Genomic DNA, 144,179 nt, shown 5'->3' on the forward strand with positions numbered 1-144,179 from the left:
GCTTTCACAGGTCTATATACCAAGGTATATTTACAAAGTGTGCTTTCACAGATCTATATACCAAGTATGCTTTCACAGATCTATATACCAAGTATGCTTTCACAGGTCTATATACCAAGTTTGCTTTCACAGGTCTATATACCAAGTACGCTTTCATAGGTCTATATACCAAGTATGCTTTGACAGGTTTATATACCAAGCATGCTTTCACAGGTCTATATTTCAAGTATGCTTTCTTATGTCTATAAATCGAGTATGCTTTCACTTGTCTATATTCAAAGTTTGCCTTTACCAGCACATGTGCCAAGAATGCTTTCACAGGTCCATATATCAAGTATACATTCACAGGTCTATATACCAAGTATGCTTTCACAGGTCTATATACCAAGTATGCTTTCACAGTTCTACATACCAAGTATGCTTTCACATGTCTATATGCCAAGTATGCTTTCATAGGTCTATATACCAAGTATGCTTTCACAGGTCTATATACCAAGTATGCTTTCACAGGTCTATATACCAAGTATGCTTTCACAGGTCTATATATATTAAGTATGCTTTCACAGGTCTTTATACCAAGTATGCTTTCACAGGCCTATATACCAAGTATGCTTTCTCAGGTCTATATACCAAGTATGCTTTCACAGGCCTATATACCAAGTATGCTTTCACAGGCCTATATACCAAGTATGCTTTCTCAGGTCTATATACCAAGTATGCTTTCATAGGTCTATATACCAAGTATGCTTTCACAGGTCTATATACCAAGTATGCTTTCACAGGTCTATATACCAAGTATGCTTTCACAGGTCTATATACCAAGTATGCTTTCACAGGCCTATATACCAAGTATGCTTTCACAGGCCTATATACCAAGTATGCTTTCTCAGGTCTATATACCAAGTATGCTTTCATAGGTCTATATACCAAGTATGCTTTCACAGGTCTATATACCAAGTATGCTTTCACAGGCCTATATACCAAGTATGCTTTCTCAGGTCTATATACCAAGTATGCTTTCACAGGCCTATATACCAAGTATGCTTTCACAGGCCTATATACCAAGTATGCTTTCACAGGCCTATATACCAAGTATGCTTTCACAGGTCTATATACCAAGTATGCTTTCACAGGCCTATATACCAAGTATGCTTTCTCAGGTCTATATACCAAGTATGCTTTCACAGGTCTATATACCAAGTTTGCTTTCAGAGGCCTATATACCAAGTATGCTTTCGCAGGTCAATATACCAAGTATGCTTTCACAGGTCTATATACCAAGTATGCTTTCACAGGCCTATATACCAAGTATGCTTTCACAGGCCTATATACCAAGTATGCTTTCACAGGTCTATATACCAAGTATGCTTTCACAGGTCTATATACCAAGTTTGCTTTCACAGGTCTATATACCAAGTTTGCTTTCACAGGTCTATATACCAAGTATGCTTTCACAGGTCTATATACCAAGTTTGCTTTCACAGGTCTATATACCAAGTATGCTTTCTCAGGTCTATATACCAAGTTTGCTTTCACAGGTCTATATACCAAGTATGCTTTCTCAGGTCTATATACCAAGTTTGCTTTCACAGGTCTATATACCAAGTATGCTTTCTCAGGTCTATATACCAAGTTTGCTTTCACAGGTCTATATACCAAGTATGCTTTCACAGGTCTATATACCAAGTTTGCTTTCACAGGTCTATATACCAAGTTTGCTTTCACAGGTCTATATACCAAGTTTGCTTTCACAGGTCTATATACCAAGTTTGCTTTCACAGGTCTATATACCAAGTATGCTTTCACAGGTCTATATACCAAGTATGCTTTCACAGGCCTATATACCAAGTATGCTTTCACAAGCCCATGTGCCAAGAGTGCTTTCACAGGTCTATATACCAAGTATGCTTTCACAGGTCTATATACCAAGTATGCTTTCACAGGTCTATATACCAAGTTTGCTTTCACAGGTCTATATACCAAGTTTGCTTTCACAAGCCCATGTGCCAAGAATGCTTTCACAGGTCTATATACCAAGTATGCTTTCACAGGTCTATATACCAAGTATGCTTTCACAGGCCTATATACCAAGTTTGCTTTCACAGGTCTATATACCAAGTTTGCTTTCACAGGTCTATATACCAAGTTTGCTTTCACAAGCCCATGTGCCAAGAGTGCTTTCACAATGCGTTTGCGACCTTTTTTTGAATGGGTTTTTTTCTTTTGCTTTCTGATTGGCTATCGAAAAGGACTTTTTCTCAAAAGAAGCGTGGAAATTAGCATATGCAAGAAAAATAAAAAAAGGCGCCAAAATGCATATACTTGTTTTACATTCGGTGCCATCGCTTTAATACCTTTTGAACCAAGTGTAAGAATCTTAACCGGGTGACCTTTTTGTAAGATCTCTATGGGATTTTTTTCAAGCATCTTCTACTCAGAGAAACTCTTCAGTCGAAAGTCCTCTTCTGTTAAGAGCCTTTGGCACACGCCCAGAGTCATAAACCGTGATTTGATACCATAAAACTGAAAAACAAGGCTCCTGTGATTGACAATTATCCTTTAAGAGTGTTTGTATCTCCACAAACATCCATATTTAACCTCTTGACTTCTGTTTTTGATGAAAGATACGCGGTTTGAAGGTAGTTACTCATATATTTATTCACAAGTGCCTGTCTCGGTGTGGTATAAGTTTTGTCAACATTTGGATGATACCCGGTCACTGGGTCAAAAGGTTCTTCCTTGCCAGATTTTACAAGTATTTCGAACTCCTCGGCCATTTTCCATCGAAAACAACCTCAGATGTATGCCGGTACATCCGTAGAGGTAGTTTTGTATTTAAATAATAGTATTTTTAATATAGTGTTTTCACGTATTTTTTACTAAGTTTAAATTGATTGCCAGTGAAGTGTATTATTGCATAAATAACTAATATTCCCAAGAGTAAAGTTATAAAGATTAACTGCTAAATTGAAATTACTACGCGATCTACATGCAGCGTAGTTAAATGTAAAGATTTCAGGTTGTTTTCGATGAATAATTGCCGAGGAGCTCCGAATTATTTTACAAGCAGTAATCAATCGGAACATCTCGGTCATTCTTCAACGAAAATAAAACAACTTCGAGTTTACAATGTCATAAGTCTTTTTTATTAAAGGTCAGACACTACTAAATAAATTTCCTATATATTTCATAGTCAAATGACCAAATTGCACGCGAGATAACTCCGATTTCTAGTGCTGCACGACCCCAACGCCATATGTGGGGACGTTCCACCTTTTACTAAACATTAAACGACGTAAGTCAAAAGTTCTGTTTATCATAAAAAAAATAAAATTGGTTAAACGTAACCACTGTGTTTTCGGTAATTTAACCATTTCCGTCGTACGAGTACAAACAATACATTCGGAACTCCTCGGCCATTTTTTTCTAAAACAACCTCGGATGTATTTGGACGGTTTACATACTGAAAAAGAGGTACATTTAAGTCCGCTGCAAGTAGATCGCGTAGTAATCTTATTTAGCAGTTAAACTTTATGACCTTACTCTTGGGAATCTTAATTATTTTTGCAATAAAACACTTTAATGACAATCAATTTAAACTGAGATCATTAAATACAACTCTTAAACACTACATTTAATTAATGATATTATTCAAAAATTTACGAACCACTTCAACTGATGTACCGGCATACATCCGAGGTTGTTTTTGAAAAAAATGGCCGAGGAGCTCCGAATGGCGGTGAAAATGCAAAGACAAAAAGTAGATCAATTAGATCCAGCATGTTCAGCCTGCTTTTTAAACCACGAACCACTCAGCTTTAAAAACCTATAAATATGGAAAGTAGGCAATGGACTGATATGGTATAATCACTGACATGTGTTAACAAAAAGATAAAAGGCTATGTAAAAACTATAAACGCTGGGTAATCACTTCTGAATTGGTGTTATTTGCCCTTGAACAACGTTGGATGTAAATCGCGTAGTATTTTCAATTAAGCTGTTAAGTCTAAGGACTTGGCTCTAAGAAATCTTAATTATTTATCTCACAATACATTTCAATGGAAATAATTTTGAACTAAGTTGTGCAAATTATACGTTAAACAACTACAGATAATTAAATTGTGTTATTTATTTTACGAACTACTTTCACTAATGCACCGGCATACATCCGATGTTGTTTTCGATGATTTTCGATGGAAAATGACCGAGGTATTCTGATTGTATGATTAATGGCCCATTAGCTTAGTTTTGATGGTAACACTCTTGACTGTCAATCCAGGAGCCGCAGGTTCGATTCCCCGCCTCACCACTAAAAACTGCTAATCGTCTTTCGGGATGGACGTTAAATGGGGGTCCCGTGTGGCAATGCTATACAGTGGTGCACGTTAAAGAACCAGGGTAGCTGTAACCAGGGTTAAATTCTGTCTATGCATTATGCTCCAAAAAAACTGAAATGACAAACAATCTTATCGGAGCACTCGTCGAATGAGCCCTGCTAATACCTACAACAGTTGTTTATGCAACCTTTGGTAGCTGATTTCTGCCATTTCGTGTTTTCGCATTTGCGCAGTAAAAGGGCGAAAATACAGAGATATTCCGGGACGAAAATAAAGATCTCCGGCCGAAAATGCATCATAAAACAAATGTTTTCCATAATAGTATCACCCTGCTTTCCTGACTTTTTCATCTATTTTCAACGGCAGTCATTATTTGTGAAATAAAAAATGAGACCTCTTCGATAGTAAATGTATGGTATCTATTCATAAGGAATGTATTTCTTTATTCGTTAATATTATAAGTTACGGTGTTAGTATGTGATCAGACATTGGATCTACGGGGTAAAGGAAACGATATCGGGTGGGAGTGGTGGTGTTAGTAGTTTATACTCCGGGTTCCGGCGTGAACATTCTTGGCACATTGAAGGGTCCCAGAGTGACAGTTCAACCATCGCAAACCTATCCTGGGCAGAACCAGTACTAGGTGTCTTCACCTCTGCAAGGAATCTTCTTTACATGCCAGTCTAGTGGTACTGTAACAGTGCAAATGGTCGTAGAAAGGATTTCTTAACCAATCACAATAGAAGTGACCTGGTCCGCCCGGGAATCGAACCGTGGTTGTCCGATTCAGAGTCCAACGCTCTACCGATTGGGATAACCGGGCGGAGTGTGATAGCGGTGGTGGTGTTAGTAGTTTATACTCCGGGTCCCGGCGTGAGCACATTGAAGGGTCCCAGAGTGACAGTTCGACCACCGCACACCTATCCTGGGCAGGACCAGTACTAGGTGCCTTCACCTCTGCAAGGATCTGACAACTTCTGTACATGCCATGGGCAGTGGTACAGTGCGAATGGTCGTAGAAAAGATTTCATAACCAATCACAACAGAAGTGACCTGGCCCGCCCGGGAATCGAACCCGGGTTGTCCGATTCAGAGTCCAACGCTCTACCGATTGAGCTAACCTGGCGGACTGTGCTAGCGTAGACATTTTGTTACAATATATAGATAAGTGACCCAATATGGGGTCACCGCGTGACCAATCCTTGACCAATGGCGTTGCGTAAATCATTTTGGAGGCGTGATATAAACAAATTCATAGGTTAAAACTGAAATTTGGACTTGAGTTAGTGTATTAGTAGCGTAATGTCAATTTCATGACGTCACAGGGTAACAGTGCGGCAGAGGTAATGGTGCGGGTTGATAGTATATATATGCCCTGCCGCTTTTACTAGTTGTTCTAAACTTGATATGAGGTACAGTCGAACCCGTTGGCTCGAACTCACAGGGACCGTCGAAAATACCTCGAGCCTCGGATAGTTCGAGTCAATCAGAAAGTTTAACCTTCAGTAAATGGAAAGGTCTTTAACATCCAGTTCGAGCCAAAGAGGAATTCGAGCCGAGTTCGCGCAAACGGGGTTCGATTGTATAATGAAGTAAATTAATCTTTCCAGCAGACACCAATAAATACAATATTGCAGTCAACACATTGACGCACCATCAGTGAACGAATAGTAACTGGATGGGTGACCGTGGCGTACAAAGGGAGATAACTGTACTTGACATTATATTTTATCACTACGCGTTTCCCCCCTGTTTGTGAAACTTCAGTAAATCCTTTGACTAAACACACATTCAGAGCAGTTAATCAAAAGTTGCTCGATAAGGGTCTAGTGACATAGGTGTCCGCCGCTCACCCAAAAGGGTATTGGGCTCGGTCCCCACCAAGGAGAGACTGGTCTAGTGGTATAGGTGTTCGACCTCTCATCCAAGAGGGTTTTGGGTTCGATCTCCACCAGGGAGTAGTCTAGAGTGACTGGCCTAGTGTTATAGGTGTCCGCCTCTCACCCAAAAGGTTGTGGGCGAGATCCTCACCACGTTGAGACTGGTTAAGTGTTATAGGCGTCCCTCTCTTACCCAAGAATATGTGGGTTCGGTCCCTAGCAGGGTACATGTATAACTGGTTTAGTGTTATGAGCGTCCCTCATACATCACAGGTATTTTTGGTACGGTTGCCCGCTAGACTGATCTAGTATTATGGGTGTCCGCCTCTCACCCATTACGTTGTGGGTACGGTCCCAACCAGGTAGAGACTGATGTAGTATAATAGGCGTCCATCTCTCACCTAACGGGTTCTGGGTTCGATCCCAACCAAGGGAGGGGGGAGCTGATCTAGTGTAATTGGTGTCCGCCTTTCACCCAAGAGGTTGTGAGTATGGTCCCAACTAGGTGATACTGGACTAATATCATGGGTGTCGACCTCTCAATCAAGAGGGTTTTGGGTATGATCCCCACCAGGGCGAGACTGGTCTAATATAATGGTCATCCGCCTATCCCACAAGATGATGTGAGTACGGTTCCCACCAGGCTGAGTTAGGCGTCCATCTTTCACCCAAGAAGCTATGGCTCCAGGCTGCTATTCCCATCAGGGTGATGCTAGTCTGGTGTTATGGGTGTCCGCCCCTCACATAACTCGGTGTTGGTTCCATCCACACCAAGGATACTTTCTTATGTCCTCTAAAACAAACAAACATCAGTCATACATAAAAACAAACCTCGCTAATTACTACAACATGTATTAAGTTTCTTTATTTATGAACACAGCGATTTCACTAATAATTAACCACTCATTTTGTGATTCAAGAACCCGAATCCGTACACAATTCACTGATGCATTATGGACAACAGAATTCATTTTGTCACTATCAATAAACAAATGTCCGCCTTCAAAGTCGTCAAGTTTCTTAAAATTATCACAGTTTAGATTTTCACCGGTATCAGAGTAATGACTACTGAATTCTAGACAGCCATTTTGTAAATTGTCACGTGCATGATCCTTGTTACCCGTCTCTATGACAACACGTGACATTCGCTGCGGAGTTTCAAACACGATTGTAAAGGTGTCATTAATTTTCGCGGGTCCGATGCTCCAAAAAAAGCCAACGTCAAGGCTGTAAGCCATATTTGCTGGGAAATCGGTACTTTGCTCTAGACTGGTGTAAATTTTGCTCGGTGGATTATCGCCTTTCCATTGTTTGGGAGGCATATTGAAAAAGTCATCCTGAAGAGGTTGGATCTTCTTGTCCAGACTAGAATGGTACCCAAGATGTTGGAAAAGAGTCGGCTTACGTAAGGCTGATCTACGACCAGAAAGAATGTTAAAATACACATAAATGTAGTCTACTGGTTGAGAGCTATTAAAAATTAAGAACATAGCTGACAGACCCATGAGATCCCGAGAATGATACATCTTTCCTATAAATCCAAGTTTTGAAAACTCTAAACAAACCCAATTGTCATCTGACTGGTTTTCGACGTAGCCCATTATTGCACTGTAATAATTATCACTAGGAATGACGTCGTCCTCCATTTGAACGTAAAATTCGGATAAGTGGCGACAATATGTCATTAAATACGCATAATCATAATTTTGCTTCGTCCGCCAGTATAGGTAAGAGTCATTGGTATTAGTCAAATCGGCATAGAACGATTCCGGTGCCTGAATTACGAGCAAAGAATCGGTCTTTACAAGATAGGAATAGTTGGCAAGAAGATCATTCTTCATGGAGTTTTTCCATTCGCTGTTGTTTAGATCAGCCAGAAACACTACGAAAATTATTTCCTTTCTCTGTTCTTCTGTCGTTTTGTTGACCATACCCCGGAACATCTTCTGGAAGTAGTTTTCCGACGGACGCTTGACGGTCGGAATACCAAAGGTGGTTCTTTCTGGGAGATGGAAGAAAACAACAACATTAAATGTGAATGGCATGCTTCAATGCGTTGAAGGGGATATAATGACAGCTTTGTGTGTAGTTGTAAATGTGTAGTTTCAAAAGTGTAGGTGAAAAATGTATAGCTTTGAATGTGTAGCTGTAAATGGGTAGCTGTAAATTTGTGGCTGTAATTGTGTTGTTGTAAATATGTGTGGTTTCAAATGTGTGGTTGTTAATGTGTAGCTGTAAATGTGTATTTGTAAACGTGTAGCTGTAAACGTGTAGTTTCAAATATATTATTGTAAATGTGTAGCTGTAAATGTGCATATGTAAATGTGTAGCTGTAAATGTGTATTTGTAAATGTGTAGCTGTAAATGTGTATATGTAAATGTGTAGCTGTAAATGTGCATATATGTAAATGTGTAGCTGTAAATGTGTATTTGTTATTATGTAGTATCAAATTAGTGGTTGTAAATGTGTAGCTGTAAATATGTATTTGTAAATGTGTAGCTGTAAATGTGTATTTGTAAATGTGTAGCTGTAAATGTGTATTTGTAAATGTGTAGCTGTATATTTGTATGTGAAAATGTGTAGTTGTAAATGTGTAGTTGTAAATGTGTAGCTGTAAATGTAGGACTCCGTTCCCAACAAACGACTCCGGACAGTCGTAGTTACAAATTATATCCTATACGTTTTGAAAACATATATCTTAATTGTGTCACTGGTAGTTCTTTCCACAACAATAAACACATTTCCATTATTTAAAGTGAGTCATCAGTCAAGTAGTGTTTTCAGTTTATACTTACATCACTACACTTTGCCAGACTGACTTGAAGTAATTAAAATATACCGTATTTCTTGTTGTGGTATTATTTTTATTTCGATTGAAACATCATTACATTGTCTTTTCTTTCCCATAAACACCTGCTCATACGTTTCATAAATATCATTTGAATATTCATGTATACTTATATTCTGTTTTCCCCTTTTATATTGTAAACACAATAATCATAAAGAAAACCGCTGTTCTGGAGTGGTATTTAATACGAGTCTTAATTGGGTCTAAGAACGGTGTAGCTAATCGGATTTCCCGATATAAACAATGGATCTTTACAGTGAATTGAATCAATGATGTATGGTCATAAGATTTATTCAAAATGCATATTGGCTACTAACCCAGTAATACATGTATTGTGCATATTCAAATAGTATTTCTTACTTTTCGGGAATGATTCCACACGTTCTATCATCGTAGTGGTTTCACGTAAACCCTGAAAAACGATAACAATATTTGACAAAAAGTAAATAAGCAACAGCATAAAATGTCACTTATCTTTTAACAACTATCAATTTAGCTTTTGGCATCACAGAATGTCGAGGTATTTGTTTCAGTCACAGAATGTCGAGGTGCACGTATTGGTCACAGAATGTCGTGGTGCACTTATTGGTCGCAAAATGTCGAGGTGCACGTTTCCGTCACAAAATGTCGAGGTGCACATTTTGGTCACAGAATGTCGTGGTGCACGTATTGGTCACAAAATGTCGAGGTGAACGTTTCAGTCAGAAAATGTCGAGGTGCACCTTTCCGTCACAAAATGTCGAGGTGCACGTATTGGTCACATAATGTCGTGGTGCACGTATTGGTCACAAAATGTCGAGGTGAACGTTTCCGTCATAAAATGTCGAGGTGCACGTTTCCGTCACATAATGTGGAGGTGAACGTTTCAGTCACATAATGTGGAGGTGAACGTTTCAGTCGCATAATGTGGAGGTGAATATTTCCGTCACATAATGTGGAGGTGAACGTTTCCGTCACCGAATGTCGAGTTACACGTGACCGTCACTGACTATCGAGGTGCACGTTTCCGTCACAGAATGTTGAGGTGCACGTTTCCGTCACATAATGTGGAGGTGCATGTTTCCGTCAAAGACTGCAAAGGTGCACGTTCCCGTCACAGAATGTCGAGGTGCACGTTCCCGTCACAGAATGTCGAGGTGCACGTTTCCGTCAGAGAATGTCGAGTTGCACGTTCCCGTCACAGAATGTTGCGGTGCACGTTCCCGACACAGAATGTTGAGTTGCACGTTCCCGTCACAGAATGTCGAGGTACACGTTCCCGTCAAAGGCTGTCGAGTTGTACGTTCCCGTCACAGAATGTCGAGTTGCACGTTCCCGACACAGAATGTCAAGGTGCACGTTCCCGTCACAGAATGTCGAGGTGCACGTTCCCGTCACAGAATGTCGAGGTGCACGTTCCCGTCACAGAATGTCGAGTTGCACGTTCCCGTCACAGATTTTTGAGGTAAACTTTTGCTTTTCAACACCTAGCGTTACAAAATTGTTATGTTAACATTTTGTTGCATAGTTACAGTTCGTAGCAAAGGCGTTTGTTAACAGAAAATATTTAAAGGAATTCGTTCACGATTTATATGGTTAGGTAAAAAAAATCGTGTGAAATTAAAAAATGTATAAGAAATTTATGTTCGCTGAAAAGGCGTCTGTAACGCTATTGAATTTGAATATTTTTTACTTGGATTTGCAAAGTTTTTTTTTTAATTTAGTATCTGTCAGTTGCTGTTTGTTGTATTTTCATAAGAGTGGGTAAAATAACTTAATTTAATACTTATCGAAAAAAATAGTTTTAAACTTTTTTTTTACACAATCTGTGAACGAGTCCCTTTAAAGTTATTACGTCATGAAGTCAAAATGACGTCACCCAGCAAACGCAACAATCGCGTCGAAACTAAAAGAATACTTACAGCACGTGCAATTTGGTCATCCCTAGACCGCTTTGACTCGATGCTGCGGTGTGTCCTCGTGTTTGCAAAATCTGATATTAAAAATGAAATTAAAATTTAAACGGATAAAAATTCATCTAATTTCAAAAAACATGACCAATGTGTCATCATACACATGAACTCTTGAATTGGAAAAAAAACGAAAAGACATATTTCACGAGATTCCAAATATATCGCACTGAAACAAACATGTTTTCCCTCTTTCATTATATGCATAAAAATGGTGATAAAAGTCATTTAATAACACATTTGAGAAAACATGCGCAAATATGTATGCGCACGTAACGTGATTTCGGAAATGATGTCGTTGAAATTATGTCCCAGTGCGCGCTGACGTTTGATTTAAAACTAAAATTTCAAATCAGGGAAAAATATCAAATTGGTATTTTCACTGTATCAAACAATGAAATGTCAAATTTATTTCACTAATAAATTTATAGAGGATATTTGTTTATTTCAGTGTAAGATCGTATTTTATTTCATGAGTGTCTTAAATATAGTTTTTCTATGGTCACGAGTGAAATAAAATACGTTCTTACACTGAAATCAACACATTTTCTGTTTCTTTTATGCTTATTTTCCGAGTTTTATAGTATTTTAATTTATTTTCTTAATTACCCCCTTTTTTGAAAAGAGTGTAATTTACGCCGCTACCCGAGGGACGCCCCTCACGCAAATTCTATATATAAAATAGCTAATGACGTTACTGTCAATTTTTTCTTTCCTGTTTAATGAGAACAAATTCTCTGATATTCCTTTTTATAGTTAATTATTCAATCGTTTTTTAATGAAAAGATTTTATGAACAGTAATCAATGAAGTTTTATTAGTGCATCTTTGTTCCCCAAAAATAACGAAAACACTTATATTTTTAAGCGGGGCATGAAAACACAACCAACTTACTACGCCGCCATTTATCGAATGCAAATTTGATAGGTCGAATGTGTTGGCAAAACACTTGCGGATAATCAATTGATATTAAACATGTTTCTTAGTTTTAGAGTGTGTTTCATGATACCTGGATATTCAGTCGTCTTATATATAAGGACAACGCTAGTTTGTTGACAAATTTTGAGGCGTGGGGGGGGGGGGGGGTAAAAAAATCAGTTAATCTGTAAATTGTTGTGTGAATTCTCGATGAAGTTTGTATTACAACGACAAACAGCTCAAAATACATTTGAACGATGATATAACATTATATTTATGTTCGAACAGTTGTCTGTAATTTGATTGGTATGTAAGCAAATGTTCGAACGTTCAGCTTCAAGATCAAGAAAAAGTTTGAAAAACGGGATAACCATTTATCGAATAAACAGTAAATTGTTAATAACCAACTATATATCTATATTTTTTTGTGTAACATTTATTTTCTTTTTTAAATATTTTTGTTGCCAATATTTTCTTGTTCAAATTGGAGTGTACTGTTTCCATCGAGGGGAGGTAACTACAATGGGTTTTAAAAGTAGTTCTGAAAGTTGATAATTTCAATCCATTTTACAATGCAAATATCAAATTGATATTTTCACTGTTGTTATTTCACTAATAAAACTCCATATTTCATCGAAAAGCATGAAAGAAAGAAATCTCTTTAGCCCACCGGAAAGCATAAAATAAATGACCGTACATACAACATTTTTAAAAGTAACAAATAATTTAATTTCATAATGCAATGACATTTCAAAAAAAAAAAATAAAAAAAAAAAATTAAAATTGTTCAATATCTTTCACTTACTATATATGATGACGAACTGCAGAATCAGTGTCGTTGCGGATGTTACGCCGATGATCAACTTGTAACCGCCGGTGAGGCAGATCTTCATCTTTACGCCGCCGTCGATCGTGGTGTCAACTGCTGTCTTCCATCAACTAAAATGTACCAATGCTGTTCGTGAATGCACATTCAAATATTTATACAATGGAAACAAAAACGTTTAGTCCCCGAGATAGTGAGACAAGCTTTTAAGGGACTCGCTCATGTCTTTTTGTGTGTGAATGCGTGTGTGTGTGTGTGCGTGCGTGCGTCGTGCGTGTGTACGTGTGTGTATAAAATGCATCTTTATTTGTCTGACGATTTAAAGTGTGGCAAATCAGGAGAGTTAAAACTAAGATACTGACGGCTGGAACTCTTTAACAAATGTTGATATATGCTCAAATACTGTCTTTGACGTCCACGATTTTGAATAGCGTTAGTAACGCTTTTTAACAACAGGCTTAAAAGTTTGTGAATGATTCCTTGTGGGCGTTTGGTTCTGTTGTCAGTTTTGTAATTGTTCACTGACTGTATCGGCGTGGCCTCGCTCCGCACTTAACCTAGAATATTTTATTTTTACGTTCAGTGTATTTTTTCTGCATTTTTTTATATCATAGAGTAAAAATAAATAAATGTTTTCAGATACATAACCGGGAAAACTAATTTTGGTCCCAAAACATGAGCGAGTCACTTTAATTCCGACAGCATTTTGGGGTTAGTCAGTTCTGATGTGTATTCATGGATTTACGCAAAAAACGCATTTAATCGTAAAAGATTGTCTGGTGCCGTCGGGCAATTCCGTCTGACTTCTCGTGTTTTATTAGCATCGTCGTCGCCATAGCTTTAAAATATGCTCTGACGAACGATTTTCGTACTCCAACTTACGATGTTTTGTCATGACACACGATAGTTTGACTCCATACGAGGTTTTGTTTTGGTACTCGGGAAACTGACTTGACACACGATATTTTAAGTGGACACACGCAATTTGGACTATACAAAGAGGTTTTACTGGTCGCTACAGGTTTTGACTAGACACACGAGGCTTGAGTTTCGAATCACGAGGTTTCGACTAGAAACGAGAATTTTAAGTTTTGAAACACAGGTTTTAACTAGATATACGGTGTTAAAGTTTTGAAACACGAGGTATTAACTAGATATACGGTGTTAAAGTTTTGAAACACGAGGTTTTGACTAGATACCGGAATTTTAAGTTTTGAAACACGAGGTTTCGACTAGATACACGAATTTTAAGTTTTGAAACACGAGGTTTCGACTAGATTCACGAATTGTAAGTTTTGAAACACGAGGTTTCGACTAGATACACGAATTGTAAGTTTTGAAACACGAGGTTTTGACCAGACATACGAAGTTAAAGTTTTGAAAAACGAGGTTATGACTAGATACACGAATTTTAAGTTTTGAAACACGAGGTTTTGACTAGATTTACGGTGTTAAAGTTTGAAACACAAGGTTTTGATCAGATGCATGAGTTTTAAGTTTTGAAACACGATGTTTTGAATAGATCCACGAATTTTAAGTTTTAAAACACGAGGTTTCGACAAGATGCACGAATTAGAAGTTTTGAAACACGAGGTTTTGACCAGATATACGAAGTTTAAGTTTTGAAAAACGAGGTTATGACTAGATACACGAGGTTTAAGTTTTGAAACACGAGGTTTTGACAAGATATACGAAGTTTAAGTTTTGAAACACGGGGTTATGTCTAGATACACGAGGTTTAAGTTTTGAAACACGAGGTTTTGATTGGAAAAAAGATATTTTGACTAGACACACGAGGTTAAGACTCGACACGCGAGTTTCGTGTATGACAATGATACAGCCTGGACATGACCAACTAACTATATTGTATATATGCATATAAGCAGATTCCATAATGATAAACCTGTAAGTGTGACCTTGACCTTTGAGGTAGGGACGTGGGTCTTGCACGCGACAAGTCGTCTTAATATTCTGAACACAGGTGCGAAGTTATTTAAAATCCCTCCCAGCATGACATAGTTACAGACCGGACACTGAAAACCGGACGGACGGACGGAAGCATCCGTCCGGATGGACAGTGCGATTTTAATTGACTTGACAAACGATGTTCTGACTCTCGACACCCGAGGCTTTGCTTTGACACACGACATTTCGACATCATATACGACATGCACGTGACATACGATATTTGCACGTGACATACGAGCTTTGCACGTAAGATACGATATTTGCACGTGACACACGAGCATTGCACGTGACATACGAACTTTGCACGTAAGATACGATATTTGCACGTGACATACGAGCATTGCACGTGACATACGAGCGTTTCACTTAGCTAACAAAATCTTACTGAGACGTATCCGAATAGTATAGTTCAATAAATACATCTCTGTTCAGTTCACAAGCTTGTGTCAATATTGGTATACGGACACGTACTCATTTCCCCCTGTTTGTGGTTAGGAAAAAAACGTAGATTTTCAGACAACCGTGTAAAACAACAATTTATATGTGCACTGTAATTATAGAGTTATTCAGGCTAAATTCCTATGCAAATTAACTGCATAATGATATATGTTAATTGAGTACAGAACAGAACATAAATTTAATTCAGTTCAAAACGTCAACGTAATTACATACAATAATGATGAATGTTAATACACCAAAGCCATTATCCAACAGAATCGACTATCTCGAAGCTTGCCGGAGATGTCCGAGTTGTTACGACTGCCTAACTACTTTTTACGAAGTCTATCTCGGAGCTTGCCGGAGATGGCCGAGTTGTTACGACTGCCTTACTACTTTTTACGAAGTCTATCTCGAAGCTAGCCAAGTTGTTACGATTGCCTTACTACATTTTACGAAATCTATTTCGAAGCTTGCCGGAGATAGCCGAGTTGTTACGATTGGCACTTTCTATGTCATTTTGTTCTAAACTGATTAAGATGTAAACATTTTTTTTCACATTCCCTAAACATTCTGTTAGTTTATGTTCATTATTGATTAAGGTAATGAATCCATCTCTAAATTAAACATATACATAATCCCGATGTTAATGTCTTAAATGCACTGACATTTTTTTTGCACCCCTACGATGGATGGTTTACCTTTATCTGTTTATATTTTATACATGCCATATCCCCCGGAATTCCGACCCATTCCCTGGTCCCCCGCAGGGGGATCCATATCCCCTGGAATCAAAAATAAGTGGGAAGCATCCATAATATTATGAGTAAGAAATTCCATGACGGACCATGATGACTAAGTCCAAAAATTATTGTAATTAGAGAATGTTTCTGTATTTATTCTTATTTCATAAATGTAGATATTGTGCAAAATTTCGCTGCGTAAAAATACCCTGGTGTTATATCAAAATTCCTTGGAAATCAGACCAGAATCCACAGGGAAGCCTCTCAGAAATATGGCATGTATGCACTTTATATTTGCCCATCTTGTTGTTAATTAGTTAAGCATGCCACGTTTACGTAATTGTCTGTTTTCCAATACGTGTTGTTATTTCCCACGGCCTTGAGGCCACAAGTTTGATTGCAATGATTTTTTGTAACACTATCAGATAAACATTACGTGTATATTTTTGTATATATGTAATTGTGAGTGCAAATGTTTTTAAAAAATTACTTGTTGTTGTTCTTGAAGTAGTGGTGGTGGAAGTGGTGGTGGTGGTGGTTGTCGTGGTACTAGTAGTGGTAGTAGTAGTGGTAGTACTAGTGTAATAGTAGTAGTAGTAGCAGTAGCAGTAGCAGCAGCAGCAGCAGCAGCAGCAGTAGCAGCAGTAGCAGTAGCAGCAGCAGCAGCAGCAGCAGTAGCAGTAGCAGTAGCAGTAGCAGTAGTAGTAGTAGTAGTAGTAGTAGTAGTAGTAGTAGTAGTAGTAGTAGTAGTAGTAGTAGTAGTAGTAGTAGTAGTAGTAGTAGTAGTAGTAGTAGTAGTAGTAGTAGTAGTAGTAGTAGTAGTAGTAGTAGTAGTAGTAGTAGTAGTAGTAGTAGTAGTAGTAGTAGTAGTAGTAGTAGTAGTAGTAGTAGTAGTAGTAGTAGTAGTAGTAGTAGTAGTAGTAGTAGTAGTAGTAGTAGTAGTAGTAGTAGTAGTAGTAGTAGTAGTAGTAGTAGTAGTAGTAGTAGTAGTAGTAGTAGTAGTAGTAGTAGTAGTAGTAGTAGTAGTAGTAGTAGTAGTAGTAGTAGTAGTAGTAGTAGTAGTAGTAGTAGTAGTAGTAGTAGTAGTAGTAGTAGTAGTAGTAGTAGTAGTAGTAGTAGTAGTAGTAGTAGTAGTAGTAGTAGTAGTAGTAGTAGTAGTAGTAGTAGTAGTAGTAGTAGTAGTAGTAGTAGTAGTAGTAGTAGTAGTAGTAGTAGTAGTAGTAGTAGTAGTAGTAGTAGTAGTAGTAGTAGTAGTAGTAGTAGTAGTAGTAGTAGTAGTAGTAGTAGTAGTAGTAGTAGTAGTAGTAGTAGTAGTAGTAGTAGTAGTAGTAGTAGTAGTAGTAGTAGTAGTAGTAGTAGTAGTAGTAGTAGTAGTAGTAGTAGTAGTAGTAGTAGTAGTAGTAGTAGTAGTAGTAGTAGTAGTAGTAGTAGTAGTAGTAGTAGTAGTAGTAGTAGTAGTAGTAGTAGTAGTAGTAGTAGTAGTAGTAGTAGTAGTAGTAGTAGTAGTAGTAGTAGTAGTAGTAGTAGTAGTAGTAGTAGTAGTAGTAGTAGTAGTAGTAGTAGTAGTAGTAGTAGTAGTAGTAGTAGTAGTAGTAGTAGTAGTAGTAGTAGTAGTAGTAGTAGTAGTAGTAGTAGTAGTAGTAGTAGTAGTAGTAGTAGTAGTAGTAGTAGTAGTAGTAGTAGTAGTAGTAGTAGTAGTAGTAGTAGTAGTAGTAGTAGTAGTAGTAGTAGTAGTAGTAGTAGTAGTAGTAGTAGTAGTAGTAGTAGTAGTAGTAGTAGTAGTAGTAGTAGTAGTAGTAGTAGTAGTAGTAGTAGTAGTAGTAGTAGTAGTAGTAGTAGTAGTAGTAGTAGTAGTAGTATACTCTTAAGGCTATAATTAAAGTAATAACGAGATAGGTACCTGCTTGGTGCTAAGAAATCACAGTTATATCCTCCGTCATGTGATGTGATCATTTTCACTACAATTTATAATACATGCCTTTATAAAACATGCGCCCCTTGAATTGAGAATCAACAACAGACATTCACTGGTCACCTTAATACCTGCGCAGCAGATGGCCAACATTGATCAATACGTCTTCGATCATTAGCCTTAAACATCGCGAGAACCTTATTAATATTTCAGACCTTTACCCTTGAAAACTAGCTGTTAGCCATTGAATTTGACCAAATGATTCAGTCTGTTTATTTACACATCAACTGTATCAATATTTACCTGTTAATGTATACATGTATACACGCACATATTTGAATGAGTCTCAAGTCAATTTATAATTGATATCGGACAAACGTGTCATATGAATAAGACTTAAAGAGGCTGTACCTCCGTATGATGAAATAGCGAAAAAAAATATAAAAAAAATGTCGAAAACTAATATAAACTTGGAATCGATGTGTACAATGCATTGAAACTTACTAACTGAAGTTCCACATAGTTTACAATTAATTTAGTTTTCGCAGTTTTTTGGTATTTTTCCATTAAAAAAAGATTACTATGTATGTCTACCTAATAGAATTCATTCCTTATGCGTGATTGGCTAGTCGATGTTATCACGTGATATTACCAAGTTATATATAGCTTAAATATTCCAGTTTAGGGTAAGCTTTCGTAGCATGTTTCAGTCACACTAGGGAATGTGACGGGCTCAAGCCATAATGCAGCCATAGGGCGCGGGCAGAACTTCCCAACAACAACAACAAAGCTTCGTAGCACAGTGGATACAACACGGCAATTTTGGCGACACCGGATCGAACCCGGTCTCCGCCTCGATTTTGTTTTACATTTTGGGTGTATTTTTACAATTATGATATCAAAGTGTAAAATATTTTATTAAATAATTGTCCTGAGATTCGTTACAGAAAAAAAAACTTTTTATGGTTCCAATCTGGTGTACAGTCCCTTTAAAAGTGCACTCTCACAGATATATCGTGTTTACCACTTTTTATTTTTTGTCTTGGAAAGAGTACAATTTTGCGTAAATATCTGCAAACAAACGATAAAAGATAGCTGACAAAAGATCAGATCGCAGAATTTTTTTAAATTCCGTTAGAAAAATAATGTTTTGTGGCTTAAACGGTTTAAGAAAAATGAATAAATCGTCATTTTTTTTAACTTAAATATACAAAAATCTGAGATCTTATTTTTTGTCAGCAGTCTTATATAACTTGTTTCCATGCATGTTCGCAAACATTGGCTCGTTCCAAGACAAAAAATTAAAAAGTTGTAGGCCCAGGCCTACAAGGTCTATATGTATGTATGCGATACCCTAGCTCTTTTTCGAAGAGACCCCTTGGTTCTTTTACGTGCTCGGTGTAAAGCACTGATACACGGGGTACAACTTTCCTGGGTTAAACCAGTACTGAGTACACCACTTTTCCAAGCACTACCCTTTAAATGCCAAGCGCCAGGCAAGGGAGCTACTTGTACCAACTTTTAACGTCTTTCGGTATGACGCGGCCAGGGATCGAACCCACGACCTCCCGCTCCGCTCCGTAGGCGGACGCCTTAATCACTGGGCCACGGAGACAGTATATGTAGCTACGCCACTGTAAATGAATACGACATGCATTCCTTAATATCACCATAAGACTAACACCACAGTTTAAGAAACAACCGTATCAGTGTTCAAATTAAATCCACTTTAAATTTCGTAGGCAGCCTGCCATTTTACCGACAAGCGCCCAGATGATGTCATTGACATGTACATTTAACATCTCTGTGGTGTTAGTCTTATGGTGATATTAAGGAATGGAATTAATTTATCTGTACACTGAAGCATAAAATAACTTCAATAGGACTGTCATTAGTACTGTTTACACGGGGAAAATTGAAGATTTGAATTTGCTGTACTCTTTCCGACTAAAGAAAAACACGAGAATTGGACATTGAATTATGCTTGTTTGTCTAAAGACATTATAGATATACCAACATATCGCACACAATTTTAAAGGTAATTGACTCTTTTTTCCATGTCACTTATTTAAAAATGGATTGTTTATATGTTGGTTGAGAAATTTGCATAAAACTGGACTCTACCGTGAAATCGGGTAAGTTTGAGTTACATACCTTGTTTCTTTTTTGTATATCAAAGACACTAAATATCTTCAGATGTGTTGTTTATCTCATTGTATGTACCCAAAATGGTTTTAAACAACATTTAAGTGACAAACAATGATCCAGATGCCTGTGATTCAAATCAAGCTCTCAGGGGACTCATTCACATATTTAATGGTGGAATTTCTTCCCTATTGTTTAAATCAGTCATTTTTACTTCCGTTCAACAACAAACATAAACAACAACAGCTAGGCAGATACTCTTTTGAGTATAATTTGGTAAAAAATCCAAGCCTGAAGCCTCGATGTTGGACCCTTTCGAAACCTGAATCCCCTTAAACAGACATGTGAACAAATACCTGCTCAAGATCGGCGTAGAGCTGATTAATAAAGAAAATCACATTCAATGTTATCCATCCCTGTGGCAATACTATCATACAGATGCCTAGACTATCCATGGTCGGCCAACTGAGTCTTAAATTAAGGTGAAATTGTGAAATACTAATACTATTCGTACCTTAAAGCATGTACGGTCTCCATGTTTATAGGACTCCACTTAACTCCTCTTCGTTTAATAACAGCGACGGCCTTTGTCATAAATGAGGCATTATAGTTTACCGTGATAAATTACCATAAATGCACTTACGCCATTGCACAATGATAAAATTGTTAAATTGTATCACATTTAGTACAAACATCATACCAGGATCTCTATTTTTAACAGATCCACACTGTCTTTGCTCTCCATTCAGTTTTATCTTTAAAGGTAGTGCTTGACCGACTCTTACTTGGTCAAATTGATTATAAATTTAGCCACTCGATCATCAGGCAAACATAGTTATATTTCACTTAGTGATGAGTAAAATGCAGCAATTTGAAAAATCCATGACATGACAACGTATTGGTCCATAGACCGTAACTTTTCTTTGCATTTATGAAATGGATAGTTTAAACATTATATATATTTTACAACGATTGTGAAAAAAATGATGATGACTTATACTAAGTCACTCTCGTTGGCACGATGTTGCGCGAAAGTGGGGTCCTGTGTTGTGTGGGGAACTGGAGTATCTGGAGAGCCCACTTGTCCGGCATGGTGACCACAAACGAAACTCAAATGCGCCCAGGCTGGGAGTCGAACCCGGGTCGCCTGCGCTAACCGGACAACGAATGACATGTAATAGTTAAAGGTTATTAACTTATTAGTATGTATTCACCATATTGATAACTAAATACTTACATCCTTTAACAGCTTTAATGGTTGAGCTTATATTTTGTCTACTGACCCAACTTTTGTTAAAATATACCAGTTTATCTGATCAATCAATAACGACTGACTGCTGATTTATCAGAACAATTGTACGGCAAATTTGAAAAAAAAAATAATGCCGTCCCATTTGACAAAATGTTATTTTCGAAAACGAAACAATAAATGGTTTTCGGAAATGAACCATGTTTCTAACAATAAAAGGCATTGGGAAATGAACAATGTTACCGACAATAAGTGATATGGGGAAATGAACAATGTTTCCAACAATAAGAGACATTGGGAAATGAACAATGTTTCCAACAATAAGTGATATGGGGAAATGAACAATGTTTCCAACAATAAGTGGCATTGGGAAATGAACAATGTTACCGACAATAAGTGATATGGGGAAATGAACAATGTTTCCAACAATAAGAGGCATTGGGAAATGAACAGTGTTACCGACAATAAGTGATATGGGGAAATGAACAATGTTTCCAACAATAAGTGGCATATGAAAATGAACCATCTTTCCTCTAATAAGTGGCATAGGGAAATGAGCAATATTTCCAACAAGAGACATTGGGAAATGAACAATGATTCCGGCAATAAGTGGCATTTGGAAATGAGCAATGTTCTCAGCAACATGAAACACTCGGAAATAAACAATGTTTCCAACACTCAATGACATGTGGAAATGAAAGAAAAAAATCGGTCAATATGAAGCGTTAGAAACAATATGTGACATTTGGAAATGAACAATGTATCCAACAATAGGCAAGGTGGTGGATGTAATTTCGTTTCATGCAAACATTAAGTGAGAAAAATGTTTCATGGTGAACAAAAATTTGCGGATTTATAAAGAAAAGTACCGATTCCGGTACCAATTTTTGCCTTGTTAGTGGACTTTTTCTTTAATTTTTGAAAAATGTATGCGTCCAGTATGTGGCAAAAAACATATTCTTTGATCGACATCCTAGTTTGGTAGTTAAAGATAAAAAAGTTATTGGACAGATTGTGGCTTAGGAGCCAATGTTTACAAATTTATAAACGTGTTGATTTTTTCCCCAAAATAAATGTGGCCTTTATGATTGCTGATTTAAGCCATTACGTATTCAATTTTGTTATATTAATCTGGCTTTTTTTCGCCTAGCCAGTTGACATAATTTCGTATGTTTTGCTTCGCTTAATGGCGTTTTAACGACCATGACTTGGAAGTATTTTCTTATTTTCGCTGTGAAAATACGAAACAGCAGATATCAGCCACCATAGGCCTAAGAACGCGAATATAATCTGCCGAGTTTATTGTTCAGAACGCTGGCATTTTCTGCTGAGTACATTGTTTACAAGACTGGCATAATCTGTTGAGTTACATTGTTCTGAAGACTAGCATAATTTGCTATGTACATTGTTCATAACGCTGGCATAATCTGCTGAGAACAGTGTTTATAACGCTGGTATTTTCTGCTGAGTAAATTGTTCATAACGCTTGCATTTTCTGCTGAGTACATTGTTCATAACGCTGGCATAATCTGCTGAGAACAGTGTTGATAACGATGGCATTTTCTGCTGATTAAATTTTTCATAACGCTGGCATAATCTGCTGAGTACATTGTTCAGAAGACTAGCATAATTTGCTAAGTACATTGTTCATAACGCTGGCATAATCTGCTGAGAACAGTGTTCATAACGCTGGTATTTTCTGCTGAGTAAATTGTTCATAACGCTTGCATTTTCTGCTGAGTACATTGTTCATAACGCTGGCATAATCTGCTGAGAACAGTGTTGATAACGCTGGCATTTTCTGCTGATTAAATTTTTCATAACGCTGGCATAATCTGCTGAGTACATTGTTCAGAAGACTAGCATAATTTGCTAAGTACATTGTTCATAACGCTGGCATAATCTGCTGAGTTAATGCACATCTTTTCCCGAGTCGTGTTAGTTTCACTCTTAAAAACTAGGGTTCAGTTTGGGCTTCGGCAATGTCGGCTATGGTGACCATTTTTTCCAGCAATATATGACCTTGAATCCTGGACCATATTTGCAGTATTCGTGTCTTTGGCTTTGTTTTGAACCTAATATACATTTGGCCGATATGTTAGCACTTTGTTTAAGTTGACAATGTTGGTGAAATTATTTGTGTTGTGGCGATATATTAAAGTAAAATAAGCATAACTGCATCAGTTTTTTTGCATACCGTTCGTGTTTCCGGTCATGTGACTAGTGATGGAAAACCGTCTCCCCCTACCCCATGTAAGATGAGTCACGCGCATCAACGCGCCACTTCTTATTCCTTTTATCGTATGGTTTATGATAAGTATAAATATGTCATTTCAATAAAACGCAATCAAATATTTAAGTATTGAAATTTTTATTAAAATTGAAAATACAATGTAATTCTAAAAACGCATTTATTTTTAATAGTGATTAAAAATTACTGCGCTCTATGACGTAAGTAAACAACGTCGCACGCGCTTTTTGGTCAAATGTGCAAAAAAGCGTTTTCTACGTCAATACTTCTACAAATTGATTATTTATGTTGCAAGAAAAAAATATCAATCATGTTTTTTCCGGTGCCGATCGAAAAATCCGACCCTCGGACACGCTGCGTAGCCTCGTTACCAGCTAACGCGCGTGTCCTCGGGTCGGATTTTTCTATCCGTACCGGAAAAACATGATAGATACTTATAGTCTCAATATTTGTGAAAAGTACCACAGATCACATGGAAGTCTTTGAAACGTTCAGAGAATTAACTATTTGAAAGTTAACAATGATCCAGTTTACTACGTTGTTGTCTTTAACAATGCAATGAACAATCAGCCCATTGCACGTTGGGCAATTTTTCCAGCATTGAGTTGCATTTTAAACAAGCAAATAAAATCAACGATTTTTCATGGTCCATGAATGGAGATAAATAGTACATTAAATGAAATAGTTTCTCCCAATTACTCAGACAAACCATTTTCAATAATGCGCACTCCCAGCCCTAAGGCATTTGCGTTAAGATATTTTAAAATAAAATGATCACTGAATCTTAACATTTACCATACTTCAATGACTAGCATATGAAGATTTTGCCTTGCACACCTTATTTTGGTTAAAAGGAAATTTTGTTCTCGTTAATAAAAGGAACAAAATATATTGTATTACTGATAAATCATTATAGAATGTATAATCGTTTAGTTTAGATATATTTATTTTATGAGGGGGTACAATTGACAACATAAATTAAATACAAAAACATTAGAATTTGATCGGAAGCTGAAGGCTTAAAAATACATCTTCGTTATAAATTTATGTCGTTAATGTACTCAATTTAAATTCAGTTGTCTGTTTGCACGTTTGGCTACGTTAAAACTGCACGCTGACAGTGACAGTGTGATCGTTTTTAAAACTTTTTTTTATATTTTGTTTTTGAATGAGCCAAGGTTTGAGTAAATGTCTGGAAACCAGTCCAATAAGACTGGTGACAAAAGATCAGATCGCAGTTTATAATATAAAATTTACGTTCGAAAATATGTTTTAGGACTATTATAATAACGAAAAATGAAATGGTCGGCAGTTTTACAAACAGTTGATCTGTTCTATTGTGATTCAATGTGTGAGAGTGCAGCTTTAAAATATCTATTTAAAAAGGAGAAGGAAGTATAAGAATTGTTGGAAACATACCTTTTTCAGACATCCACATTTCAGATATTTAAACTCCACCCAAATTCGGCAGTATTAATATTAAATCAAAACTATTTTATTGATTTTAAATCAACATATAATATGTTTACATATATCTATACACATTTCTAACACGACCACAGTTTAATTGTCTTAAACACAGTTCACGTGTTTCTTTTCACAATGAACTTCACACATCATTAAATATTTAGTTCAAGTAGTATTGCTATTTACTAAAGTATACTAGCGAGAAAGGAAATTGTGCATTGATCAAAAAATGATCTGAAAACATTATATTTGTTTTGTTTAACAAATGCATTTAACATATCAATATTATGTATTTACACCTCAACTTCCATTCCTTAAATGAACTGCCTTTCAGCAATTGCGTTCATCGATTTTTTTTATTGCGTTCATCAATCGATGAACGCAACATCTTCGGATCGCAATTCATCGCATAACAATGTACATAAAAACTATTGATCTTGTTATTGTTTGTATTGTGTCAGCAGGTCCCGTTAGAAAGTGTTAATTTGTTATATTTTATATGTATTGTTGCCATAAATGTTTAAATTTTACGTTTAAAATTGATTTAAAGTGGTTGATCTTTTCCCGCGTTATTGTGACGTCCTTTGAAAAAATGTTTCCGGTAACAGTCGGGTCGTTCTATTTACAGAATGGGTAAGAAAGAATTAGTGAATGGCTTTCTTAAAAGAAATGGAATATTTTTTTAACAATTTTTTAATGAAATAAGGAACTATTGGTGTAAATATAAGTAATGAATTGCGGGGTTGATGTCATTATCGGGGATATGTCCTTCGGACTTCACACACTTTGACCAGCCCGATTGCGTTCATACCCCGATAATGACATCAACCCCGCAATTCATTCCTTAATTAATGTTTTTATATATCATGTCAAGGTGTAAATAGAATTAAAAAAGGCATTTTCTCAAATTACATGAAAAAATATTGTTTCCTAATTTTTCAACAGAATCAGGTTCTGTGTTGTTTTTATACTTTATTCAGTTGTTAATATTTTTTCCAGCAATATATGACCTTGAACCCTCGAACCTATTTGAAGTATTCGTTTCTTTGGCATTGTTTTTTCAAGAATTCGTCAAATATTTCCTAAGATTCAACAGGATCATTTATTTTTTACTTTATTCACCTGTATATATTTAAAGATTTCGTCAAATTAACAAAGGAAAAATAATGCCATGACGACACAAAGGCTATTATGATGCTTTGACTATTTTACCTGCTAAATACAGTGACAAAAAAGTTAAAAAGAATTGTAAAGGGCTTGGGGCCTTTAAGCTCAGCTATACAAGTTACCTCTACCTCGTCTTTTCAGAGACTGGGACCTTCAAGCTCATCTATACAAGTAACCTCTCCCTCGGCTTTTCAGAGACTGGGACCTTCAAGCTCATCTATACAAGTAACCTCTCCCTCGGCTTTTCTGAAACTGGGACCTTCAAGCTCATCTATACAAGTAACCTCTCCCTCGGCTTTTCAGAGACTGGGACCTTCAAGCTCATCTATACAAGTTACCTCTCCCTCGGCATTTCAGAGACTGGGACATTTAACTCATATTTAAGTAACCCCTCCCTCTACCTTTCAAGGGCTTGATATCGTCAAGCTCATCTGTACAAGTAGCCTCTCCCTCTGATTTCAAAAGACTGGGGCCTTCAAACTCAACTATACAAGTAAGCTCTCCCTCTGCTTTTCAAGCACTTGTACCTTTACAAGTTAGCTGCTCTTTGGCTTTTTTTAGGACTTGGACATTCAAGCTCATCTATTCAAGTTAGCTTTCCCTTGGCTTTTCAAGGACTTGGACCTTTAAGCTCATCTATACAAGTTAGCTTTCCCTTGGCTTTTCAAGGACTTGGACCTTCAAGCACATCTATTCAAGTTAGCTTTCCCTTGGCTTTTCAAGGACTTGGACCTTTAAGCTCATCTATACAAGTTAGCTTTCCCTTGGCCTTTCAAGGACTTGGACCTTTAAGCTCATCTACACAAGCTAGCTTTCCCTTGGCTTTTCAAGGACTTGGACCTTAAAGCTCATCTATACAAGTTAGCTTTCCTTTGGCTTTTCAGGGACTTGGACCTTTAAGATCATCTATACCAGTTACCTATCCCTCTGATGTTGAAGGACTTGGGACCTCCAAGTTCATCTTTAAAAGTTACCCCTACTTCTGATTTTCAAGGACTTGGACCTTCAAGCTCATCTATACAAGTAACCTCTCCCTCGGCTTTTCAAAGACCTTCAAACTCATATATACAAGTCACCTCTCCCTCTACTTTTCAAGGGCTTGGGACCGACAAGCTTTTTTTAAAGGACTGGGGCCTTCAAGCTCAACTATACAAATTAGCCCTCCCTCTGCTTTTCAAGGACTTGGACCTTTAAGCTCATCTGTACAAGTTAGCTCCTCCTTGGTTTTTCAAGAACTTGGACCTTCAAGCATATCTATACAAGTTAGCTATCCCTTGGCTTTTCAAGGACTTGGACCTTCAAGCTCATCTATATAAGTTAGCTTTCCCTTGGCTTTTCAATGACTTGGACCTTTAAGCTTATCTATACAAGTTACTTATCCCTCTGATTTTCAAGGACTTGGACCTTCAAGCTTATCTGTACAAGTTACTTACCCTCTGATTTTCAATGACTTGGACCTTTTAGCTTATCTATACAAGTTACTTATCCCTCTGATTTTCAAGGACTAGGACCTTCAAGCTCATTCATACAAGTAACCCCTCCCTCCACCTTTTCAAGGACTTTGACTTTCAAGCTCATCTATACAAGCAGCCTCTCCCTCTGCTTTTCAAGGACTGGGACCTTGAAGCTCATTCATACAAGTAACCCCTCTCGCCACCTTTTCAAGGATTTTGACTTTCAAGCTCATCTATACAAGTTAGCTCTCCCTCTGCTTTTTCAAGGACTTGGGACCTTCAAGCTCACCTACAGCTGTGTTCAGCACAAGAAGCCTGTCTGTTCCGATATCTGTCTGCAAGCTTGGCAGCATTAAGAGGCTTAACAAGAACAGAGAGTTATTTATCTAGTTAGAGAAATGAATCCATGTTAGAAAGTATTTGATCTTTAGACAAATGAACAAAAAAATAATAGGGATGTTGTTTTTGTGTAAAGCCCCAGCCGAAATCAGTCATATGATTTTTTTATGCCAAAACAATATGCATTATCATACCAAACTCAGGTGATAAAGTTCATACTATAGAAGTACACAAGTATTTGATGATAATAATTTTCTTAATCTGACTTTGAAGGCACGAATCTATATAAACTGGTTTATAGGTCTGTGACAGAGGTAAATTAAAATATCATGCCATAAATAATAATAAAACAATAAAAGATCATCTATAAACAGTTTCTGTAATGGTATATAACTGTTATTTTAAGACCTTGATAAAATGATGTAATGGAACAGTCAATAAAGCTGAATATTTTGTCCAAAATTTCAAAGCTTATTTTGAAAAAAAACACCCTGTATTTGACCAATTTATACATGTCACTTTAAAGGGCACAATATAAGTTGATGTTTTTGGGGGGTTTTCAAATTTATATGCATTATTGTGTTTAACTCAGAAGACTCTAATGGTGGAAACAAAAAAGCATATAATTTATGTTCAGATGAAAAAAAAACAGTGATATTTTGGAGCTTTTTTAACTGGGGAGTTTGTGGCCACTCCTTCTGCCTGTTGAAAGTCTTGGGATCCTTTTAACTCACTCATACAAGTTACCACACCTTCTGCCTGTTCAAAGTCTTGGGATCCTTCAAACTCACCCCTACATATTACCTCTCCCTCTGCTTTTCAAGTGCTTGGAACATTCAAAACGCACTCATACAAGTTACCACTCCTTCTGCCTGTTCAAAGTCTTGGGATCCTTCAAACTCACCCCTACATATTACCTCTCCCTCTGCTTTTCAAGTGCTTGGAACATTCAAAACGCACTCATACAAGTTACCACTCCTTCTGCCTGTTCAAAGTCTTGGGATCCTTCAAACTCACCCCTACATATTACCTCTCCCTCTGCTTTTCAAGTGCTTGGAACATTCAAAACGCACTCATACAAGTTACCACTCCTTCTGCCTGTTCAAAGTCTTGGGATCCTTCAAACTCACCCCTACATATTACCTCTCCCTCTGCTTTTCAAGTGCTTGGAACATTCAAAACGCACTCATACAAGTTACCACTCCTTCTGTCTGTTCAAAGTCTTGGGATCCTTCAACTTACCTCTCCTTCTGCTTTTCAAGTGCTTGGAACATTCAAAACGCACTCTTACAAGTTACCTCTCCTTCTGTCTGTTCAAAGTCTTGGGATCCTTCAACTTACCTCTCTTTCTGCTTTTCAAGTGCTTGGAACATACAAAACACACTCATACAAGTTACCACTCCTTCTGTCTGTTCAAAGTCTTGGGATCCTTCAACTTACCTCTCTTTCTGCTTTTCAAGAGCTTGGAACATTCAAAACACAATCATACAAGTTGCCACTCCTTCTGTCTGTTCAAAGTCTTGGGATCCTTCAACTTACCTCTCTTTCTGCTTTTCAAGAGCTTGGAACATTCAAAACGCACTCATACAAGTTGCCACTCCTTCTGTCTGTTCAAAGTCTTGGGATCCTTCAACTTACCTCTCCTTCTGCTTTTCAAGTGCTTGGAACATTCAAAACACACTCATACAAGTTGCCACTCCTTCTGCCTGTTCAAAGTCTTGGGATCCTTCAAGTTACCTCTCTTTCTGCTTTTCAAGCGCGTGGAACATTCAAAACGCACTCATACAAGTTACCACTCCTTCTGTCTGTTCAAAGTCTTGGGATCCTTCAACTTACCTCTCCTTCTGCTTTTCAAGCGCTTGGAACCTTCAAAACGCACTCATACATTAGTTACCACTCCTTCTGTCTGTTCAAAGTCTTGGGATCCTTCAACTTACCTCTCTTTCTGCTTTTCAAGTGCTTGGAACATTCAAAACGCACTCATACAAGTTGCCACTCCTTCTGTCTGTTCAAAGTCTTGGGATCCTTCAAGTTACCTCTCTTTCTGCTTTTCAAGCGCGTGGAACCTTCAAAACAAACTCATACAAGTTGCCACTCCTTCTGCCTGTTCAAAGTCTTGGGATCCTTCAAGTTACCACTGCTTCTGCTTTTCAAGCGCTTGGAACCTTCAAAACACACTCATACAAGTTGCCACTCCTTCTGCGTGTTCAAGGGTTTGGGACCGTCAAGGTCATCTTAACAAGTAACCTCTGAGTCTCTCTCTACTTTTCCAAGGGCTTGGGACCTTCAATCTCATCTATAAAAGTTACCCCTTCCATTGCTTTTTCAAGGGCTTGGGACCTTCAAGCTCACTCATACAAGTTACCTCTCACTCTGCTTTTTCAAGGGCTTGGGACCTTCAAATTCACTCATACAAGTTACCTCTCCTTCTGCCTGTTCAAAGTCTTGGGAACCTTCAAAACGCACTCCTACAAGTTACCACTCCTTCTGAGTGTTCAAGGGTTTGGGATCTTCAAGATCCTCTATACAAGTAACCTCTTCCTCTGCCTGTTCAAGGGCTTGGGACCTTCAACCACATCTATACAAGTTACCCCTCTCTCTCTGCCTTTTAAGGGCTTGGGACCTTCAAGGTCATCTTAACAAGTAACCTCTGAGTCTCCCTCTACTTTTCCAAGGGCTTGGGACCTTCAATCTCATATATACAAGTTACCCCTTCCATTGCTTTTTCAAGGGCTTGGAACCTTCCAAGCTCACTAATACAAGTTCCCACTCCTTCTGCCTGTTCAATGGGTTAGGACCTTCAAGCTCATCTATACAAGTAACCTCTCCCTTTGCTTTTTAAGGGTTTGGGACCTTCAAGCTTACCTATAGAATTTACCTTTGCCTGTTCAAGGGCTTGGGATCTTCAGGCGGAGTATTACAAGTTAACTCTCCCTCCGCATTACCAATTGAGGGCCCGGGACCTTCAAACTCATCTATACAAGTTACCTCTCCCTCTGCTTTCTCAAGGGCTTGGAACCTTCCAAACTCACTCATACACGCTACCACTCACTCCGCCATTTCAAGGGCTTGGAGCCTTCAAACTCACTCCTACAAGTTACCTCTCCCTCTCCTTTCTCAAGGGCTTGAAACTTTCCAAATGCACTAATACAAGTTACCACTCCTTCTGCCTGTTCAAGTTAGGACCTTCAAGCTCATCTATACAAGTAACCTCTCCCTTTGCTTTTTAAGGGTTTGGGACCTTCAAGCTTACCTATAGAAGTTACCTGGCTGTTCAAGGGCTTGGGATCTTCAGGCGGAGTTATACAAGTTACCTCTGCATTACCAAGGGCTCGGGACCTTCAAAATCATCTATACAAGTTACCTCTCCCTCTGCTTTTTCAAGGACTTGGGACCTTCAAGCTCACCTACAGCTGTGTTCATCACAGGAGACCTGTCTGTCCAGCTGTCTGTCTGCAAGCTTGGCAGCATTAAGAGGCTTTACAAGAACAGAGAGGGATATATAGAAAGTTAGGGAACAATTAGTGTTAGAAGGTATTTTATCTTTCTTTGAATAAACAAAAAAAATAGAAAATAAGGATGTTGTTTTTGTGTGTAAAGCCCCAGCCAAAAGAATTAATATCTATGCAATTATAATATGCATTATCATACTGAACACTAGATCATAAAGTTCATACTGTTCAAGTACAAATGTATTTGATGACAATAATTTTCTCAATCTTATAATGAAGGTGCGAACCTATAAATCATGGTTTAAAGGTCCATGGTGAAGGTAAATAAAAATAGCATGACATATTTCATAATAAAACAATAAAAGTTCATCTGTAAACAGTTTGTGTAAATGTTAATAAACCTTGATAAAAAGATGTCATAAATCAGCCAATAAAGCTGATACAAATAATTCATCGCAAATTTCAAAGCTTATCAAAAAAAAATATGCATGAATTTTTATCAATTTATACCGTATGTCCCTTAAAGCTGCACTCTCACAGATTAAACATTTTGACAACTTTTCTATTTTTTGTCTTGGAAGAGCCAAATTTTTGCGGAAATCCATGGACACCAGTTATAAAAGACTACTGACAAAAAATTAGATCGCAGATTTTTATATTAAAGTTCAAAAATTGATGTTTTATGCATTTTTCTTAAACCGTTAGTAACGGTTTAAGCCATAAAACATTAATTTTCGAACGGAAATAAGAAAATCTGCAATCTGATCTTTTGTCAGCAATCTTATATCATTGGTTTGCAGATATTTACGCAAAAATTTGCTCTTTCCACAACAAAAAATAAAAAAGTTGTAAAAATGGTATATATCTGTTCACCTTTAAAGGGGCACTACATAGGTTGATTCAAATTATTTCTTTTAATGTTAATGCATTATCATGTTTAACTCAATTTTCTTAAATAATCAAAATAAAAAACCCCATAAGATTTATGTACTGATGATAAAATAATAGTGATATTTTGGAGCTTTTTTAACTTGGAATTTGTGGCCACGTAGCTATTAATAAAACTAAAACATTTATTAAGGCTTATATTTATTGAATTGTACACAATTCATATGCTATTTTTTGTTTTGATAATTTAAGTCAATAGAATAATGCATTAAAATAAAGAAATATATTGCATAAACCTTTATTGCACATGTTAAATTTAGTATTATTCTATTTGCATTGATTTATTTTGGCTGTTGACAGATGAACATGCTACAATACTTTTTTTGTATTTTTCTGTTTTATATTTTTTTGGGTGAAGCTTATAATGCTCCTTTTTTCTTTTTTTTCTCTATAGTACACTACTTAATCATATTACATTACACTCATTTACAAGATATTACACTACACCAGTAAAGTACACAACACTAAACTCCACTTCAGTAAATTACACAACACTCACAACAACAGCAATGCAACATTACACTACATCAATAATGCTACACCACACTTAAGTCCACCAAACTACACTACACTACACTACATCGGTGATGCTACACTACACTACATCAATAATGCTACACCACACTTAAGTCCGCCAGACTACACTACACTACACTACACTACATCAGTGATGCTACACTACACTACATCAATAATGCTACACTACACTACACTAGCAATGCTACACTACATTACACTACTTCAGCAATGTTACACTACACAACACTACTTCAGCAATGCTACACTACATTACACCACTGATTCTACCCAACACTAAATTATACTGCAGTACACTACATTACATCAGCAATGCAACACTACACTACATTACTGATGCTACACTTCACTACTGTACATCACTGATGCTACACTTTACTACTGTACATCACTGATGCTACACTTCACTAATGTACATCACTGATGCTACACTTCACTACTGTACATCACTGATGCTTCACTTCACTACTTTACATCACTGATGCTACACTACACTACTGTACATCACTGATGCTACACTTCACTACTGTACATCACTGATGCTACACTTCACTACTTTACATCACTGATGCTTCACTACACTACTGTAAATCTCTGATGCTACACTGCACTACTTTACATCGCTGATGCTACACTACACTACTGTACATCACTGATGCTACACTTCACTACTGTACATCACTGATGCTACACTTCACTACTTTACATCACTGATGCTACACGTCACTACTTTACATCACTGATGCTACACTACACTACTTTACATCACTGATGCTACACTACACTACATTACATCACTGATGCTACACTTCACTACTGTAAATCACTGATGCTACACTTCACTACTGTACATCACTGATGCTACAATACACTACTTAACATCACTGATGCTACACTTCACTACTTTACATCACTGATGCTACACTACACTACTTAACATCACTGATGCTACACTTCACTACTTTACATCACTGATGCTACACTACACTACTTTACATCACTGATGCTACACTGCCCTGAACTATTTAAACTAAACTAAACCACAATGTTACCAGCCTCTCTACCAATGGAACATGTGTTGGAACCTCGGGTGGTTCCTGTTGATATGGATCTTGGAAGGAGGGCCCCCAGTCAGGGCCTCACTCTCCTTCAGGGGGCGCTTCCTGCTAGCAACAGAGGCCAAGACGTCTGGTTGAGGCTCCAATTGGGACTGTTTCATCACTGGACAACTGACAGGCTTCTTGCTAACAAAAGATGCCTTGGATTGACCTAAAACATTGATGAAATATTCCATTTTACACAAAGAAACAGCCTCATTTTAGAATGTTAATAAGGACACATGTATTAAGTACTGTCCTTTATCCATTAAAATGCTTCATTTGCATGAATATGTATTGATTAAATACTCAATAATATGAGGAACAAATTGGTATAAGGACATATATATTTTAATGCTATTTTCAGAAAATTTGTAAATCTAGTGCCTATTCTGCTAATAATCTTGACAAGTTATAAGTAATAGAACATTCAACTGCCCCTTTGTTCTGTGAGGATACAATAATGTACTAAGGGCTTCAAGTTCCCACTAAGCAATATGACACTCCATGGAGGGCCTGTGACTAGCTATAACACATTTTGCTCCACCTCTGTGAGGTGACAATGAAGTCTTCAGTAACAGCAGCTCCAATCTGATGCTCCATAGTAGCTCTTCTATTACAATATATATGGCTTCACTCATAAAGTCTTCCAGGGCCTCCAGTTCCAAATGAGTAATCGGACACTCACTGGAGGCTCTTACATCAAATATTTATTGAGAAAATGTTGATTATTTCACTAACCTGCTCCTTTTCCTGCCTTCTGTGGGGAGACAATAAAGTCTTCCAAAGCCTCATGTTTCCACTGAGCCATCTGACACACAATTGAGGCCCTTGCATTTATTATTAATTGAGAACCGATTAATCTTTTTCACCAACCTACTCCTTTTCTTGCCTTCTGTTGGGAGACAGTCTTCGATAGCCTCCAGATCCCACCGAATCATCTGATTTTCAATGGAGGCCCTAACATAAAAAGAGAACCTATTGATAATTGATAATTTAACTCACCTGCTCCTTTTCCTGCCCTCTTTGAGGAGACAATGAAGTCTGTCAGGGCCTCTAGTTTCCACTCAGCCATCTCACGCTCCATGGAAGTACTCATACTGAAATTAGACAAAAAGTTTGCTTTGTTGGTTTTCTCTTGGTGTTCATTTGAATTAATTTTCTTTTTAAAAACCTCTGATCCTGAAACATACTAATATATTACTATTTGTATAAGTTAAAACTCCATTATTGTGATTCCTACATGTGCATTACAAGTAACATACAAAAAGAAATTACATGCGTGTTCAAATTGTGTTTTAACCAACCTTCAATATGATATATAATCACTAATTATTTGGTTGAATATTTCCATTAATTTGAAGATAAGTTAAAGGTACATGTAAATTACCTCTATACTGTGTTGTCAATATAAGTTTATTAACTTTCTAACTAATGTTTATAAATTTATTCCATTCTATTATACAGAAAAGAGTAGAACCACAAAAAAAGCATTGAACTTTAAATGTGTTTAATGGATTGACAGTATTTTACATAATTGATGACAAGATTTAGCAACTCTTAAAACACAAGAGATGTTTATAAGCACTGAATGTGTCATATTTATATTTACTGTGACCTTGTCTTTTAAAGAACTGGCCCCCTAATCAATAATAGTTTATTTGGATTTAAAACATGTCAGTCATTTGTATATACATGTACTTACTGGTATCCCCAGAGCTCTGGCAAATCAGCAGGCTCATGAGTCTCTTCAGGCTTAGAGGACTTTGGATTAGAAACAGGAAGGGCCTCATGGGCTGGCTTGAAAGGTTTCTTGGCAACAGTCATGACTGGGATGCAAAAGGTCATCACTGAAAATAAATAAAAAAGTGTTGCTTAAGAACTTTATATCATGTGGTTATATTATTAAAAAATGGAAGTACTTGTAGTTTAAAGGAGGAAAAAAGTCAAAACTAAGAGAGTGGTGGGAGAAGTTTGAGTTGCACCTTTGGCTTTGTTTCCCTTGTTCCTAGGGATAACAAAGTCTTCATCTTTCTCTGCCTTCCAGGTTTCTATCTGTTTTCTCATGTCATCTCCATTGCTAGAAGTTAATTTACAGAGAATATTCTAATTGAAGATCTTTATTAAGGGGAAGACAAGACAAAAGACAGAATAAAAATGAAGATGTATGAAAAGTTGTAAAAAACAACAAAATGTTAATGTTAAATTCTGGTGTCAGATACTTATAATCTATCAGCTATAATGTTTAACATATCATAATAATAACAGTCAAAATAAAAACTGAAGACTAAGATACAAAGTCTAGCACTTGAAACTAACCAGGTTAATTACTTACAGTGTGCCAAGAAGCTCTGGTGTGTCGACAGCCTGTGGCATCTCCTCCTCTTCACTACTGTACTCATCCAGTACAATAAACTCAGGGGATGGAGATCTGAGGACCCATGCAGGAGACATCTCACTCACATTGGCATATGGTCTCTCACTTCTGCATGAAGGAGACCTAGATCTCTTAGTGGCCCTCCTCTTGGAAGGATGAGAGGCATAAGAGGCATAGCTACCAACAGATGGTGAATTCAACCTCTTCCCAAAAGAGCTGTTGTTCACAGTGGAGGCAGAAGAGCTGGAGCTCCTAGCATATGGTGACCTTGATCTTTTGTTGGTTGTGAAGATCCTGGATCTGGAGCTCCTCTCCACAGATATGTACCTATGGCTGCCTGTGCTAAGTGACCTTGACCTGGATTTAGATGGCCTTGTGTGCCATCTTGACTCCGCCACATCTCTAGATCTGTCCCCCCATTTAGGACTGGCTGTATCTACAGACCTGAGTCTAGACACAGGTATCCTTGGTTGTGCAATAGGATGATCTGAATCAGACTTTGGGTTAACCCATTTGTATGGGTTGGGCCTGTAGGCAGTGCCAGACCTAAAGGGCTGAGATCTCTGCTGGTATGGTCTGGTGCCATAGCTCAGTCTCACTCTGGGGCTGAAATTAATAAGTTTAAATCGCATTATATTTATATCTTACCATTGTTTTATTACATCTTTTATTATAAAATCATCTACATAAAGTGTTAGTTGATACAATATTAGTCTTAAAAGCATATATTGACTGTGTTCTCATTTCCGAAAGATATCTGATACCAACAACAACTGCATATTGTGCATTTATTTCATCTCTATACAGTACTGTACAGCGACATGCGAACAAAATAATTCTATTAACATTTGACTATCTCTCATAATAGTGTAGTATGCATACACACTATTTTGCTCAGTTTTAACTCATGTTTGTGTTTATGATAAAAGTATGCCCTGATCAGTGTTTGGTGAGTTACATACTTAAAACGAGCGCTATCATATTTTAAATGAGAATAATAGTACTGAGTAATAGGACTCAATAAGTACAAACAATTGCATACGTTGACGGATAATTAAAAAAATATATAGAAAAATCCCGTTTTGAACGTAAATTATTTTAGACTATGGTTTCGCAAAAACATGTGACAGAAATAAACCCCCACACTTTCCTGCTTAATTCTGTAATTCATACACAAATGTGATGATAAAAATACTAACAAATACTTTCCGCCTGATTTGTACACATTCATTTCTTCGTAAACCATGATTTTTTAGCAAAACAAATCAAATATCGTGACTGTAATACAGTGTAACCACACGCAGTTGCTATAAACAAAGTCACATGATATGTCTCAGCCAATCACAATCAATTTTACATTTGATTTGTCTTGACATGACCAACCAGTATCAGTCTTACATTGTGTTGTCATGCGCAAACTTACGGAGGCCCGTCTTTTGTGTTATAAGTTTCAGAGCCGCCAAGTTTTGAATTAAAAAATAAAAAAAGTTTTATTTTTATTGCATTTCCATCTATGTTTATGTTATAAGATCTATACCTGGATATATATGTATACATATTCAACACAAAGAACATATGCACAAAGTAATATTAGTATACCCCAAACCATTTCAAATATTTCATTTACTCCTTCTATTCATAGTGACGCATCCATGGGTTATCACAATCATTTTGTTTAATTTAATTTCTGTTCATATTAAAATTGTATTTTACTATCATAAGGGTTGTCACCGAAACCTCTTTTAAAATGTCGTATCCCATGTCATTTTGGCTTATTCGGCAGTGTTGGATACAGGGTTGATGTTAGAAGGGGTGTAACTGAGGGGCGTAACCTTTTGACTTGTGACACTCGCTCAAAAACGAAATTTATTTCGTTGAAAGTAAGGGTGGGGGCGAGTACCCCCACAAGAAAATTTAATAATTCATTGTCCGAAATGGAGCTTTTTGGTTGTATTTGATTACTATTTTTCTCCTACCGGGAATATTGAAATTCAAAGTAAAGTAGAACATTTTCAGGGTGCGCGCACTAGATGCGCCACCTGGATGCGCTCCCTGGATCCGCTAGTGTATTGTTATCTGGATTCGTATTCCACAAAAAGCAAGCAACCATGACAAACACTAGTAAACAGTACTGATTTTCAATTACAATAAATCGTCAATATGGCAACACTTTCGAGATTAAAACTAATATTGTTTGGCTCATGGGAGCAGATTCAGGAATTGACGTAAAAGGGGTGTCTCTCAGGGGCACAACCCGCCCCTCCCTCATAACCTAAATTTATATGATTGTAAATGCTGGCAGGAGGGTTTGGGGACATTTTTAAGTCTGAAATTATATTTTATTACCTTTTCCCCTGATATTGACATAAAAAAGTAATCTTGAATGATTTAAGGCGGGGAGGGGTAGGGTGCGCCCCACCCCTTCCCCCCTAAATCCCCCTAGTGACTGACCTGTGTATTTTGGGCAAAAAGCCTTTAATTGCAAATAAACCAGTACTGTAGTGTACTTGTATTATATTGTTATACAGTAGGTATTTCTATGAAATGGTTAGTAATTTGTACCTGCAATGGATCATAGCAATGTATGGATGTACACTAGTGACTATTCGGGAATATAATACTATATGTCTAAATTATTAAACTAAACACTCTTAATGCAACCTTGAATATAGATTTACCTTCAAATTATACCGGACCTACGTTATAACTTATTTTCGTAAGACATTGTAATGGCCATTCCTCATAATCATGACTCATGAATCTATATTTAGTTTTATTTTGGTGTAATCATACATGTATAATTAGATTTCTATGATATATTTTTTTTCTATTTGTCAAGGTAGAACTATGAAGATTCTGTTTTTATAATATATACAAAAAAAAAATCAAAAATGTGAAAAGGATCACTATTGATTGAAATGATAGTAATTGGCGATCTCGATGTGACGCGAAAACATGTGACAGCCGAAGAAAAACGTATTTTTTCATATAACTTCTGTAAATCAAACAAAAAAGAATTGAAAATGTACTAACAAAAACTTTCCGCCGGACTTGTACACATTCATTTCTCTGTAGACCATGTTTTTTTCGCGAAGCGAAGCAAATATTTAACAGCTCAAAAGTCGTGCGTGTAACACAATGTAACCACAACGCGGTTGCTATAAACAGAGTCACATGGTATGTCCTAACCAATGAAATCCAAGACTACATTGAATTGTCTTCACTTGACCAATCACGGCCAGTCTTACACTGTACCGGCATGCGCAAATGTGGAGGCCCTTCGCTTGGTTCATAAGTTTCAAAACCGCCAAAATTTGAATTGAATCATTTAATTCTTTGAATATTATTTGGCTGTTTTGTGTATTGATAAGTTTGCTTGTTCGTTTGATTGATTGATGTTTTCAATCAATTACGGAATAATTCATTGACGCACTCGTAAATTGTTCAAGATGACTTTTCTATATCAATTCCTGAGAAAAAGACTGAACATAATACTCCAGCCCAAATTTCTCAAAAATTCTTAAGCGTAACTGATTCAAGTATCTGATTTCATTGAGAAATATGACTTACATAAATATGAGTTTATGTAACAGAAAGAAGTTTATCGTATTTATCTTAAATACCATTTCCTTTAAAAGCCTTCAAACTCTTTAAAAAGAGAATATTACCAGGTACACATTTTATGTCAAATAAAAAATAGTGAGAAATAGAAATGACATGAACATTAATTACTAGCACACGTAAATATTATATGCTTATTGAAATTTTATTCACAAAATAGTACCATATAATAGTAGTGCTCAGCAGAATTATTATTTTATTATCATTATTATTGTTGTTGTTGTTGCTGCTGCTGTTTTTGTTGTTTACGGGAATTGTTGTAGCGGTGAAAATGAAAGCTCAGATTTTTTGTAGCAACCGCAATACACGTTGTCGTAGAATCGAAAAGGTTCAACTAAAATTGTACTTCAAAGTAGTAGTACTTAGCAGTAGCAGCAGCTGCAGCAGTAGAAGTGGCAGAACTATAAGAAGTAAGCCGATCAGCACGATGTTACTTTTTTTCAAAAAAGCATCACTACTGCCCATGTACTTTAAATATTGAAAATAGCGATATCAGCAGCGCAAGCAAAATAATCAATGCAAACCTAGTGCTCTCAACAGAAGACAAGGACTCAGTTCAATACCAGGAATAGTATTAGTCAAAGCATAAAAATCATATTAGGTTTATACACACTAAACTTAAGTCGTGATACCAACTCTTAGTCCACAAATGCATTGACTATTTTGCAGCATTTAAATATTCACCCTGGCTGTGTTTTAGAATTAAGCATGTTGTGACAAATGTTGGTAACATATTTTCAAGTACTTTAATATACAATATTAGAACAATGTGTATAATGAGTGTGTTTTAACCTTAAAACCAATGATTCACCAACCAATCAAAAACCATGTATAGCAACAATAATGTTCAGTACGTTTGAACGTAAATTCCCTTTTTGCTATGTGATATGAGCCTTAAAAGGCCATTTGTGAGCCCTTTTTTAAGACAAAACAACATATTATATGTATATTATTTATATTATATTTTATTGTATGTTTTAATATTTGTGTTTCAATTTTCTTTATATTATTTGTTATGTTTACTGCAAATGGCATGGACAGTACGATAAGGTCATCATTTGAGCTCACTTCCCTCGTGATTTTTTTATTATTTTAGAATATTCCAAAGTTACTGGCATATTTGCGCTTTCTTTACCTTCTCGTACATGCAGAACAGTAAACGGACTACTTACAAATAATTTTGGTATTTCCCTGAGTGAAATTCACGGTTGTAAACCATCTTTCTTTAAAACATATGATCGCTTAAAATTAGATTGTGATTGTTTTCACTTCCAGCACTGTTGCTAGTGAAGCTGTTTCCAGGAAGTGACCATTTTAGCCAATCAAAAGACACGTCCTATTCTTAGCATGCGCAGTGTGATTATCTTTGAGGCCCGTCATCAGAAGTTTACAACGCGCGTGAATTTGATAAATTAATAGTTTCCGTAGCCAGACTGTTGGGAAAATGAGGAGGGAGAAGGGGCGAGAAAGGGACACAAAATGGCTTGAGTCATTTTGATAAGATAGGATGTTTTCCCTTCCCTTTATATTTGTATTTTGGCCGGAATTCTTTTAACTTCTACTAACAATCTTTGTGGCTTGACGCGCACAAAAATGTCTACGTCCCTGTAAAGTGTTCGACAGTACAGGAAGATGGATGGATGGATGGATGGATGGATGGATGGATGGATGGATGGATGGATGGAGGGAGGATGGATGGATGGATGGATGGATGGATGGATAACGGAATGCGATAATGGCAATAAAGCCCAGAATGGAAGGTGAGGGAAGGAGGCAGAAAAAAAGGAATGAGAGAGCTATACGGGTAATTCTATATTTAAGGAGATTTTCTTTTCCCATAACATTTGCTACTAAATGATACGGCGTATTTTCATTTGATCTACAATTTTCTGACCTTCCGTATAACTTGAGCCATTTTAAATACAATAATTAAATCTCTTATATTTGGCTTAGGCCTGATAAAAATTGGTTTGCACTTGCCACCTTCATAAAATCATAACAAAACGTATGCCCCATTGTTTAAAGCGTGCTTGAATTTGCAGAATTGCACAAAGATGCTCCTAAACGAATTTTTTTTTGTCTGATTAATAAAAAAATATCTTATATTTCACTCAAGCTGGGACAAATAACATGCCTACTCCCAGACTGAAGCAAGACATGCTTAATAAACTAAATAACACTGTTTTCTAAAATAAATAAAAAGTGTTGTCCCAAGCAATTGTCATTACCGCAATATCGATGTCTAGCAACAACGGACTCGCGTTCGGAGTGTTCAGAATGTGAAACTGATAACGTTTCTGTCAAAGTACATGCTATGTGGATTTTTAAAAATGAAATATTTTTACTGTACTTAGCATCAATATACAAAAAAAACGAGAAAAATGTTATATGTGCGTGTTTTTTTAGTGTATTGCGGTGCGTGGGTGGGGGATGGGCAAGTCAGAGTATTTTATTTAGAGAGGGAAAAAGCTTCGCTGACGGATTGGAAAGAATTTAAAAATATTTGAATGGGAAATAACCGCTGCATGGAGTTTGCTTTTACAATTGAGTTATTCCGCTTAGTAGATGCATTGTGGGTATGACACACTTCGGAAGAAAATGGCTGCCAAGATGCAAATTATTAACCGGGATGGTCAACTAACTTTTTTGAATGAAGCCTGTTAATTTTAGGTATTTTCTTTCCGATATGAAGCGAAGAAGAAAGATATTAACTGGAATTATATGTTGAACCCGTATCTTCTTGCTCATTTATTGGTTTATCCCAAAAACTGAGAAAATCAGACAATATTAACCACTTAGTCAGCATCCGAATTAAAAATCTGATTTAATCTTGATTAAACTCTGTTAGGATCACGTTCCATAAACGCCAAAAATGATATGCGACGTGATGCCGACGATCTCGGAGGATGGCTCCACAGATCGCGAGTCGCAGGAGTCTGGGGACGATGCAAACTACGAGCAGTTGATGGTCAACATGCTCGACGAGCGAGACAAGTTGATGGAGGCACTACGTGATGGCCAGGAGCAGCAGATCGTGATGCAGTCACGGCTCGAGGAGGTTGAGAAGGAGAAAGACAGTCTGCAACGACAGCTGCTCACAACACAACCGCAGGTACTTATTGTTAAAATTGAGTTCACATGTAATGTTCTAATAACAGTCCACCAAGCGCTCTGTTGTCAGCTCATATGCAACAATTTGTCACGAAAAAAGCCTTCGTTATTCCATCAGGCAAATATATTACTTAGTGATAATGCATTTGCATTTTAAATCCTAGTTTAAAAGAGTGCCTGTAAAAACCATTCATTGCCTTTCATTGTCCAGTCCGTAAGTGAGGTTTTCAGCTTTTTTATATTGGTTAAGTTTAGTAATTGTATTTGGAAAAAAGAGGGCTTATGAGAAGCAGGCATTTGTTTTGGCCTGTAATGCAGCGGTCAGTTATAACCACAGCCCCCAAGGTCTGGGGAATAGCGGGGACTTTGACTTTCGGTCCAGCCAAACCCGGGTAAAATCCAAGCCCTGCAGAGCGAACTGCTGGTCGGATCCCTGCCAAATGCCTCCGCACCCCAGGGACCCTAGGTAAGACCCATTCATTGCTTTTTGGCAAGAAGACAAAATCACCACATTTACCTGGCACTGTGGGGCCACCTGGAAGGTAAAAACACAGCCCATTTCCCTGGCTTTCCCCGCTATACCCCTGAACCTGGGGGGCGTGGTTACAATTGACTGGTGCATAAACGTATGTAGACAGATTTTTTGATAATTTTTTGTATGGCAAATCCTGTACGTACATATTGATTAGTCGCCATTTGAGACCATTCATTCCATTTTGGATCCTGTTATTTAAAAGCATATTGTACGCCTATAAAAGATCATAAAAACAAGCCATATTACCAGGATATGTTCTTGCATATACATTAGTTCCATGCATGGAAAGTATGTATATAGATTCATCAGCCATTGCAACATGAATGGTTCTTTTTTCATACCTTTCATTGAACCATGGAAAAGTTGAGCAAAGCTTTAGTTTTTGATATTCTTACCACTGTTCCCATTGGTCAGGCAGATAATTGTCCTGTTGTTGTTATTGATGTCGCTGCAATGTCTCTTGATGTTCCTGTTTCGATATTTAATGTTATTCATGTCCACTGCTGCTTATATTGTTGAATTTCAAGGTCACAGCTATGTCTGTCAATATTCTAGTCATGTCTGTCGATGCTCCTGTCATCTTTCTTTGTGTTGCTGTCATATTTGTTGCCACTGTCAGTGCTGCTGTCAAAATTGATGTCACTGTAATGTCTGCTATTTAAAAAGAACCATTTCCCAAAACTGTAATGTCTGTTATTTAAAAAGAACCCCTTCCCAAAACTGGCTTTAAAAGGAGTTCACATTCACATGCATCAGTGTGTTTACAAATCTTTCCTGAACTTAAAGCAATGACATTAAAGATATTTTTCAAACTGGAATAAAATGTTTCTGTTTAAAGCCATACAAAATTACTTAAACCATACACAGGCTTGATTTATAGTTGCGTAGACAGTTTAAAACAAGGACATCTTACTAAAATACTAATGCTGCAAACATAATGCCAAAAAACATGTTGCAATATGCCCTGTCCGTTTTGCAACAAATAAAACAACATATTTGATCATATTTTTTTTTAACTTATCAAGGAAAAATGGTTTAATAATACATTAAAAACTATACGGACAAACCAAATAGTCCAAAGATCAAATATAAACCCTGTTAAGTTGAGTTTAGAGGTGCAAGGAAAAAGCCCAAACTGCACTGAACAAGAGAAACACTCACAAACAGACCTCATAAGAATCGAAATAGCTTAAACAATAATTGATGGAATTGCTGTATTCAAGCTTCATCATGATAAAATTTAAGTTTTTAAACATGAGTCATTAAAAAACACAGAATGAGCAAATGTTACTGTAACATTTAACTGCATTGATTTACAGATAATGGATCACCATGTTTTTACTGGCAAGTTTTACAGGCAATTTCTATTAGTTTTTTATGCCCGCCTACCAAACATAACTTTTTTAGGCAATGTTGCTGGCAAGACGAACAACCCTATTTTAAAGTTGAAGGTCACATTTAGATTTTTATCATTATGGAATTCTACATAATCATATGCACATAAATAGAGTATCCATGCCCGGACTGTAACTGGCACTGAGGGATTTTACAATAAATTGGCACAAGTGTTTGGTACATAAAGGTGATGTGTCATGTGAAAGACCCGTGACCCTATATAAAATTTCAAGGTCATACATAAAGTTTTAATGCTATGGGATGCTGAATTATTTGCATATAGAGTATAGTTGGTTGTGTCAGTAATGTTTTTTTGTCATGCATGAAGATATTTTAAAATTTCCTTGCACACAATGTCATGCTCAGTACTTAAAGGCGATATGTCGGGTGTTAGACCCACGGCCCTATCTCAAATCTCAAGGTCACACATAGAGTTTGAATTACTATGAAAATAGGTTGAGTCCAGGTTATAATTTTGCGATGCACAGAGATATATTTTATAGAATTACTTTGCAAATGTATTGTTTGTGTTCGGTTCATTAAAGGGGCTTTGTCATGTATGATAAAATAGCGAAAAAAAGAGAAAATTGTCGAAAACTGACATAAACTTGGCATCTATGTGTACAATGCATTGAAACTTACTAACTGAAGTACCACATAGTTTACAATTTATTTAAGTTTAGCAGTAATTTCGTATTTTTCCATTAAAAAAGATTACTGGGTATGTCTACCAGGTAGAATTAATTCCTTATGCGTGATTGGCTAGTCGGTGTTATCACGTGATATTACCGAGGTAGGTGTATAGATTAATTATGTCGCCCCAATAGAGTAAGCCGTCGTAGCTCAGTGGATACGACGCAGGACTGCAATTTTGGCGAAACTGGTTCGAACCCTGTCTCCGACACAATTTTTTTTTTACATTTTGGTACTTTTTTTACAATTATGATATCAAAACGTAACACATTTTATTAGATAATTGTCCTGAGATTCGTTACAGAAAAAAACTTTTTTTGGTGCCAATCTGTGAGACATGTGCATCACCCATGATTGGCGGTGTTTCATACTGTATCACTCCTGCACACTTGATGTCAACCATCATGGGGGCAGGCATATGCTTAAGCGTGATAGTTTAAGATAGTTCCTGAATGTTCATGTAGGCGTATTGCACAATCTATTGAACTGGATGGCACTTAAGTGGCATTTTTCACTTACTGTGATAGCTTATGTTTCAAAGTAATTTTGAAACTGACAGGAATATTTGTTTCAGATATATGGCATAATTGGTGTACCAGCGATCCTTAATCACTATTATTGGTATAATGGGGTCTAGTTATAGTATATGGCCATTGGGTGTCATTTTCTGGTATAATTGGTATATGGGTGTCTATATATGGTATAATTGGTATATGTGAGTTTATATATGTTATAATTGGTATATGCGAGTCTATTTATGATCTAATTTTGTATGTGAGTCTATATATGGTGTAAATTGTTTATGTGAGTCCATATAAGGTATAATTGGTATATGGGACTCTATATAATCTACATTGTAATGTATAATTGGCATTTGTGAGTGTATATACGTTATAATTGGTATATACATGTATGCTTGTCTATGTACGGTGTGATTGGTTTATGGGAGTCTATATATATGGTGTTATTGGCATTTGTGAGTCTATATACAGTATAATAGGCATATGGGTGTTAATTGGTATATGTGAGTCTATATTTAATATAATTGGTATATGGGTGTCTTAATACTGGTATAATTTTTTTACTAGTATATTGTCGCCCAATGAAATACAGACGGAAATATGAAAATCTGCGGTCTGATCTTTTGTCAGCAATCTTTTATCGTTGTTTTGCAGATATTTACGCAAAAATTTGCTCTTTCCAAGACAAAAAATAAAATAGTTGTATAAACGGTATATCTGTGAGAGTGCAGCTAGTATCTAGCCTTAATATAGATAGGATAATAGTCCAATATTTTAACTTCTCAGAAATATGAATTGAAAAGTCGATCATATGATACTTTCATTTATAAGATAACTCCCACAGCTTTTTCACAGAAAATTGGGATAAGGCCTGGCCTTTTCATTTTGTGAAAGCACTTCAAATTTGGAATACAGCGTTGAGCACTATTAACGTTTCAAGCTTGGTTATTAAAGATAATGGGAGATTGGCATTCAGGGACAAAAAACTATAACATCAGCACAAACATTGGTAAAAAATGTACATTTTATAACTGCTTGGAGACAAAATTATTGTCTCAAAATTAGGATTTTTTTTTCAATTAGCAAGAAGCCAATTTTTGGCCTCTGTGAAGAAGGCTCAATACCCCTGGCCTCGATAACTTCAAGAAGTCTGAAAGATTGTCCTTAAATGTAGTTTTTATAAGTTTTTTGCTGAGAAAGTGCATCACATCTTCTTAATATTGATTATTGAAAGTGCATACACTGCAGAGACTTGCCATTATCGCATTATTAGTCATTATTGAGTTTCTTTATAAGAAGGCCGAAATAAATGGTTTGGTTAGGGTTACATCCGTTTCAAGGACAGGTAGGGTAGGTATGATTTGTATTTTTATTATTATTATATTTTTTGGGGGGACTTTAGGCCACACCAAATTGATATTTCGTTCCGCTGATTAATACCGCTCCTATTTTTTTGAAAATGTAAAAAAAATATTTTTATTTTTTTGTGCGTCCGCACCTCCATTTTGATCGCCAAGCAGATTTTTTTCAGGTAATAATTTATTAAAAGGCTAAAAATAATCAAGTAAAATTTTTCTACGCTAGTTTTCGTGTTTTTGTAAAGGGAAGTTACCGATGCGTAGTGTTTTTATACTGTATATCGATCGGTTTAGCATGAGTTTCAATAAATTCAATCAAAATGGCGGCTGCCGGTATAAACAATGTGGCTCGAAGTTAAATCTTATTTTTGACAATAAATATGTTTTGAGCATGCTTGAAGTCATTGTTGATCGTCTCATGCACTTAAGGATCTTTATTTAAAGCAATCATTATGCAATAAAGCATGTGTAACTGAGACTGGTAGCGATTATATTGCGTAATTAGTGACTCATTTTGAATGGAAATCGGAATGATCAACTTAGTACTATTTTATTCAAGTCATAATACAAGAGACAAAAATTGACCTGGTTACGACGATGCTGAAGATGGACAGGTCAACTTAACTGGAACATGAGTCATTGTTAAATTTGGTCCAAATTGATGTATCAAGCTCATTTTTGATCAAATTCTGACAAAACAACAGTTTTGAACAAATATCTTTCCACAAATAGCGATATAAACACTGGTCTGGATATACCTCAACATAAGTAAGCCTAAGTTTATCACCTTATATTTTGTTTTTATTTGCAGCATAATCCGGGATTGTAATGCACTTGTCAATTGTAACCACTGCCCCGCCCACCACTTGCCCTTGTTACAGGGGTATACCGGGGACAGCAGAGGCAATTGGCTGTGTTTTCACCTTTCAGGTGGCCCCGCAGTGCCTATTGAATGTGGTTTTGTCTTCATATTGAAAATAGTCGGGAATGGGCCTCACATAGGTATTCGAGGTTGCGGGGCCATTTGGCAGGGATTTTACCAGTAGTGTGTCCCTGCAGGTCGGGTATTTTACCCGGGTTTTGAGAGACCGGAAGTCAAAACTCCCCGCTATTCCGGACTTAAGGGGGGGGCATATACAATTGGCTGGTGCATAAAAACATCTAAATAACCAAAAAAATTACTCTGAAAAATACCCTTGTTCATTTTGTTTTAATAAGCACATGTCATTGCATTTCCTGTGATAATAAAAACAAAATTTAGTCTATGTTATATGGAGTCTGATGTTTGATGATGCCTGTGTAAGTGATCATTTTTTACAAATCCAAAATCAATGTCTAAATACAGTTGCATATGATGTTAAACTGATACAGGTAGATTTATATAAGTCGTTTCAAACTTTTTTCTAAAAGCAGGGTTATTTATTATTATGAATGATCGTCATATTAAAGTATGTTTTAATAATATAAGAAATTAGATTTATCCATATAATGTTTGTACTAAACACGGATGAATAAATAGTATGTATTCCGACATTTTCCCGATGTCCATTAGAGGTTCAGTTCAAGATGGCATTAAAATGGGTTTAAGGGCAATTATTTTGAACAATCTTTCTTATTTATATTGAATAAAAGAAAAAATATATTTTTCGCTCTTCGCTCGCTTCGGTTTTTATGAAAACTGACAAAAAAAAAATTTAATTTTTTTTTCGCTCGCTCGCTCCAATTTTTTTTGGCAAAAATCCGAGGAACTAAACATTAATTTGGTGTGGCCTTATGTTAAAGAAAGTTATTGTCATTATTGAGGAATAGTGTTAAAGTGATCTTGTGTGTAAAGCTTTTTAACTTCATAGCAAAATACTTGAAAGTATTATTATTATTACATAAAAATTACCAATGGACTATAAGAAACAGGAGGGTTGGTACCTATTTTGTAGGTAGGGTCGGGTAACCCGAACCAAAAGTTTTCTTTTGAGGCCTAATTCTTGTATAAACAATAACAAATATAGTGGTTAAAATGTCAACAGATGTCAAAATAAGCACAAGCCCACAAGCCCTGCACTGGTAAAATGCTATGCATGCTTGCTCAAATCATTCCCTTTTAATTTTTGACTTTGTTATTGATTAAATTAAACATTTGAACACATCGTCTGTTACGTTTAAACACACATCGTGGAAAATATTAACACCATTTTTCAGCAATTTCAGGGCTCTCACTAGGGTGAAAATTTTGGGAGAAGTGACTTCTCCCTTCAGTCAATTTAGGGAGAAGTGAGGAGACTTTAGGGAGAAGTGATACTTTTCGTAACACCTGATACAAAAACTATGCCATATGCCACACACCTCAGTTTATATTCACATTCAAATTGATTGCTATAACTATATAAAATGTTCATAAAAATGTATCATTTTTGGCTCAGCAAAAGTGTATTTGTCAATGTCACATAGTTTATCTCCAAATAGCATCTAAATTGAAACTAAAACCAAGAGAGCTAAGGATTTGAAACAATCAAAATGACTAATAAATTAACTGTCAATATAGTAGGGGGACGAATCTTATGGTACGTTCGGGATAGGGTACGCATGTCACATTCTGCTATGCTTTTATTTACTTGTCTCTGGCTAAATAATTTTAAATATGCTGACATTTAAGAACCAAATGACATTTAAATCACTGTCCTTGATGAAAACTTTACCAATACATAGGTTGAGAAATTAACTTGGAAAATTGATCTGACAAAATGGCGATCTCGCCGATTTTTTTGACATCGTAAACAGAAGAAAAATACTGTAAGTATTAAAACTCTACATAAAGCAAAAATAATAATATTTTTTTGTGTTTACAAATCAATTTTTTATCATGAACATTTCACTAAAACCGATCAAATATTTGGTGATACGTCATGTTATTGATTTTCTTAGCGCCACCTATGACCGTCTGCTTCAAAAGCAACAATGTTTAAAATGTCTTGCATTGTTTGTTCAATACATATCAATAACTTTTTAACTTTATTAATGCTTGACACGATTTTTCATAATTATGTCGCCTTTTCTATCTCATTTTAACGAACGTATATCATTTTATCACGGTCTTCTCAATGTACATTCTGATTGGTTAACTTTCATTAGCTCTGCCTACCGGTGATGTTTTGGTAATTGGATGACACCGCCCAATTATCGGATTAGGAGATTACCAAATTTTATGAATGGCTAATTGCGATGTCTTGACTAATGGGACAGTGGCCAAATACTCGCTGATTGACAGATTTACAATGTGTTATAATTTCGGCGAAGTCAATGTCGCTTTGATGATACAAATGGGTGAAGTCTTGGAATTTTAGGCGACCACTTCGCCCAAGTCGCCCCCTCGCGAGAGCCCTGAATTTATTAACTGGTCCCTTAGTTAAAGCTGCACTCTCACAGATTGAAATTATTTTAATTTTAACTTCTGTCTCAGAATAAGCTGATTTTGGCATCAATGCCTTCAATTCAGTCATATATAAGATAACTCACAATTGAGCAGATCTCTATTGTTTGGAAAATTGCAGAAAAACTTGTTTTTCTTAAAGCTTTAGTAACTCTTTTAGCCATAACACATCAATTTTCGAAAGTAAAAATATGAAAACTGCAATCTGATCTTTATATCACTTAGGTTTCTAGACATTTACGCCAAAGTTGGCTCATTTCAAGACAAAAAGTAAAAAAGTTGCCAAAACGTCAATCTGTGTGAGTGCAGCTTTAATCTTCAATCTTTAATAACATCAAATATAGTCTGTGCTCATCTAGGGCAAGGCTAATAACCTATAGCATGTCTATTGGGCATACTATTTAACAATTTTTTGTAAGCAGTGTTTTTCTTCACATATCTTAGGTTAGCGATTAATGGCCATCATGGCCCTCTTGTTTTTTCTTGGTTCACTTAATCAGAATTCTATTTTTAACCAGATAGTGCTACTTTCATTCAGGTGGCTCCTTAGGTTATGTGATACTTTAAGATAGCTCTAGGGTTATATCTAGGTTTTAGAAAGGACAGGGGGCTGCAGAAGAGGGACAGGGTAGGGTGGAAGGGAGAAAAGAGCACAATGTATCAGGCTGTGAAAAATTTCACCAAAAACGTTTGGAATGGTGTTTAATCGAAGTAATTTTAGGTTACAACCTTATAAGTAAACTTTGTATGTATGTATGTATGTATGTATAATCTTATTTTAGGTTCTATTTTTGAGACTAACGGTAATTTTTAGTCGTAAGCTTTTAATTCTATGAAGGAAATTAGGGAGCCCAAGCTGGTCTCCATGATGGCAGAAGAGTGCTACCAAAAAAGTCTGAGTTACCCTTCCTTAACTCTAGCTAAATGCCTCTGCAACTTGAAATCATATTGAAGTTGATTGGTTTTAGGAATTTATTAGTTTCAACACAGAAATTTAAGTGCACATCCTGTTTTAAGCACTTAAGAATCATTCTGAATATTGAAAAAAAAAGAGAAATAAATTAAAAAATATATATATATAAAAAAAAAGTAATATACTCAAGAACTTCAGTATGGACTGATTTGATTCCTTTTTGAGAGTCTTAAACAGCTCAACAGTTACTAGAACTGTCTAATTATGAACATCTGTCTACGCAGTAATTTTAGTGTGAAATAAGAAATAATAAACTAGCATCTACCCATATTTACCCAGTACCATTATGAGAACCTCTTGCCCCGTAAGGACAATGAATATGACACTTCGTGCAATTTAGACCAATTGTCTAATTGACATATATATTGATTCGGAACTATCAATATCACTCTGTGAATTGGCCGAATATATGGCAGGGTAAATACAGGGTAGCAAGTGCCGCTTGTTTTTGTATATACCAGCGACACAATACCAAGAAATGTAAACATTCTACCTGACTCAACTTATGCATGGTCTTTATCAAGGGTTTCAGAGAAAATAAGGCAACGCTGTGTACATTGTGCATATATAGAACTGTTTAATAATGAATAATGAATATTGAAGATAAATCATTATGATACTGCACCGAAATAGATGATTTAGTGAATATTTTGTAGTCTTTAAGTGCGACACAGCCCCGGAATACTTTTTAAACGTTTAATAATATAGGATTTAAGTTCTCAAAGTTGTTTTGTGGGAAAAGGAATTATGCTGTTAAGGGTGTGTCTGGGATGTATTTCACATGAGTGAAAGAGATTCATGCTATTTTGTTGTTTAATGGGTGTGATGTTCATTCATTAAGGGAAGATAAACTGTCTGATGGATTTTAAAATATTTCTCTTGTTACACATCTAACATGTATTTAAACAAATAAATGAAATTGATGTTCGAGAACATGTGAAGAAATGGATTTGATTACCCCCTAAAAAGAGTATAATGGTACATTATGGAAAGTTAAGAAGTGATATGACGTAACTAAAGCATCTTGGAAAATGAAAACGAAAGTGATACATTGCAATCTAGGGATTAAGTGTCAAGAGTGTATACCAAGTTTGATATATAAATTGTTATGGTTACATAATTAAATTGTGAATTGCAAAATAAAATAAAATTTGAAATCAAACCAGTTATAGATACATGGAATGAGAAAATATATATAATGAGAAAATGTACCAAGTTTGATGTCGATATTGCTAATAGGTTGTAATTTTGTATGCTAAAACAATGAGGCTGGTTACCAAGTTTGATATATGAATTGCTACTGGGTTTTATGCTAAAACAATGAGGCTGGTTACCAAGTTTGATGTATGAATTGCTAATGGGTTTTATGCTAAAACAATGAGGCTGGTTACCAAGTTTGATGTATGAATTGCTAATGGGTTTTATGCTAAAACAATGAGGCTGGTTACCAAGTTTGATGTCTAAATTGCTAATGGGTTGTAATTTTGTATGCTAAAACAATGAGACTGTGTACCAAGTTTGATGTCTAAATGGCCAATGGATACAATGTGCAGGTGGATTTAAGACTGTTTGGTGTGGATTACGTGGTGGCCAGAGTTATGGGCAATGGCAAATATGTTGAAAGATGTGTGAAGGTAAGAGGCCAGAAGAAATGTAGAACATTTTGGATATGTATAATTGGTCCTTCCGAACAAATTTTTTCCCTGGTCCGCCGGCTGTGAATTGATATCACCTGGAATTTAAAAAAAATAAAAAAATAATAGTAATAATTCCCAATCAGACTTTAGAACAAGGTTGACAGTGGAAAGCATTCATAATATTATGAGTGTAAAAATCAATGAAGTTTTTGGTGAATGCAAAAAGAAATGTAATGCATAGTCTGAGTAAATGGTATATAGTTTTATGCTAAATGTTGTGGAGTTGATGTTTACAGCTAGTCTGTTTTTTAAGGTGTGTCATACATTACATTGACACAGTCCGAGTTGTTGTGCACACTTTTTAACCTCTTCAATAATTTGAAAAGATATTTAAATGAAACTTGGTACACAATTGTTGCAAGACTTTTTGGCAATATTCACATGGGCAGCAAGGCCGAGGCATAACTCTGGCATTATAATTGCCAATTATGCCCCTTGTAAGGTTGAAAAAGTCATGCAGAAACATGAACTTGGCCATAGTTTAATAACAGTTCAAGATATTTATTTGAAACTTTTCTCATATATGACTGTGAAAAAATGCACATGTGCAGTATTGCTGTCATTGTTTTTAGTGGCTGCATTATTAGGGTGCAGAAACCTAAATTTAGGTACATGTATGTGTTGCAAGGCGAGATGTGATTTTAATTTGCAGATTTCCTCGAATCATATGTTGTTGTTTTTTAATTGTTAAAAAATGTAAGTGGTTGCTTTTGGTTCTTACTTTATTTGATGTTAGTTTTCAACACTCCAATTTGTTTCAAATTTGATGTCAGGGGAGCCCTCAAAAGGGCTTTTAAAAACCCAGCTTTGCTTCTGCGGCAAGGTGCCTCACCCCTTTGACCCCCATTGGGGCCTTAAAGTACCACCCAAACCCATCACCCAAATGGTTCCAGCCATTTAGCTGCCAGGTCAATGACCTCCCTACCAGCGACAAAGTTCAATAACTGTTGCTTTGATAATGATGAGTTCCCCCCCCCCCCCTTGCATAAATCATGAGTGCAGACATCCACTTTTTTTAAATTTCTCATTGATTTAAATAATGGCAAATAATCAGTTCAATAGCTGTCTTTTTTCTGAAAACCCATTCATGGTGTCACTATTTTTGTGCTGATGAAAACCGTCGATGCTATATTAAGCAGTCTCTAATAGGTTTGACGCTTTATCGAGGAAGACTCAAAGTGCATAGCAATTAAATGGGACAGTAAATATAGCATTCTGACATTACTGCATTTTCTCAGACATACCATGTAGGTTTCTGTATTGTTTCTCAGAGGTTATTTACATTACAATGGGCCAATTGTCCAGAACTCTGTTTTCAATAAACAACGCTGTTGATGTCATCGCTGTTAACATTTAAATATTTACTACTCTGGAAGTTTTATGGAGACACTCGTGACTTCCAGAACTTTGTACACATCAGTTTTAGATGCACTCATTAATTTAAAGGGACTGTACACCAGATTGACAATAAAAAAAATTGTGTCGGAGACCGGGTTCGAACCCTTGTAGCCAAAATTGCAGTCCAGTGTCATATCCACTGAGCTATGATGGCTTACTCTATTTGGGTGACATAATTAAGCTATACACATACCTCGGTAATATCACATGATAACACTGACTAGTTAGTCAAGCATAAGGAATGAATTCTACCTGGTAGACATACCCAGTAATCTTTTTTAATGGAAAAATGCGAAATAACTGCTAAACTTAAATAAATTATTAACTATGTGGTACTTCAGTTAGTAAGTTTCAATGCATTGTACACATTGATGCCAAGTTTATGTCAGTTTTAGACAATTTTATCTTTTTTTTTCGTTATTTTATCATACTGGGTACAGCCCCTTTAAGAATAAACTTTTAATAACATTGGCACATTAAGAAATAGTTTGCCTTTAAAAGTTAACAATGATGCGGGTAAAACACAGTTTTTAATAATCGATTGAATGTGTTTTAAGCATGTTAGTTTTGAAGTCAAACTGTGGAATATTGGTGCAGAATTTTATTTACCTAACAAACTTAAAAAATGGTTATTGCGCCAATTTTTTAGGTCACGTTCTGGTAACCCAAAGAGTAAATTTTTTTTAGCCTTGTAAAACTCTTTGATGGCAATAGAGTGAACACTTGTAACATTTTTATTACAACCAAAATACATGTATCTTTTGTATAATGTTTTATGCAGTAGAAATGAGATGAAACTGTCAGTTTAGCCTTGAGCAGTGTCTGTCCTTTGGGAGGTGTAACTCCATATTAACTGGTCAGTGCTAGAAAGAAATTAGTTCTCGATTCTTGACCTTCCCCAGAACGGATGTATTACTACAACACACATGTCCACTTTTAGTGCTCGTGTTTCCTGTAATTTTTATAAGCAAATTAGACGAGCATGTAGATTGAATCTTTTCCTTTAATAGAATTTGTTAAAAAATGTTTATGAGGCCACAATTATTATATGATTTGTTTGGCATTACCATACTAAATTTAATACCCCTAGAAATAAGACCAAAAAAACCTTTAGTTAATTGTGACCTTATATGGCATAAAAAAAGAAAAAGTTTTTTCTACTAACCTGACAACCTTTTTGTTCTTCATGACCCTACACTTTTTTTGCCACAGTGTAGATTTTTTTTCATTATTGTCTTAACATGTGCATTTATTTTAGTGTCCATTATGATAAAATGTTATCACTTTATGTCTAAAATCTTCTACAATAGTGATATACCCTCAGTAAAGGCAAGGCTTGGTACCGAATCCTGGTTCCCAAGAAAAAAAAATAGTTAAAAAAGAAAGTTTTTCCAACCTATACCTACCTTATTTTTTTGAGATGTTAGTCGAAACAAAGACATTTTTATTTGGCCTTTCCCTGTATTTTTACCCGAAAGTTAATCAGAAACAAACAATTATGCTTAACCATTCTGATTTGTCCAAATAACATAGTGGCCCGAGTTCAGAGGTTGTAAATAGCATCATGGCTCTCTAGATTAGGAATTGTAACTGGATTTGTTTGACAAACTGTTTTATAAGGCTCTTGTGACAAAGCTGTTTAACCCTTTGCATGCTGGGTAAATTGTCGTCTGCTCAAAAATGTTGTCTGGTTTATTCCAAATTTCTTTCAATTTACTTAAAACTTTGGGGATATATTGACTGAGTGTCAAACAGCTTGGAACCTGACCAGGCGCCGAGTTACTCGGCCTCTGGTCTGGTTCCAAGCTGTTTGCAAAGCCTTTAAAATCGCCATCAGCAGCTTAAGGGTTAAGTTCTGTGGGAGCATTTGAGGGGTCTTGAAAGGCTAACAACTGTTTTATTATGATTGTAAAATGATTTATTATTATATTAGAGGCAGTACAGGCTAAATGCATTGAGACCATTTTCCACACGATTCTCGATAGTCCTTTGTATGATACTGTATGATTATTAAAAAATGTTATAAGTCAAGAAAATGTTAATATTTTAAATAACAGATAATACCTGGTATTCTTATTTCTGTTTTATGATGTACATAGATTTTTGTGCGTGTGTTGTCTCAGAAAACCCTGGTCATATTTGAATGATTTTCACAGGAGTAATAAATTTATCAGGCCTTTGGTGAATGCTGTCAGAAGGATTTGCTCTAAATATTTTTCACAGAGTAATGGCCCTTTGTTTTTGTTATACAATAAAGTGTACATGTACATAGAAATTCTTGTGTGTTCTACACGGCCACTAAATTTTGGTTGTGATTTATACCAAGCCTGGATGCACGTGCAGTCAACAAAGTACGCTTTAGATTAATTTACACAGATCTCCCATAAGACAAAATATCAGGGTGGGGCACGCCTTCTTTTTTCCAGCACCCTGCTGCCTTTTACTATACCCCAATTTTCAGAACTGAGTAAAAAATTCATAAAAAATTATACATAATTTTGACACTAAAGTAAAGATAACAGCTTAGGTATTTATAACAAACTATTAGTATCGAAAAAAGTTATAACACATACACAAGAAGAATTGACCATTGGCCCTTGCAGGTACATGTACCCCATTAAGGCTCATTCAATGCGCATTGAAAGTGCTGTTTCACACTTAGAATCCTGCCCTTTTCAAATCCAGGCTGGAGCTCTGCAGGACCCTTCTGAAGAAATTCTTCAGGAATCTCAGGGAGATGGTGGTTGTTTGCCTTGTTGCCATTGGTGAACTTTCTGACCTTCCCGGGATCCCGATGAAATTGTTTTCCAAGGATGATTGTTTTGATAATTCAGAAGCTGGCCTCACTGACAAAGTAGCAAATTATTCTGCAGCTAGATTGTGTAATAGCAGTAACATGTCTATATCTTATCTGTGTACTGTTATATAAGTAAACTATTTTCTTTACATGTATTTTCAGCTATGATTATTTGTGTGTTTCAGGAGCTGGCCTCGTTGACAAAGGAACTTAACTGTGTACGGGAAGCTCTTCACGAGCGAGAGGAGGAGGTGACCGAGCTCAAAGCTGAGAGAAACAACACACGGGTATGTAGTCTTTTGGCCAAAAAAAACTAAACTTATTTGTGGAAATCTTGTTGAGTGATTGCTTGTTCCAAAAATAATGCAACGACTGTGAAATTTTGTGAAATTGCATGTACCCGTGTGTGGAGATTAAACATGAGGTGAGTGTTAAAACCATTCATGTCCTATAACTTTAAAGTATGTTATGTAATTTTATTTGAATGGTTTAATTGTCTGATTTCTGAAAGTCACCTTCAATTGTTTTTTTTGACTGAAAATGGGGCAACAATTTGGCCCCATCTACAATCCCTAAAAGTATTCTTTTTCCACAAAAATTGGACTCAAAATTCACAATTTTCCTCAACTCTCTAACAAGACAACTTGTACAGTTTAATATGTTAAAATGCATTCCTGATCTTTTAAAATTCTTCAATTCTTATCTTAAAGTGTCTTTGCTATTTCATAAATTCACTATTATTTTTACTTTGTTGCTTAGGGCTCTTGCCCCATTTACAAAAAGCTGGAAAACATGTATATGTTTTCTCATTATTTTCTTGCATTAAAATACATAATTTATAGATGTGTTTAAACTAGGAAATTCAATGTTTTAAAAGTTGCACAAAGTCATATTTTATTACTATTGGGTCATGTTTTAAAGCTGCACTCTCACAGATTTGAATGTTTTGACAACATTTTTTTTATTTTTTGGCTTGGAATAAGCCAAGTTTTGTTAAAATCCATGGAAACCAGATATTTATGAAAAAAAAATCCTGTTTCTAACACAAAAAATAAACAATTGTATAAATGATATATCTGTGAGAGTGCAGCTTTAAGCTTTAAATTTTCTTTTTTCAGCTTTTGCTAGAGCACTTAGAATGTCTGGTATCTCGTCACGAGCGGTCTCTACGCATGACGGTAGTGAAGCGTCAAGCGTCGTCACCTGCGGGCGTCTCGAGTGAGGTTGAGGTCCTGAAAGCTCTCAAGTCCTTGTTTGAACATCACAAGGCCCTCGATGAGAAGGTGAGTATTAAAATTAACCGAAATTGGAAGTCTGAGGGTGAGAGTGATCTAGCAGTATAGGTGTCTGCCTCTTTGCCTCTCACCCAAAAGGTTTTGGGTTCTGATAGTGTTTCATTGTTGAACAAAATGATACATACTTTATACAAAATTTAACAGGAATTTATGATTAATCTTAAAATGATTTCTTGGTAACATTACTCCCCGAAATCATCCTTATTTGGCTTAAAAAAAATTAATGAAAAAAATAAGGGGCTGGGTAAAGAGAACATATGAGCTGGAGCATGAGAAAGTAAACTTATTTCTTTGCCTCAATTACACATTGATTATCCTTGTATGTTTCAGGTCCGTGAGCGTCTCCGTGTGGCCCTGGAGCGGGTGACAACACTGGAGGAGGAACTGGTCACTGCCAACCAGGAGGTTAGTTCATGTACACTCCTATGCACAGGGTACAAAAGGTAGAAAAATCACTTCTCTATTATCAAATATTGCTCTCCCTGAACCAATTTCTGACCAAAGTGCGCAAAAGAGTGTAGAGATTTCAGCTTAATATTTTGAAATCTTTGCAACCAATTGTCATAACATTGATGATAATTTAGTTAAACCCTCCACCACTTGGAGGTTGGGGCTATGTAGGGATCATCTTTTCCCGTCCGTAGGTCAGTCCGTTTGTCATTTCGCACACACCAATTACGGGCTACGGTTTCCTTCATTACGTAGACTGTTAACTTAAATGATGCCAGGGCTTTTTCTGCCCATTTTGGGAAAAAGACCCTAGACATTTTGGGAAATTTTGTGTAGTGAAAATGCCGAAATTGGGAAATTTTACAGTTGATAGCTGTCTAGTCTCCTGCAAATTAGGAAATGATTTAATATTAGTTTATTTTCCCTTTAAAAGACCCCAAATATCAATCCTTGGGGTATAAATATCTATTGCAATAAATCATAACAGATAATATTTCATACTGATCTCTGTATGTGATGAAAATCAACGATTTCCGAGTTCAATTATCAAAAAAACTTAACATCACATAATTTATTAGGATGTTGAAAATTAACCAGTACAGGTAAAAAGACTTTCTGAAATAAAATAATATATATTTTTATTTTGATAGGGATTTTTTTCTGTAGATTGGGAAAAATATCTTATATTTTGCTTTGGGAATGGGTCCGATAGTCTGACTCGTGGGTACTATAGAAAAAGCCCTGGATGCTTTCTTACCGACATAGGGCATTCAAGGAGCATGCATCACTCCCAGTAATACTTCTGATACGAGAAGTTGGTGTAGTTGGGGTATTAATGACATTCAGTGATAGCTTTAATTGTCATACTAATGCCTTGGCAAGGATTTTTGCTTTGATTTTATTTTTTGCAGAGACTAAATTTTTGGTATAGATGTTCCATAGCTAGTCTTTTTTTAAAAATAAAACGAATTACTAAGTACTTACTGCAAACAAATTTAATTTCATTGACATGACATGAAATTTTATAATTTTTATATGCCTGTTTGAATGAACTTTACCTGCAGCGAACAAGCGGATGGGCAGTATGTTGCTTGCTCAATAACTTAAAAAGTTTTTGTCCAATCATCACAAAATTAGGTCAGAATGTGTATTGGCATAATATCATGGACAAGTTTAATAACCAGTCATATCGCTGTAGTCACTCGCTCTTTTTTCAATCATCACCAAATTTCATCAGAAAGTGTATGGGCAGAATATTATGGTCAGGTTTGATAACCAGCAGTCACCTCAGTCATTCCAGATTAATGTCCCTTGAATTGGCAAAAGCTGTAATTACATTGTCTGCACATTGCCTATTTTGTGACAGTTGGCCCTCTTGTTTCAATTCTGAACTCATCCTGATACACTCTTGAAATGTTTCAGTTATTCACACTGCGGGAGCAGCAGACCAAGTCTCGCCACTCAAGTGGATCAACTGAGGATGGACGTCATGCGAACAAGGTGGATACGACATCCCCCTCCCCGGGATCAGACCATGTTCTGGAAAAAGATCACCATCCTAAGGTGAGTGTACTCAGAAAGTAGGCATGGCCTTCTATTTTTAGAACAAATCCTCTGGGGAGTTAATCCTCAGGGGAGTGTTCTATGAAAGTGGGTGAGGCCTTCCATTTTTAGAACAAATACTCAGGGGAGTTGATCCTCAGATGAGTGTACTCTGAAATTGGGCTTTGCCTTCTATTTTTAGAATAAATGAATACAGTTTTGATACTGCTGAAGTTTTATGTTTCAATGATACATTAAAACCCACTTTTTCACACTTTCAAAATTAATCTGAGGACACTCATCAAAATTCTTGACAACTTACAGCCGCAAAACTAAAAAATGCCTCTTCATAACTTTTTAAGGTCAAGATACATTCATCACTGTATTTGAAAAAATGAATATTTATTATTATCTTTATTTCTTTTCAGAGATTATCTAATGGTTCTATAGACCCAGACTCAGATGTGAACAGGGTGATAGAGCTTCAGGAGACCGTGGAGAAGCAGAACTCCGAGCTGACAAACACCCGCACAAAGATGCTTGAGATGAACAACAAGTTGACAGAGCTGGATGAGAGCTATACCACTGGGCAGAAGGACTTGATCAAGGCTCAGGAGCAGGTCGTCAAGCTGCAGAGAGATCTTAGAGAGGTGGGAACTAATTGTTAAAGCATTTTTTTTGTTCTGTGGATGCGAGGAGGGAGCTATGTGTAAGGTATTTTCAGATTGAAAAAAGGGACTATTTTAAGGGAGCTGTGTGTAAGGTATTTTCAGACTTGGGGGACTTTTCTATTTTGGGGACTTTTCTTGGGCTCTGCTGTGAATTATGAGTATTTTTTTATGGATCTAATTGAATTAAATTGTCTCTGTCAATTCTCTTAAATATTGCTATTAATAATAAAGTTGCATTCCTGAAATATGCGATTCATTTTTATTAGCACTGAAAGCTAGATAAAGGTGCTTACAAACAGATTGACCTTTAGATTTACAATATAAGATGATAAGTGTTTTTCCCATATGATGAATGCTCATTTCCCTTATAAATGTCTGTTACAAAATGAGGATTTCTGATGATTGTTTTCCGTAGTGATTGCATGTATGTGTAAAAGATTGATTTGTTTAAATATTGTTAAATTCATGTACATTGTATAATCTATTTATTTATGGATGGAGAAGATATTGATGTACATTATTGTGTTATCATAAAAAAGTGTTTTTATTTTATAATTATTATTATTATGCCCAAAAAAACTTGGTTTGGTCATTTCACAGTTAAAAGGATATTGCATCTTGGCAGCCTTGAAAAAAAGCTATTTTTAATGATCATTAAAATAACTCATGAGATCACCTAGATATATTGATTAATTTCCTTTCAGTCCATAGCGCAAAAGGAAGACCAGGAAGAGAGAATAGCCACGTTGGAGAAGCGTTACTTGAACGCTCAACGGGAATCCACCTCACTACATGACTTTAACGATAAACTTGAGTCCGAACTGGGCGCCAAGGAAGATGAAGTGAAGGCTGTGAGTATAGCTGGGGTTTTACTGGACATCAGCAACAGATTGTATAAAACTTGGATAAGTTGTCCACAGATTAATTAATTTAATTAATTAATTAATTAATTAATTAATTTAAGCGGTTACGTCTCCTGGTGTCCCCTTACATTTACACACATTGCATATGATAGTGAATCAATTTAAATAAATTAATTTATTTAATTGATTAATTAATTAATTAAATGTTAAATTAATTTATTTTAGAGATTATCTTATTAGTTATTAATGGATAAATATTGACCAATCAATAAACATTTTGGCTCACTTATACCAAACCAAAGAGTTATCCAGTTTGATTCTGTTGACAATTATAAATAACTGGTCAAGTCTTTGGTTTGGTTAACTTTGGCTGAAATATTTACTGATTGGTCAATGTTTTTGCAAAACTAATATTAACCCATCTAACATTTAAATGGTCAAACTAGCCTATAGAGAACAGGTGGACAACTTACCCAGGTATAAGACATTTGGCTGCTGGTTACATGATCACTCTCACAAAACCAGATAAGGTTTTGGGTCCAACAATATTCTTCATGCAATATTTTTTTCCAGAGTAATAATCCAAATGCATTGTGTATTTACAAATTAAAACCATTATAACAACAAGTATGAAAAAACCTTGTTTAGTTATAGTTTCTAAAATAGGTGCTAAACCGGTGCTGAAAATATGATAATCCCATACGCCTTGACCTCCGCATAAATTTCAAATATGAAATTGTTTTGATATGCAAAGATTCAACATCTGATGTTTTCTTCTCGATTTGTTATGCCTTTTTATGCAATTATGCAACTTTTCTTTGGGTCTGCTGTGAATTGTGATGTAATGGATCTAATTGAATTTACTTTTCTCTGACAATTATATGAGCGCCATCTATAACCTTGCATTTTATGTTTGCTAGCTGGAGGAGAAGATCCGTGGCCTTCAGGAGCGTATTGAGGTCCTGGAAAACAAACTAGCAGCCACCCAGCAGCAGGCAAAGGCCCTGCCAACAGTGGAGGCCCAGCTGGCGCAGAGGATGGAGGCCCTGACAGAGGCGGAACAGAGACACGGCTCCATCGAGGAACGTATACAGCAGCTTGAGGATAAGGTCTCTGAAAAGGAGTCAGAATTACATAGGGTATGCTAGCTTGATTTGTTCGATATATATCTTGTATTTTTTTGTTACGGTTCTTGGCTTTGTTTTTTGTACCTCATGACAATTTAATTCTGCCCCAGCTTATTTAGTCCTTATGTTAATTTAGGAATTGACCACGGGCTAATGATTAGGATTGATAATTATCATCTGTTTGAACACCTATTAGGCAACGAAAAATTAATATTTAGAATGGGAGCTCTAGATTTTTTTTTTTTTTTCAAAAATTATTATTACATAAAAGCTGGAGCGATTTATGCACTTAAGAGTAAGGAGAGTGCAGCTTTAAGACTCGGAAAAGCCTTTTCTTAAGTTTGTCTTAAAAAAAAGATGGTAAAAATAGCTAAGTTTGTCTTTAAAAAAGATGGTAAAAATAGCTAAATTGGTCACAAATGTTTAACAATCACGCACAGATTTTTTGTCAAACATAGTAACATTGAAACACTTAAGAATTCATTTTTCTGCGCCTGTGTGCGAAACTCATACCCATGTTGATAGTTAATATGGACCATGTAATTGTAATATGACTATTTTTCCAACAGGCACGTCATCGTGACAAGATGAACGAGGAGCACAACGCGCGTCTGTCTGCGACGGTGGACAAGCTGTTGACAGAGAGTAACGAGCGGCTGCAGCTCCACCTCAAGGAAAAGATGCAGGCCCTCGAGGAGAAAAACCAGCTCACTCAGGAACTAGAGCGGACCAGGAAGGCACTGGATGATGCACAGCAAGAGAAGGTCAGAATTCATGTATATTTAGCCTAGGCCATGAAAAAATAATTATTAGTTTCTTACGCACATTTTTAAGATCTTGGATAGGAACACAGGAATTCATTCTTTTTGAAGAATTACTTTATTGCAGTTGGATGATTCACAACATTAGAAGGTCAGAATTTATGTATAATTAGGCTATAAAAAATCGTTAGTTCCTTATGCATATTTTTAATGCATTGGGATGGGAGTGCAGGAATTCATTTTTGATGATTGCATGATGCACAACATTAGAAGGTCAGAATTCATGTATACTTAGACCATGAAAAAATGATCTTGAACTTCCAGGGATTTTAAAGTTCAGTATAGCTGTTTATCCGGAAATCAACTTCCCAACATTTAATCCCCAACTCACCTGATGCTGAAAAAATAACATGCATGATCTTATGATACATTTCAGGAGAGAATGTTAGAGGACCTTCAACGAGCCAAGAGAGAAGTTGACACACTGCGGCAGCAAATTGAGCATCTTGCCGGGTAAATATCATTTAATCGAATGTTTACAGTAAAAAATAATGGGGCCCAAAATAACCAAGACAGAGAGTTTTTCTTTATGAAAATGCGGTTACTAGAATTATTTTCTTAGTTGAATATATTTATATGAAGATATGTATATTTCTATATAATATGTCAAAAATCTTAGAATATGTATCATTCTTCTAAATTTTAAATTTCCTTTTTTCTGGTGAAATACCTCTTTGGAAGGGCCCCAGCCCCATTACAGCCCTTTTAAGCTTGCCTATTTAACAAAAAATCGAGGTATAATAAAAGTAGCCATGGTGTTGTCTTTGTTGGTAGTCACGGTGACATCTGGCAGCTTTTTTTACCTTGGTCATAATTCAAAAATTGTTCAAGATATTTGCATGAAACTTAGTAAACATGTTGCATGAGAGACGGCACATGTGTAACAAGTTTCATAGCTCTGCCTCTAAACTGTTCAGTTATACAGTTTATTGAAAAACAGATGAGCATTGGCATATGATAGCTCATTGTCTGATACCCCTGATTAGTGATACATTACTGCCCTATGCCTCGTGTACTGTTGGTGAATTGTGCCAGGAACATCACTTATTCTAGAATAATTAATGAGGCAGTTTCATTTTTTTCTGCGAGGAACCAATGCGGAAATATGCACCGCCAATCATACTTATAGTATCCTGTAAAAAAAATGTATTCTGGCAAAAGCTCAAATTGAGCTCAGTCCACATGCTCGCTACAAATTTTTGAACTGACCCGTAGACCACTTCCCTGCGGAAACAAGTGACAGTACAGGGTTATTGAAGAGTGTTTATTTGTAATATTATAATGAAAATTTCGCTGGAAGTAGATTTGTCTGCATCATGTATATTTATATTAACAAGATTTTGTCAAGTCAATTATGTTTCAGTATGTATGAAGTGTAATGGAAGAATGTACCTTGGTTACCTATGATGGCGATTGCTGTGCTCTTGCTGTGCTCTTAAAAAATTAACCATTGATGTATCATCCCCCCCCCCCCCCCCCCCCACAATAAAAGCTTTAATTGTGTTTGTCCGGGTCTACTAGAGACTCGATGTTTTCCAGCCAAGGGGACGGCTACCAGGTGCAGTTTGGAAGTCCGGATGAGAGCGTGACGCGCAGGTCACAGCGTGGGCGGGAGTCACTTGATGACCCAGATAAGGTGAGTAGCAATATCTTCATGAAGTTTGATAAAAAACCTTTTTGGAAGAGAAATCCAAGTTTTTGATGAATATAAACAAATTGAGCAGCTTTGTTGAACAAACACAACGCTTTTAATCCTTTTGCTGTCAGTTGGCTCCACAAGTTCTATGTAAATATCTTTTAAAATATTTTATTGATTGACATTTACATGTGAACAAACTCTATAGATTGGCTACTGCAGCCAGTCTGGGCTCCGACGAAGATGAACCCTGTTAAAATGCAATATTTTCCACATTTTGTACAATGTACTGAAAAACATGCATTTAGCATATAAGATTCTTAAATCGACTCTTCGTTTTTAAAATCATTAATTACACATGTATAACAAACATAAATTTTGAGTAATAAACCTTTAACTACTATTTAAATCAATCAATACCGTATTTTCTCGACTATAAGACAGGGAAATTGGGTCCCGATTTATACCCCCAAAGTAGGGGACCTGTCTTATAAGCAAGTCAATAAAATATTAAAAAAAGATTCCAGTCAAATCAGTAAAATTTTACATAGGGTATTCGTCTATCCAGTATATCGTCTGCTAATACAAGTATGGGGCAATTAAGTAAACAACAACACGAAATCTCTTCACCGCTCGTGCTCTGACGTCACACAGTGTACCGTTATATCTGCATTTTTTCTCATGACGCGTGTCAGTATAATTAGTTTGACAGATATATCAAATCAATAAATTGGAATCTTAATATGATGTAGGTACCTAACTGTCAATTTGATTAGGCAAACAAATGACAATGCGAATATGAATCCTATATGTTCGTCGCCAATCAAGGGACAATATTGCCTAAAGCATTATTGCTAAACAAACACCTATTTATGCCTCGGCTTTTGGCAGTTATGTTATTGAAGCCATTTATTTTGCCGAAGAACTTCATTGGTGTCTTCAATAAAAAAAACACACTAAAACAAACATATGTTGTTATTGATTAATTATTACAATTCCGATAAGTAACAACCTGTCCTGCAAACTTATGTACTCATTTTTAACCTATCTCCAAATAGAGAGCTCACAGTTGACCGCCATTTTCTTTGAGTAAAACAAAAACAGTTACCGCGAAAGTCGATAATTGTCCGTTGAGCTTGAACATTTTTACACATTAGGAAGAATTTTAGCATTTTAGATTTGCTTAAAAATTGACCCGGTCTTATAAGCGAGTCGAAACAAAAAGCACCAGATTTCATGGGCAAATTTAGGGGGCCGTCTTATAAGCGAATCGCCTTATAGTCGAGAAAATACGGTACTGATAACAAGATTGTAACCATGTATTTAATAGCTGAAAACACACTGAAATGACTGGTGGGTTCTTTATTCCAGGTGAACACACTGAATGAACAAGAATGGGAGAAACTGCAGCAGGCTCGGGTGATTGAGAATGTCCAGCACGCGTTTGACACGAGTGACGAAGGCTCCGAGGGTAACGAGAGCCTGATAGGGGCCTTCGACATGCTTTCCCCGTCCGGACACACGGACGCACAGACACTCGCCCTCATGCTGCAGGAACAGCTTGATGCCATAAATAATGAGATAAGGTAAGGGCTAAGGGTGATAACTCTGTACACTGTATAGCTATTAAAAACCTAAACAAGGCCAAATAATTAAGAAAATTATAAAATGCTTTGTTTTCTCGTCATAGGTTTTATTTATTAGGTTAACTTGATTATTTTAATAACAGTGTAATGAAGATTGTTCTTAATATGAATGATATTACAGGGACTCATTCAGGTTTTGTAGGGCTAGACACATGAAAAAATATGTATTATGAAAAGTGAGCAAAATGGTTGTTAACAATTACTAAAACATGTGACATAAAATTCTCTAAAGCGTTAGTTACCCTATTGAAAATGGAACTACAGTCGAAACCTGTTTGGCTTGATATCGCTTAGCTTGATTTCCTCTTTGGCTCGAACTGGATGCTTAGGTCTGATTTTGTTTAATTCTTTGTAAGCATTCCCGCTTGGCTAAATATTCGCGAGGGTGGAAGTACTTTGTAATGTTCCCTGGGATATCGATATACAAATAATGACCAAATGAGTATTTGCAAGATTCTGTTAGGAGTTAACATAAAATCTGTAAGTCCTTTCTAAAATCTTCATTGAATTTATCTCATGGATGCTTTACATCTTGTATTCCCAGGTTGATACAGGAGGAGAAGGAGACCACAGAGCAACGCGCAGAGGAGCTGGAGTCACGGGTAGGCAGCGGTTCTCTAGAGGCCCTAGCCGGCAGATGGCCCCCCTCCCCCATCCGCTCCCATCCCCCCTCTCCCAATGAGTCCTCTGGGCTCCCTCTCGACGCCCCAAACCCGGCACCTGCGCCCACTCAGCCAACTGGTCTGCCCATCTCTTCTTGTGCTACTGCTGTAAGTTTTGATCTGGCTGGTGTAAGTTAAGCTGATACTACAGATTGTTTCAATGCCTGCTATGAAGTCCCTTTCCTATCATTGCTGAATGTGTCAGATGTGTCAGTCATTTTGTTTGTCAACCGTGTTGTTGTTAGTCTCCCATCGGTCATTGAAATTGGACTTTTGCATCAACAAGCCAAAATGTGTACACTAATGCTTGACATCAACGTTTTTCAAACAAGCCCTGCTTTATAAAATCCTGTGTTTGAGCAAACCTGTGGTCTGCTAAACTGTCCATATTGCGTGTTTCCCAAGGCATATAACTGTTGACTGTCCCATATGCTGAAATGCTATCCTAATCCCCATCTAGTCCTGTCATTGTATTGCGTAAAGTTGTTCAGTGTTGTCTGCATCAAACTGTTTTTTTGTGTACACTGTCCATGCAGTGTGAGTACACTGTCCATACAATGTATCTGTTTGCAAGTTCTGGATCATAGAAGTTAAACCTGTGGAATATTCTAGAAACAGTGCATATCACTAACCAAGCTTATTAGCATTATGTCTGTGATAATGCGGTGGATCTCGAAATCCCTAAAATCTGCGGTGTGTGTAGAGTACATTCTCCAAACAGTGTATCTGCATTCAAGTTCTTGCATACTTCATAATATCAATTTATTCTTTGTTATATACATTGCACTTCAGACCTGGAATTAATGTATAAAAACTGACATTTCCTCATACATATTGATAAGACTAGTCTTGTCAACAATTTTTAAGAAGTGAATGGAAGCCTCGTTCTGCCAGGTCACTTTTTAAAGGTTCTCTGTCAAATAAGGTCAAAGGTTTCCATTGGATTTTACAACTATGGGCAATTTTTTATTAGCGAACTGTAATCCCTATATTGATCAATTGAATTGTTGACTGTCAACAATTATTGAGGTCATTGTTACCTTAATGTTGTGCTGACAATTTCATTGGCTGATTCTGTTCATTTAACATTTTAAAGGGTTCATGTATATTAACTTAACTTCCGACCACACTAAGCCATATTTGATTGTCAAGGCAGATATATTTGCCATCTGGAAGACCATCATTTTAATTATTCATTCCCATACTTCTTGTACATGACCAATCGGTCGTCTTGTTCAACCCATAATCCCCAGCATTAATGACTCTGTTCCCCTCCCCACCCCCCATAGCCATATTCTCTCCCCCCACCCCCCATTGCCACTTACACCCGTGTATTATATTGTCATCTGCTGGTGAGGGCGTATTGTAAAATGCATGTGTGCTGAAGTGCTGACTGTATTTGCTTACACTAATGCTTTTCACGAATCTATGTGACCATCTTATAAACGAGCATAAAAAATATATCGACAGAACACGATTTTTAATGGAATACTATGCAAGTGTCGAAAATAAAATTAAAGGCTCAACTTGAAAATCAAACTTAGCATGTTAGTAATATTTTCAGCTAAACTATTTGTTTAAAATTTGTTTGAAAACTTATCTCATTACAACCAAGAATAAATGATTTAAAAAATCAATCATTCTTTAATAAGATCGCCCTAATAGCCATTCAGTGGTAAAGGAAAACTTAATTAAGTAGTGAAATGTGTATAAATTTCAAGTATTGTAAATTACTGTGTATAGGACGCTAGCATAGATAGGACGCAGGCAAAATAAAACCTGAAAAAACGGGGGAAAAACTTAATACCACCAATACCATAGATAGAACAAAAAATGAATTTCGGCCAGAAATGGAATATGTTTTGCCAGAAGCCTACTACTATAGATAAGACGCAGGCATTTTTTATCGGATTTTTTTTTTTTGAAAAGCTTTCTATACTCAGTGATATAATGATTAATCAGTTTCTTGACATTCAAAAAAGTAAGCTATTGTTCGGTGATGGTTTCTTATAGAGTTGTACTCTGTTTAAAGATTATCAAATATCTATTTCAAATAGTGTTCACAATCACTCTAGAGCCTGGCTATTTCTTCCACGTAACTCCGGGTTGAGAATCATTGGCGTATTTCTGTTTTTTGTTTCATAATAGGCAAAAAAGAGTATAACTTTTTTTTTTGACATATTGATTCAGAAATGATAAAATTTTATCGTAGGCTTTTCATACCCAGGAGCTTAAGCTGCACTCTCACTGATTTGGTGTTTTGACGACTTGTTATTTTTTTTTCTCGGAATAGGCCAATTTCGTGTAAATGTCTTGAAACCGGTGATATAGGACTGCTGACAAATAATCTGATCGAAGTGTTCGTATTTACATTTGAAAATTAATGTTTAATTGCTAAAAGTCTTACTAACGATTTAAGGAAAAATGGCTTTCGGCATGAACATCAATTTTTCTGGTTTCCAGACATTTACACAAAAATTAGCTGATTTCAAGACAAAAAAAATAAAAAAGTGGTAAAAACAGTTAATCTGCGAGTGCAGCTTTAAAGGAGGATTTGGTCCGTTTTGATGGCCACTAAGGCACTGCCTTGGGCCTTCAAACAGGCCATACTCAGGCCCCCTGGAAGCCCGCTGTAAAGTTCAAGGATTTCCGTTTTTATGCCAATCTCACCCCTGATTACTATTGTACTAACACGCTGTACTTAGTTTGTGTGTGTGTGTTTGTTACTCTAGCAACCAGCATCTGCCGTTCCGGCCCACTTGTACACATACTCATCGTCGAGTCCGCAGCTCGCATCAACCGCCACAGACGAGCGGCCACAGCAGGTTAGATAACTCTGTTGTGTATTCAGAGATGTAAGCGGAAAAACCCATTTACATTATGCAGAAATTATATGCAGCGATTGTATTTGTTTCGCACTGTCGCTCATGCGGAAAAAATATTTATACACGGCTAACAAAGTTTATGTACTTTTGGGAAGATAAGATAAGGGTTTTAGCAATGTTTAAAATAGGACAAATAGGACAGGGTGCTGCAGTAAAGGACTAAACACTATGGATGAAAATGGCATATTTCATTGGTCTGCTATAAATAGTAACGTTGTAAATTTGACTGAACCTGTTAGGGATTGTGTTTAACTAAAGTCTTAATATGTTTCAAATGCTCCTATGGTAAGTTTGTATGTTTGTATAACCACATTAGAATCATTTTCACTTAAGTATTCAATTCTTTGAATGGCTGAAGTGTTCCCATGCTGGTCTCTATGGTCAGAGTGCAGCACACTATCTATCTAGCTTAAACCCGATAGAATACTCAAAAATAAAATGTGATAATATTAAAACGGTCAAAAGCTTTTGTATACCATTTTTGGAAGTGGGTATGTAATTATAATTATTTATTTTCCGTCAGGAAACCTAGAGAAAAATACTTATGGTATATACTAATTCAATTAATATTCCAGTTATTATGTTTTTAACAAAACATTTCGGAGGTTTTTTTAGCACATTTTCTTATATGTTATACCAATTTCAAAAAGTATGGTGGGTTTTCTCAAATGTTAAATAACAATTTCCATTAAAAAAATAATTTCTTTTTATAAAAGCCCAAAAATAAATTGTTAGGAAAGATGTAAAAGTAATTATCGAAAACTCCAAATTCTGTCAAAAACGATGCGAAAATAATGCATTCAAACAAAAACGGTCATTTTCCCAAAGAACCTGAAAAAACTAAACCTGTGGAAACATGACTAGTACCCAAGACTGAATACATAGAGAATGCACTATCGCTTAAATTTCTGCTTCTTCACTTGTATATACATGTATTCTGACTAACCTGTATGCTCACATACTGCTTATGAACTTAACGCTTTTGATCCTAATAACCTACATGTAGAATCAATTCTGGAATAATCTGTGCGTACACATGACATTAGTACATATTTAAATATGTATAATTTATTGGAAGTGACTTAAATTGTTCAAACAAGTCCTTCACTCTGTTTTAAAGTTTTCATGTTGCTGAAAAAATATATGTTTCCTTATACTGAATTTTGCTGTTGATAAAACGCTAGGATAAATAAAGCACCAAGAAAAAAATGGTAAGAAAAATCGAGTAATATATATTGTCACCGTAGAGCAATAAATCAATATCTACATGTAGATAGAAGCAAATATTGTGTTGTTGCATCAAGGTGACGATCTATAATATGTTAATAATACATTTAAGAAACGAAACTGAAACCTAATTTTTGTCAAAAACTTGTGTAAAATACAAACTACAGTGCACAGGCAATCATTTATTCATATTCTGGGCAGAGTCACTGTCTCTTTTCTGTTGTAAATTTCAGTATTTACATGGTAGTGAAAATGCTTATGATATTACACACCCATTACACTTAATATTCCAATAATAAATTGTTGATCTGTAAACTCAAGTGGACTTGTATATACCCCTTACAGCAGTACAGTCGAGACGATGCGTCAATCAAGGACGATAGCTTGCCAATCCACTGTGAGTCGAGTCCCCCAAACACGCCGCGTTCTCTCCGTCTAGAACGGATACAGAACGCCCTGTCCCAAAGTACAGACAGCTATGCGAAGTAAGTAGTAAGATCGGTTTGTGATGGTTTATTGGAGCTAGGGCAACATACAGTGCTCCCTCTGTCTAGAACGGATACAAAACGCCCTGTCCCTGAGTACAGACAGCTTTACCAAGGCAGTAGTGTAGATCAGTTTCTTCCGCTATAGGAACATACCTAACTCATTCACCTAAAGCAGATACAGAACGCCATATCTCGGAAGTACAGACAGCTATACCAATTAAGTGGTGTAGATAAGTTCATTCTGCTAGGAGAACATACCAATCCCTCCACCTAAAATAGATACAGAACGCCCTATCCAAAAGTAAGAAAGTTATACCAAGTAGGTAGTGTAGATTGTTTTGTCCTGATTTATCGTAGCTGAGAGAACACGCTTCGCTCCAGGGGTAGTGGTTGCAATAAGCAACCCTCCACCTTAAAAATTGTTTACCAGGCTTGTTCAAATTCTGTTTTTTATATAGCAAGACTTACTAAAAAAATGTAATTATAACTGGTAAAAGGATTCGGGTTTGTTCATCCAAATGTATAATTTTGATAAGTGCCTCCATCTAGAACAGATACAGACTGTCCTGGATTATAGAAAATATGCATGTTGCCAGAGACAAAGACTTACCTATGTGTAGAGTTATGCACCGTTTTTGACTGAACAAAGCAAACGAGCATAGGCGTTCTCCCCGTGTGCTGTTGTTGTTTATGCCACTTTGGCCTACAAAAATATCTTTATTGTTTGGGGAACCCTACCCTACCTACATAATGGTATTTTTTATTTAAATTAATTGCATTTTAATATGTAGATTAAAGAAGAATACTTGAACACCATTCCCCAGTGATGACAATAAAGTTCTTACATAAAGCCTAAAAAAAGCTTACCTACCCTATCTCATTTGAAAAAGGATGTAACTCTTACCAAATCATATTTATTTTGGCTTTAGAAGTCTTGATGTTTTCATCCATAGCTGCATTTTCAGTCGTACGGTGATCAACACGACCTCGAGCACCCTCTCGAGCACAGCAAGCAGTCAGGACTCACTGAACCGCTCCCAGAAGAAGAAAGGCCTCAAGTCCTCCATACGTACACTCTTCGGCAAGAAGGAGAAGCCAAAACACAAGGGGTCCATGAGCAGGGACTCTCAGCAAGGTACAAGGAGACTGCTCGCAGCTACACTTTGATTATGATGAGTTAAAGGTGTATTAGCTGACAAGTAACACATGATTTGTCCTTTGTGCTCAATGGTCAAGTAAAAGAAATTTAAGTACTTACATCAGGATTTGACTCACAAAATTTGGCCATACCCTACAGACTCGCACAATTTGGTCATACCCAACCAACTCACAAAGTTTAATCATACCTGAACAACTATCCGAACGACTAACAAAAATAACTGAGATTGAAAAGTAATTCAGCCTATGGGATGGTTTTTCATTAACAAAATAATATACCTAACTACCAATCCCCTCAAAATGTGGTTTGGTTAAAGACTAACAAATATTTGTTAATTGTTGCCCTATGTACATTACACAGGTCCAGGTTACATAGACGCTGGTGGAGATAACACAGATACTCTAGGCCGAGGACTTGGGCCCTCAGAGTTTGACAAGCGAAAGAAACGCAAGTAAGTGACCCTTCAATTTGGGCATCTTTCAAAATCTATCATGAGAACTTACAAGATCATTCAGACTAATGTTTAATGCGGATGGTCATGAACGAAGGTTGTTCGGGAGTTTGACTCAGTTTAACATAAAAGGATAAAATGTAATTGATTTTTTTGGTAAATTTGTACAAAGTAATTTAATGTTATCTTTAATGATGGGAGAGAACTCTGTGTGTAACTTTTGAAGAATCATGATAATTCTCTCCCTTTAATATAGATCACATTTTACTTCATTTGACCCAATTTCCAACAGCAATTCTTCAATTTGTGTGCCCGAAAAACCCTCCTTCATAGAGCTTGGAAAATTAAATATGACCCCCATCAGTTTGTTTTTACCCTTATTTTAGATCATTAACTTATGAACAACTGTGTAGAGTCTTTTAGCATTGGTTGTGGTCAGTAGATGACACCTATTGTTAGGTCGACGATGATGGTCATGACTTTTACAAGAAAAATAAGTGGTGCTCCCGACAGGCAACACTTTGGATTTGTGGAAAAAAGTCTACCAAAGTAATTTTCTATTAAAAATTATTTCGACAATCATTTAGTGTTATCTGTTTACAGAGAGGAGCTACTAGAGGAAGCCATGAAGGCGTGTACACCATTTGCCCTCTGGAATGGTCCGACTGTTGTAGCATGGCTAGAGGTCAGTATACACTGCAACACTTTCATTGGGTTAGCTTCATGTATATTAGAATGCCAGATAACCCAGCTACTCGATTATGCCCTGCACTTCATGAACAGTGGGACAATTAACTAGCAAAATCTTGTTTTCTTCGCAAGCAAAGCATTGATTCCTATAATTTTGTGCTGTTCAGCTATTTAGTATTGAAATGAACTCTGTGTTTTAATTTTTAAAGTGATATTTTAAAATCAATACATACACATGTTTAACAAACATAGATTTTGAGTGGTAAACCTTTAACTACTTACTAAGTAATGCATTTATGAAAAATATTATTTACTGATAACAAGATTGTAACCGTGTAGTTAATAGCTGAAAATGCACAATTATTAAATAACTGGTGGGTCCTAAAGATTTACAGTAGTCAACTATCGTCTCATAAAGTAGAAATACCATGTTTACTGCACTTTTCCTTCAAATTAAACACAGTGTCCTTCATAAGAACCTTTGTTTATTCATCCTTTTTGGTAAATTAAAACAATTGTTTGTAATAATTGTGGTTCTGCTTATTTGGGAGTAAGAATGCATCTTAAATGTTCATCAATTTTCCATTCCTAGTTGTGGGTTGGCATGCCGGCATGGTATGTGGCTGCATGTCGCGCAAACGTGAAATCCGGAGCAATCATGTCTGCACTATCAGACCAGGAAATTCAGCGGGAAATTGGAATCTCGAACCCTCTCCACCGGCTCAAACTGCGACTGGCGATCCAGGAGATGGTCTGTCTCACTTCACCGTCCGCACCCAGGACCTCACAAAGTGTAAGGAACATTAAATACAGATTCAGGGCCGGTTTTCATAAAACAAGTCATTTCTTAAAATTTCATAGTCAACTTAAACAAAATGTATAAGGGTTTTTTGTTAGATTCCTATTAATCATTGTACATAAGGGAAGTAAATCTTGTAGGGTTAATATAGTTAGTGACTCTCCAGTTGGAGGTTAGTATCTTTGTGAAGCAGATGTTGTGAATAAACTGAAAAACAATAAAAAGTGAAAAACAATAAAAAGTGTATCTGAATTAATAAAAAAAATGACTCGAGTTAGGAACTGACTTAAGATGCTTCATAAATACCAGCCCAGGATGAATTTTAAAATCAGGATTAAAAACTTTTAACCAAGACTTTCAAAGTTGTTAAGTTTTTGTCTTTCTGCTGGACTTTTGCATAAAAAAGTAGGACCATCCTTAAAATATCTTCAAAAATGTCAATGGAAAGAAATTTAAATGGGTCTAGACCCTTTAACTATACTATGTTCCTGAATCGTTGATACTTGTATGACTGATATCATCTCTGATATCAGGTAGAGTTTTTTAGTTTATTTATACTTGCACTCGGGCAAAAAGGGCCAATTCAGCTAGTGCTCCGATAAGATTGAAGGTTTTTGGAGCAGAATCTAACCCTGGTAGCACTTGTCACAGGGGATTCCCATTTAAAGTCCCCCTTGGAAGAGGGTTAGTATTGTTTTTAGTGGTGCAGCAGGAAATTGAACCTGAGACCCCTGGATTGACAGTCAAGTGTGTTACCACTAGACCACTGATCTGCCACTTTCCTGATATCAGCTACATGTTAATGGACTTACTTATAAACTGAAAAAGCAACAATTTCAACTCTTTCTTCCACAGCAATCTCTAGCGTTTGGGGACATGAACCATGAGTGGATCGGTAACGAGTGGTTGCCGGGCCTGGGCCTCCCGCAGTACCGCAGTCACTTCATGGAGTGCCTCGTGGACGCTCGCATGCTTGACCACCTCACTAAGAAGGACCTCCGCGGACAGCTCAAGATGGTCGACAACTTCCATAGGTGCGAGTCTTAAGTTTTTGGCTTGCCTGTTGTTTTGAATTTTTTGGGCAGTGAAGTAGAAAAACAAACTCTTATTGTCTGCGCCATATGCTGTGCCCTTTGGTCAAGACCAAAGTTGTACTTGAAAACAAGTAATGCAGTTTAGTGTTGAGTTTTGCTATGTTGAATGTTTATATTCTGTATCAAAAATGTTTTCTTATTCTGTATATTATGCTATGTAGAAACACTACAGGGCTGTCATGCCTAGTTATTTTAATCTTCAAATGTTTTTCTGACCAATTTAGGTCCAAAATTCTCAATGCTCAAAACATAGTTTTTACCTTCTCTGTGTATTTTTATTTAAGAGCATTCTTGTTCATTTCAAGGCAAATCATCAATTTATCAAAATGACACAATATTCCCCAATCAGTATGGTCCTGCCCCATTCCGAAAATGGTGAGGAAAACACTGCCAGACTGAACTCATGTACGTTCTAGAATAAGTGCTTTCTTTTGAGTTGTTAACAGTTGTTTTCTTTCAATTGCAGAACAAGTCTACAATACGGAATTAATAGTTTAAAGCGATTAAATTACGATAAAAAGGAATTGGAAAGTAGAAGAGAAAAATCATTAGAAGAAAATACAGGTAACGTTTGTGGATGTTTGTATTTTATTTTTTCATACGAAGTAATAAATACATGTATCATATTAAGGTCATGGATGGGTAGATATTTTGTCCAAGGTAACTGATCATCAATTGCCAGTGTGTTACGCCATAACGTCATGACATATTAAACTAAATACAATTTTTTTCCCTTTTTTGAGTACCGCAAAGTTACCATGTTATGTAATTATTCCTTATGTCCGGCTCTATGAAACTGGATCAATTCCATTTAACATAGATATCAATTGTTTTGGTGTGTGTGTGTGTGTGAGGATTTTACTTTTTTTTTATCTTGAAATGTGCCAATATTTGCATAGATATCTGGAAAACAGTGATACAAAACTGCTGACAAAAGATCAAATCACATAATTACGTTTGAAAAATGATGTTTTATGACTAAAAGTAGAATAAATTTTCGGCAGTTTTCTAAACAATTTTGATCAATTCTATTGTGAGTTATCTTATATGACTGAATTGAAGGCATTGATATTAAAATTAGCTGAATTTGAGACAAAAACTTAAAAAAGTCTCAAAACTGTCATTAAGTGTGAGAGCAGCTTTCATAATGAGTGAAAACATATTTTTAAAGATGCACTCTTACTCCCAAATAAGATTAACCACAAGTAATAATATTGTTTTAATATTCCAAAAAAGATTAATAAATGTCGAAAAACAATGGTTCTTATGGAGGATTATGAGTTGAATTTGAAAGAAATACACATAAAATATGGTATTTCTACCCTATGAGACTATAGTAGACCACAGTAAATCTTTAAGCATTTGTCAATCATTTAATATTTTTGCGCTTTCTACTATTAAATACACGGTTACAATCTTGTTAAATCAGTAATAAATATTTTCCATAAATGCATTATTTAGTATTAAAGTGGTTCAAGGTTTATCAGTCACAACTGATGTTTGTTATACATGTGTATGTATTGATTTTGAATTAGAGTGTCACTTAAATAAATGTTTTACTTTCAAATATTTGCAGATGTTTTAGTATGGACCAATGAACGCTTAATCAAATGGGCACAAGGAATAGGATTACGCGATTTTGCCAACAACCTGCTAGAATCAGGCCTTCACGGGGCGTTGATAGCCCTTGACGAGAGTTTTGACCACAACAGCATCGCCCTGGCCATGCAGATACCCACACAGAACACAAATGTGAGTGTTTCTTTGTAGTACAAGTGTTCTCATGATAAAGACCTAGCCCCAATATCACAAAAATACTTGAGTCAAATCTCAAACTCATTCTCAACTCATTTTACCATATAACACCAAAATTTATTGAAAACAATATATGTTTTTACACATTTTTAAACTGTATTCTATCATTGAATATGTTGATTGAAACCTTTGGTCTAAATTCTAATGGAAAAATATTCTACAGCCAAAAATGTACTTGAGTACAATTCATTGCCTTTGAACAATTACTCAAGTATATTTTTGCTCTAGAATAAGTTTTCTTTGAAATATTGTCAAAAAATTTCAATAACATATTCCATGAGAAAATATGTTTTCAAAAAGTATAAAAGCATGCAAGATTTTGAACAAAATTATGCTTTTATGTGGTAAAATGAGTTGAGACTGAGATTTGACTTAAGTATTTTCGTGATATTGGGGCCAGCGTCAATATCACGAAAATACTCAAACTCAGTCTCAACTCATTTTACCACATTAAAGCATAATATTCTTCAAAATCTTGCATGTTTTATACTTTTTGAAAACATTTTTTTGTCTTAGAATGTGTTGATAAAAAGATTTGGTCAATATTTCAAAGAAAATCAATTCTAGGGTAAAAAATATACTGGAGTATTTTATAAAGAATACAGAATTGTACTCAAATGCATTTTAGGCTGTAGAATATATTTAGGCCTAAAAAAAAAAAATATTTGGTTCGGGTTACCCGACCCTACCTACGGAATAGGCGCCGACCCTACTGTTTTTATAGTCGGTTTGAAAAAAAAAAATGAAAAAAAAAAAAAAATAATAATAATTTTTTTGATTGTTTTTTTTTTTCAATTGCTTTTCAATATGTAATTTAAAACCTTAAATGCTTACTCAGAAGATAACTTTAACACCATTCCGCTATGATGAAAATGACAGTCTTATAAAAACCTACCTACCCTCCCTATTTTTGAAATGGATGTAACCCTAACCAAACATTTATTTTTTTTAGGCCTTACCTTGGAATTCGACCAAAGGCTTTTATCAGCATATTCTATCATAGAATGTTCTTATAAAACTGTAAAAAACATATATGATTTTTTAAATTTTAATGCTATGTAATAAAATGTGTTGAGTCTGAGTTTGAGATTTGACTTAAGTATTTTCGTGATATTGGGGCCAGGGGCCGTATTCAATAAGCATCTTAGTAACAATTTTCAACTTAGTGAAAATTTGCCTTTTTATGCCCCCTTTTGAAAAAAGTGGGGTATATTGTTTTGCACATGTCGGTCGGTCTGTCTGTCTGTCTGTCTGTCTGTCTGTCGGTCGGTCGGAATACCAAATGGTTTCCGATCAATAACTTGAGAGCGCTTTGACCTAGGGACCTCATACTTGGTAGGTGTATTGGTCATGACCAGCAGATGAACCCTATTGATTTTGAGGTCAGTGGGTCAAAGGTCAAGGTCAGTGTGACCTTTACATGAAAAACGGTTTCCGATCAATAACTTGAGAACGCTTTGACCCAGGGACCTCATACTTGGTAGGTGTATTGGTCATGGCCAGCAGATGAACCCTATTGATTTTGAGGTCAGTGGGTCAAAGGTCAAGGTCAGTGTGACCTTTACATGAAAAACGGTTTCCGATCAATAACTTGAGAACGCTTTGACCCAGGGACCTCATACTTGGTAGGTGTATTGGTCATGACCAGCAGATGAACCCTATTGATTTTGAGGTCAGTGGGTCAAAGGTCAAGGTCAGTGTGACCTTAACATGAAAAACGGTTTCCGATCAATAACTTGAGAACGCTTTGACCCAGGGACCTCATACTAGGTAGGCTTATTGGTCATGACCAGCAGATGAACCCTATTGATTTTGAGGTCAGTGGGTCAAAGGTCAAGGTCAGTGTGACCTTTACATGAAAAACGGTTTCCGATCAATAACTTGAGAACGCTTTGACCCAGGAACCTCATACTTGGTAGGTGTATTGGTCATGACCAGCAGATGAACCCTATTGATTTTGAGGTCAGTGGGTCAAAGGTCAAGGTCAGTGTGACCTTAACATGAAAAACGGTTTCCGATCAATAACTTGAGAACGCTTTGACCCAGGGACCTCATACTAGGTAGGCTTATTGGTCATGACCAGCAGATGAACCCTATTGATTTTGAGGTCAGTGGGTCAAAGGTCAAGGTCAGTGTGACCTTTACATGAAAAACGGTTTCCGATCAATAACTTGAGAACGCTTTGACCCAGGAACCTCATACTTGGTAGGTGTATTGGTCATGACCAGCAGATGAACCCTATTGATTTTGAGGTCAGTGGGTCAAAGGTCAAGGTCAGTGTGACCTTAACATGAAAAACGGTTTCCGATCAATAACTTGAGAACGCTTTGACCCAGGGACCTCATACTAGGTAGGCTTATTGGTCATGACCAGCAGATGAACCCTATTGATTTTGAGGTCAGTGGGTCAAAGGTCAAGGTCAGTGTGACTGTAAGCTGAAAAAATTGTCCATATTTTATTTAAGTGTCCAAATCCTACTAACAATTTGGCTCCCAAGGGGGCATAAATGTTTCACTAACATCTCTTGTTTCTAATTTGAATTTCAAGAAAACAACAATGTTTGGACACCCAAAATATAAAAATCCACAAAAATATGGTCTAAACAATGTATGCATACGAATAAATCTGATGAAAAGTAGTGGGTATTTAAAATAACTGATGTCAAAATTATGAAATTCTCACTTGTTGAAAATATTCATTAAAGATGCTTAGTGAATATGGCCCCAGGACTGTGTAATCCAGATGTAATATTCTTTTAACCATGTAAAGTGATATATTATTGGCCTCATACTAGCTTGCATTGACAATTCTAGGCTTGTTTAGAGGAACTACGGTATTTGCCAATTTCGGGACAGTCTGGTGTCTGGTTCCATTAAGAATTCTTAATTCTGAAAATTATTTTTATGTTTTTCAGATCCGATCGATACTAGAGCGTGAGTTTAACAACTTGTTGGCACGTGGCACAGATCGCCAACTGGAGGAGGTAGGTCTGTATTATTTTTGTTATTTTCTCGACGCCCCTCGCCTATGCAGTGCTTGGTTGCGGACTTTGTGTAACAACCCTCTGTTTATTGCTTTTTCACCATGGTGAGTGTATCAAAACCTGGATTTTGTGACTGCGTAATGCTGTTTTGTGTTTATTAGCTGATCTGGTTTTGTCATGCCTTATTATCAGAGTCATTGTAGTAATCCTTTATAAACTTTGGCCATAATAAATAAAATAAAAACTTGATACACATGTTGCCCAAGATAATATGCACATGTATTAAAATACTCATCACTCTTGACTTGAATAATTATCTAGTTATGAGCTTTTACGACAATAAAATATTCCAGACAATCATTGGCATTCGATCTCTCGACCACCATTTTGTTTGAAATATGTTCAAATGAAACTTGGTACACAATGTTGCTGGAGACGATATGCACATGTTCTGAAATGCCCATAACTTAGACTTGAAAAATTGTCTAGTTATGAGCTTTTACAAGAATAAATATTCCAGACAAACATTGGCATTCGATTGCTCATATATTCACATGAAACTTGGTATACATGGTGCTGCCAGAGACAATATGCACCAAAATTCCCATCGCTCTGACTAGAATAACTGTTCAGTTATGAAATTTTACAACAAAATATATTCTTGATGAGCATTGGGATTTTATTGCTCCATCGCATTTTTTTTTTAAATATTTTCAAATGAGACTTGGTACACATGTTGCAGGAGGCGCTATGCACATGTATAGAAATGCCCATCACTCTGAATTCAATAATTGTCCAAGTATGAACTTTTATATCAAAAAAATATTCCAGACAAGCTTTGGCATTTGCTGCACAACACTTTTGTTGACTTTCATTTTAAATATGATTAATGTGCTATATAGCTGCATAGCAAGCTTGATATAGTAAATAATTGTTCATTCTGTGACTGCTTTGCAATGGGGGTCCTTTTTTTAGGGTGGGTATTTTGTGTTTTTTTAAATGATTTAAAAATGCTAAATGGTTGCTATTGGATGTTACTTTATTTGTTTTTAGTATTGGCACTCCAGTGTGCTTTAAAAAAAAAAGTCCGGAGAGCCCTCAAAAGTGTTTCTGCTGCAGGGTGCTTCATCCCCCCCATGCCATTGCCAAAATGGTTGCAGACCCTCAGCTGCCAGTTCAGTCTCATTCCTGGTATCATAGTTAAAGCATAGTAGCAATTGTCACTTACAACAAGCAAGTACATTCCTCCACTGCCTACCAAACAAATTATAAATATGCAGTTACAAGGGCTGTAATAATGGTCACAAAACCTAGGGAATATAACCTGGGGTGGTATTCAATATTGGTTCCTATAGGTTTTCTTTTGGCTTATCAACGAATGTAAGCCATAATTGTTGTAAGATCAAGATTTTTTTTCAAAAAATTGTAAAATCAAATAAAGCTCTTAATTTCGAAATAGATCGAATAGTTTTTCACAAATGTTGACTTGAAATGTACGTGAGTTGATAAGCCCTGTTGTGTTTTTAACAGACTGTGTGATATAAATAACAGCCCTTTTCAGTGAAAGAAGTCAATGATGTATGATAAAAAGTTTGACCTAAGTCGCATATTGAATACCACCCAAGAATATTTATGAATTTGAAGGCATTATGAATACACTTTATAGCAAATTACTGCTCAAACACCTTGTATTTACTACTAACATATCTTACTAACATTTTTCTACATTTGCTGCTAAATAAGCAAGCTTTATTAAGCAGGCTTTTCCACTTACTGGTATATACCCATGTATTTTCTTCGCCACGTTAATGACATCCTAACCAACATATTATATATACCTCACTCTTAATCCACAAATCTCAATCTTAAAAACCACCTCACATGAAAATGAAGTAACGTGAAAAATAACTTTTGATGCACTGGTTTTTTAGGGTGGCAATTTTTTTTTTTCTACTGTCAATTAAAAATGAGGCGGAATTAATAAAACCAAATTTTACTTATCAGACATCCAATCTGTATGTAACAGACATGATTTCTTGCGTTACTTCATTTTCGCCTTTTGCCTAGTTTTCCTGAAACACATTTTGATGACAGGAACAGATTATGCTGTACTGACAATATTGACAACCAGTATTGTCAGATATATACATTCATTAATCTGTAGCATGCTGGTTTTCCGTTGATATTCAAGTGATTTATGTGACCCTGTTTTAAAAAAAAACTCGTAATTTTAAGAATACAGTCAAACCTCATTGGCTCGAACTCCCTTTGCTCAAATTCCTCGTTGGCTCGAACTGGATGTAAAGGGCCGACTTCTTTATACTGAAGGTGTTTATTCCCACTTGGCTCGAATAATTTGAGGCTTGATGTGTTTTTGCCAGTCCGTGGGAGTTTGGGCCAACGGAGTTTGACTGTATATTAAATTTTTGACGGAGCAGATTTCACATGCTTTGCCTTTATTTTATTTTCAGCTGACTGGTAATTATTGTATTGTCATAATCAAAATATGGTTAAAGTTATTTGATTTTTGGTTTATCATGCCATTAGCTGTAATGTTTAATGTTGATACTTGATGAACCACTATAATTTTGGTATCATTTGAAAGGAAATAAAAAAAAAAGGCTATTAATTACTAGAATGTTTAATAAATGACTTAAAATACATGTGCAAATATCACTTTAGTATTTGCATTATTATTCTACATTAAACCCTTTCATCAGATATCAAAATACTATGACACTGTATGATAGTTAACAACTTAATGGATGGCACGTTATCAAGGCACTATTGGTTAACCACAGACTCAGGCAGGTTATCAATGCACTATTGGTTAACCACAGACTCAGACAAGTTATCAGGGCACTATTGGTTAACCACAGACTCAGGCAGGTTATCAATGCACTATTGGTTAACCACAGACTCAGGCAGGTTATCAATGCACTATTGGTTAACCACAGACTCAGACAAGTTATCAGAGCACTATTGGTTAACCACAGACTCAGACAAGTTATCAAGGCACTATTGGTTAGCCACAGACACAGGCAGGTTATCAAGGCACTATTGGTTAATCATAGATACAGGCAGGTTAATTAAGGCACTATTGGTTAACCACAAATTCAGGTAGGTTATCAAGGCACTATTGGTTAACCACAGATTCAGGCAGGATAACAAGGCTCTATTTGGTTAACCAGAGATTCAGACAAGTAAGTCAAAGCACTATTGGTTAACCACAGACTCAGGCAGGTTAATTAAGGCACTATTGGTTAACTTCAGATTCAGGCAGGTTAATCAAGGCACTATTGGTTAACCACAGATTCAGACAAGTTATCAAGGCACTATTGGTTAACCACAGACTCAGGCAGGTTAATTAAGGCAAATTTGGTTAATCACAGATTAAGGCAGGTTAATCAAGGCACTATTGGTTAACCACAGATTCAGGCAGGTTAATTAAGGCACTATTGGTTAACCACAGATTCAGGCAGGTTAATCAAGGCACTATTGGTTAACCACAGATTCAGACAAGTTATCAAGGCACTATTGGTTAACCACAGATTCAGGCAGGTTATCAAGGCACTATTGGTTAACTACAGATTCAGGCAGGTTATCAAAGCACAATTGGTTAACCAGAGATTCAGACAGGTTATCAAGGCACTATTGGTTAACCACAGATTCAGGCAAGTTTTCAAGGCACTATTGGTTAACCAGAGATTCAGGCAGGTTAATCAAGGCACTATTGGTTAACCACAGACTCATTCAAGTTATCAAGACACTATTTGTTATCCACAGATTCAGGCAGATTATCAAGGCACTATTGGTTAACCACAGATTCAGGCAGATTATCAAGGCAAATTTGGTTAATCACAGATTTAGGCAGGTTATCAAAGCACTATTGGTTAACCGCATAATCAGGCAGGTTGCCATGGCACTATTGGTTAACAAAGGATTCAGGCAGGTTATCAAGGTTTAATTTGTTAACCATTGTTTCAGGAATGTTGATATGGCTTAATTGGTTAACCATTGTTTCAGAAATGTTATCAAGGCTTAATTGGTTAACCATGGTTTCAGGAATGTTGTCAAGGCTTAATTGATTAACTATGGTTTCATGAATTTTATCAAGACTTAATTGGTTAACAGTGGTTTCATGAATATTATCAAGGTTTTATTGGTTAACAACAGATTCATGGTGTTTATCAAGGCTTGATTGGTTAACCATGGTTTCAGGAATGTTATCAAGGCTTGATTGGTTAACCATGGTTTCGGGAATGTAAGTTTATCAAGGCTTAATTGGTTGGCTACAGATTCAGTAAGATTTTCAAGACTTAGTAGGTTAACCATGAATTTCAGCAATGTTATCAAGGCTTTATTGGTTTATGGATTCACAGAGATTATGAATGCCATATTGATTAATAGTGTTCCAATGAGATCACTTTAGTCTAAATATGATCCCAAATAATGGATAATTATTTAGTATTACATGTATACATTTGGCTTGCACTCTTGATGTCTTTTAGATATCAAATACACAAATATATTAATTATGAATGCATAGTGACCCCTTATTATTTATATCTGTCATTTGAAAATGTTTTACATGCAAAATGAAATTGTTAAAAAAAAAGATAAAAATAATAATTTTGCCTTGAAAATTGTGAAAAAAGGTCTAATTTCAATTCAAATACAGCAAAAATTCTAGCTACAGTAACTCTATGTGTAATGAAGTGTTTTCATTTACTTAACATATAAACCAGTGAGAAATACCCTTTCAAATAATATCAAAATAACATGGGGGCATCAAAATTTAACATTATGGTTAATGGAGCTTTCAGAGTAATGGCTTATGTGTTGGTCAGATTCCTTTAAGTATCTTATGATGTTAAATAAATGTACTATCGATGAAGAAAATACCACCTGTTTTCATTGGTTTGCAACATGTTATTGTTTGCAGGGAGAAGGAGGCAGATTCCGTCGGGCCCCATCATGGCGTAAGAAGTTCCGCAACAAAGATCGCAGCAAGGACAGTGGCGAAGACGGGGAGGGGTCAGAGGCTGGGGCTCAGGGGTCTTCGCCCCAGGTTCAGCGGCGCATGACCGGCCCTGGGTTAGCCGGCCAGCTCCAGATGACTGAAACCATGAGGAACTTCTAGACCTGCAAGCTTCCACCAACGCGGATCAGGTCCACCATATTGAGGACCTTGACCTTGGATAGGTCGCCATGGCAGTGACCTTGACTTTTGATAGGTCGCTTGGATTATGACCTTGATTTATGATATGTTGCTATGTCAATGAAATGGACTTTGAAAAAAGTCGCTATGGTGATGACCTTGCCCTTACCAGAGGTCTCACATGTGTTTGCTAGTCAGGTTTCTCAGCCATACCCCCCCTACTATAGAAGAGTGATTTGGGTGTATTAAATTCAACTTGGAAAATGCAGGGAACATCTTGATACGCTACGAAGGCACTACAGCTTTATGGCCACTATTAACAAGGTCTTGACTTGAGCATGATGTCTTTTCAGTTTTAAGCCTTGTGTGTTCATTGTATATTATTAGGATTTGTTTGCAGTTTAACCATTGCAGTTGTGACCAATATCCAAGTGTGGGTTGTTCTCTGAGGACATTGTTAAGTGGTCGACATCACTATACGGAGAACAGTCTAGTCTGCTATACCTAGAGACTTGTGCCGGCGCTGGACAGTTGCAATAGAACTTATATAGAAGTTCACATTAACCATTCATCCGATGTTCATAGCAGGGCTTCCATTAAGAATTCGGAACTGGAAGTATGTCTCAGCTTCCTTTCCATCAATTTTGGAAGATTTTCCAATGTGGAGGTATAAATCTCGTGAATGCAGCAATTTTGTTCAGCTATTGTGTTAAAATGAAATAGTTTGCAAATAATTTGCCTAGCTTTACTAATTAAATTCAAATAATTTGAATTTGCTTCAAGGCTGATTATAAATGTGACCATAAAAGAAACAATGTCACCAGATTTGTTATATTCAAACTTCACAGCCTTCACATTTGGAAAATTCCTCCAAAATTTTGGAAGAATTTGAACTTCCAAGGACTCCGATATACTGGAAGTTTTACCCCATTTTAGGGAGTAATTTACTTCCAAACTTCCTTTAACGGAGGCCCTGCCACAGTTCATTGCATTACAGTATGTAACGTGTTTTCTATTGCACATATTTGAACCTTTAATACTTGTATTACACGAGCTGTTGATTAAATGTTTGTGTGTTAGTTATTGTATATAAAAGATAGTGTATACCTTTAAATAAATGTTAGTGATTCTGCCCGACATTCTGTTGTTGAGCGTACTAGCTTTAAAAGATGTTTGTGTATAATTGTATCAACTCCATACAAGCTGTGTATATTATTAAACATTTTGCACTAAGTCATTAATTAGGGGTGAGAATCTTCCACTGTTTCGCGGATTTCTCGGGCTTTTTGGGCTCCAAGGCAAAAAACCCAAAGGAACCCTCAGTTCTGTTGTTATTAATATTTGTTTACTCTTAAAGCTGCAATCTCACAGATTGAATGTTTTGGCAACTTTTTTAAATTTTTGTCTTGGACGAGCCAATTTTTACCAAAATCCATGGAAACCAGTTATATAAGACTGCTGACAAAAAATAAGATCCCAGATTTTATATTTAAGTTCAAAAATTGATTTTTTGTGCATTTTTCTTAAACCGTTACTTCTCTTAAACCGTTAGTAACGGTTTAAGCCATAAAACTTTAATTTTCGAACGGAAATATGAAAATCTACGATCTGATTTTTTGTAAGCAATCCTGTATCATTGGTTTGCAGATATTTACGCAAAAATTTGCTCTTTCCAAGACAAAAAAATAAAAAAAAGTTGTAAAAATGGTATATCTGTGAGAGTGCAGCTTAAACAACTAATACTGATATGTTTGATTGCAATCTTAAGGGCTGTTTCAATGAAGGTCTTAGTGTTGATTTTATTTGTAAATTTAAACGATCTTAGTAACAGATTTCATTATTTTGCTACCAATTTGTATGAATTGAACTTGACCAGACATTGAAAGTAATCACGAAGTTTTTTTTTTTTTTATACCATTTGTGAAGTTTTTAAACTTACAAAAGTAGTTAAAAGTAATGAATAAAATGGTTTATTGAAATGACCCCTTAGATTCTTAATATGCTTCAAACCTAGGAGCTTAGTCCCGTCATCCTCACCAATGAGGTGCCCTGGGCCCGCCAAGGTGCCAAACTGGGCTCCCTGGAACCGTAGGGTAAAGTTGAGGGCAATATACCATCAGCCATTTTCACCCCTGATTAACTGATTGCCAATAGTTAAAAAAATTGGTTAACTTTAGATTTTTTTATCTTGATTATATTTATTTATAATTTTCAGCCAAAATACATATGAGCAAATAAATGCAGGTCATTTGATGTGGTGTACTATTGTATGAATTTGTAATTAAACATTCAGGCATATAAAAAAATAAATGTTTGTTTGTGGTTTCATACCCCTCAATTTTTTTTTACAAGGTAGGTCAGATTTACAAAAAAAAATTCTTTCTTGATTTTTCTATTACCAAAAACTAAAGCTTATGAACACCTATACATTCAGTAATAACATCACTGGTATTGTTTAATGCCAAAAACATTTCATTTTTAAATGAAAAAAAAAAAAAAGATAAAAAAAATCATTCCCAAGGCAATAACCTTTCTAGGGTCTAGGCCAAAAAAAGGGTAGCTCGGGAAACCATAAACAAACATATAATTTTATTATGCCTAAGGCATGAGTTAGAAATGATTCCATAGCTCTAGTATTATCATTAATCATTTTATTTCACATGGCTATCTCATTACTTTCATACCCTTAAAAGTTAAAGGCACCTTTTCACGTTTCATAGGGTCAGACTTTGATTTTTTTGTGTGTGTGTGAATTTGAGCTCTTTTGAAGATAATTGAAATAAAGAAAAAATGTCTTATTCAAACGAAGGGAGTGCAAAATGGAAGCTCTCGGAACAGAATGGTTACCATTTCCAAAATTTCATTTACTAAAATTGATCATCCTCCGATACATAGAATATGTGACAGAATATGCTCTAATTTGCCATTAAGAGTTAAAAAGTAACGCTTTTGAAAATTGTTTATTTTAGACTTGGAATTATAAAATTCTGTTCAAATGAAGATCTGCCTGTTGTCATTTGGTGTAAGTTCAAGTAATTAAAAAAACTTTAAAACCTTTAAACACATAATGATTGATGTATGGGCCCTATATATGATATATTTGTTTTATACAAGGCTTGCATTATTTCCATAGGTTAATTTGTTTGCAGTTTCGGTCACATTGTTACGAAGGACTTCGTTGAGATTTACTTTGTTTCCCCGAGATATTTCCGATAACATTGACTTCAAAAGATGATTTTTGCAAGTACATTGAAGGTTTCATTAAGCTGTTAAGCTATTTAATACTGTATTAGTCTATGGAAATATCAAATAAATGCTATAGTTCTGACATACTAAGTTCAAGTGTATTTAGAGTTAGTACTGTCTTGTTTAAGCATAGGTTAGTGTTTGTTAATACGCATGTATGCAATTCGGCGTGGTCAGGGCCTGCATTAACTGGCTTAGTGTTCAAAATTATATTTTGTCTACTGTGACTCTGTCTATGTTTAAATCCGCTAATGTACCTTATCAAAATCACTAACAGCTGACTACTGATTTACCAAATTAGACTTGCAGCAAATTTGAAAAAATACTTACCCCATAGGACAAAATATAATTCTGAACACTAACCCATTTTTGGGTTACTATATACTATCATAATGCTATTTATCACATGTGTTATTTGGTTCGCTCAGTGATTAACAGTTTCATTGGAGCAATGATTACTTGTATTAGCTATTGAAAGGTTGTGATTGCTGTCTTCTTCAGTTGTTTTTGTAAGAAACCTAGCGATGGCAATGATTTTTATTAGGGCAAATTTTGATCGCATTCTCCTTATTTTGTATATAATGTTCCTAAGAAAAGTCAGTATCGTCAGCGTGAAAAATTTAAAATTTCACCTCGACCATAACTTTAAAACTGTGCAAACTACAATAGACTTTGTACAAATTTTGCCATAGTCTTAAGGCCCATAATTCTAGCCTAAGAACTAACTGAGTTTTGCCCTTTTTATACTGGAAAACAACAGTATTGGCATATAAGAGTGATGGAGTGGTATAGGTACCTGCCTTTCTACCATGAGCTTGTGGGTTTGATCCCCACTAGGGCCTCTCAAAAAGGACACAGTACTAGTTTCTGCCCAGGAAATGGATTCGAGGGTCATCTTATAATCTTATCAGCTTTCGTCACCATCGAGCTGAAATAAATTAGCATAAACCAACAGAATTGGCACTTGCTCTGTGGCGCTCTTGTTGTTCATTTTGTTTTTCAAAGCTGCTTCTTAGTTGTAAACAGGACAAACATGTATGGGGTACAAATAATAGCATTCAGTATTCAAAAATAACTTTGTGTGTATGTCTGGAAATTTGCAATTGATTTTTTTCCATAAGGTTGTATTAATTTGTTAAACTATTGCAATTCAGTATTTTTATTTGTCCCTGTCAACCGTACGAGACATTATGTATTCAAAAGCTATTAAGGTCTCGGATGAACAAAGAAGCTATTGAGGTCGATGGTGAACAAAGACGTTTTGTCGTTTCATTTAACCATAGGTAATTTTGTAGTTTATTTTGTATCATTTGAAAGGGTAATTCTTATCACTAACATGTTAAATAAAGGATGACAAAAATTTAGAAAAGGTTTATTGCAGTTTGTAATTTTGTTCTTTATTTGAATTGAAATCATATGTGAATCGACCTATTTGTAATCTTTTAAGGCCAAAAAAATATTGTTTTCATACATTGTCGGATACCTCCGATACACACTTGGCTATGCTTCATTGTGTATCGTGGCTAGGAAAATCTCGTAATCATGAATGAAAAATGAGGCAGTTTCATTTGGTCAGCAAGGAACTAGTGTGGAAACATGCACAGACAGTGTTGTTCTTATGTTTTCCCGTAGAAAAAGTATTCTGCCGAAATCTTGAATTGTACTAGATTCGCAAGATTACAGATTTAAAACACCCACCTAGAACACTCCCCTGTGGAGACAACTGACAATAACGGATTATTGAAGAGTACTAACGTGTAACATAAGATTTCATTGGAAGAAAAGTTTTCTCCCCTGCCTCATAGATATATAATGAGATTTTGTCAGGTAAATTTTACAAAAGGTGTATGAAGTGTAACAGAAGTGGTACCATGGTTGGTGATGGTGGGTCTTATATGGCTAAACAAACAACATTCTTTCTAAACATAAGAATTATGCTGAATGGTATCTTTGAAGTTAGGTTACATATCATATTATTGCTATAGTTAAATTATTTTATTTTATTTCTCAACATATGCCAGATGATATCAGAGAACTATAACACTCTTATATATTTGTTCTATACAATTAGACGAAATAACATGAGTTTACATGAAGGATCTATTTAATTGAATTTTTTTAAATTGATTATTTCAATTCTTATTGAATGACCATAATTATGATACGTTATTTATATGATAAATACTAATTTTATGATTTACATCACTAAATACATAATACGTCGCTATATAGCATGCATATTTTAGCGCTATCTATTTATGATGACATGTCAAAAGTTTTTACACTAGTTGCTAGTATATAAAGTATATATAAAGACGTTATTTCTTGTGATGTCATTAATGATATAAATCAACTTCTTTGTTCAATTTTTGGAATCCCAAGTTTTGAAATCCATTTCATGCCGCTCTTGGTTGGGTTATTACATTAGTGCTGACAAAAAGTGTTACCTTTTTTTTTAAAGCAATAAATAAATTGATACTTGTATTATATTAAATTTTCAATTGCATTTGTGTGATAATATAATCTGTCTGATCTTTAATTTGTTCATACATTAGTGGAGATTTTCAGTAACTTCTGCTGTTCCCTGAGCTGATGCCCATTTACAGTTTTAGGAAAGCAAAAACAAACAATAGCCATCGCTTACTTAGCAAGTGGTTTCGGCAGTTTAGAATTTTGCGACTTAAAGCTTACAGTCGGGGTTTTACAAATCACTGGATTGTTTTTTTGCAGTTACTAAAATATTAGGAATATATACATCAACTTTTAGATGTATGATGCTTGGATTTATCAGTACAGAAAACCACTGTTTCCTTAAGCAAATTCTACCATTCTCCAGGCTTAAAGCTGCTCTCTCACAGGTTGAACGTTTTGACAACTTTTTTTATTTTTTGTCTTGGAACAAGCCAATTTTTGCGAAAATCCATTGAAACCAGTCATACAAGACTGCTGACAAAAAATAAGATTGCAGATTTTTATATTTAAGTTATTTTTTTTATGTTTTATGCATTTTTCTTAAATCGTTAGTAACGGTTTAAGCCATAAAACATTCACTTTTCGAACAGAAATATGAAAAAACTGCGATCAGATCTTTTGTAAGCAGTCCTTTATCATTGGTTTGCAGATATGTATGCAAAAATTTGCGCTTTCCAAGACAAAAAATAAAATAAGTTGTAAAAATGGTATATCTGTAAGAGTGCAGCTTTAAATGATGCAAGAATAATGGCGCGCAATAAACTAATAAAAATGGACATTTGGAAACATGTGAATTACAGCACCCTATTGCATTGCCTCTGTTATCTTTATGTAAATACAAATGTCCATCAGAAATCACATGCTGTGTGGTGATTAATAATCTGAAAGCGTTCTTTCATGAATGTTCATTTATACTTATTTACAAGTTGTATAAAATATGCTAGAATTTTAACCAATTTTAATCAAAGTATATATAGTAATGTATTATATGTACATGAGATATTTAAAACCATGTTGTAAAAGTAGATCTGAGATAATTATGTACTAAATGTTGATTTTTCATTCAGTTTTGCATGTTTGTATTGTTAAGATTTGATTACAAAATATACATGTACACTTTCATAGCTAGCTACAACCATTGTAACCGTTTTTCATTTTGTATTTATTAACAAGATTCATGTAACATGTTCATGTGATATATATCTGACATTGTGTGGAGCAATTTTTATTTTGTAAAGTAAATTTATGATTTTAACTTATGCAACAGGTATGTGTGCCAGCTTGACACTGGTACTGCTGTATAAAACATTCTCATCTTCTTCTCATCTGAATCTCAATCTATATTTTCTGATTCTATGACATTGCTGATAAGCCATGTTATATTCATCTAGTATTTAGAATTATTAGCTCGTCTGTATTTTTAAGTACAATCAAACCTTGTTGACATGAACACATAAGGACTGACTAAAATACATCGAGCCTCGAAAAGTCCGAGCCAAATTAAGGAATGCTTACCTTCAGTATGTATAGATGGGTCCTTTACATCCAGTTCGTGCCAACGAGGAATTTGAGCCAAGCGAGTTCGAGTCAACGATGTTCAACTGTATTTTGAAAGCCTTGATGTGGTTGTCTGTGTATTTGTGCCAAAACTTTAACCTTGACCATAAATTAATGACCGTATAAGATTATTCCTATGAAACTTGGTAAACATCTTGCCATAAACATTACACTCATGGTGATGCAATTTCCATAACTTTGTCTTTGATAATTGTCCGGTAATGACCCTTTTTTTAATCGAAATAACAGTAGATGGTAGCATTGGCGTTCGCACAGCAACGCTCTTGTTTCAAAATGTAACAAGTATTGCCTTTTCTCCTGATATACAAATATTAATGCCACTGGAGTGCTGCCCCTTTTTTGACTGAAAAAACACACACAACAAATTAGCATTGGCATTCACTCTGTAGCTCTTGTTTCAAAATGTAACAAGTATTGCTTTTTTCCCCCCTTTTCTCCTGATATACAAATATTAACGCCACTGGAGTTATGCCCCTTTTTTTACTGAAAAAAACAACCACAACAAATTAGCATTGAAATTCACTCTGCAACGCCTGTTTTCCCCTATTCTCCTTATACACAGATATAGACTACACTAGAGAGAACCTTGGCATTTCAATAGAGTAAATTTCAATTAGATTAACATTTAATTCCCAAAACTGTTAAAATGATATTATCAAGAGCGACATGTCCCTTTGATGAAAAATTCCTGCAGATTGTTCTTATTAATATTTAAAAAAAAAATGCAAGTCACTTTCTAATATTCTGACATCTGCACAAGAAATGCCAAAATCAAGGTCTCAGAATATTTGCATGTCATTTATTTTTGAATAGTTGAATAACTTATTGTACTTTTGTTATGTATTGTTCGGATAGTATATATGGGATTGACTGTTTGGTTGATCATATGTTTTATCAATCTGATCCTATATAAATTTATTTCTTTGCATCTCACAATCGGATCCTTTATAAATTTATTTGTGTGCATCTCACAAACGGATCCTATATAAATGTATTTGTGTGCATCTCACAATTGGATCCTATATAAATTTATTTGTGTGCATCTAGATACGTTACTCTTAATCTTTTTCTGCATTTTTTCTTAGCCTTTATACAGCAGTATTACCTGTGAAGTGGCCCCACATTATCTGTCACTGTATTTGTTAGTAAAAGCTGGAAGCTGATTTGTCCTGTCACAGGAGTATCAGTGAAAAAATAAAAAAGCTGAACAAAATATGTGCTTAGTTGTTCTTTGAATGCCTTAAAGCTGCACTCTTACAGATTGACAGTTTTGAATTTGTCATTTTTTTTTCATTGAATGAGCTATTATTTGCCTTATGTCTGGAAACCAGTAATAAAAGACTGCAGACAAAAGATCAGATCGCAATTTTTAACCAGATTTTCACATAGTGAAACCTAGTTATTAGAATGACGAACGTTGTGCGGGCGGGCGGCCGGGTGGTGTCAAACTCACCTATGAAACTGAATAATTTCAGTAAGGGTTGACATATCTTGACCAAACTTTGTCTATAGGAAGAGTTTATGGATATATTTCATGGGATTGCGTTTGGGGTCCCTAGATTCAAGGGCAAGGTCACTGTTACTAAATATAGAAAAATGATTAAAAATGAATAACTTTAGTAAGGGTTGACAAACTTGGTATAAAGGAAGAGTTTATGGATACCTTTCATGGGATTGCATTTAGGGCCCCTAGGGGCAAGGTCACTGTTACTAAAAATAGAAGAGTGGTTGAAACTGAATAACTTTAGTCAGGGTTCACATATCTTGGCCAATCTTGCTATATAGGAAGCGTTTATGGAGACCTTTCGTGGGATTGCGTATATGGCTTCTAGGGTCAAGGTCAAAGTCACTGTTACTAAAAATAGAAGAATGGTTGAAACTGAATCACTTTAGTAAGGGTTCACATATCTTGACCCAACTTAGTATAAAGGAACTGTTTATGGATATCTTTCATGTGATTGCGTTTGGGGTCCCTATGGTCAAGTACAAGGTCACTGTTACTTAAAATAGAAAACAACAGTTGGAACTGAATAACTTTAGTAAGGGTTGACATATCTTGACCCAACTTGGTATAAAGGAATAGTTTAATGATACTATTCATGGGATTGCGTTTGGGGTCCCTAGAGTCAAGGTCAAGGTCACTGTTACTAAAAATAGAAAAATGGTTGAAACTGATAACTTTAGTTAGGGTTGACATATCTTGACCAAACTTGGTATAAAGGAAGAGTTTATGGATACCTTTCATGGGATTGCGTTTGGGGTCCCTAGGGTCAAGGTCACTGTTGCTAAAAATAGAAAAACAGTTGAAACTGTGTAACTTTAGTCAGGGTTCACAAATCTTAACCAAGCTTGGTACACAAAGTGCTCAAGGTGAACTATTGTGATCGGTCTATGTCCGGCATCCGGCGTCAACAATTGCATATAAGCATCATCTTCTCCTAAACCGCCTGGACAAGTTTAAAGAAACTTTTTAGGAATGTTCCTTGGGTGGTGCTCTTTCAAAATTGTTCAAAGAGATGAATTCCATGCAGAACTCTGGTTGCCATGGCAACCTAAAGGAAAAACTAGAAAATTCTTCTTGACAAAAAACATGAGGCCTAGAGCTTAGAAATTTATGTGTAACATTGTCAAGTGGTTCTCATTGTACCAAGTTTGTTCAAATTATGCCCCTGGGGTCAAAATTGGCCCAATTCCGTAGGTTACAAGTTTACTATGAACGCATTTTGTTAAAATCTGATAATTATGTAAAGTTTACTCTTTAAGCAAGGGTAGAAAATCCTGCTATGATGTCTTCTGTTGGAGATTATTGTCTATTTTAGAAACAAAATATATCTTGGAGGTAGAGTCATACTCTTGATTGACCATTATGTAGTTACATCATGTCCAGACTTGTAAAGGTAGATTGTTGATTTTATTGGATGGTGCACTGTCCGTCATTCGTGTGTCTGTACTTCAAACAATTGCGTGTGAACATCAAAGTATGCCCCTGTGGTCAAAACTGGCCACGACCGATGATTTCTGTGGACTTATGTAGGGAGTTCTTGGAAATTTTCTTTTCTGAAACCGCTATGCCCAGACATTTTATAATTCGTAACTAGCATCGTATAGTGGTCCTCTGCCAAGATAGTGCAAATTATGCATCTGGAGTCAAAACCGGTCCCATCCCCTTTGACCTACTCTTATTTTTGAAGCTAAAGCAAAGAAATTTGGACCATGTTCACAATTTTGAAAACAAATATCAAAGTTGTGCTTCAATGACCTTGGCTGTGACCTTTTGACCTACTTTCTTATTTTTGAAGCTACAGCAATGAAATGTGGACCATGTGTATAATTTTGAAAACAAATATCAATGTTGCCTTCGGATGACCTTGATTGTGACCTTTGACCTTCTTTCTCATTTTTGAAGCTACAGCAATGTTATTTGGGCAATGTGTAGAGTTTTAAAAACAAATATCAATATATTCCTCCTATGACCTTGGAATTTGGACCATGTGTACAGTTTTTTAAACAGATATTAATATTGTCCATAGATGACCTTGGCATTTCTGATTTTTGAAGTAATAGCAATGGAATTTTGACCTTGTGTAGAGTTTTGAAAACATATCAATGTGACCTACTTTCTTATTTTTAAGGCTGCAGCAATGAAACCATGGACCATGTGTACATTTTTCAAAAAAAATATCAATGTCATCCTTGGGAGATCTTGACTGTGACCTTTTGACCAACTTTTTTTTTATTTAAGCTACAGCAAAGAAATTTGGACCTTGTTCACAATTTTGAAAACAACTATCAATGTTGTGCTTATATCACCTTATCTGTGTGCTTTTCACCTACCTTCTTTTTTGAACTACATCAATGAAATGTGTAGAGTTTTAAAAACAAATATCAATGTTTCCCTTGGATGACTTTGACTGTCACCTTTTGACCTACTATCTTGTTTTTGAAGTTACAGCAATGAAAATTGAACCATGTGTACAGTTTTTTTAAATAAAAATCCATGTTGACATTGGATGACTATGACCTTTTGACCTACTTTGTTATTTTTTAAGCTGCAGTAATGAAATTTGGACAATGTGTACAGTTTTGAAAACAAATATCAATGTTATCCTCGGATGACATTGACTGTGACAGTTTGACCTACTTTCTTTAATTTGAAGCTACTTCAATGACATTTGGACCATGTGTACAGTTTTGAATGCAAATATCAATGCTGTGCTTTGATGACCTTAAATGTGACTTTTTGACCTAATTTCATATTTTTGAACCTTTTTCTCATTTATTTTCTACATAGAATGTTTACGTAAAAGGCAACAAAAATGATATTTTGTAAACATTTCAATGCTGAATACATTTTACAAAAACATATACACACACGCACGCACACACACGCATATATATTCTTGAACCTACTGTAATGAAATTTCGAGCATGTAACAGTTTTGAAAGCAAACATCAATATTGACATCGGCAGGTGACCTTTTGACCTACTTTCTTATTCTTAAGCTACAATTTTGACATTTGGACCATGTGTACAAAGGTCAAACACTTTCTCTCAGGTGAGCGATTTAGGGCCATCATGGCCCTCTTGTTTATTTCCTTTGACATGCACATATTTATGTTTTTTTAAGAAAGTGAAACCTTTTTATTAGAATGACATATACCACTGTTGGGGCTGGCCAGAATGAGAGCGGGTCAAACTCACCTATTGTATCAGATATTTTCAGTTAGCTTTAACATATCGTGACGAAACTTGGCATGTAGGAAGTGTTTATGGACACATTTATGGCATTGCGTTCGGGGCCCCTAGGGTCAAGGTCTCCGTTACTTAAATAGAAAAAAATGGTTTGAACTGGATAACTTGAGTTGTGACCAAACTTGGTATAAAGGAAGAGTTTATAGAGAACATTTATGGGATTGTGTTTTAAGCTCCGAAAGTCAAGGTTTTGAAATATTGTGACCAAACTGGGTATATAGGAAGTGTTTATGGAGATCTTCCATGGGATTACGTTACGGGCCCCTAGGGTCAAGGTCACTGTTACTAAAAATAGAAAAAGTTGGTATTGGATATCTTTAGATAGGGTTTACATAATAATATCAGGGGCGTAGCTAGGTCTAAAGACACTTGTAGGCCCGGTGGTTCTACATGCACAATGACATCCATTTTATGTGCACATAAAATTACACAAACTTAAATATATATGCAATGATTACAATAAAATCAAACAATACACCCAGCACATAGTTTAAATAAACACCAAACTTGCTAATGTTATAATAGCTTTATATACATATTTTGAGTTGTTATAAGTTTTTATTGCATTTTGGGGTTATTAAAATTTTGTTATTTTTCAAAAAAATTGTAGGCCCAGGCCTACAAGGCCTATATGTAGCTACGCCACTGCATATTACGACCAAACGTGGTATATATGAAGTGTTAATACGGAGATCTTTCATGGGGTTGCGTTTGAGGCCCCTAGGGTCAAGGTCACTGGTATTAAAATAGATAATCATTTGGTACCGAATAACTTTAATTAGGGGAGACAAATTGTGACCGAACTTGGTTTGTAGGAAAAGTTTGTGGAGGAATCCTATGGAATGCATTTTAGGCCCCCAGGGTCAATGTCATGTTCACTTGAAAACTTAAAACTGAATCTCAGAACAAAGGCTTAAGTTTTCTGTCGAACATTGAAAACCTGATTTCGTCGCATTTAAGAAGTTTTCTTTTTTTATTTGCTTTGACAGGCACATATTACACCATTATTGTATTCATTTCAATGACAAAGCAATGAATAGTCGAGCGCGCTGTCCGAGGACAGCTCTTGTTAAATAAATGTGTACAAATGTTCAACACATGAAACATACGGCAATTACTTTTTGTAAAGTGTCGTTTCAAAATCAGAGTCAGTTAATTTCTTTCATTGTCTATCCTATAACGAACCCATGTGTAACTAGAAACAAATTCTACACCACAAGATTGTCTGGTTCCTTGCTTACTAATGTTCCATACAGTGATAGTGTAAGGGAAGAAACTCCAGACTACATCACAAGATATGTCACGCCAGCTCCAAAATGGTTAAGTCGTTGGAACACTAAGTGGAGAATAGAGCCAGATTTACAATGACCTAGATGTACATGTAACCGACACCAGTCCACTCGAGGACCAATATGTCAGCGCATCCCGGTGGTAAGGTCAATTTAAAATACTTAATTTTAAGTATTTGGGATAGTTCAGTTATACAACATATCCCTAGCTCCATTGTTTATGTTTGCACATCGCCGGATATCCCCGATACACAATTTACGCTATGCTTCGTTGTGAACTTCGTTGTGAACCGTGAGCAATTTGGCTAGGAAATTCTTGTTTATCATGAATAATTAAAATAAGAGGCAGTTTCATTGGTTCCGCAGAGTACCAGATGCTTTACGGTTGAAAAATATTCTGGCGATTGCAGGAGTGGAACCAGGTCCGCCTTCTCAGTACAATTCTATTTGGCAGTATTCCAAACCACACGGCCATAGAGGCTACTGACAGTATAAAGTTATTGAATAATATCTGAGTGTAACATGCGAATAATTGTCTCTCCTGCCTCATGCATATTCATTAAAACAAGATTTTGTCAGTCAATTGTCCCCCGGAAGGCAGTACCGTGGTTGCCGAAGATGATGTTGGCACTACTTTTTATTGCAAATCGTGAAAACAGGTAACAGTAATTTCAAGCCCAATTTGACCAAAATCAAGGCATTTACCACAGTCGTCTGAATCAATAAATCCACTTTAAAATTTCGCATGAGGCGGCCATTTTCCTGACAAGCGCTCATATGATGGCATTGACATGTACATACAAACATCTTTGTACCGGCTCGAACGTGAGCCACATCACCGATATTGAGGTCAAGCGCTCTTCTTTGGAGGTGGGTCAGAATCTAGGCCATCATCTGAGCGCTTGTCAGGAAAATGGCCGCCTGAAACGAAATTTTAAAGTGGATTTAAGAATTTGAAGACTGATACGGTTGTTCCTAATAGTGTGGTGTTAGTTATTTTGTGATATTTCGGAATGGAGTATTATGTATACACAGAAACATAAAATGACTTAAATATTTCTGTGTGTAGTGCTGATTACACGGTAAAACATTGAAGATTGTAATTTGCTGTAGAGTTGCCGACTTCAGAAATAGAACGATCGAGAATGGGACATTGAATAATGCTTGTTTGTCTAAAGACAATATAGTGATAGCAACATATCGCATACCATTTTAAAGGGAATTGACTCCTCTTTTCATGTCACCTATTTAAATATGGTTTGTTTATAAATTTGAATAAAACTGGACTCTACCGTGAAATCCGGTAGCTTTTAGCTACATACCTTGTTTCTTTCTTGCATATCAAAGGCACTAAATATTTTTAGATGTGTTGTTTATCTCATTATATGTACCCAAAATGATTTTAATCAACACTTAAGTGACAAGCAATGATTCAGGCGCCTGTGGCTCCTACGTTGTAAAATCCTCCCATGTGTATCATAATTCAAGTATATAACTCAATATACATTAAAGGGACTGTACACCAGTTTGGCAGCAACAATTTTTTTTTTGTTTCTGTAACGAATCTCAGGACAATTATTATAAGTTTCAATGCATTGTACACATCGATGCCAAGTTAATGTCAGTTTTCAACAATTTTCTTTTTTTTTTAGCTCTACTGGCCAAAGGCCAGAAGAGCTTATGCGATGGTTATGTGTACGTAGTATGTGCATCCGTGCGTCCGTGCGTGCGTGCGTCCGTGCGTCTGTAAACAATTGCTTGTGAACACGATACAGTCTTCAGTTTTGATTGTATCTTGATGAAACTTGCACAGTATCTAGATATCCATTAGAGCTCGGTTCCTTTCGAAAACCAGACAGATCTGCCCATGCATGCCTAGATTATGGCCCTTGATAGTATAAAAAATGCTATTGTGTAAACACTAGCTTGTGAACACGAAACAGTCTTCAGTTTTGATTGTATATCGATGAAACTTGTACAGTATTTAGATATCCATTAGAGCTCGGTTTCTTTCGAAAACCAGCCAGATCCGCCCATGCATGCCTTGATTATGGGCCTTGAAAGTATAAAAAAATCAGTTTGTCTGTAAACAATTGCTTGTGAACATGATACAGTCTTCAGTTTTGATTGTATCTCGATGAAACTTGTACAGTATTTAGATATCCATTAAAACTCGGTACCTTTTGAAAACCAGCCAGATCTGCCCGTGCATGCCTGGATTATGGGTCTTGAAAGTATAAAAAATGCTATTTTTAGCTAAGTCTATTTTTAGCCAAGTCTACATGAGCGAAGTCTAATATTAGCCAAGTTTACACGTAAAGTTTGTTCAAATTATGCCCCTGTAGTCATTTCTGCCCCCCCCCCCCCACGGAGATCGTCCCGCAAGGGACCAGTGCGACATCGCAAAGGACCTTGGCACGAGCCATGCCAGTAGAGCGTAGGCCCTTTTGGGGCCTCTTGTTCGCTATATTATCATACGGAGTACAGCCCCTTTAACAGCCGAAAATATGCATTTACATTATTGTCTAGAGCTTCGTCGCCCGAGTTTGTGGAACGAAGGGTACGCTTCTAAAGACGTTGGATGACTTTTAAACATTAAAACGAGTTTTGTTGAACGTACTTGTCTGCATGTATATATTGACCAACCCAATACTTTTAGCTGGCCCTTGAATTAGTGTACCTCTCTTTCTCTATATAGCAATGAAATGTTGTGAATTGAGTTGGTACAAATACGTTATTGCTTTATGTCAATGTCATACTGAGAGGAGGGCATATTAACGATTGAAATTGTGTCAAAATGTCATACGCACGCGTCTGCAATTCCCGGTATTGGAAGATTTAATGAAAAAAAGACCAATTACAAGGAGGTCAGGGTGCGATACCCTTGTTCTTTGCGCATCTAATCTCTTGGTTCTTTTCACATGATCGGTATAAAGCACCGATACACTGGATGTTTGAGTTATGCCAAAGTCAGTTATAGTAAAGTATGTTCTAATAGAATACAAATGGCGTTTTAGTAGATCAATACCAAACTAGTTTCAGTTTTGGTTATAAAATTGCTTTCTCACAGATATATCATTTTTGCAACTTTTTTATTTTTTGTCTTGCAAAAAGCAAATTTTTATGTACGTGAAGTTAGCGGTCTAGCGACGTGAAGTTAGCGTTTTTCATTTTTTTGTCCAAAAAAGTCGATCGAGTACTTCAGCGGCCTAGCGGCCTAGTGGCGTGAATTTAGCGGCCTAGCGGCCTAAAATGGTTTCCTATTTCAAAGCATGTATACATGCATTTTCTTCTAAAACAATGACATATTAACTGTTTGAATGCACAAATTAACACTTTAAAGCTATTAGCGATAATCAACATATTTTTTCAAAAAAGTCGATTAAGCAGTCAGCTATTTCAAAGCATTAAACACGCCTGATCTTCTAAAACAATGATATAAAAATGTTTATAATTGCTTAAGAGTGTTAATTTGGGCATAAAAACAGAAAATATATATAAAAAAATAAAAGAAGGAGAGGCATGTTCACATGCTTTGAAAATCTGACTGCTTGTTCGACTTTTTGGAAAAAAATGTTGATAATCGCCTCAAGAGTCTGTGCATAAAAAAAGTTAATATATCATTTTTTTAGAAAACAATGCATGAATACATGCTTTGAAATAGGATAGCATTTTAGGCCGCTAGGCCGCTAACTTCACGCCGCTAGGCCGCTGAAGTGCTCGATTGACTTTTTTGAAAAAAGTTGAAAAACGCTTCAGAGTGAAAAAAACCCCAGTAAATATATCATTATTTAAGAAGAACAGGCATGTTTAATGCTTATAATAGCTGACTGCTTTATCGACGTTTTTGAAAAAAAAAACTGTTGATAATCGCTAAGGCTTCAAAGTGTTTATTTGTGCATAAAAAACATTTAATATGTCATTGTTTTAGAAGAAAATGCATGCATACATGCTTTGAAATAGGAAACCATTTTAGGCAGCTAGGCCGCTAGGCCGCCTGGCCGCTAATTTCACGCCGCTAGGCCGCTAGACCGCTGAAGAGCTCGATCGACTTTTTTTGAAAAAAGAATGAAAAAGCTTCAGATTGATAATTTGTGCATAAAAACAGTAAATATATCATTGTTTTAGAAGAACAGGCATGTTTAATGCATTGAAATAGCTGACTGCATTATCTATGTTTTTGAAAAAAAAACCTGTTGAAAATCGCTAATCGCTTAAAAACAGTTAATATGTCATTGTTTTAGAAGAAAATGCATGTATACATGCTTTGAAATAGGATACCATTTTCGGCCGCTAGGCCGCAAGGCCGCTAAATTCACGCCGCTTGGCCGCTAGACCGCTGAAGTGCTCGATCGACTTTTTGGAAAAAAAGTTGAAAAACGCTTCAGAGTGATAATTTGTGCATAAAAACAGTAAATATATCATTGTTTTAGAAGAACAGGCATGTTTAATGCTTTAAATTAGCTGACTGCTTTATCGACGTTTTTGAAAAAAGAGTTGTTGATAATCGCTTCAATGTGTTAATGTGTGCATAAAAACAGTTAATATGTCATTGTTTTAGGAGAAAATGCATGTATACATTGAAATAGGATTCAATTTTAGGCCGCTAGGCCGCCAGGCCGCTAAATTCACGCCGCTTGGCCGTTAGGCCGCTGAAGTGCTTGATCGACATTTTTGAAAAAAAAGATAAAAACGCTGCAGAGTGATAACTTGTGCATAAAACAGTTAATTATAATTGTTTTAAATTAAAACGTGTAGAAAAATGTTCTGAATATAAAACAACTTAAGGCCGCTATGTAACTGCATGAATAAAAAACTGATTTATCATTGTTTTAAAAAAAAACCCGCATTAACAATTGCTTGGAAATAGGAGAAAAAAATAGGCCGCCAGGCCGCTAGGCCGCTAACTTCACGCCGCTAGGCCGCTAACTTCACGCCGCTAGGCCGCTAACTTCACGTACATCAAATTTTTGCGTAAATATCTGCAAACCAATGATATAAGATTACTGCCCAAAAAATTCAGATCGTAGATTTTTATATTTCCGTTCGAAAATTAATGTTTTATGGCTTAAACCGTTACTAACGGTTTTAAGAAAAATGCATAAAACATCAATTTTTAAACTTAAATATAAAAATCTACGATCTAATTTTTTGTCAGCAGTCTTATATAACTGGTTCCCATGGCTATTTGCAAAAATTGGCTCGTTCCAAGACAAAAAATAAAATAAAAAGTTGTCAAAACGTTCAATCTGTGAGAGTGCAGCTTTAAAGGGTTTTGGCGGTTTGGAAACCTGTTCTGAAAAAATTTCCTTGAAGTAACAAATCCATGGTTTTGTGTACAACTTAAACCACATGATAGAGCCTCTGCATGTAGCCATTTTTTCTAAATTTCTTCAAAACAATGATACCGCAGATGGTCGTTTGCCCATTTTAAAGATGCATTATTACTCCAAAATAAGAAAACAAGGCATTTCTACATTATGGGGCTATACATATTTTAGCATTCACCAATCATTTAATAATTTTGGGTTTTCAGCTATTAAATACACTGTTACAATCTTGTTATCAGTAATTAATATTTTCCATAAATGCATTATTTAGTAGGTAGTTAAAGCTTTATAACTCAAAATTCATTTTATGGTTGTCCGGTTAGCGCAGTGGTCAGCGCACTCTCTTCTCACCAAAGCGACCCGGGTTCGATTCCCGGCCTGGGTGCATGTGAGTTTGGTTAGTGGTCACCATGCTGGAAAAGTGGGTTTTCTTCGGGTACTCCGGTTTCCCCCACGACACGAGGCCATACTCTCGCGCAACATCGTGCCAACGAGAGTGATTAATATAAGTTGTAATAGCTTGTTTCACAATCGTTGTAAAATTAAATAAAGTTTAAACTAACTCAAAATTGATGTTTGTTATACATGTGTATCTATTGATTTTGAATAAGAGTGTCACTTTAACTATATTGTGTTTTAACACACGTGTTGGATCACTGTCCGCCGAATGGTAGTATTCTATCTAAATTATAGGTTCCCAATGTACATGTAGTTTTAGGAGTTTCAATAATGGTATGAACATTCGGAACACCTCGGTCATTTTTCATCAAAAACAACCTCGGATGTATGCCGGTACATCAGTAGAAGAAGTTGGTAAAATTTGATATAATAGTTTTCATTAATTGTAGCCTTTTTTACGTGTATTGTTTACACTTTTAGTTTAAATTGATTGCCAGTGAAGCTTATTATTGCATATGTAATTAAGATTCCCAACAGTAAAGTCATCAATTTTAACTGCGAAATTGAAAATATTACACGATCTATTTGCACGGTAGTTAAATATAAAGATTTCTTCCATTGTAAGACGAGGTTGTTTTCGATGAAAAATGGCTGAAATGTTTCCGAATCTGGTATAGAAACTGAACATTAAATTGTTTGAACAAAGGCCATGAAACGTCCATGGTAGGTCGTTCTTGACCATTAATGCACCAGTCAATTGTAACCACGCCCCCCCCCACCCCCAGATCCGGGGAATATCGCGGATTTTTACATTCGGTCCAGCCAATTCCAGTAAAAATACCCACCCTGCGGGGACACGCTGCTGGTAAAATCCCCGCAAAATGCCCCCGAAACCCGGGGACATCCTAGGTAAGGCCCATTCCCCGCTTTTTTGGCGCAAAAACTAAACCACCACATACACTCGACACTGCGGGGCCACTTGGAAGGTAAAAACAAGGCCCATTTCCCCCGCTATCCCCGGTATACCCCCCGACCTCGGGGGGGGGGGGGGGGGCGTGGTTACAATTGACTGGAACATAATTGAGACCGATAGACGTGAGCGAGGGTTTTGAATCGCAGTAAGATTTGCGCAGAAGAAACAACACAATTTATCTATGATTTGTGGCCAACCCCACAATCACAGTTCTTCCGATCGCCAGAATCCTGTAGCCGATCTATTACGCTACGCCGCAGTCTATTTACGAATCGGAGTTTGCACTATTGGTCGCGGATCGGTCTGATCCGAAGGCGAGGGTAAATAATCCACACTCCGACGTGCGTAGGTATCCCCTATGGCATAGTTCTTATGCACCAGTCAATTGTTACCACGGCTCCTCCAGGTCCGATGAATAGCGGGGACTTTGACTTTCGGTCCAGCCAAGCCCGGATTAAACCCACGCCCTGCAGGAACGAACTGATGGTAAAATCCCCGCCAAATGCCCCCGCACTCCAGGGACCCTAAGTAAGGCACATTCCGCGCTATATTTGGCGCGAATACAAAATCACCGCATTAACCCGTCACTGCGGAGCAACATGGAAGGTAAAAACACGGCCCATTTCCCCGGCAATCCCCGGTATACCCCCGGACCTGTGGTGGCCGTTATACCGCTTAAACTATAGTCTATAACTATAGACTAAAGGGCGCATGTGAGTTTGGTTTGTGGTCACCAAGTCGGAAAAGTGGGTTTTCTCCGGGTACTCAGGTTTCCCCCACAACACAAGACCACACTATCGCGCAACATCGTGCCAACGAGAGTGATTTATATAAGTTGCTTGTTTCACAATCGTTGTAAAATAAATAAGTTTAAACTAAACTATAGCCTCATTGAAATCGAGCTTGGTTTTATTTTCAGTTAAAGGGAATTTAAATTATTTACCAGCTATGACGTCAATAAGACATTTCGTAAAATTGAACTGTGAACATAAGGTTTTGGTGTTAATCCAGATTTCTGTTCATTATTATTATTATTATTAAATCAACTCTTGATGTATTTTAACGCGTAAAAATAATTATATCTCACCATTCTTAAAAACGCAATGGAACCTAGCCCCTATTTTACCGGATCTGCTCTATGCAATCCAGAACATGTAAACACCATCTTAGAAAAGTACTCATACACGCATTTAAAACGCGTGTCGTTTAAGCTATTCAGACACATCATACATTGTGTGTACATAGCGCCTCTATCTATATTTCAATGCACTGAAACAATATGTTGAAAAATATTTAAATTGTTCGTACCAATAGGTCAATCAATGGATTTTTCCTACCAGTAAAAGCATACTTAACGCCAGCTCCACCGCTTACCGGTGGTGCAAAGAAAATGAGCTTTTTTGAGTGATTTCTAGCTCATGCAAATATAACAATGAAATAAAGTATTTACGCCAGCCAATTTAAATTACCATTTGCTCATCTGTATCGATGGATCATGCTTTACACTGGACACGTAAATAAACTTAAAAGTCTTTTCTCAAAAAGAGATATTGAATCGCACCCGGAATTCCTTGTTTCTCACTCTCTTTTTTCAACTCTCCTAATATCTTATATGTGACTGGGAATTACAGCTAGACACCTCTCGACATTTACCTATTCACCTATGACATTTAAAACCTTTTAGTCCTGATGGCGTCGAGGCGAGGTCAAGTCAACATTGAATGCAGTTAATGTGCACCGGCAGACCTTCATACACTCAAAGTAAGAAGTCATTTATCTCTTGAATCCGTTGGATCTAGCTATGCATGTGTTAGACTTCTTTTTCATAAGTAAATAGTACAAAATACTCCTTAATGGTGAGTGTTTTAAAAAACGATTGTAATTTCAACGTGGTAAAAGACTTAGTGATAAAGAATTTACACATATGTTTTGTTTATGGAAATTAATGATTGCAGGAATCAGAAGATTCTTATATTCTCTTATTGCACCTTGGTATCTTACAGTATAATACCTTCTATTATTTGTTTGTGAGTTTTATAATATATTCTCCGCGAACCATTCCGCTTAATCATTAATACATTGGGCGATTATTGAGAACTTAGTTCAAGAAAACAACGTTGTTGACTTCGTCGTTGTTAATTTTTCATAGCATAACTGCTCTGGAAGTTTAATGGACACAAATGTGATCGGCAATATATGTAACAAGCTATGAATCAGCTGTTTTAGCTGTACTTGTCTTATCTGTTTCAGCTGGACTTGTCTTACTTACATATATGTGATCAGCAATATTTGAAACTAGGTATGACTCAGCTGTTTTAGCTGTGCTTGTCTTATTTACATATATGTGATAAGCAATATTTGAAACTAGGTATGACTCAGCTGTTTTAGCTGTGCTTGTCTTATTTACATATATGTGATCAGCAATATTTGTAACACGCTATGACTCAGCTGTTTTAGCTGTGCTTGTCTTACTTACATATATGTGATCAGCAACATTGTAACAAGCTATGACTCAGCTGGTTTAGCTGTAATTGTCTTATTTACATATATGTGATCAGCAATATTTGTAACAATCTATGACTCAGCTGGTTTAGCTTTAATTGTCTTATTTACATATATGTGATCAGCAATATTTGTAACACGTTATGACTCAGCTGGTTTAGCTTTAATTGTCTTATTTACATATATGTGATCAGCAATATTTGTAACAAGCTATGACTCAGCTGGTTTAGCTGTAATTGTCTTATTTACATATATGTGACCAGCAACATTGTAACAAGCTATGACTCAGCTGGTTTAGCTGTAATTGTCTTATTTACATATATGTGACCAGCAACATTGTAACAAGCTATGACTCAGCTGTTTTAGCTTTAATTGTCTTATTTACATATATGTGACCAGCAACATTGTAACACGCTATGACTCAGCTGTTTTAGCTTTAATTGTCTTATTTACATATATGTGACCAGCAACATTGTAACAAGCTATGACTCAGCTGTTTTAGCTTTAATTGTCTTATTTACATATATGTGACCAGCAACATTGTAACAAGCTATGACTCAGCTGTTTTAGCTTTAATTGTCTTATTTACATATATGTGACCAGCAACATTGTCACAAGGTATGACTCAGCTGTTTTAGCTTTACTTGTCTTATTTACATATATGAGCACATTATCAAACGTTTCACGTTTGAAAGTCAACAACGATGTTGTTTATCACGTTGCTATTTTTAACAAACTTCTGAAAAATCGGGCCATTATTGATAGAAAGTTAATCTCGTGAGGGTAACCCTGTAACCAGTTCAGTGTTTTTGTAATTGTATGAAAGCTAAAGTTCTTTACCATTATGATAACCATTTTCATTGCTTAATCAATGAAAGAAAGAAGCTTTTGTCAACTCTATGACATATTGCGAACATGAGATGACTGATTTTATTAAACCATGTGATCCTTAGAGAAATTACTGACTCAGTCAATTTGATTGAAGTGCATTGTTTTAGGTCCATTTAAAATACAATAAGTGAACCAGTCCACCAATTAGTGATGTCTGAACAATAAAGCATGATATATTATCGCAGTAAATTTTAATGAAGTACACTGTTTCAGGTCCATTTAAAATACAATAAGTGACATATTGCTGAGGTGGGATGCCAATGAAACAAAGAATAACAAATTGACACGGTATGGTTTATTGAGGGGCATTGTTTTAGGTCCCTTTTAAGAATAATAAGTATATACATATACGTTATCGACGTGAATTTTTAATTAATTTTCGTCATGACTACTTCATGAAACTTTCTGCTGGGAATTCAAAATACCAAATAAAACATATTATGCCTACCAAGTTGAAGCACATTTCATCATATTATTGTTTATTCTATTAAAAACACTATGCAACAACCACCAAAAGCAATGTACAGACATGACATACAAAAATTGTTGGACCAGAGTAATCATGGCCTTATGTACCTTCGTACTTTTGAATATTTTGCCCCACCGGGTTGAGGGGGCGGTCAAATAGGGGACTTTATACAATGTTAATTCCCGACAGACGGGACTTTTGTAGTTCCAGTGAGCATGGGTGGCCGGATTGTTACCAAACGGATATTTGGTAACCTGTAACACCCTGGCCCAGAGTATTTTGATAACTTTCCCTGCTCCAGTGGTATTATTTAATTACCAAATTACAAGATGAAACTTAAATTAAAGAGTTTAATCTGAGGTTTTTAATTGGACTGTACAATTAATTGACCAATACACTGAATGAAATCACTAATGTATGTCTAAGGATAACAGGGCGTAGCTAGCCTCTACCCATATGAATTCATAATGGTGCTAGGAGGTTTCGGGGGCATGGCCCCTCAGAAAAGTTTGAAAACCACGGTGCATTCTGGGAGTTCTAAGGTGATTTATTTAGTACCGGAAAATGGACAGTTTTAGGATCATGCAGTCAAGTACGGCTTTGGTTGGGTTTTGACCATGATCCTTTGTGCATTTCAACGGGATGTTTGAAATTGTAAATGGTAAGGCTACTTGGCTTGTTCCTATACTTTCATTATAGTTGGTCGGGCGTTTACCAAACTAAGTATCATATACAAGTTGCCCATTAACGAACATGGTAAGATGTTGTTAGAGTGAATACAACATGAATTGTAAAACTCATATGTATTTCCATGAGGTTAACCGATAACAAATACTGTTAACGTTATGTTTTTTGTGTTGTTAGATTAATACTTTTAAAGGTCTCGAGATCCGATGACATTCGCCAGTGATATCATTATGCAAAAAAAAAATCGAAAGTACAAAAATTAGATAAAAAATATTTCTCTTCGCTCAAATAAAAATAGTTTCATTGTTTTTGTTTTTGTTTTATTCAACAACACCAGTGATACCATTTTGCAATAAAGAAACAATATCAAAATATAGACAACTATTCTCATGGCACAAATAAAAAAAGTTGCGTTCTTTCTGTTAAATTCAACATCGAATGTCATTGCCTAAGCCTTTTAAATAGTGCCTTTAAATAATTGGTTAACTTTTTTGCCTTTTCTGTTCCGTCAAAGAATTCATTAAATACGGACATAGCAAATATCACAAATGACATTCAGAGTTGAACTAACAAGCATGCCAACAATGTATTTCTTGATACAAGTTTTAGTTACGATATGTTTCGTACTTTTAACATTGTTATTAAATTGCGGCAACGGTGCTCGATTTGAAAAATACATACATATGGAACTATTTGATAACCATACGTGCATAGCGGAGGCGAATATGACTCGTATTGTGGCTGTCTCGTCTATAATAAAATGTGTGATGGATTGTGAATTTGACGACAGATGCAGGTCTGTCTTTTACGGAGAAGATGAAGGTACATGTACTTTGTGCAGCAAGATTTTCAATCATTACGCCGACAGACCCGCGCCTGCTTATGTAAACACCAAGCATCTCAGACCACTCCAGGGTAAGGTTTTGCTCAACTATGCACACAAGTGACCTTAATAAATGTTTCGACACAAACGTTACAAAAAAGTAAAAAAAATAAATATATATTTTTACGTGAAAGGATGCTGTTGTTTGAAATTCAGACATAAACTACTTAGCACGGTGTTTGTTAAACCGTGTTGTTCTTGGGATGTTCAAAAATCTTTACCTATTAAATAGTTTTTGTGAAACGCTGCTGTTGTTGGGAAATTCGAAAAGCTTTAAATATTTAGTAAACAAGATTTTGTGAAACCATATCGTTGTTACAATCGTACACAACATTTTTGATCCATGAAAAATTTAACCAATTTCAAACATTCCAGGAAGTTGCCCGGAAGGTTGGTGGAGTTTCCAGTATTCCTGTTACACTCTGACGGATGCATCTAACGGGTTCCATCATGTGAGTAACTTCAGTATTCAGATGTGTTTAATTTGTATTATGTGTTTGTGTTAAACATCTCTTCGTCTGTTGAACGTGTGCTCTTCGATGCTTGAACATTTATGTGAGGCCCTGAATGTTTTTCTAATTACGTTTTGGTTTTGATTATCGTGTATTTTCATCCGACAAGTTCATTTTTGATTTACTATAGAAATAAGATTAAAAAGAGATTTTGGGGATACTTTCTCATTTTTTCAAACTCATTTGACGGCGAACTACAAAGGATGGATCATTGACAAATTATTTTGAGTAAGCAAGTTTTGTAAAATCGTTATCATTTTGCTTTCTTCAGGATGAATGTGTTACCATGGGAGCGCATGCCGTGTATGTGGAATCAATAGAAGAAAATAACTTCTTGGCCTATACATTGAAACCTGCTACAGGAGGTGTGTTTCAATTTCTAAATATTTTTTAAAAGTCTAATAAGCTATTCCTTAACGTAATTATTCAGGTACGGACTATGTTATAACTTTATATTTGGACCGTTATTTTGTGTGTCGTTTGTCGAAAATAAATATAAATCAATAAATCTTCAAACAATGTGAATGGAACATTCTTAAAAATATATAAGTAATTTACTTATTATTTTAATTAATGTTAATATCTTAATATATAATCACGTGTCATTAATACAATATAAACTACAGCGACTATCCCAGTAGTGTAGTCAAACATTAAAATATAAACCCTGTTTAGAGGGGCCAGGTGTGGGCCCAAACGACACTGAACTAGAGACCATCATATATAGACCGCACACGCATTTACGGTAGAACGCGACAATGATTTTTTTTCGGGTTACTGTCGTAAAATTATATATATGTATAGGAATAGAAGAGCATATGCCCAATTAGGGACTGTTTTTACTTTTTCAATATTCGGAACAGTTTTGAATCTACGAGTCTTCAAAATATGCCACTGACGTCAATTTTGAGACGTCTGTCATATTTTTGCGTTCCAGCTACAATGACCGATATTTTCATCAATTCTTCGTTTACAGCTATGAAATTTCAACGTCAAGTGCGTCTTGTGAAAACGATCACGCTCAGACAGTACCTCGAAAAAAAATCAAAGTCGCGTTTCACCTTAAATGCGTTTGCGGTCTAATTATTGTTATCAATAAAAGAAGTCACTTCGCATGCAGGATGCGGCATATGTTTTCCATTTCTATTGCTAACAATAGGCTACGTCCTACGTTGCAAACGATATGGCGATATTGATATCACTGGGAATGTATCTTTTCTTGTCTTATTTCGTGATGTTTTCAGAAGAATCTTTTTTACTGGGATACACGAAGATCAACAATACCATGTACTTAGCTGGGACCCTCACTCCTCCGACATTTATTAACTTCAAACCAGAGGAAGGAACACGTGCCAAAGAACAATGTGTTTTCATGCGGTTAGCCGAATGGGGCGACAGTTGGTGCGGGAAAAATGCAAGTACGGTTTGTGAAATTAAACTTTGACTACATAGCGGGATTGCTATTTAAATTGGCTATTGTGCGGGATTGCTTTTGTATTTGAAAAAAGGACAATGTGCTTGTTTTTTTCTTGACTATTATTCTCGTCTGATAGGAAGGCATTGAACATGCGAACTTAACCTAAAGACAGAACCGTCTGCTTAAGCCTATGAGTATCTTTGTACATCACTGTTTCTGATAATGTCAGCAAAACGTATTAATACTTTAATTACGTGATGAATTAAGTACCTCCTCTTAGTAGTAATTTCCAAATATATTTTCTAGCAAGCTTTAGTAAACAATTAAACGAATTCTTTTTTACCAACTACACTTTACTACACCATGCTGTAATTCCAATGTGCATAATGCTACCTACAACTTACCTGTTTAAAATGTTTACCACTATTATCCTTAATTTCTATTCTTGAAATAACTAACCAGTATACATAGTCGAAATGAAATTGCAAAAGAGCAAGTGTATTTAGATCATAAACTAATCGTATCGATTTTGAGCCTTGGTTTACAAACATGAATTAAGTAGTCAGACAGGCGGACTATTTGTAAGCATTTTAAAGAGACTCCTTCTCCCTGTCATAAATTTCACATTAGAAACATGCTTTCAAATTGATTTGTCAGTTTAGTACTGTTAATTGTTATTTATAAACAAACACCAAACGGTTACTGACAAATATCTATTTAAACAGAAATCCGCAAGTTTATAACAACATTCAAACCGTAAGAGGGTTCCATTAAAGTTATTTGGTGTTATAGTGCAGGCCTGGTATTCAATATTTGTCTTAATTGGATCTAAAAACGATGTAGCTAATCGGATTACTTTTTAATAATAACTGACCAATAGAGTGAATGAAGTCAATGATGTATGACCATTAGACTAATTAAAGTTGAATATTGAATACTAGCCCTGTTATAAAGATACTTATGTTTATATGAAGCAGGCGCGGTATTCACAAAACCTATCGTCGGATACCCCCGATACAAACTACGCCATGCTTCGTATGTATGAAGTGTACCGGAAGAAAGTACCGGGGTTGCCGGCGATGAGAAAACCACTCAAGTCATTTCTTTACTTAAGTCGATTTCTTAAAATTTTCATAGTCAAAGAAAAGTTTTAGATATTATATGAAATGAAAGGAATGCATAAAATGTTATTAAGATATTATTGCATATGATCAGTGATATAATTAATTAGGAAAATGACTTAAGATGGAAAATGACTTAAGATATCTTATGAATATCGGCCCAGCTGTTCAACAATTAATTTGATTTTGTTTGAATAAGATGCTGTTTAAGCCAGTCAAGTTCGTTTTAAAGAATATTAAAGTGACACTCTTATTCAAAATCAATACATACACATGTGTAACAAACATACATTTTGACAGATTAACCTTTAATGCACCAGTCAATTGTTACCACGGCCCCCAAGGTCCGGGGGGTATACCGCGGATAGCCGGGGAAATGGGCCGTGTTTTTACCTTCCCGGTGGCCCGCAGTGCCGGTTGAATGTCCCTGGGGGTGCGGGGGCATTTTGCGGGGATTTTACCATCAGATCACCCCGCAGAGCGGGGGTTTTACCCGGGCTTGGCTGGACCGAAAGTCAAAGTCCCCGCTATTCCCCGGACCTGGAGGGGCCGTGGTTACGATTGACTGGTGCATAACTACTTACTAAATAATATATTTATGGAAAAATTAATAACTGATAACAAGATTGTAACCGCAAAATTGATAGTTAAAAACGCAAAATTTTTAAATGATTGGTGAGTGCTGAAAGATTTACTTTGATCTATTATCGTCTCATAAGGTAGAAATACCGCGTTTTCTGCACCTTTCATTCAACGTAAACATGGTATCCTTCATAAGAACCATTGTATTCGACATTTATTCATCATTTTCTGTCAATTAAAAGCATTGTATTAACTGTGGTAAATCTTATTTGGAAGTAAGAGTGCATCTTTAAACAAGATGAGTGAGCGACGGGAAATGAGTTTTTCTGTCCTAGATAGGATGATCTTTTTTTTTTTAGATATATTTGGTACCAAATTATGGTATTACTGTATATGCATATGGTATATGTATCATTTCCATTAAAAAATAGGAGAGGGAACTCCTTATGGTGTTAATCTTTGTATAATGTGTTCCATCCGTGTGACCTTTTTTGGTAGTGTTTTGTAATGTTAGCACTGATTATGTAGAAATGAGTCAGTATTTTGTGTTCTAATAAATTAAAAGAAGCATTTCAGCTTGACTGGCTTTTAAAAGAACAACCAAAACAATAACAATCGAATTGTTAAGTTGTGATTTACGTCAAACATTACTCATCTAGTATAGGTAACTATAAATTAATTGCTAGATTTTCATCCCTGCTCCGCCACCACCCTCCTTTTTTTCCGTCGCCTCTTAAATTGCATTGACTCAAATAAAAATGTTGAGCTAGGGTCTGTATTTGCATATCGGTTCGGAATTGTCCGAGAACGCCATTTATTCACACCTACGGTGTCGATGTATAACATTCACATATACAAAAGGAGAATTGTTACGATGTGTTCGTGGCTCGCCAACACCCACTTGTTTATGGTCCCTTTTGCAATAAGAACGAACATTAAATGGTCAAACAGTCATCTAAGAAAAAAAATCATCCCAAGCCCAAATTTAAAACAAAATTGGATGAAAATCAATCAATAATTTTATATTGGCCATAACAAGCTACACTTTTGCATGCAGCTTGTAATCTATACTTTTATATGCTGCGTTTATATGACGCGGATTTGCTAGTGGTCTAAATTTGCCTGACGAGGTCGACGTTTCCTGCACGAAAACTGGTGAGGCCTAAACAAATAATGGTGTATATAGGGTTACATTTTGTCCATAAATGGGTTAGGTAGGTAGGAAGGTAGGCGTTTTTTTAGACTTTATGTAAGAACGTTATTGTCATCATTGAGTATATACATCTGACTGTCAATGAATCCTGGATGGCCTTAAAGTAATCAGTATATCAGTATTTATCAGTATACAGTTTTATTCTTAAACTACATATTAAAATACTCACACTTGTTATTATATTTTTTTAATCAACTGTCTATACAAACGGTAGTGTTGTCGCCTATTTCGTGGGTTGGGTGTGTAACCCGTACCGGAATAAATAAAATAAGACCGGAGAGAAAAGCCAAATCAATGAGGTGATCATCAAACAATTATTGTTGATTCATTTCTGCAACAGCAACTTAGAAAAATGGACAAGTTTTGGCATATTTACTTCTGCACCCAAAGTATTACTACTCTCCATTTTTTGTCTCATTTCCAGTGTGTGTAAACCACGTGATAAATTACGTCATAAATGCTACATAGGAAGACAAATTTTTGCTTCGAATGAAAAATTTAATCAAATATAACTTTACTATTTCTTTACAATTTTTAATGAAACATAGCGCAGTCTACGCCGCTTACGGAGCCTCGCATTCGGTCTTTTACCAGAGTTTGATTGAGAGTTTTGTTTCTTTAAACACTTCGACAAACCTTTTCACAAAACGGCGGCCTGACGGAGCACTATCAAAACATTTTTTTGGAAACAGGTTCGTCGAAGTGTTTGAGGAACTAATAAAACTCCGATAATAAAACGAAGGCGGGGCTTTTGAAGCGGCATAGACTGCTAAAATGGTTAAGAAAAAGAACAGTGATCTTAGTGTATAGTCTGCATTCGAAGCGGAATGTTGCCTTCCGATGTAGCATTTATGACGCAATTTATCACGTGGTTTACACACACTGGAAATGAGACAAAAATGGAGAGTAGTAATACTTTGGGTGCAGAACTGATTTCAGTTGAGTTGTGAAAAGGGTTAACCGCTGTGGTATATATTAACATATGCATTCGCAGAGACAAGAGCCGTTGGAACCACTTGAAATGCGTCTCAGCCAGCCTTAACATATACGTATAACATGGAGCTAGTCATGCTCCTGTCGATTAAATGGTATGTCCGAAAACATGGAACAAATCACATGTGTACAGCAATTATACGGAGTATTGGTGTCCATCTGTCATGGCTCACCTTTATTCGATTGTTCAAGGTTATTGGCATCCATTATTTGAATTTTATATTTACTTTATCGATTTTACACGATTAAAGAATTATGACATAATAAATAATCCTTGGTCAATGCAATTAGTAGTGAGACAAATAAAACATAACTTCCACTATTTCCCAGGGGTGGTCTTCATTGGGTCTAGGATTGATGTAGCTAATCGGATTGTGTTGTGTAAATACAGTCGAACCCCGATGGCTCGAACTCCTAGGGACCAGCAAAAGTACATCGAGCCACGAAAAATTAGAACCAAGCGGGAATGCTTACATTCAGTATAAAGAAATTGGTCCTTTACATCAAGTTTGAGCCAAGCGAGTTCGAACCAACGGGGTTCAACTGTAATACAGTGAACGTAGTCAATGATGTAATGCAATATGCAACAACTCAAGTCAAACTTTTGGTCATACCCCAGACGTCATCTTCACATATATGTTTGCGATGTGAGATCAAGTTAGTGTGCAATTTTATCTTACAAATGTGAAGGATCTTTTAATCATTCCTTGATTTAAAATTTACTAGTTTATTCTTTATCTAAACACATATAAGTTTCTTGCACAAGATGGCACACTGAGGGGTTGTTGTTTCAAGTAATTTTCATGAGAGCTGCGGCTGAATGCTATTTAGTGATCTATTTTTAAGGCGGCATTCTTCGAACAATGCTACGTCATACCGCGTCTTTATTTTTTCTTGAAATTTTAATGGTTGTACATGCAAGTCTATGGGTGTTTTTGTTGATACCAAACCAGTTTCAGGTTTGGTTTCAATGGTTTCAGCAGTTACGAAACCGGTTTTGATAGTTTTGCTTGAAGTAACAAATGCATGGTTTTGTGTACATTTTTAAACAATATGGCGGAGCTACTGTAGCTACTGAGCTACACAATTACTAATGTAACCCTTTTCATTTAGCTCATTTGCCCACTGTAAGACACTATTATAAAAAAGATTGAGTTTCAACAAACGGAGTTGATCACTATCCGCCGTGTTGTTTTCGAAGTAAACTAGTTTTCGGATGGAACGAACCGATGAAACCGCCTCCGGTATAGGTTTCGATAGTTTCAAAAATCGGTTTCGGTTTTCGTTGGAAAAGGATTGAAACTGGTTTTGGTTTTATTTGAAATTGTTACAACAAATACACAGTTCGTGAAACCGATATAAAACCGAAACCAGTTTATTACTAACAAAAACTCCCTATATATAAACAGCTACCAGGTTTATTGTATCAGAACATAACTCAGATAATATTGTTTGAAAAACATTTAATTTGGACTGGCACCAAACAAACGCACCGGATTAAAACTAAAGAACAAGAGAGAAAGGCGCCAAAATAAGAAGGGCAGACAACTGAACCTTCGGCAACGAGAAAGCGTTCCCTCCCTTAATAATTATTAAATTTCCTCAAAATTTGTTAAACTCTTGTTAAATATAATGAATACCAACTATCATGTATGTTATATTCGAACAAAATCCAGATAATGTTGTTTGTAAAACATTGAATTTGGAACATTTTTTTTCAAGTGATTTTAAAGAGATACTCGTATTTTAAATCAATACATACACATGTATAACAAACATACATATTGAGTGAAAAACCTTTTTACTACTGCATTTATGGAAAATATGAATTACTGATAACAAGATTGTAACCATGTATTTAGTAGCTGAAAAAGCTAAAATATTAAATGATTGGTGAGTGCCAAAAGATTTACGATGATCTACTATAGTCTCATAAGGTAGAAACACCATGTTTTCTGCACCTTTTTTCAAATTAAACTCGGTATCCTTCATAAGAACCATTGTTTTCGACATTTATTCATCCTTTTTGGTATATCAATACAATTGTATTATTTGTGGCAAATCTTATTTGGGAGTAAGAGTGCATTTTTAATAATAGCTAAAGTTAAATGCCATTGTGAGGCGGCAGACTGAGTTTTTATTTGTCTTGAATTTGTCATTATTTTGTATGCATGTTGTACCATATTTTGCCAACAAGTAGCAACTGCCAAGTGTCTTATATCTGAACATATCGGAGATAGTATTGTTTGGAAACCATTGATGTTTTAATTGTCTTACATGCAGGTGTTGTTTGCATATTTTTTCATAAATAACAGCTGCCATGTGAGGCGCGTAGCTACCTATACGCGAGTACGCGGCTGAAGCCGCAGGATTCTGACAAAAACTCAGCCAAAGTTTCAATATGCGTACTTGACTACATGATCCTAAAATTTTCCATTATTCAGTGCCAGATTGCACCATGGGTTTCAAAATGTTCTGAGGGGCATTCCCCCGAACCCCCTAGCAACATTATGAAAAGCACATAAAAAGAGGGCTAGCTACGCCCCTGAATGTGTCTTGTATCACATCATAATGCAGAAAGTATTGTTCGGAAAATTTGGACCGGAACCAAGGTATTTTTTATAGAAGGTACGTGGGAATACTCTAACAATTTTTGATAGTTTAATGAATAACAACAATCAGATTTATTGTATCCGAAACAAAATGCAGATAATTCTGACACGAGAACATTAGTTTAGACCGAAATTCCAAGTTATTCAAATGAGAGCTGCGGCGGAATGCTATTTTTTGAACTGTTATGTCAGACAGGAGTCGTCTAACAATGAAACGATATACCGCGTTTTTTATTTTCTTGATTTGTCTTACATGCATGATATATACAAGAACAAATAAATATTTTTTTTGCTAAATTATACACTCTATATTTTCTAAATAAATCAAAACTAAAACTGAAAAGTTTAGCAAATACATGTCGTTTTCATTTTTTAATAATGTGTTCTTTATTTTTTCCCAGTAAAAGTAAAAATGATGCTTTTTATTATGAAACTCTATGATCACACAGGTCTTAAACCTTTTATTTTTAAGGCAGACTGTGTGTGATGCTCATAGTTTCAAACAATAACTGCATCGTATCTTTAAAAAGATTTTGCATTAGGTGCTCTGAATTGTATTCCTCCAAATGCAGATATAGTTGGTCCTCCTATTCATTGAAGTACTTGGGGTTACCTATTAGTTTATTATTATTCGTTTTATTATTAAGTTTCCTCAAGTTAATGCATACTTTGATAAGATTTACCTTTTACGTTTTCTCTTTATTAAGGATTGTTGAGATAAGAGTGAGGTTTGTGCACGTAAACTGGTTTAAACCCCCAGTAATTTCACATCTTACTGGCCGTTCCAAGGCGGTATCTAAACAATCCATGATAAACATACCTAGTTGATTCAAACCAAAAGATAACCGCTGGTTAGGGCTTATCCACGTTTGTACAATTGGCAGCTGATTACTAACATTATTATTTGCTCTTAATTCATTTGCAATATGACATGCTTTGCAAACTTTGGAGGCCCTCAGCGCATTATTTACGGTAAAGTTTTACTTTTCTGCACACAAAACCCTTTCAAATGATACTAAGTGGTCACCAAGCGCACTCGAATTTCACCGAGGCCATTCGGTCCTGTTCGATTCCCGGCCTAGGCAAAATGTTACATGTATATGTAATTTAAATTATGTTCTTCATTGTTCAAAAACAGTTGCCCTAGATGCATTAAAATAAACCTTGTTTCTACCTTATGATTTGTTAGCATAAGAATGCTCTAGAATTGTCTATTCATTCTATGTTTAGAAGTTTTAGAATAAACATATTCTAGATTTTCCATTTGAAATAAGAAAGACAGTTCTACTTCAATAGTGCGTTCTGGAATGTTCTTACTTGGTATATTAAGGCTATTTTTTCTGACTTAGCATACTCGGTCAATTGAAGTTTCTTTGAAATGTAAAAGTAATCGATAGTGGTAGAACATTTCTAAAATGGTTTTGCTAAATGTCCGGAGAACGACATTTACAGCTGCATAATTGCTCTTCAGCGTGACATCGTTCTTGATTCTGATTCGGTAGTACAAATGTTATCCAGGGACGTTGCCTGGGCCCGTGAACATGATTCGAACAACTTTGGCAGAACAATTGACAACATTGAACACATATAAAAGATGATGACCGAGGCGATGCGGATCAGTAAAGGAGAATAATGTTTTTCGCATAAATATTTTTAAAAACCTAAAGTCTACTATAATTGTTCAAGGATGAGTTGAAGAATTGTAGACTTTGGTCAAAATTTATTTTTCAACCGTTGATAACGACAAACTATACATAAGGATTACGGATACATCATTTCTTTTAAGCCAGTTTTGTGAAGTCGTTATCATTCTATTTTCTTCAGGATGAATGTGTTACCATGGGAGCGCATGCGGTCTACGTGGAATCAATAGAGGATCGGAACTTCTTGGCCAATACATTGAAACGTGCTACTGGAGGTGTGATTCAATTTATAATAAAAAAATGAAAATAACAAAAATGGGATCGTTATTTTATGGGCCGCTTAGCGAAAATATGTATGAAACAAAAAAAATTGAAACCATACAAACGAAACATTCTTAAAAGCATATTAGTAATTCAATTGTTATTCTAACTTATGTTATATCTTAATATTTAAATATATGCAATTACAGCAATAGAAATTACACGGACAAGCCTATTAAGTAAAACATTAAAATATGGACCCAGTTTAGAGGCAAAAGGTTCGGGCTCAAACGACACTGAACTAGAGCTCTACGAAAGAACAATCACGAACACCAGATTACACACTTATCAAAATTGCTCTATCAATAAATAATGGAATTTCGCATACTGGCAGCGGCAGTTTTCGAAGCGTCTCTTTCACAAAGAATCCCATATGAATAGTACAAGTTTTATTGGCAAATCGGCATCTTGCCTTTGGCCATTAACACATTGCATAAATATCGATATGGCCAAGACACAAACGTACATGAACAAATATTACAAATATAATATAAAATGCATTTGAAAATGCATATATATTGACAATTGAAATAATCAATATACTAAGTAATTAACGAGTTATACAAACTATATCATGATTAATTATTGATATTTCTGTCATTTTCATAATAACTATAATTATAATCAATATTTTTTACATTACTATTATTATTATTTAAGTAAAATTAAGAAGCAGCCAAAAGTTGGAGTTTTTCCTCTCGAAATTTCATTGCATCGGAAATAAATCTAGCAACATTGTTAATAACCTTAACATTTTGACAGGATAATAAATTCTTAAATTTAAGTAAGCTAGGCCTGTGTGATTTTATTCCATGTTTTCTTCGTATATCACTATAAGCGGAACAACATAGTAGAAAGTGAAATTCTGACTCAACAGTATTCTGTGCACATAATTTACATTTACGTTCTGCCCTAATAACATTATTAAATCTACCCCTTTCAATTTCCAAATTATGTGAAGATAATCGAAATTGTGACAACTTTTGTCTAAATTTAGTATTATAAACACAATCTAAGTATTTTTCGTATTTAAATTCGCATTTAAATGTTTTGTAGTATTCCATTTTGGGTTGATTAGACAATATATCACTCCATTGTTGTACGTATTGATCTCTCAGTCTTTGCACCAAATTTGGTATATAATTGATATCAGCATTAAATTCAAAGAAAATATTACCATGACCGAGATTATCTAACACCCGTTTGACTGATAAACACCATAGGTTTATATTTGAGTTATTAGCGATATTTCTATTTAAACCATTATATAAATTACATTGTTCAGTAAAAACGTCAAACATAAGTGAATCATATTATTAAGGTTATTCATAACCTTAGCCCAGTAGCTTAAAGCTCTTTGTTTGCATATGACAGACAATGGGAGTCTACCCAACTCACCAAAAATAGCTGCATTTGAAGTCTGGTGGCGTACTCCTAACAGCAATTTACAAAATTTTGAGTGCAACTTGTCGACGTCATTTGTGTTGTAAATCCCCCATACCTCAGAGCCATATTGAATAATTGGCACAACGAGCGCATCAAACAATGAGAGTTTTGTTTTAACATCTATATTGACACGACTAAATATCGATAATAAATGGTTATATGCTTTCAAAGCTTGCTCATTTAAAGTATTTATTACCCGTGATAAATTACCAGTGTAATGAAACTTAATACCTAGGTAACAGAATTCATTGACAATTTCAATAATATCACCATTGATAGACCAATTGAATGTACAATTGCTTTTTCTTTTCTCAAAAACACAAACTTTAGTTTTATTTACATTTATCTTTAAGCCCCATTTGCATGAATATTGATATATAGTGTCCAGTTGTAATTGTAATCTATCTGCACTGGTAGTGAATAACGCAATATCGTCAGCAAATAGTAGCATGAATATGGATAGCAAGCGTAAGTCTTTTTCCGTAAGGTTGGTAAAATCTATACAATCTTTAATGTCATTTATAAATAATATAAACAATAATGGAGACAAGGGTTCGCCCTGCTTAACACCAAGAGTAACATTAAACATTTCAGAATATGACATACAAGCAGAATCTTTAATACAAGACTTAACATTGAGATAAATGGCTTGAATCATTTTAAGCATTTTGCAACTCATACCAGATTTCAAAAGTTTAATCCAAAGCGCTTCTTATATGACAGTATCAAACGGTTTTTCGTATACTATAAAGGCACAATACAACTTGGATTTATTATTAATAACATTCTGAATAATAATATGTAATATAAAAATACAATCAGTTGTGCTACGGCTATCTCTAAACCCAAATTGAGATGAGTTTAATATATGTTCACGTTCACACCACTTGTTTATTCTATTCCGTAAGGTAATTGAAAATATTTTAGCAATAATATTTATTAAAGTTATACCTCTATAGTTAGCAGCACAAGAACGATCACCTTTCTTAATTGCAATGTTTGCATCTAAAAACCAACCAAACGTTGAATCAACTTGGGACAAAACACCGGCTAGATAATGATATTCCAATGACATCAATGGGTTTTAAATATAGACTCCTGAAGTAGTAAACCATTTTTGTAACTGTCTGTTTCGAAAAGTATAAAATATTTAAAGAGCATAAAATGATAGGAACAAAACATCGATGAGCATGCGATAAATTTATGGATTTCGTGTAGAAACGCATGGGAATATTTTGTTTATACATTTGAATGTTTCAAGAACAGTATATCAAATTAGAAGTATCAACAGAATTTCGTCATAGTTTTTTGAATATCAGTCATAGAGTAAAACTTTTATAAACTGGTTGGAACAAGACTATATAAACAAAAGGTGAAAACAATTCAATTTGAGTTTTAAAATGAGTCAGAAGCAGCACTGTTTTTTGGTGTTTTTTTTGCGTTTTTTATCGGGGAAGTTGTGGTTTTTGTAACTATTGATTACAATTTTTATGTATGTGAAAAACTACAGAAACAAGCGTAGAAGCCAAAAGTTTAAACATAAACCCTCATTTTAAATGACTTCTATTCTTTTATCAGTACACAGATCATATGCTTTTTGTTTTGATCATTGATCATTGAGTTAAACATATTAATGAATTAAAATCAATACGTTCAATTTGTGCATGTACCAAATGTAAAAAATATATGGTGCCCCCCTTTATCAAAACGTTCCATCATTTAACAACGGTGGAAATCAGACCCTGTCCGTTAATAAACAAAATGCAATTTGGATTGAATCCTGAATGTAATGACGACTTTGTCCTTTCTGTTAATGTCTTATCATGGACATACTGTGAGGGCGAGATTGTAATTTTCGCGACACTGACGTACAAAAATTCTTTGAATGGAAGTGAATCTTAAACCATTCATAAAACCAGTCTTTTAAAAAGATAAACCTTTTATTACTTTATTAACCGCGCAATTTGGGTTCGATTGAGTTGTTTTATCATGTTGCTTGTAACGCTGACGCAAATGTCTGACGTCAGTTTTCAGAAATGGCGGTTCGCATTCAATATGTTCATGATATAATCTATGTCAAATAAATTATATTTTCAAATTACCTGACAACCATTGCAAAATCTCGTAATTTAACAACACTTGTGACTGACAAAACATATGTGTTTTGAAATATCGATAGTTCAATGTGTAGTCGCTTGACTTTTTTGAGTATATATATATATTGGTAGAAAAGCTCATACACACTTTTCCTCTTTTTTGAGTTCTGCCGCTAAGCATTCATAAGTGCGCAAACACCGCAATGATAACAAATTAGCATTAAGAACAATAAGCGAGCTAAAACGAATCTTGTACTATTTTTTTCAATACAAGGAATATATTTTTCACTTTTATTATAATACGTCTAAGAGTGTATCGTTTGAGAAATACATTTATTTTGAAATACCTACATTCCCGAGGTTAATAATACAAACACCAAGCATCCACGTTCACATCCAGGGTATGGTTTCGTGATATGTTTTCGTTTCATAACTCTTAATATAAGACACTAAAATGTCATGTGAGTCTTGTTTGTGATCACTAAGCGGCACAAGTGGGATTTTCTGGTTTTCACTAAAACACAAGACCACACTAACGCGCAACATCATGCCAACGAGAGTAAACATGCAAAAATGAATATATAGCTTTCATCACAACAGTTGTGTAACAAATAACGTCAAAACTAACAAGATTATAATTGGCATCTGTCCATTAGATTTTTTCTTGTAGATTGTATTGCCTTGTGCATCACAGTTAATGTCAAGAGCAGTGATGTCATATCTGATTTCCTTTATGTCTATGTTCATTCGGAAAAGTTTTGCGATACATTGCATTTCGGTCCATTGATTTAAAAGGTGTCCCCGTCTCTTGGACCATCAACAGGCACAATTTGTAGAATTGGGGTTGTGAGTTCTATCCTTACCAGCGACACTTCCTCATTGTCACTCAAAAAGCACACATTGTTGGTTCAGCCCACGTACTCGAGAGTGAAATATCAGCTTTAATATTGATATTGTTACGAAATAGACTTTTAGTTTCTTAACTTTTCTAAACCCATCAAGCAGGTAACAACAACAAAACAACCGCCATGTTTCCATTTAGTTATTAATTGGTTTAATTAAGAGAGCTATTAAAAAGCTCGCGCAGGCACACTGGCTAATATAAAGGCATTTGTTGGGCATTTCCCGCAAACCACCAAGTTAGCACTTATTTTTGGACTCGTAGACAATGAGACGGCGCCGGGCTGACCAATTGTTTTGTAAATCCGTTGTCTCGAAATCTCTAACATTGCGAAATGTTTGTATATTTAAATTGTTCCAACGAATTAGTCAATCAACGGATCGTTTTATGTACTTCATTTACCTATAAAATTGTATTTAACGCCAGCTCCACCACTAATCGGTGGCGGAAAGAAAACGAGCTTGACTGTCTATTCTGGCACATTAAAAACACAATAAAATAAAGCATTCACGCCGGTATAATTACCAGTAGCTCATCTGTATGACGCTCGGCATTTGAACAACGGGAGTACTTGAAAAATAAAAGTTGTTCCCCGTATATTGATGCTTTCCACTGGGCACGTTGAAGAACTAAGAGGTCATTTCTCAAAAATAGCATATGAATCGCACTCGGATCTCCTTGTTTCTCAATCAGTTTAATGATCATTTGGGAATTACAGTCACCTCTTTCATAACTAGTATTTAAATATTTCATTCCTGATGGCGTCACGGCGAGGTGTTAATCACGCTGTTATCTTTAATAAAGTTCTGCAGAATCGGTCTATAATTGAAAGAAAGTTTGTCTCTTGAGTGTGACTCTGTAACCGTTTCAGTTATTGTGTAATTGTCTGTAAAGTTCTTTGCCATTAGCATTACCATTTTCATTGCATGATAAATTAGTGAAAAACATGTCGCTTCAATGCGCTTCATTTGGTCAAAGATTGTAATGGACAATTTGAATAATTCATCCACCTTTCCGCTTTTGCAGTTCCGTCAAAGAACTTATTAGATACGGACGTATCAATTACAGCAAACCACATTCAATGTTGAACTAACCAGCAAGACAACAATGAATTCCTTGATAATTATTTTAGATACGATGTGCTATTTATTATTATTATTAAATTGTGGCAACAGTGTTCCATTTGAAAAGAACATAGATATTGAACTGTTAGATAACCATACGTGCACAGCGGAGGCTAGTTTGGCTTCCACTTCGGCTGTCGCGTCTTTAGTAAAATGTGTGATGTATTGTGGATACGACGGAAGATGCAAGTCTGTTTTTTACGGAGAAGATGATGGTACATGTACCTTGTGCAGCGAGGTTTTCAACTATTACGCTCACAGGCCCGCAGTTGCTAATGTACACACCAAGCATCTCAGACCCCTCCAGGGTAAGGTTTCGCTTTACTATGCACAAAAGGTTACTTGATAAGTGTTTCGGCATAAACGTTTGTAAAGGTGAATTAGATAATTTTATGTGAAACCATGTTGCGGTTGGGAATTTAAAACAAAATTAGTAGATACGTTTTTGTTGTTGTTTTTACCTTAATTGTTTTTTAAGAAACAATAACAGTTTTGCGTCATAAACACATATCGCCAAATTCCAAATATTCCAGGAAGTTGCCCAGAAGGTTGGATGGGTTTCCAGTATTCCTGTTACACCCTGACGAATGCATCTAACGGATTCCATCATGTGAGTTACTTTATCATTCAGTTGTGTTGATATTTTATCGTTTGTTTGTTTTAAACATGCTTTCGTCTCCATGGTACATGAACATTTATGTAAAGGCATGTGTCTTGTTGAGAACTCAACAAACCGGTTTAATCCTCAATTATTTTGACAGTCGGTGTTCGTTCCCAAGCGATGACACAAACTAACTTTTATAATATTAATGTTACTATTAAGTTTTGGTTAGTGTATGTTTACGCAACAGTATATTTTAAGTTACTATATTAAAATGATTAAAAATGGGGGTAATGCACTTCTACTTTATCATTTCCATTGTGCATAACATTTGCATCCACGCTCATCGGAACGCATTGGCCATTTTCCATCGAAAACAACATCGGATGTATATGGAGGGTTTATAATTTCAGATCCTTTTTACATTTAAAGACGCTGCAAGTTGATCGTGTAGTAATTCCAATTACGCAGTTAAACGTTAAGACTTACTCTTAAAAAAATATATTTATGCAATGATTAGGGAATCAAGTGCACTTAGCAGTACAGATTACACACTTTACCACTACAATTGATTAAGTTTATACTTATAAATTTTACGAACTTTTTCAACTGATGCACCGGCGAAAATCTGCAGTTGTTTTCGATGTATCCACGGTATTGTGTTGGTTATTGATCTGCCTAGAGTCATCAGTATGTGTATTCCACGTGATAAACTGCATCATATATGCTACGTCGGAAGGCAACCTTTTGCTTAAAATGAAGAGTTAAATCAAAGATAACTTTTCTTTTACTACACCATTTTAAATTAAACAAAGGGCAGTCTATGCCGCTTAAAGAGCCCCGTCTTCGTTTTATTACCGAAGTTTAATAAGGTGATTAGTTTCATCAAACACTTCGACAATCTGTTTCCAAAATTATGTTTTGGCAGTGCTCCGTCAGACGGCCGTATTGTGAAAAGGGTTGTCAAAATATTTAAGAAACTACCCTCTCAAACAAACTCTGGTAAAACACCGAATGCTGGGATGCGAAAACGGCGTAGACTGCGCTATGTTTAATTTACAATGGTGACGAAATAGTAAAGTTATCTTGGTTTAAAGTATTTATTCGAAGCAAAATATTGCCTTTCGACGTAGCATTTATGACATAATTTATCACGTGGTATACAAACACTGGTCATGCAAGTACATACGTGTATCATCATAAGCTGGAATTATTTGGTATCAGAACCACAAACGTAAATGTTAATATCAATACAGATAAAACATGTTAATTTAGCTTTTTAAATAAGATATATTTATTTCGGATCATATAAGAAACTGTATCTGTAGATGTGCCTATATAGTATACTAGTAAGTGTTGCTAAAAAACCAAGGGTAAGGATTACACAGTACTTTAAAGATGTATTTCGCTTTTTAAAAATATGGTTTCATTGTTAGTTGCCATAGATGCATTAAAATAAATTGTTTTTCCCCTTCGAATGTTTAGCATATATCTGCCAGAATGCTCTAGAATGTTCTGTTTATACTATGTATAGAAGGTTTAGAATGAACAAGATTCTAGAATTTCTATTAGAGAGACAATTCTATTTTAATAGTATGTTCTGGAGCATTCTTATTTGGTATATAAGGGCAAACGTCTCTTATCTAGCGTATTCGGTAAATTGAAGTTTCTTTATAATGTAAAGTCACTTTAAAAAAAACAACAACAGTGGTAAAACATTTCTAAAATGGTTAAAGTAAATGTTTATGCACTTATCAATATCATGTCCAATTCGGAGCACAACATTGACAGCTGCATAACTCCTCAGCAGCGTGACATCGTTCCTGATTCTGATCGCAAGCGGTAGCCAAAATGCTATCCAGTGACGTCGGAAGTTCCCGTGAACATGATTTTAACACTTTGGGTAAAAAACTTGATAACATTGAACACATATAAAACATGATGACCGTGGCGATGCGGTTAAGGAAAGAAGAATAATGTTGTTGTTTTTTCTAAAAACCTGAAGGCAACTTGTGTTATAGTTAGAAAAAATATTCTGTGCATGGGTGAGTTGGAGGACTGGAAGACATTGGTAAAGATATATCTTTTAACCATTGATAACTACATAGAATGGATAACGAAGACAACAGTCATTTTAAGTCTTGTAAAGTAGTTTCATTTTACTTTCTTCAGGATGAATGTGTTACCATGGGAGCGCATGCCGTCTACGTGGAATCAATAGAGGAACAGAACTTCTTGACCAATACACTGAGTCCTGCTACAGGAGGTATATTTCAATTTTTTGGACAGACAATGCAAGTTACAATAATTGTTATTTAATGGGCCGCTTGGCGAAAATATATATGAAATCAAGACATTTCCAAACCATGTAAATAATTCTTAAACATACACTAGTTATGTTTCTAATTTTAATACTTAAAAGCATGCCATTACAACAATGAAAATTGCAGAGACAAACCTAGTAGTCAATCATTATATATATATATATATATATATATATATATATATATATATATATATATATATATATATATATATATATATATAAATATATATATATATATATATCTAGTGTAGAGGCACAAGGTTTTGGCCCAACCAACACTGATCTAGAGACAATCATACAATCACCAAATCCAGATTACACACGCATCAAAAAAGCCTCATCAATAAATGAGCAGGGAGCAGCATAGATTTCCACTGTTATTGCAAACAACAGTCTGGGTCTCATATTGCACACAATATGGAGATATTTAGGGAATTTATCTTTCCTTGTCTTATTCTGTGATGTTTTCAGGAGACGAGTTATACCTGGGATACAAGAAGATCAATAATATTCTGTACTTAGCCGGGACGCTCACGCTATCTCCATTCACTTACTTCGGACCGTGGGAAGGAACAAAGACCAATGAAGAATGTGTTATCCTTCGGAAAACCGGATGGATTGACCATTTATGCGGGAGAAATACAAAAACAATTTGTGAAATCGAACTATAACTAAAGTACCAATATGAAGAAACGCATTGGAATGGAGATTGCTGACGCCATATGTGATGTATCTGATGAATGACAGTATTTGAAACAAAATATTAATGCTCCATAATTTCTCTTTAAATGAATATATTTTTAATATATAATGAAAGATACTTGAATCGAGACTTAAATGTTACATTATATATCTGAATGTTTCAAGGACAGTAGATTAAAATAAAATGAGCAACACACTTTCGCTACATGGTTTTTGTTTTTAATTATGATTCATAGATTGAAACTTATATAAAACTGGTTTGTAGAAACCAAAGGTGAAAGAAATCACAATATTTAAATGACCCCGAAGCAGTACTGTCACGGGAGCATTTCAGTGAAAAAATAATAATATGTAAACAATTTGCGTTGCTATGGCAATTTTATGAATTAGGTTTTTTATTATTTTGTGTTCTAAATCTAGTTTTGTTTTAATGTATAGGCGAAAAAGGTAATTGACTAGATAGTATGCCTTTTAAAATTTTGATTAACTTTGATAATTAATTAATTTTGATAATCCGAAGTAATGAAAAGAAATTGCTATCAAATTTAATTTAATTTTTAATTTAATTGAATGTACAGAAATCAAGCAAGCATACCAACGTTCAATAATATGCAAGAACAAATAGATATTTTTTTGCTAAATTATACACTCTATATTTTCTAAATAAATCAAAACTTAAACTGAAAAGTTTAGCAAATATATGTCTTTTTAATTTGTAATAATGTTTTCTTTATTTGTTCCCAGTTTAAGTACAATGGTGCTTTTTATTATGAAACTCTATGATCACACATCCTTAAACCTTTTATTTCTGAGGCAGACTGTGTGTGATGCTCATAGTTTCAAACAATAACAGCATCGTATCTTTAAAACGTTTTTGCACTAGGTGCTCTGAATTGTATTCCTCCGACTGCAGATAGAGTTGATCCCCCTATTCATTGAAGTACTTGGGGTTTACTTACTAGTTTATTATTATTTGTTTTATTATTATGTTTTCTCAAGTTAATGCATACTTTGATAAAATTTACCTTTTACGTTTTCTCTTTATTAAGGATTGTTGAGATAAGAGTGAGGTTTGTGCACGTAAACTGATTTAAACCCCCAGTAATTTTACTGGCCGTTCCAAGGTGGTACCTAATAATCCTTGATAAACATACCTAGTTGTTTAAGTATAGTGTATATGAACTGTGCTGTTTGTGGAGTTTTGTGCTGTTTTCCATGTTTTTTTGTATGTGATATATTTGTCTTTGGCGTTTACCCAGTGCCATTAAACCGGGTTTATTTTTAAACATTTTGCTACTAAGCTTGTTTCTGTAGTTTTTCACATAAGTATTGTGCACGTAAACTGGTTTAAACCCCCAGTCAATTGACATTTTACTGACCGTTCCAAGGCGGTACCTAACAATCCTTGATAAACATACCTAGTTTTGTTTATATAGTATATATGCACTGTGTTGTTTGTTGAGTTTAGTGATGTTGTTCCATGTTTCTTGCTTGTGTTTTTTATTTATGTGTGCTAAGTCTTTGGCGTTTACCCTGTGTTATTAAACGGGGTTTATGTTTTTAACTTTTGGCTACTGAGCTTGTTTCTGTAGTTTTTCACATACATATAAAATAATGTATTAAGGACTATGAAAGGTGACATATTCATACAGTTCCCTTTACGCGCTGCATGCGTTTGTTTTTGTATGTTGTTGTTTCTGTTGCTATTGCATATGTCTTTTAGACCTTTATAAACTATGAATTATTAATACAGATGAACCATTTTTAGCCATTGTTCAGTTAAGGTAATCTATCTATCATTAATACAAACAAAATGCTATGGTAAAATTTTCAAAGGTACAAAATGTGTTTAGTATGAATATTTTAAAGTTTTAACGGAGAGCTTTTTTATACAGGCATTATGTTATTTAAGAGACAAACGAGTAAAATTGCTGAATGCTTTAACCATATTTCTGACATTCCAATTTCATCTAATTTTTCTTTTAATTTTTTCATTTTAATTGATATGCCCAGTTCATGCCATTGTATGTATTATTGTTGTCAATGTCACTTTTTAACATTTCATATTTATTTTGATTAATGATGTATTATTAGATTTAATGTTCTTATCCAATACTTAAGCATTCTTATTTTTCTTTCAATTATCATTGGATGCCTGCCTAATTCACCATATAACGCGATTAAATTCGTACTTTCCTGTCGTTTGAAAATGTTCTCATAAATGTGCAATGGATTAGTTCAATGTCTTTTGCTGGATGGTATCCAATGATTTCTGAACCATATTTAAGAATTGATTCAATGAGACTGTGAAAAAGATTCGTTTTTACTTTGATATTAAGGTTTAGTTGATTATAAAGGATAAACAAATTGTGTAAAGCATATAGGGAATGTTGTGAAATGTGTTTTTGTGTCCTATTCCAGTTTCAAGGTTATACCGAAATATTTGAATGATATCTGCGATGCGAAAATTAACACTAGCACGCCAACTGTGAAAGGCAGCGAATAAGTAAGCGGGTCTACCGTGAGCTTGAGCAAAGGCTAATCAGCTTTAAACTGGCGAAATAGACACAATGGAATAATGTTGATGCTGCTTCTCATTTAGTAAAAATAAAGTGAATGTGTATGAATGGATAACAACAAAGTGTTGAATTATGAGTTAATATATGTTTTAATTCTCAGTATATATCAGTATTTGCTTTTTTATGCTTTTAAAATGTGTTTTTAAAAAGTTATTATATATTTTATGACCTAAATGTGTACATTAGAATCATATCTTTATTGTGCTATTTATTAATATATATATATATATATATATATATATATATATATATATATATATATATATATATATATCTATTTATTAATATATCCATAATTAAATAACAATCCTTTAGTAATTTGTGTTCTTATTTATAGTACAGTGCATTCATGTATTTATAATTTTATATGTATATTTTCATTATTGAATCCCAATGCTTTGTTATCTTTAGTTTTCTTCATAGTAAAGTACATTCTTGTATTTTTAATTATATTCACTTTTGTGAATTGCAAATAAAAATCAGCTTCATATTTGTTTTAATTTATGAAATTTAAGAACCACTTTCTCAAAATTAGAAACGCTACGTTTTTAGGAAAAAGAGCAGTTGGGGAAGTGGGAACTCACCATCCCCCAAGCTCGACCTCAATTTCTATAGGAAAAATCAGCAATTTGGAAAGTGGGAACACACCATCCCCCCAACCCCGACTTCAATTTCTATAGGAAAAATAGCAGTAAGGAAACGGGGAGTAGGTCGCTCAAGTCTGTGACCTATAAGTCGTTCAAAAAGGTTGTGTGGAGTGGACCTGTATCACTTACGTACTTTCTCATCATTGTTTCGTCCCTGTCGCTGTTGCCGTGGTGTCAAGGCTTGGTTTCTGCGAGTCGGTCGTTCAAGTCTGTCATCTATAAGTTGTTCAAAACTGTCTATATTATGTTGACTGAATCTATATCGCATAAGTACTTTCTCGTCATTGTCTTCGTCCGTTTGTCTGCATAGTCTGCGAAATTGTCGAGATCGCCTGGCGTTCAAAATGTCAGGTCGGCCATCTTCGTTTTACTTAAGTCAGCTAACAAACTCTTTTAGTGCGATTAATTTTTGTCAAAAAGTTAGCCGAATCACGCGGTAAGGATATCTTTATTTTTTTATAAATCGGTTTTTGGATATCTTGACCAAACCAATAGATTACCGCTGGTTAGGACTTATTCACGTTTATACAATTGGCAGCTGATTACTAACATTTGAGATAAATGACCAAAACATACATAATTCATAAAAAATACAGTTTCTATATTATTATTTGCTCTTAATTCATTTGCAATATGACATGCTTTGCAAACTTTGGAGGCCCTCAGCATCATTTACGGTAATTTTTTACATTTCTGCACACAACACCTTTTCAAATGATACTAAGTGGTCACCAAGCGCATTCGAATTTCACCGAGGTCATTCGGTCCTGTTCGATTCCCGGCCTAGGCAAAATGTTACATGTATATGTAATTTAAATTATGTTCTTCATTGTTCAAAAACAGTTGCCCTAGATGCATTTAAAATAAACATTGTTTCTACCTGATGATATGTTAGCATAAGAATGCTCTAGAATTGTCTATTTATTCTATGTTTATAAATTTTAGAATAAATAGATTCTAGATTTTCCATTTGAAATAAGAAAGACAGTTCTACTTGAATGGTGCGTTCTGGAATGTTCTTATTTGGTATATTAAGGCTATTTTTTCTGATTTAGCATACTCGGTCAATTGAAGTTTCTTTGAAATGTAAAAGTAATCAATAGTGGTAGAACATTTCTAAAATGGTAATGCTAAATGTCCGGAGGACGACATTAACAGCTGCATAATTGCTCTTCATCGTGACATCGTTCTTGATTCTGATTCGGTAGCACACATGTTATTCAGGGACGTTGCCAGGGTCCGTGAACATGATTCGAACAACTTTGGCAGAACAATTGACAACATTGAACACATATAAAACATGATGACCGTGGCGATGCGGATTAGTAAAGGAGAATAATGTTTTTCACATAAATATTTTTAAAAACCTAAAGTCTACTATAATTGTTCAAGGGTGAGTTTGAGGATTGTAGACATTGGTCAAAATATACCCTCCAACCGTTGATAACGACAAACTATACATAAGGATTACGGATACATCATTTCTTTTAAGCAAGGTTTGTGAAGTCGTTATCATTTTATTTTCTTCAGGATGAATGTGTTAACCATGGGAGCGAATGTCGTGTACGTGGAATCTATAGAGGATCATAACTTCTTGGCCAATACATTGAAACGTGCTACTGGAGGTGTGATTCAATTTATAAAAAAAGAGTATGAAAATTACAATAATGGGACTGTTATTTTATGGGCCGCTTAGCAGCAAAAAAATGTGTGAAACAAAAGAAATTTCAAACCATGTAAACGAAACATTCTTAAACGTATTTTAGTAATTCAAATGTTATTCTGAGTTCTGTTCATATCTTAATATGTAAATAGATGCATTTACTACAATAAAAATTACACGAACAAGCCTAGTGTAAAACATTAAAATATAGACACAGTTTAGAGGCAAAATATTTGGGCTCAAACGACACTGAACTAGAGCTCTACAAAAGAACAACCATAATCAAAGCGCTGAAAGCGCTGATGAACGGTGGCCCCCGAGAGTAAGTCCATATGTTAATAACGAACTGGCAGAGCATTTTCTTAAATGTTGACAGAATTTTCAGAAACGAATTGATAGGAACATATTTGCAAAGTTGAGAGGCGGGATTCATATGTTTCACAACAAACAGACGTAAAAGTTGACGGGCTTTAATTTTATCAGGCAAAATATATACACATAGAACGTTCATCAAGCTGAAAATAAAGTTTGTAGAATATTTTAGGATTTGGAAGTTATTTCGAAGTAGTTGAAAGGGAAAAATAGATACACGAGTTGATATGAAATGTATGTCATTGCATATTACACTGGAGTAAGTATGCATACTATGGTCACATTTTCGAAACACATGAAGGCATTTATTCTACCACATGTTAGTATTTTTTTCAACTGAAAAGTTTCACAATGCAAATAAATATCATGTCAATGTTGAAAAATTGATTCGAAAATGACATCTTTGTGCAAACAGAACACAGAAATGTACACAATAGCAAATGAAAAGCGTTTTGTACCAACAAGTAGTACTATGTTTCATTAACATATCAAAATCAATGCAAAGTAGTTATAAATTCAATAAATGTCTGTGTTGTAAATATATATATGTGAGCAAACTATTCATGTTTTGATGAGGTTGGCAATAAACACATGTGTAAATGCACGTGTTATATGTATGAACATTATCAACATATATACAAAAAGACATGTATATGTATGAATGGAACATTAAGTTTCAATGTGTTATCAGTGATTATGCACCATTTTCAATCAAGTATCAGTTTAAAGCAGCAACTGGTAAAAAATATGCACTCATAAGTTATTAAGCTCTGCTGGCATGATGAGTTCTAAAACAGCAATTAGATTAACAAAAATACATGTGTAAGCATAATCAACCAGTCTATATTATACATTGAAAGTACACACATGATATAAGCAATAGCTGCCAGCACAATTATTAAAATGAGGAAACATAAAACAAGAGATGTTTGTCAAACATTATGCTTCCCCTGAGCGCCATGTTGTCAGGATTACATGGAAAATTGAATGAAATATGCATGGACCGAAGTGACAGCTGATTTGTCACTGTCATTGGATGCCGTTAAGGCAGTTTTAAGATTATGACCATTCAAAGTGTGAGGATAGAGTGTGTCATGACAATGACCTTTGAATCTATGACCTCAAAATCCATAGGAATCATCAGCTGGTCACCAAAAACCTGAATGTCAAGTTTGAGGGCCATGGGTGAAGGCATTGTCAAGTTATCACACAAACAAGCTTTTTTTCTAAATTCATAAGGGGTCATGTACAGGTCAAACACAACACAAGTCAAGTTTGAGGGCCATAAGTGCAGGCATTGTCGAGTTATCAGTCCAACAAATTTTCATATTCAAGGTCACTGTGACCTAGACTTTTGACCCCTAAAATAAATAGTGCCATCTAATGACCTTGTCCTTTGGCAAGATGAGCCCTAAATTCAATAGGCCCAACCTTCATGTCAAATTTGATGACCATACATCCAGGAATTGTTGAGTTAGCATAGTAAGATATTGCAGTTCTGTAAGAAATTCAATGTCAAGATATTGAATCTTACACACCTGACTTTAATTGATCAAACATAGATACATGAAAGTAAATGTGCATAAAATGTACATGTATGTTAAAAACATATGGAATAAATTATTAATCTTTAGTTGAGAATGTGGTAGTTATGATGCAGGTGAAAATATATTTTACATGCCCAAACAATAAAGCTGCATATCCCAATACATGTATTGTTTTTATTCGCTAATTTCAGTGTGAAATGCACGAACTGGTCATGTGTGAATCTAGTATCTTACTGAAAGCTACAGTGAACTGCTAAGCAGACTTTTTGACTAACATTCAGTGTAAGAAGGACTTTTATGAACACAATTATTTAGGAATGTTATTGAAATACTAAACAGAATAAACCACAATTCAGAGCAGATTGTAATTTTACATAATTTTATGGTTTAAATATATTTACAAAAAAATCAGTAATTGTCTGTGTAGAAAAAAGTATTAAAGTGAGCAAACTGTATGTTGAGGGTGATAGCAAATCTATAAATTTACATTATCAATATATACTGAGCAGAATTGTAGAAAAGTATCATTAAAACAATAAAAAACAGATACAATGTGTAATCAGTGTTTTTTGCAATTATTCCATAAAAGTGTTCATATGTCATCGTACCATAAAAGTAAAAGTAGAAAACAGCAACTGGTAAAAACATGTCAGAGTTATTTGCAAGCACTACTGGCATGATGAGTTAGGAAAAACATAAACAGCAATAACAAAAAATACATGTGTTAGCACTATAAACCATATTAAATCAGTTTTACAAAGGGTGAAGTAATTTAAGCAAGCACTATTGTCCTTCTATATTAGGAAAATATCAACAATAAGTATGAAATAGCAGGTCAGTCTGTGAAAAATGCACAATAAACGTATGGATTCTTAAACACCTTACTTTTAACAGGTTATATACATAGATGTTTAAATGTTAAAAAGTCCACCACGATACAGTATGTGAAAACATATGAATAAAAGATACACGTTAGAATGAGCATGTGATAGTTATTATACAGGTGAAAATATTTTTTAAAAAGAGCACTGCCTTCAGGTTATGAATGCTCACCTGATTTTATCCTTTAATGGTTTATTTATTTAATTTTGTACATTTGATAGCTAACAGGTATTCCAAAGGTTCAAAGTGATTCTTTTGATGGTTTGCTTGTTAGTGACCCAAGCACAAAAAATCAGACTAGCCAAAAAGTACAAAGTAAAAAAATGTACTTACAAACTTGATAATGCAGTAGGAAATGAAGTAATGCTATGAAAATGTGTGAGAATGAAAAAATGGATAATTTGTTATTTTACAGGAAATAATATATCAAAATTGGTTGATAAACATCACTGACAGTGTAGTACAGCTTATCCTCTAATGGCAATTGTCATGGCAACTTGGCAACTGGGGAATCATCCAAGAAGTTCTCAACATTGGATGGTAGCTTGCAGGCATGTTACGTCAAAGCTCCGGACATCATTGCCATCTGAATAGGTGCCTCAGTTTTCTGGAAGTAAAGTACAACATACGCGGATTAATATATTCAATGACATTTAAAATCAATGCATGTGATTAATAAGAGCATTGAGAAGTGATTACATGCACACACTAATAGTACTCACTTAGTGAACAAGAGATGTTATAGAAGTTAGAAATTATTTTAACTTTCTTACGGAAACAAATGTGTATTCAAATCACGATGGAAAAGGCAATTATTAAGTGAAAGAACAGATGAAATATTAATGGTGTCAACAACCAGCACATGGTATGTGCCTATTTATGATTTGAGTTTTACCTTGACCTTCAAGGGAAGTATGTGGGCATTGCACATGGTTAGTTACCATTAAGTGCCATACAAATAAGGAAGTTCTTTAAAGATACCTTGACATATTTATATGTTATTATATATATAACATTTCATTAAAACATTCTAAAATAGTAAAATAAACCCTGACCATTATGCACCAGTCAATTGTAACCACGGCCCCCCAGGGCCGGGGGTATACCGGGGATAGCCGGGGAAATGGGCAGTGTTTTTACTTTCCAGGTGGCCCAGCAGTGCAGGGTGAATGCGATGGTTTTGTCTTCCCGCCATATATAGCGGGGAAGTGGCCTTACCCAGAGTCCCTCAAGTGCAGGGGCATTTGGCGGGGGTTTCTCAAGCAGTTCATCCCCGCAGGGCGGGGACTTTGCCCGGGCTTGGCTGGACCGTTAGTCAAGGTCCCCGCTATTCCCCAGACCTGGTGGGGGGGGGGGTCGTGGTTACAATTGACGGATTTATTAGGGGACTTGCATGCAAGATGTCAACATGCTGAACTTGTAAATTATCTGAAAACCCTTTATTTTTTAAATGAAAACGTTACAGAGCAGACACAACCACCTTTACTCAATGTATGTGCATTTTAACAGCATTTCCTTACAATCAGAACTACATGGAACCTTGTCTCTAAAAGTTGGATGTGGGAATTTGCAATTCAATAGACACATAGACACAAGGACACATAGACAAAGATAGCTATTACATGCTCAAATAAGCATTTATGTTACATTTTGGTTTCAAGCCATTTGAAAGGACAACATTAAAAATTTATTAGAATGGCAAAGTAACTGGATTGATCTACACTAGTATATATAATTTTCAGTATTGTACAAAGTGATTCTGATCAATTAATGTCAAAACAATGTTGACAGTAAAACCCAAATAATTATTATAGTTTTTTATGTCAAAAGAATGGCACACCATGAAATTACCTTCAAGTTACCACCATGTAAACATTGATGTTGATGAAGTGTAATTTTTGCCCAAATATCAACTTACTCCAGTGTTATTGTTACTTTCTCCCCTCAGACTTTTATGGTGCACATAGTCTTCCTGAAACCAACTTTTCAATATTCATTGCCTCATACAGCATATTCCAGTGGGAAGAACATTGAAAGCTGGCCAAAAATGATGTGCTTCTAGAATTTCAACATGAACTTAATTCATATATCCGAACCTTTGGATAACTTTTTGTTGATATTTTGTCAACAAAGCATTAAAGCTGCACTCTCACAGATGTACCATTTTCCAACTTTTTTATTTTTTGGCTTGGAAATAGAATTCTTTTTTGCGTAAATATCTGCTAACCAGTGATAAAAGACTGCTGACAAAAGATCAGATCGCAGATCTTCATATTTCCACTCCAAATTTAATGTTATATGACTTAAACGTTACTAACAGTTTAAGAAAAATGCATAAAACATCAATTTTGGGACGGAAATATGTAAAGCTGCGATCTGATCTTTTGCCAGCAGTCTTTTATCACTGGTTTGCAGATATTTATGCAAAGATTTGCTTGTTTCAAGACAAAAAATAAAAAAAAAATATCGAAAGGTTCAATCTGTGAGAGTGCAGCTTTAAAGGCTGATATTTAATAAATAATCTGTCATGTTATACTTAATTTGAATAACGATAAGAATGGATCTGCTAGTGTTATATGATAATGTTACTTATATAAAACTGGTGTAGCCTAACATTATTTTGAGATCACATGGTCAATGGCCTATGTCTAAATTTGAAACCATACCTGAACCTAATGGATGCACATGATACTTTGCAAGGGAGGACAGGTTTTCCTGAAGAGGCACAACTTTTGCAGAGTATGGCTTGACCAGGAACTGTCCCGAGCCTCATATCTTGGTGTTTTTCAGTCACCACTATGTGACATTCATTGTATCCTCTCCAGATCACATCCTTTAACCAATACCATGTTTGTGACTATACACTGTTGCATGTGGCACCAATAGCAAGAGTCAGTGACATCTTGGACTCATACCTGGCCCCCATCGACACTTGTTCAGGCTTATTGAAGGGTGTTGTATCACTGTGATCAAACAAGTCATTTGTGGGTGATATCTGAAAAAGGCATTGTGCAGAGCTGAATTATGTACATATGACAACAAATATATGATAGAAAAACATTAGAAATTACAGGAAATACTTGGAAAAACATAGTACATTTTTATAGCAGCAAAAGATGAGTTAAAGCCTGATATAAATGAAGCAAATTCAAATTGGTATTCATTAAGTGAAATTTCAGTTGCAAAAAAAATTGTATCTGTGTCACATCAAGTGAAAATCAAACTACTTGCATTTTGAGGCACTTACAGAAAGTTATCTTTTCATAATTGAAATCTATATAAAATATCATCCAATTTAAAATTTGCATCCCAAATATTTAATATATCAATAAACAGGCCATGCACCAGTCAATTGTAACACACGGTTCAGGGATAGAGGGGAAAGGGGCAATGTTTTTATCTTCCAGGTGGCACCGCGGTGTGAATGCCAAGTAAATGTGGCGGATTTCTTTTCAGGCCAAAAATAGCTGGGAAATGTGACTTCCTTAGGATGTTTTCCAGAATATCGGGGCATTTAGTAGGGATGGGGCTTCTCGGAAATGGCTGAAATTAAGGACCCTGCTATTCACTGGACCCTGCTGCTACAGCTGTACTCTCACGGATTGGCCATTAAGATCTGTGATTTGATATTTTGATCATTCTAATATCACTGGTTTGCTGATATATTAAGCAAAAACTGTTTAATTCCATGACAAGAAATAAAAAAAGTTGTCAAAATGGTAAATCTGTGAGAGTGCAGCTTTGACAATTTGAATCATCATTGCACTTATTATCAAACATAACCTCACTGCACAACAATTACCAAGACTTAGTTTACTGCAATTAATACATCTTAAAAGCTTCCCACAACCTGACAAAGTGATGATACACGATTAACTACGTTTTCGTATGCTGAGTTGGACACGTAAGTTCCAAGAAGTTCTTAACACGTAGATTACGAATGCATAATAAAACAAAACAAAGCATGTACATACAGTACGGTACGTCTTTGAAATTTGCTCGATGGACATAACAAATGGTCATCGCATTCCGGACACAGATTGAAATAAACATGGTGGGTCATTATTTAGGCCGTTCTATGTAGGTCGCATACATAAACAACAGGTATTTGCACAAG

At 35.6% G+C, this 144,179-nt stretch overlaps 3 protein-coding genes across 10 annotated transcripts; 2 read left to right on the top strand and 1 right to left on the bottom strand.

Annotated features, from left to right (window-relative positions):
- Positions 1–7,071: 7,071 nt before the first annotated feature.
- On the bottom strand, positions 7,072–25,173 carry LOC128232524 (alpha-1,3-mannosyl-glycoprotein 4-beta-N-acetylglucosaminyltransferase C-like). 6 transcript variants are annotated; one of them, XM_052946120.1, is made up of 6 exons: positions 24,884–25,173; positions 17,808–17,865; positions 12,738–12,871; positions 10,968–11,038; positions 9,427–9,478; positions 7,072–8,219 (listed from the first exon to the last, which is right to left on the bottom strand). In XM_052946120.1, the coding sequence occupies exons 3-6, from the start codon at positions 12,823–12,825 to the stop codon at positions 7,072–7,074; spliced, it is 1,359 nt and encodes a 452-aa protein (XP_052802080.1). In that variant the 5' UTR covers positions 12,826–12,871; positions 17,808–17,865; positions 24,884–25,173. The 6 variants fall into 6 exon arrangements, with proteins under 6 accessions (XP_052802080.1, XP_052802077.1, XP_052802081.1 ...); XM_052946117.1 differs by lacking the exon at positions 24,884–25,173 and adding an exon at positions 20,479–20,616; XM_052946121.1 differs by lacking the exons at positions 17,808–17,865; positions 24,884–25,173 and adding exons at positions 19,339–19,453; positions 20,479–20,616.
- Positions 25,174–42,524: 17,351 nt separating this feature from the next.
- LOC128230549 (liprin-alpha-1-like) lies at positions 42,525–95,801 on the top strand. 3 transcript variants are annotated; one of them, XM_052942928.1, is made up of 24 exons: positions 42,525–43,035; positions 58,011–58,112; positions 58,944–59,108; positions 59,451–59,525; positions 60,993–61,133; positions 61,541–61,762; positions 62,488–62,634; positions 63,567–63,785; positions 64,343–64,537; positions 64,971–65,047; positions 66,116–66,230; positions 67,602–67,816; positions 68,421–68,478; positions 71,271–71,363; positions 72,996–73,135; positions 74,104–74,273; positions 74,658–74,748; positions 75,352–75,433; positions 76,031–76,231; positions 77,093–77,271; positions 77,798–77,895; positions 78,908–79,083; positions 82,061–82,129; positions 87,075–95,801. In XM_052942928.1, exons 1-24 carry the CDS (start codon positions 42,796–42,798, stop codon positions 87,270–87,272), a joined length of 3,468 nt encoding a protein of 1,155 aa, XP_052798888.1. In that variant the 5' UTR covers positions 42,525–42,795; the 3' UTR covers positions 87,273–95,801. The 3 variants fall into 3 exon arrangements, with proteins under 3 accessions (XP_052798888.1, XP_052798890.1, XP_052798889.1); XM_052942930.1 differs by having other exon boundaries at positions 82,061–82,133; positions 87,075–87,246; XM_052942929.1 differs by lacking the exon at positions 71,271–71,363.
- A 33,116-nt stretch (positions 95,802–128,917) lies between these two features.
- On the top strand, positions 128,918–132,546 carry LOC128229716 (C-type lectin domain family 6 member A-like). The gene is made up of 4 exons (XM_052941521.1): positions 128,918–129,051; positions 129,277–129,353; positions 131,517–131,610; positions 132,142–132,546. The coding sequence occupies exons 2-4, from the start codon at positions 129,297–129,299 to the stop codon at positions 132,339–132,341; spliced, it is 351 nt and encodes a 116-aa protein (XP_052797481.1). The 5' UTR covers positions 128,918–129,051; positions 129,277–129,296; the 3' UTR covers positions 132,342–132,546.
- Positions 132,547–144,179: the final 11,633 nt, after the last annotated feature.

Source organism: Mya arenaria, chromosome 4, assembly GCF_026914265.1.
Source record: "Mya arenaria isolate MELC-2E11 chromosome 4, ASM2691426v1".
Classification (NCBI taxonomy): domain Eukaryota; kingdom Metazoa; phylum Mollusca; class Bivalvia; order Myida; family Myidae; genus Mya; species Mya arenaria.

Bases quoted from the DNA above. Each gene is read 5' to 3' on its own strand.
- LOC128232524 (XM_052946119.1), bottom strand. From the start codon at position 12,825: ATGAAGATCTGCCTCACCGGCGGTTACAAGTTGATCATCGGCGTAACA. The intron at 11,039-12,737 runs GTAAGTGAAAGA...TTTTAATATCAG, and splicing joins GCAGTTCGTCATCATATATA to ATTTTGCAAACACGAGGACA. The intron at 8,220-9,426 runs GTAAGAAATACT...TCCATCTCCCAG, and splicing joins TGTGGAATCATTCCCGAAAA to AAAGAACCACCTTTGGTATT.
- LOC128230549 (XM_052942928.1), top strand. From the start codon at position 42,796: ATGATATGCGACGTGATGCCGACGATCTCGGAGGATGGCTCCACAGAT. The intron at 59,526-60,992 runs GTTAGTTCATGT...GAAATGTTTCAG, and splicing joins TGGTCACTGCCAACCAGGAG to TTATTCACACTGCGGGAGCA. The intron at 61,134-61,540 runs GTGAGTGTACTC...ATTTCTTTTCAG, and splicing joins AAAAAGATCACCATCCTAAG to AGATTATCTAATGGTTCTAT.
- LOC128229716 (XM_052941521.1), top strand. From the start codon at position 129,297: ATGGGTTTCCAGTATTCCTGTTACACCCTGACGAATGCATCTAACGGA. The intron at 129,354-131,516 runs GTGAGTTACTTT...TACTTTCTTCAG, and splicing joins CATCTAACGGATTCCATCAT to GATGAATGTGTTACCATGGG. The intron at 131,611-132,141 runs GTATATTTCAAT...TGATGTTTTCAG, and splicing joins ACTGAGTCCTGCTACAGGAG to GAGACGAGTTATACCTGGGA.